The sequence below is a fragment of the Cimex lectularius genome, unplaced genomic scaffold, assembly GCF_000648675.2.
Source record: "Cimex lectularius strain Harlan isolate CLEC.00 unplaced genomic scaffold, Clec_2.1 scaffold144, whole genome shotgun sequence".
Taxonomy (NCBI): Eukaryota; Metazoa; Arthropoda; class Insecta; order Hemiptera; family Cimicidae; genus Cimex; species Cimex lectularius.
Genome location: NW_019392700.1, coordinates 806854 through 939693, shown reverse-complemented (window position 1 = coordinate 939693; position 132840 = coordinate 806854). Strand labels below are relative to the sequence as shown.

The 132840-nt window shown below is 33.1% G+C and overlaps 3 protein-coding genes across 7 annotated transcripts; 1 reads left to right on the top strand and 2 right to left on the bottom strand.

Annotated features, from left to right (window-relative positions):
• Positions 1-61385: 61385 nt before the first annotated feature.
• On the bottom strand, positions 61386-64115 carry LOC106668408. Of its 2 annotated transcripts, none has more exons than XM_014397108.1 (3): positions 63520-64115; positions 63357-63461; positions 61386-61871 (listed from the first exon to the last, which is right to left on the bottom strand). In XM_014397108.1, the coding sequence occupies exons 1-2, from the start codon at positions 63876-63878 to the stop codon at positions 63362-63364; spliced, it is 459 nt and encodes a 152-aa protein (XP_014252594.1). In that variant the 5' UTR covers positions 63879-64115; the 3' UTR covers positions 61386-61871; positions 63357-63361. The 2 variants fall into 2 exon arrangements, with proteins under 2 accessions (XP_014252594.1, XP_014252595.1); XM_014397109.1 differs by having other exon boundaries at positions 63357-63458; positions 63520-64042.
• Positions 64116-71746: 7631 nt separating this feature from the next.
• Positions 71747-110655, top strand: LOC106668406 (rho-related BTB domain-containing protein 1). Of its 3 annotated transcripts, none has more exons than XM_024226095.1 (16): positions 71747-71882; positions 103951-104106; positions 104162-104265; positions 104324-104521; positions 104581-104788; positions 104853-104998; positions 105059-105155; positions 105300-105382; positions 105439-105577; positions 106061-106207; positions 106309-106332; positions 106403-106516; positions 106584-106754; positions 108138-108383; positions 109242-109390; positions 109445-110655. In XM_024226095.1, the coding sequence occupies exons 1-16, from the start codon at positions 71856-71858 to the stop codon at positions 109605-109607; spliced, it is 2172 nt and encodes a 723-aa protein (XP_024081863.1). In that variant the 5' UTR covers positions 71747-71855; the 3' UTR covers positions 109608-110655. The 3 variants fall into 3 exon arrangements, with proteins under 3 accessions (XP_024081863.1, XP_014252585.1, XP_014252590.1); XM_014397099.2 differs by lacking the exon at positions 71747-71882 and adding an exon at positions 99606-101102 and having other exon boundaries at positions 103896-104106; XM_014397104.2 differs by lacking the exons at positions 71747-71882; positions 106309-106332 and adding an exon at positions 99610-101102 and having other exon boundaries at positions 103896-104106.
• A 505-nt stretch (positions 110656-111160) lies between these two features.
• Positions 111161-118259, bottom strand: LOC106668407 (ras-related protein Rab-28-like). Of its 2 annotated transcripts, none has more exons than XM_014397105.2 (5): positions 118035-118259; positions 115199-115384; positions 115004-115132; positions 114844-114963; positions 111161-114647 (listed from the first exon to the last, which is right to left on the bottom strand). In XM_014397105.2, exons 1-5 carry the CDS (start codon positions 118113-118115, stop codon positions 114477-114479), a joined length of 687 nt encoding a protein of 228 aa, XP_014252591.1. In that variant the 5' UTR covers positions 118116-118259; the 3' UTR covers positions 111161-114476. The 2 variants fall into 2 exon arrangements, with proteins under 2 accessions (XP_014252591.1, XP_014252593.1); XM_014397107.2 differs by having other exon boundaries at positions 114844-114947; positions 115009-115132.
• Between the last annotated feature and the right edge of the window lie 14581 nt (positions 118260-132840).

The window sequence follows — 132840 nt, the reverse complement described above, 5'->3', positions numbered from 1 at the left end:
AAATAATCATCAAGTAATAGTCATTAAACACCCCACATTATAAACTATTTTGATTTTTTTTAACATAGACAAATCTGCTTATTATGCTAACTGGTGAAATTATAATATTATTATTATATTATATTATTATATTATTATTATTATATTATATTATTATTATTAATTACATTATTATTATATTTATACATTATTATTATTATATTATATTTATATACATATTTATACTACACTGACAGGCAAAAAAGTGGCTACCCTCTTTTTTTTAGTAAATTCCTGCCATCGTTATAATTTTTAATTTTTTATTGTTTACTGGATATTTTTAAAGAAAAATATAAGATATAACTAAAAAAAAAATTATATGACAAATTAAATTGACTATGAGTAATTTTACCAAAAATGCTGATATAGAAATAATGAAGAAAATATTCAAGTAAATAGAGTATTTCCTCGTCTGCGTTGATCATCGCTTACGTTCATGTGGCATCGATTTTATGAGGTTTTGAATGTAGTGCTGTAGAATATTTTCATTTTCCTCCAACAGCGCCATTTCTTAATTCCTGCAAATTCTCTGGCATCACTGGGCGACTTTTACCCTTTTGGCAAAAAATTCCAAAGGTGTTCGATAAGGTTTAAGACGGGACTACATGCTGGCCAGTCCAAACATTGAATCGATGCCCGTTCCGAGTAGTTACCAAAGATCCTAGCTGCGTGGGGCTTTGCAATGTCATACATAAAACCGTATTAACTTAGCAGCATATGAGGAACAACTTCTTCCGATAAAAGATCTTCAATGTATAACGCAGTTGTTAGGGAAGCCTCGATGAAGATCAAGTTGGTGCGACTTTCCATAGAAATGCCTGCGTGAACCCTTACACCACCACCCCAATAGCTTCTCCAGAGTGAAAATGTTGCGGAGATACCTTTTATAGAGCGACCTCAGACAAAATCTTGACTCATCCGAAAATACATTTTTGTCCGATCTCGCTGAGACCAATTGATGTAATTTCTTGCGAAACTTAACCGAACTGTTTTGTCTTTTGTCAGAAGTTCTGGACCAGTGGAAGGTACTGGCACGTAATCCAACTTCTGAATGTCTTCGTCTTAGAATGCACAAACTGCATTAACATATCTAAGGAAGTTGAAGACGTTGCTTGATCTCTCAACAACGGTAGAACGCCTGTTATGATGTACATTCGAAACAATAAAACGAACAACTGATGAAAATGATCACCGCTTATTCGAGGTAGCATCGATTTTACGAAGTTTTGAATGTATGCTGTGGAATATATTCACACTTTTCCTACAGCGCCATTCCTGCAATTAATTCCTGCAAATCCTCAGGTATCATTAGGCGACTTTTATCCTCTCTGATAACTCGTCCCAAAGGTGTTGGAAAAGGTTTCGGGACTACTTACTGACCAAGACCAAACATTGAAATGAAGCTTGTACCACCGTTCCAAGTAGTCACCAAAGATCCTAGCCGTGTCGGGCCTTGCATTGTCATGAACAAAAATAAAACCGTCGCCTATTAGTGGCATAGCATTACGCAGTACTCTTGAAAGAATAAAACGATTATCTCTGAGATGTGACACGATGGCTACCTGTTTTGATGGATTAGCTTGATCGTACAGCAAGTGATTATCGTTTTTATAGCAAAAAAGGTTTACAACGTTTACGCTGAATTCGTTATGCGAAGCAGTTAAGTTTTACCTTGAAATCGATTTCAGAGTTGCTATCTATTCGCATTGACTCTGCGCCTTCTTGAGTAACCTCCAGTATCTTGGTAGCGATGGAAGACCCATCGGCAGTTGTTCTGGGAATGTTAAACATCGTGGAATACGCTGACAACTTCTTCCATCTTCCATCAATGCTATGGTTCTAGCCGAATCACTTAAAACTATCAGTCAAACAAATTTGAAATGTAAAAACGGTACAACTTAAAAAAATCACGTCCGGAACCTTAGAAAGAATTTTTACAGAAAACCCAACAAAGAAATGCAATAATTTTTTTACAAAATCCAATTGTAAACTCGGGGTGCCGGTGTTTTTGACAAAAAGCCCATTTGCAAGTATGTCGGGTTCGAATACAGGGACGCTGGATTCGAACCCCGGACCTTTCTTTACCTTACAGTGATGAGCGCCGTTGAGTGTCAACGCCTAAACCGTTGCGGCCATCGACGCCCCCAATACCTCTCCTTTAAAAGGACCAAAACATTGTTCTAAGATAATCAATGGAACATTGTCTAAGTGATAATTTAAAATATTAAGGATGATCACTTTTCCCCTCTCATTGTAGTTTTGTTTATGCATTTCAAACTTTTTCTTGAATGATACAAAATATATATAAGATAAATAGAGTAAGTCTACAATTTCTTTGCAATTTAATAGTCACACGTTAACATTTTATCTTAAATTCTTGGAATTATACCTCAAATAGTTTCAATGTTGTCAAACCTAAAAGTTGTTTGTCCTTCCTCTTTCACTTTTGTAATTTCGCTCTTGGTTAGCTGTTAATTGAGAGAAAAACACGACCTACGATCATTTCAAACCCGACTGGGTTCTCTGTTCGGTTCAAGGCTGGAAAATTGTCTACGACCTACCAACATCACGCGAAACGGCCTCTCCTGAAATGGCCTGCGAAGAAACGAGCGTGAAAGGTTCTTCGGCACGATCAATAACCCCCTGGCCTGTTAAAGATCGCAAATAGACAATTACTTTAGGTAATTTATTTTCTTCCCGGCCCAAAAAAATCAATCGGGGGAAGGCTGATATTGTCTCCATAATGACATGGCTGTAATTAAACCTATTCAATCTTACCTTAATTGTGGGAATGTTAGAAGATGCTATGAACATTGAAAAAGTTCAATTTTCTCTTGTTGTTATGCTCCAGTTAGAATTCAATTACTGTGATTTTAAGTTAATATCTAACACATTTAAAGGGTATAAAAAATATTGCTTTTTGCATTATTCTGATAGACTAGAGTACAACTATTTAAACACAATAAATACATCTTTTTTTTAAGTAGGTTTTGGTTGAAATGAAAAAGCTAGTGTCACGAGCGGGATTCGAACCCACGACCTTCGGCTAAATACTCCGCTACTCTACCACGTGAGCTATCGTGTCTTCGATCCACTCGGACACCAACTCCCCATCTCAACCTACAACCTTTTGAACTTTCCATCCTTTTTGCCATTTTTAAAATGTCGTGTAATCAGGAGTATGATTCTCGTGGTATTCTAAGTGTCCGAGTGGATCGAAGTCACGATAGCTCAAGTGGTAGAGCAGCGGCGTATTTAGCCGAAGATCGTGCGTTTGAATTCCGCTCGTGACACTGAATTTTTAATTTCAACCAAAACCTTACATAAAAAAGATTAAGTAATTGAAAGAAGTAATTTGGTCAATAGACCACTAAATATGATGGATACAATAAATACAGTTCAAAAAACTTATTCTAATAAATTTCAAAAATTGAATTTTGGAATTAAACCTTCGATGATAAATCGTTTAAATCGTCGATATTTTACAGATGAAATAATAAAATTGCAATTTAAAAAAAATTCCTCATATTTATCAATTTTCATTTCAGTTGTTAGAGAAGTGGATACCGTAAAAACGGACATACTGCTGAATAACTATTGTAATTTAAGGGATTAGTTTCAAAACTGGCTCAATTCACATTTTTAGCTAAACAATTTTTTTTTTAGTTTTCACAAGTTCTTCAATTCATTACAACAACTAGCACGCTTTGAACAAAAGTTACTCAATCCAGCATAAAAATGCCTCCCAACTACGGGGTTTTTTTACGACGGTTCCCGGTGTTTTTGAAAAAAAGTTCATTTGTAAGTATGTGGGGTTCGAACCCGGGACCTTTACCTTACAGTGATGAGCGCCGTGTCAACGTCTAAACCGTTGTGGACACCGACGCCCCCAATTTAATTATTTATAATTATTGTTGACAATTAATAAGATTCATTTATGAAAATACGTAATAAATAATTTTCTTATTTAAAAAATTACAAATAGAAAAGCTCATGGTGATGAAGCTTACCACTTACCATCTCTCATCTCTCTTTAATTGCTCAGAAGTACCAATCCATTGTTAAATGATTATTACTAGATCATAATTATATAAGTATAAAAACTATTCTATTAATTAATTATTGTAAACAACTAATGAATCTTACTCTTAAACATATTAGTTCTCATCATTAACGATCGATAGCCAGCTGAAGAGCAAACCAGTTTAAAATATCACACTGTTATTTTATTCAGCAGTGTTAAAATGGTAAAGAAATGTAATTATGATAAATAATCAAAACGCCATTAACAATAAACAACGAACTGTATTGAAAGCTAGGAGGTAGATTTATTGGTTTCTAAGAGTACTGTAAGCTCATATCTAAAATAATTTAAAAACAACACAAAAAATTTATTTATTTACGTTACACCTTATTCTATGTTAAAAGGTGATTTTTATATAATAAAATATGATGTTTGTAAACGAATTATGTCTTCATGTCAGAAATGAAGTACCTGGGAAACTAATAACGAACTCCGCATAAATAAAAAGATAACGTCGTTTAAAAAAATCCTTTATTAAACATATATTTTTATGATGATTAATGTGTGTATCTGAAGTGGATGCAGCTTCAAGCAGAAGGGCAAGAGGTCGATAAATTGGCCAATGAAAATTAGATGAGGACACCTATTGGCTCTGAACACTGTTGTGCCCTACCCAACTGCCAAAAACGTGGAAATAATTTCTCTGCTCAAAAAGAATGCCTTTTCTTTTCAAATCTTGAACTTGTTGGGACTAGAATAGAAACTAGACTGCTGACCGGACACAGCAGATTCGGAGCGGCAGAAACAAGCCTGTGCAGATATTGCCAGGAAAAAGAAGTTACAAAAGGCACACGTCCTTTGTTGGTGCGAAGGCTTATGTAGGATGAGATTCGTACTTCACCGGCTCTGTAGGATACACACAGGAGTCCTTGGAAAATCTTTGGGATTTGGTAACACGTCTTAAGTTTAAATAATGATGAGCTCTAGACAACAATGGCGATGTACAATAGCCTAATACAAGTCGCGGTGCGCAGGTCGTAAAAAAGGCTGACTGTTTTTGTCATTTAATCTAATCTACAAGTGGATAATTTTAATTTTTTCTTATACACAGAATATCAGTTTCCTCTGTCCGAAACAACAACAATTTAATTCGATAGTTGAACAAATTCCTTTCTCACTTTTTTGTTTGTGTTGTAGTTTGTATGGTTTGTCTGGCGTTCGCTCTATTTCAGAAGGTGCCTCCGATTAACAAATCAACGTAGTCTTTCAGCTATAAATTTTTATCAAATCCCGGAGGGAACTCCACGGCGAATGATGTTATCTGCTACTGGGGAGCAAACTTTTAATAAAATCAATTGACTATTCCAACTTATCTGGCATTTTTAAAACAAACCACAACTTCCAAGGCCATTCCAATCCGATCAATGTTGTGTAAATGACATTTATTTATTCTTTACTGGTATTTGTCGCATTGTGTTCGTTGTTAAAATACCACCTCTGGTGTAAAATTACGTATATTAAATACATATAAGAAGGCATACAGGGGGGGGGGGCGTCGGTAGCCGCAACGGTTTAGGCGCGATGACGGTAAGGTAAAGGTCCCGGGTTCGAATCCAGCGGCCCTAAATTCGAACACGAGATGGGGCTTTTTTTCAAAAACACCGGCACCCCGAGGGTTGATATGGCCCCTACTGTTGCGAACCCTCGAAAAAAAAGCAGACATATCGAATTGTTACATTTAATTAACTCAAAGTTATATAATTATCCATTTTACCTTTTTTAGGACTTCTCAAAAAAATTCAATGATCAACGTATCATCGGAGAACAATCCAATTTCATTCTAGAATAATTAATTATTATAATACACATTTTTATATTACATTATCTAATAAATTTTAAGATATAAAAACTCCACTTTGATTTTATAACCTATCGTCAATGTCTGCTGTCAATCGAGTTTTAGCCTGGCTGGTTTCAGCATGCCAACATTGAAAAAACAGTTGTTTTCGCAAAAGAAAAGGTCCTCCACAAGTCCAAGTTGTAAGGTGTTCAAAAAATTAAGAGAAAACTTAAACCTGAGGTGTTGTCACTTCAAATGCTTCTAATGGTGCTTTCTGCTAAGCCCTGTCGACAGCCTTTGCGTTAGGGCTAAACTCCCTCTTGATTTGTCTGTCATTTCCGGATGCAAAACATGCTTTATTTTTTTAATAATTTGTAGTAAATTACAACTACCTTAAAGTAGGTAATAAGTAACCGTGAGCAAGGTAATTAAAACAAAATTAAATTAAAACCTAGAGTGGAGAAAACACCCATTGGTATTACTCCAATGTTACAATAATATTGTTTGTTCAATTGATACGTGTGTCATTATCACTTTCACTGTCATCACCATCACTTCCTAGGAGATCTCGCGGCCATTGTCTCTTCAGTCGGCGGGGAGGGTTTGAGGGGATTCGTCGGGATGCGAGGTTTCTGATGTGTTGGTTTACGTTACTTGAGAGGTTTTTATGAAATTTACGGTAACGGAAACGTATTTCATCTTGTACAAAAGGAATATATCAATCTGTATGTGTAGGTTGGTTCGGTACATAAAATGGAGCATCTAGTATTTTTCGTAGTATTATAGACTGGGCAGTTTGAATGCGGTGGATATTGGAATGTTTGGCTGAACCCCACACTTCCAGTCCGTAAGTCCAAATCGACTTAACTATGGTGTTGTAAAGCAGCCTTTTATTTTTGAGAGGTAAATTAGAGCGTTTGTCAAGAAGTCGTGCAAGAACTCTAAATCGAGTCATAACCTCCTGACGTTTCAGTCTTATGTGAGGATTCCACGTCAGGCGTTCGTCGATGTACAATCCGAGGTACCGCACCTTGTCCGCAGTTGGGAGGGGAATATTGTTTAAGAAAACAGGGGGGGGGAGATCTTTTTACGAAGTGTGAAGGTAATGTGGGTGGATTTGTCTGTCTTAAATTTTATCCTTTTCTTTTTACACCAAGACTCTAGTAGTATGAGGTGTTGTTGGAGGTTTCGAGTGGAAATGACAAGGTCGGAGTTGCTATAGAGAATTGCCGTATCGTCTGCAAATGTGAATGTGGTGATTTCGGGATGAGATGTCATGTCAGCTGTGAAAACCTGGTACAGTGTTGGGGCCAGAACGCTACCCTGAGGAACATACCTATACCTATATACTTCTCATTACCAATTACTATCGGCACATGAACAACAAAAGTTCAACCGAAAGTCCTTTCTTTTCCTTGCGACTTATATTTACTTTATTATTGTTTACCTAATTCACGGACGAGGATATATGAACAGACTATAAATCCTCATCCACTTTGACCTGAAAGATCTATTGTGCCTTTCTACTTTTGTTAGAGCATTAGTCTATATATTAAGACCCATTATTCCTCCTAATCCATTATTTAATGTGTCCCTATTTGTGACAAATCGCTAGGCACACTAGCCTCTACTAGACAGCATGTCGACCCGTTCATTACCCTTGTGTCCTGATGCCCACAAACCCTTGTGAGGGTCAGGGCATTATTGTGTCTGACTCACTCATTCTATGAAGAGATGAGACCTAACTGACTTCCCCTCACATAAAGTTAAAGTTTTGAATAGTGCCTGCCGCGAGTATGGCTTCTTTATAAAATTAAACGTTTCCTACCCACTCTTTATTATCGTATCATGAAAACCTACCTAATCGACCACTGCTTCAGAGTGAGGTGCGACAACGAGTTCTCGGAGTCAGCGTCCTTCAAGGGGGGATTCTTTGTCCGATCCTTTATATCATCTACACTGCTGACCTATCTGCGCACCATCATCACCAGCTACGCGGACGATACGACAATTTTGTCTTCTGACTCGAATCCTATACAAGCTTCCTACAGCATCGAACAACACCTTGAGTTATAGTCTTATGATCATTTAGCTTACGACTGGTGCAAAAAATGGAGAATCAGACTGAACGAAGAAAAATGTCAGTGTACGCTCATATTGAAAAGTCTCTGCCCTTTACTATACATCAAGAACAAAGTGATATTGACTTTCATTCAAGTAAAATGCTTAGGACTATATCTAGACAGCATATTGACGTGGAATTCCTATACAAGACTTAAAAGAAATAAATTAACAGAAGACGTGAACAACTACGAAGAATTCTAGGACTGAAATCCGTCTTGACCGTCAACCATAAACTAATCCTGCGCAAAACTTTAGAGCGCCCACTTTGGATATACGTAAAACTGTGGGGTTCTGCCAAGTTATCTAAATTCCGGCGTTTTTTGGATGTAGTTCCTGATTCCAAAATTACACACTTACACTCGATCCATCCTTCCAGGTCCAAACTTCTCTTTCTGGCACAATTACTTTGCGTTTCATTTAAAAGTTGAATTTGAAAGTTGTAACATTAATCGGCATATCTAATATATCCTCAAGTTGTCTCTGATATTTAGCTGTTCGTTTACATGGCCCAGCCGTGTGGATGGTTGTCGAATGAGCAATTGCTCTTGTTTCTAGTTGAATGTGTGCAGAGATGGAGGGTAAAGTAGATTAAATTTATTTGAAACAGTGTATCAACAGTTTTATCAGCGTCATCGTAAACTAGATAACCGAACATGCAAACTTAAGTAGTGAAGGAGCATTTCCAATAAGCAGCACATTATATTGGAAAAACATGATACACTGACTGGCAAAAATTTTACCCTCTTTTGAATTACATCTCGAAGACGCCTCGGCATACTTTCTACCAGTCTGGAAATGTCTTTTTCCTGGAGGTTAGGCCATTCTTCACGAAGACACCTTTCAAGATCGTGGAGTGTATCAGGAAGTGATGGACGTGCTCATATTGGGCGTTTTTTGGGATTAACCTCTAAATGTTCGATGGGGTTCAAATCTGGAGAACGGGCTGGCCAAGATGTTGAAGGTACGTTTGTACTATGCGAGCGACATGTGGACGGGCACTATCGTTCATTAGAATAGGGTTGTCGCCAATTTCATAGAGGATAGGCAACGCATAATGGTCCAAAATTTCAGCCACATAGCGAGCCGTCAACGAGCCTTCACGAACAACAACCAACTCTGTGCGACTCTCCATTGAAATTCCCGCCCACACCATCAGTGTGCTATATTGAAAAGGTTGGCACTGAGAAAAATACAAGCTTCGTACCTTTCAATTTCGCCTTCTCCACCCTCTTTCACGCCCATCTGGGGATCGTGGAGCAAATCTGCACTCATCTGTAAAAACTGTATCAGACCAATCGTCCAAGGACCAATAGCTGTGTTCTCGAGCAAATGCGAGCCGTGCAACTCTGTGTCCTGGTCAATTCTGGTCCATTTACAGTGCGAAAAGCCATCAGTCCGTACTGATTTAATCTTCTTCGAGGAGTGCGAAAGAAATTTGGACACCTCGAACTTCCTGGAGTTGATGAATCGCTTGAACAACAGTAAGATGCCGTTTTCGCAAAATTCTCAAAGTCAAAAAACAGTCACCCCGTCGTTGTTACCCTAGGCCGTCCAGAACCGGGCCTTCTATGGTAGGACCATTGTTTCTCAAAAACGTCTAACAGTCCCATGGCAATAGCCGCATACCTGATGGAACGTTCATTATCAATAAGTGCCACACCATGCGCAACATCCTCAGCACTAAGTGGCATCTTTAAGTTTAAAAATTGAAATTAAGAAAACAAAGAAGAAAACTAAACAGTTTATTGCTTCAGAATTCGAATGAGACTGAATAAACATGTTAAATTGCGTAAAAAGTAAACATTGAAAAATCCTTTATCCTTGTTTTAGATTAAGGATTAAGTGTATTTACATCTAACTGATTTTCAATGAGTCAAATTAAGGGCAGAGTTTTCTTTCATCGAGAAAATGAAAAAAAATCAATTGGGTGGAATTTTTGGCCTGTCAGTGTATATTATTTGAATGTATTTTTGATCGTGAATTCAATTGGTTTCTGTCTGAGGCATATTTGTCAATCTGTGCACAGGCAAAAGTTTTTGATTTTTATGTTAACATTGGTTAAGTCATATACCGAAGTTATAATGAAATTTTACTGACAATGATTAGTATTGTTCCTCATATAATAATTTAGATTAACAAAGCTGCTTATCGCTATAGTTGTAACATAGCCGAGTCCTTAGAGTGTATTTCGCGGTGATTAATGGCAGCATGCGGCTCCCGTTCGAGTGGGGGCGGCGTTCTCCTTGGAGGTGGCACCGCCTCGCGAACCCTGGCAGAATCAGCCGCCAGTCTGTGCCTTGACTTTTGTGGGGACACATGTCTCCCAGTGACAGCAGAAGGTCCCAGAAGATCTTCAGCAAACTAACAGCAAAGACGAAACAGGCGCGTACCGGTCACCGGCCACGATCGGCGTTCATCTGACCTCGCATGTAGGATATCTCAGACAAGGTACTCGTCTCCAATTGTCGCAATACGTTTTAGCTCAACTAGTCGATATTTTTCCCTCCTGTTTTCTCACTATTTAGGTTTTATTGTGTTTAAATTCAGACGCATCAGTCACATTTCGTAAATTCTTTTTTAACAGTTTATTATTCTTCAGAGACAATTATTCTCAAGGTGAGTACTGTCATACAAAGTATTGTGTAACACGAGTACACAACCTCTAAGACTTATCAAGTTGCGTGAATCCTTCTTTTAATAACTACAAACTACCTTATTTAACAACAAAAAAAGGACTTTATATGAAAAAAACTACATATATGTTTATAGTCTGCCTGTCGATCCATTTAAATCATAACACTAAACAGTTAAAAGATATAAATAAATTCAATATTATTTCATTTTTGTAAAAATAACAATTCAAAATTATTAAAAACAAACATCTTACGTTTACATTCACTGTCAAGTTATTATAAAAAAAAATTTTAGTACTGCATCTGAGTGCAGCAGAACGTCTTAATGTTTTTTGATAACAGCCTACATTTTCCTAAATTGTCATAAAATGTAAAATATTAAAGATTATGTTTGATGCATATACAAAAATCTTCACTGCCACTATTCAATAAAGAAATACTGACGAGTTAAAAAAACTGTAAACTGAGATTCTTTAGCGAAAATTATTTAAACAGTACAAGTGACATATGATAATCACGGCTAACATAAGACTTGCAAAATTTTATTACTTGTATTACTCTTCTAGCACAAATCTTGATAAAAATTTAAAAAAAATAGTACCTCTTATCTGTGATAATTTATAAAACGTGAGCATTTAAAACAATGAAAGTTAAAGATTCCGGGCAATTTGAATAATTCTCTATGTGTGAAAAATATAAAAAATGTTCAATATTGGTGTAGTAATGACTAGGAAAAATAAAGACATGTTATGTTTCGGTTCACATTTAAGACTTTCATTTTAAAAAATTTGTACCAGGTCAAATGAATAAAAATGTGATAGTATTTATGTAACATTTATTACTATTTATTTTTTTGATTAGGTTTCTATATTATGACAAACACTTTTGCAGTTATTTTATTAACGATATGGTTACTGACATAAGTAGGAGGGCCTACGACGTTAGCAGTGCGAAAAAGTTTTTTGTTTGTTTACTTGGGTACTTTCAACAATAGATTTTGATGTGTTGTCTCGTAAGTTGTAATTTACGTACTGTTCCATTTCATATGTTTAATTTTAATTATATATTATTTAATAACTTTTTGTTATACAATATTGGGTAATTGCAATATTAATTAATATCAATTTCTATAATACGTATATATACTCGTTGAGATTAACTAAACTTATCAATATATATAGAATGTAAATATATTTACTCGTGTACTCAAATATTAATTTTCCCTCGTGAAATGATGTTATATATTTAGTCGAATAATGTGGTCCAGAACCTTACTTTCAGAAATCAAGTTGGTTACGAACTTCTTATAGCTGGCGTAAAATATGCGAGACTGATCACAAAGTTTCCACGCCATCATGATGTTCACATTTAAGAAGCACAAACTCACTCTGGAGCTTATACGAAATTATTATGACATATCTTATATGTTCCCACATAAAGGAATAACGGACCAGTTGATTAGAAACTCAAATAGTTTCATTGTATTTTTTAGGTAAACCTTAGTAGTTTTCTGGAGTGCAAAAAACTAATATCAACTTTGTTTCTTGCTACAAAAATATGTTTATTTATGGTTTTGTAAATTAATATACGTTTATGTAGGAAGATACAAAGTTGATATTCGTTTTTTGACTTCCAAAAAACTTCTGAGGTTTACCTTTAAATTACAAAAATTGACTGAAAAATTGATTGAAACAAATTTGGTTAACAATCCTAATTTGAAAAAAAACACAAGCGAGCAAATTTGAGCCATCAGTTCAAATTCAATAAAAAATGATTTTGTGACCGTGTGACGTAGCAAAGTAGATTAAAATATTTTTTTATTGTAAGAACCAAAGTTTTTATTCACTTTCTGCATCCACAAGAAACCTTAAATACGTATTTTTGAGAAAATCACAAAAACTACGATAAATTTGAAACCACTGTACCTATCGACAGGAAACCTTATAACAACAATGGCATAACCTTGGCCTCAGTCAAAACCTCTTCACCCAAATTTATCTCACTTATGATCTCATAAAAACCGATGGTTGGTGTTATAGGTTCAAAAAAGAGAACTGTAGTATTTCCATCGGCTGTAATCCCTTCGACATTGCTTGAAATCCAGAAACATCAGACATCAGAGGAAACAAACAACTCTCTCAAATGACCCAAAAAAATATCTATTTTTCGGTTGCTATGAAAATTTGTATTTAAGTTTTCTAAAGGGCGCTTAAAAATAATATGAAGTGTTTCCTTAAAACACAATTTTTTCCCCACTTTGCAGGAAGAAACACGTAAGTTAACTTCTTTCCGAGGTATTCGAACCTCATGACGCCATGACTAAGTTGATATTGAGCACGATAAATTTACATCCGACGTACTTATGTCGGTTACACCTCTACATCTCCCACATAAACCAATAAATCCAAAACAAGTATCACAAGAAATACGACAGCGTTCTAAAAAAAAATCACCTGATCATGATTTAATAACAGCTGAGGTTCTTCAAGATATTCCCAAAAAATCTGTCGTATTTCTGTCTTCTATATTCAATGCACTGAGAACTTCACACTGTCCCATACAAAGAAAATTTTCTTACATTAAAATGATCACAAATGATACCAAATAAGCTCCCCATTATCTTACCGACACCATCTTTCTTGCCCGTTCTTTCCAAATTATTCGAAAAATTAAATCGCAAAATTATCTGTATTGCTACTTCGAACGACATCTTAACTGACCATCAATTTTGCTTTCGAGCCCGTTATTCCATTACTCATCAACCTCACAGAAATTCTTCCATTCATCATACTTGGTCCGTTTTAAAGGATTAGAGGTGGAGAAAACACAGACAAAATCTCCCACTTGTATTTACAATTGGATTTTGTAGGTAAATCATTGAATAGTCAATCATCAATAGACCTCTTGTTTGTTTTTCTGTAAAGGTTCTTTCTAACGTTCCAGTAGCTTGATTTTTTTTAAATTAAACCTTTTTTATGTTTCAAATTTATTTGGGTGATAGTTTTAAGTGGTACAGATTCGGCTAGAATCATATAACTGTTTAAAGATGGAAGAAGTCAAGCATACGTGGCGTACGTGCTTAACATTCCAGAAAAACTGTATGAAGTGTCTTCTATGGCTACCAAGATTTGGTGGTTAATAGTTTTAATGTTTCAAATGTACTGCGTAATGCTATGCCACTAATAGGCGACGGCTTTATTTTTGTACATGACAATGCAAGGCCCGCACAGCTAGGATCTTTGATGACTACTTGGAAGGGGCTTCATTTCGATGTTTGGATTCGTCAGCAAGCAGTCCCTTATCGAACATGTTTGGGACGATTTATGAAAGAGGATAAAAGTTGCCCAGTAATACCTGAGCATTTGCTGGAAATAAGAATGGCGCTGTTGGAAGAGTATGAAAATAATCCATAGCATTACATTCAAAACTTCATAAAATCAAATCGTATCGTAATAGAAAAAGCGATGATCAACGCAAAAAAGGGAAATATTACGCACTCAATTGAATATTTCATTTATTGTTTTCATAGCAACATTTTTGGTAATGTGTGGTGATTATTGACCGTTAGTCGATGATTATTAGGAGATGCGGTCTGGTGGGTCTGGTAAAATTGTTTTATTCAGTTTAATTTTTTTATTTAGCGTATAGTTTTCTTTAAAAATATCCAGTAAACAACACTAAAAATATAAATTTATAACAATTTCAAGTATTTAATTAAAATCAGGGTGGCCACAGTTTACCAGTCAGTGTATTTTTCTAAGTCCAAAATTGTCCTATAACTCAACACGTCAAATGAACCTGATGGATTAACTGATGTGGACTCCAGAATTTCCCTTTTTAATTTTGTATGGTGTACTATTTAGATTTTTGAAACTGGTCGATCAAGCATTAGTGTCTTCTCATGATTTGGAAATTTTTTAAAGATCAGTTTCCTTTTGAAAAAAGGTTAAAAATTTAAATATTTTTGAAATAATCCGATAAGAAAAAATCTACAAATTGTTTGTATGTTTGTTTTTTCTTTGTAAGAAGAAATGTGAGTTTTTGTTTTGAACCTTGAACGGAATGTGGAGAATCTCATTTTTGTTAATGTCCTCCTGCTCGTCCCACGCATCAATTGAGCGTTTAACAAACCAACGATGCACTGATTACAACATTTTTTCAATGCTTAACTATGAAAACGATAATGAAATCTTTTGAGACCATTAAAAAACTGACGATTTTCCAAAGCTAAATTGAATCGTGAAAGCAACTATAAAATATTTCTTAAAAATCATATTGGAGTTGTGAGTAATCTGTTTAACATTTTTCTGCATTTGATGAACATTGATAATTCCGGTTTGCTGGGTTTTTTTTTCTATTTACAACAATCAACTTATCACGGAATTTGAAAGCATTTGAGTGACATCACGAGCAATACTATCAATGTTTTGCTGTAGTGTCTTTTTAAAATCTAATTGCCTCAGTTTTTCTTTTATTACTGATTGCTTCAAACATTTTATTATTTAAATTAATCCGCTGGAGATTTTAGTGGTTGTAAAAGGCCAATTTTATTTTTGTAGCGAAAAAATGAAGAGCAATAAATAAGTTTTCAACTAGCAATAATCGCATCTCAGTAGAACTTCATTGATTACGGTGCGCAAGGTTTCTGTGCCTTGTATGAGTGAATGTATTTATTGGTGTGAATGGGGAGAAGCTGATGGCGAAGTAGCTTCTCCATCGCCTCTCTGGTTGTGAGTAAAATTTGGGCCGATGGCGGAAATTTTATAAAAATACCCCATCGACCCAAATTTAGAATAGTTTATTATAGTAATAGATGGAGGAATATCGAGTACTCCATCTATCAAACAGAATGAGTGTAATCAATGAAAATGAAGAGCAATAAATAAGTTTTCAACTAGCAATAATCGCATCTCAGTAGAACTTCATTGATTACGGTGCGCAAGGTTTCTGTGCCTTGTATGAGTGAATGTATTTATTGGTGTGAATGGGGAGGGGCTGACGGTGACGTAGCACCTCCATCGACCCTCATGTAGCGTGCGTGAGTTGGGTCTACGGCGGAAACTTTTAAAGTACCCCATCGACCCCAAATTAGAGTAGTTTATTGTAGCGAACAGGTAGATGGAGGAATATCGGGTACTCCGTCTACCAAACAGTATGAGTGCGATCAATGTATATAGCTATGAATGTATTTATTGGTGTGATTGTGTATCGAGTGTGTAGCGTATTTTGCTAGGGCTTCGGGGCTCAAATGACCAATGACCAAGCTGTCGGATGCCCCTGTCAAAAAAAAAAAACTATAAGTAAGAAATTAGACAGCTCCTATAATCCAATATTCCAACATAGAATAGATAGAATATAGTATGGAAATGCATCTCCATTATTTGTACATCCTTATAATATTCTAAAAATTCTTTTAATAAGTTGACTTGCATTAAAATAAAATTTCACGTTTAAAATGTAGTAGATAATATTAGCTTAAGCGTTTCGGGTTCTTTCAAAATAACAAGGCTAAGGCCAACAGAACTTTTTCAATTTATACAACTAAGAAACACTAATTAAGGAAATTTGGTGATAATCGATTAATCTCGTTTGTTTAATTTAAAGTTTTTATGCTTATACCTAAAGTTAAATTGATTTAGTGCGGTCACGTCATGTCCTGTGCAAATACAAAAAGTTGCATTCGGAACATACAAACGGCTTCAACTCTCGGCTCGTGGGACATAGTACAATAACCTTCGATCCTACAATCTTAAATTTTAACGCGTTTAATTATTTTTCGCGTTTAATTAACGGCCTCTGTTTGTTCATCGTTGAACGGAATGAAATGAAGATTGATGAAGGAAGCGAGCGAATTACCAGAAGGAAGCGAAACGTTTCGCCCCCATTCTGAGCGTCGTTTGCCCGCCGGGTCAATTTATAATGGGTCGTTTAGTTTGAATATGAGATGGTTTAAACGATAAGTTTCAAAGCTGTTAGTGATCGATTGGATTTGGGAAAAAAACATAAAACATGATTCCATGAAACACTGAACGATTTCTGCTTGCTGTCAATATGTATATGCGTATAATTTTCCATGATATATAGTTAGTAGTGATATATTAGTCCACTTTATTTAGTTAAATTACTGCATTGGGAAAATATGCTTGAGTATGGGTACAGTCATATGATCATATGGATTGGGATAGAAGAGAAGGTCATAGACATTAGAGGTCTCTGGAAACTCGACGTAAATAGATCCATACTAATGAACCTTTACTAAATAACTTTACGCTTAGTAAAGCTGTTAATCAGGTTAATCACTAAAGCCTGGCTAGTAGTGCCATTTGTTTTCGTAAACTACTTGCGGTTTTTTCTCACCTAGAAGGACTTGATAGACCCCTCACAATTGCACAATGATTATTCAGAAATCGTGAGATGTATAACATACATATATAACATAATTGTTTTTATGTTCTGACTCTCTCCTGGGGTCCCGGACACTCAGAACAAGGTGGTAAGAGATACACAAAGACATCCATACTTGGACACTCACAAACCTCACAGAACAATTACTGGAGGGTAACCAAAATAAAACTCAGATTCTGGTAAGTCCTAACTGTCGCCTAATTTACCGTATGAGAAACAATGTGCATATTTTGTTTAAAAAAAAGCAACACGCTGGCGGAACTCATTGTGCAATGTGTGGTGATTAGTGACCGTTAATCGATAATTATTCAGAAATCGTGAGATGCGGTCTGGTGTGATGTAGGTTTCAGAAAAACATTTTCTTTATCGTGCCAACGTTTCGATCTTTATTGAGATCATCTTCAGGGCCTGGGATTTACAAAACATTGTTTACATTTAACAAATACATTTAGGATGTGGAAAAGTGAATTTATACAATGCAAAATATATTGTTTATATTCAATCAAAGTATTTTTATTCATTCAAAGAGTTTGTCTTCTGTGTAATTGTGCCATTCTTACGTGTCGTGTTGAGAGTGCCAGTGAGATTTTGCTGTTTTATGTTTATATACGTTGGATTTTGAAGGGGTGGGGAAGGAAGTCGGTATAGAAAAGACATTTTTGTATAAGGCTCGGCTTCTTTGAGGTGAAAAGAGTCGACGAAGGGAAACAATGTGTTGGTAATAGTTCGGCCAGATTATTCTTTCAGGATTATATAGAAAGGGGATAAATAGGAAAAGGAAAGCTAAATTGTTGGAAAATTAGACTATGTGAAAAATATTTGATGTGTGGAATGTGATGAGATGATATATGTATGTTATCTATATTGAATTTGATTAATGATATTGGCGTAGCTGCGACTGAGTTTACATTTATTTGTTCTGTAATTGATGCTGTGTTTATCTCTGTTGATGTAAACCATTTCTAAGAAATTACGTTTATATTTGTTTTGTTCTGTATGTAATATTTTTGGATTTTTGAAGTCAAAATTGTGTTGGTGTTCAAAGTGTGGGTAGCGAGTGCTGTAGGTTTTTGCTTGGGTTTTTTGCAATCATAGATATGTTACTTTACTCTCTTGTCCAGATATTGGGATGTAAGACCGATGTAAGTTGCCGGACAGTTTAAACACGACACGTAAGAATAACACAATTACACAGAAGACAAACACTTTGAATTTGAATAGAGTGAGTAGAAATACTTTGAGTGAATATAAAAAATATATTTTGCATTGTATAAATTCACTTTTCCACATCCTAAATGTATTTGTTAAATGTAAACAATGTTTTGTAAATCCCAGGCCCTGAAGATGATCTCAATAAAGATCGAAACGTTGGCACGATAATGAAAATGTTTTTCTAAAACCTACATCACTCCAGACCGCATCTCACGATTCAATAATAATTCAATAATACTCTAAGTTTCCTGCGAATACAACTTGGATCACCATATCTGAAGACAACGCTGAATTTAGTTTCCTCAGCAAATAGAACAGATTCGGAAAATTAAAAAAATTTTAAACAGTTTTTATTGGCAATGGATATTCTTCATTTTTTATTTTATTTATATTTTTTAGACGAATCGTTTCTTTCTTGCTGCTGTCTCACTAGTTTTGAAACATTTGCATTGATGTTCGCTCAATTTTTTAATTATTTTTACTTTTTTTTTAATCTACTTCAGAAATTATCTTTCGACATCTATGACAATATTCTCATTTTTCTCTATCTGCTATACATTCTATTATTAAACCTTTCTAAAATATGTTGCATTTTTTCGTAAGCTTTTCTGCGAATGAGTTTTACTTTTTCAATTTTTTAAATTTTAGTATCAAATCATTTAATACCGCAATTCATTTTCCATTTACAAACCATTTCAACAATTCTACAACCATGGATAGACTGCAAAGCACCAAACAGTAATGGTTAAAGCTTAAAAAAGGGTGTAATTTTTACTGGCACGTGAAAAAGTAAATAGTTTTGTATTTTTTTATCCACTTTATAATCATATACATAGTCGTTCGATAAAATCATTTTATTTTATCATACAGTTAATTACTTATGGTTTCTTTTTTATAAATAATCAATGATATTTTCAGCTATGTACTTGTTGACAAAATATCAATTGAAAACTGATTTTCTCAATCCGACTGAAAATCTGCCTGTATGATTTTCACTATATACAGGGTGAATATATTTCAATGCAACACCCACTTTTCTCAAAAACGAAGGTTATACTGATTCATGCTCAAATCTGCACATGCATGTAAAAATGCATACAGATTGTACAGATACACAGATGGAACCTTTCACTTCTCGCAGTCCACCAGTTTTTGTGCTTAGAAATGAACTACCAGCAATCCACGAGAATCACCACGTAACCGTCCAGCCACCGAGGTTATCAACAGCTAGTCATTTCAGCTCTCAACGCAGCAATGGCTAAATCCAAACCAATTCACACGCTCATTCACTCTTAAATACTTTCTTTCTTATTTGTGTACCATCCACTCAAAAAGAGTGATGGAGTACTTGATTTATTCATCCATCACCCTTTACATCTGTTATATAACTAATCTAATTGAGCGTCGATAATTATTCAAAATTCAGTCATTAACCCTCTCACACTACATATTCACGTTCAACACACTCTAATGACAAAAAAAACTATCATTACTGTACACTCGCTGCCGTGCTCAAGCACAATTCTCATTTGTACGCACTCTCTGTGCGGAGCCAAGGGATTGTACTTTCAATTGAGTGCGACACATCTCAGCACTTTTCTCAGCTTACCGGGGCCATATTCGCAGGCCTTGTCACAAAATATGTGTCAGTGTATGAACCTCACATGGCTTATTCTTAATCGTGAGAGGATGAATCCTTCGCTACAAGTCAAGTCCTCTATGGGCCACATATCAACAGTGCTCGACACGCGAGAGGTTCTTTTAATCACGAAGGGTTGTAGAAAAAAAGTATAAATGCTAATCCACCATTATTTTTCTCAAGGATATAAAATATAAATAATATGAAATTGTTTGAATTGACATATCTCTGAAAATTCACAATTGTGTCATTTTTTTATAATAAAAATTTAGTTTTTGAAAATTTTTGACCATCCATATCTTGACAGTTTCCATTTGTTTTTATAACTATACACTACTGCAGTTTTTGAGTTATTTGGTGAGACTCTTTATTTTACCTATGAACTTCGTTTTCTTTCGACCTTGTTTGGCCAGAGGGAACTTGTATTGCCAACACGTCATATTGGTTTCAATGTAAAATTGATCTTGATTACATTGCCATTGCCCTGGTCTTAAGAATTAATTCCTTTTTTTTATTTTTCCCCTTTCTGGTGTGTTGTTGGCCGGACGGTCGACCTTGACTGCGGGTCACCCACCCCTCGAGAGCAAGTACACGACCGCATGCAGTATCGATGTCTGCCAACCCCCACTCGATCTAGTCTGTTTCACCCCCGCGGGTTAAAATGAAGTTCTTCCGTCCGTTTAGCCGGCTTTTATTATTATTATGTTACAAAATGTTTTAAAAAAATTTTATTGTTCCGGTTCATTGACTTTTTTTGAAATGCACGAAGCCAGTATTTGATTTAGACAGAAACATAACTTAGGTACAACTTATGTCTCCTCAAATATTTTCATACATTGTATATTTGTTATTATGTTCAATTCAAACTTAATAATTACTTTTTATGGTGCTTCGCAACTGTTTACACACATTTTCAAAAGCCTAACGAATAATGGAAAATGCAGCATATTGCTTAAGATTTATTATTACCATCCTTTATCCCTCATTTCGTGTAGTTTATATAAATATTATTTTTTACCACATCATTTGACTATTTATTCCTTTCTAATAAATAAATAATATAATAGTTGCAGTTAAATGTAGTTCATGTAATTTTTATAATTTGTTTGATATTATATTTTTTCAAATACAAATATATATAAATTATAAGAGAGATGTTACCATCAACATTTTTTATTATAATTCACTTATGTCTATTGTTATGTTTCGTTCTAGCATTTATTATAATAGTCACTTCTGTACTATTAACCCACGATCTTGCTTTTCTCCTGGTATTCTATGCTGCCTAATCATTTTTACTGACAAATGATCATTTGGAAATCGTGAGATGCGATCTGGTGTGATGCAGGTTTCAGAAAAACATTTTTTTATCATGCCAACGTTTCGATCTTTATTGAGATCATCTTCAGGGCCTGGGATTTTCAAACATTGTTTAAATTTAACAAATACATGTAGGATGTGGAAAAAAGTGAATTTATACAATGCACACAAAAAAAATTTATATTCAATCAAATTATTTCTAATCTCCACACATTACTGAAAAATCTTGTTCACGCCTCAATGCAAAAAACAAAAATTAAACCAAAAATTGTTTATAACGTTAATAATACAGGACCTTTTCAAACAGGATCATGCATTAATTGTTTCTAGTGTAATTATGACATAAGTCAATGTTCGATGTTTCCGTAGGACGTAAACAAAATCAAACAATTCACCTCTGGCCATATTGTTTCTAGTTTTTATTGACCCTTCTTCTAAGGCGTAATCGCCTATAAAGGGTACGAAGGTGTTAAAATATTTATATTTCAAACCGTTTGCTCCAATTGGCATAAAACTAAACTTCCTGGTCAAAGTAAAGTTTAGTTTTATGTTAACATAAACCCCAGCTTTACATTTCGTTTACATAAATGAACAACATAGTTGATAAAATCCACAAAGCGAAAGTTTACGTGTACACATATTCAATTCTATGTTTAATATTAATGAAATCGAACTGTAAATATTGATTTGGAATCTAGCTTTAGAAATACAGTTGAAGCATCAGAATAGTCGATTGACACACTATTGACCAAAGTTTGTTCTTTCCTACTCATCCTTACTGACAGTTCCCGAAAAAGGTTCAATACTTACTACAAGTAATAACTATACTACAGCATTTTATGTTTTATTATTATTATTTTAATCATTACATCATTAAGTAAACAAGTCATAAAGCCTATGTGGACATATGGTATTCAACTATGGGGTTGTGCCAAACCCAGCAATATCAAAATCATACAAACATCCAAAATAAAATCTTACGTAACATGGTCAATGCACCTTGGTACATAAGGAATAAGGACTTAAATAGGAGCTTTAGATCCCTGAAGTCACGGCGGAAATACAAAAATTTGCCGCCAAACACCAGGCTCGCCTCAGCCAGCACGAGAATGTGGAAGCGACCAAATTCTTACATAACCGAAACACGGTCAGAAGATTAAAAAGAACAAATCCATATGAACTTGTGTAGTTAAAAATCAATAGTGAATAGTGAAATGTAAATCTTATTGTATCAATGGATTTATAAGAATGTAAACATTTATTTATTCTGTGATATTATTGTAAAGTTAATGGTTGGTCTAATAAGACCAGTTTTAATAAATAAATTTAATTAAAAAAGAAATAAAAAAATTATAATAAATTAAGTATCACAAAACATATATGTTTAGTGGTCATAATTGACTATATTAATTATTTAAATTATATGAATTATTTGGTTGAGATGAAAAAGTTAGTGTCACTAGCGGGATTCGAACCCAAGACCTTCGCTAAACAGGCCGCAGCTCTAACCACTGAGCTATCGTGAGTTATAAAGTCATGACTGAATACCTTAGATAAAAGTGCTAATTATTGGGTTGTCCGGAAAATAATGCAGGATTTTGGTATTAAACAAAAAAAAAGAAACTAGTTACTTTAAAGCAATGTTCTTTAATCAAAATAATTTCCCATACTCTCAATACATTTCTCCCAACGTGTTGGTAACTTATTAATTCCGTCTGAGTAGAATTCAGAATTTTTAGAATTGATAAAGTCAATAAATGCATTTTCCAGTTCCGTTTGATTTTTGAATATTATGTGTTGTAAGTAGTGGTCCAGGTGTCTAAAAAAATGGTAGTCAGTAGGCGAGAGGTCCGGAGAGTAGGGTGGGTGAGGCAAAGTTTCATAGCCAAGCTCCAATAATTTTTGTGACGTTACACGTGACACATGTGGTCGAGCGTTGTCATGCAACAAAATGGGCCCTTTCCGATTGACCAAAGAGGGCTTCATTACTGCCAATTTCTGATGCATGGTATTAATTTGGTTACAGTATGATTCAGCATTGATGGTTTCGCCAGGATTTAAGAAGCTGTAGTGTATTAAACCAAATGAAGCCCACCATACCGTAACCATTACCTTTTTTTGATGAGTTGGGGGCTTTGGAGCTTCTCCTTTGTCGAGCCACTGTCCAGAACGTCTAGTGTTATCGTAGAGAATCCACTTTTCGTCACATGTAACAATTCTGGCCAGAAATGGGTCATTTTTGTTTCGACAAAGAAGTGATGCACAAACATCAAAGCGCTGATTTTTTGGCGATCGTTTAATGAGTGTGGAACCCAATTTTCGAGTTTTTTCACTTTTCCAATCGCCTTGAGGTGGTCAGCGACGGTCGTTTTACTGACTTTGAGTTGCTCTGCAAGTTCTCGAACAGTTGTTTTGGGGTTTTCTTCCACCACTGATCGCAGAACATCATCATTAAGAGAGGAAGGCCTTCCACGACCTTCTTCATCTTCAAGGCTGAAATCTCCCTCCCGAAATTTTTTAAACCACCTTTGCACAGTGCACTCATTAACACAACCCTCGCCCCAGACTTGGTTAATGTTTCTAGCCGTTTGGGCTCCGCTTCGGCCGAGTTTAAACTCGTAAAAGAAAATCGTACGAAATTCTCGCTTTGACATTATAAGGATGACTGAATTATTTCCAAGTAGCGGAATGCTACAGAGGTAAACAAACAATATCATTTGGAAGAGGATTAATAAGTGTTGACATTCATACAAATGAGTAATCCTGTAAACGTAAACAGAATATTTTATATAGATTTTTTTGAATGAAAACTTAAAATCCTGCATTATTTTCCGGACAACCCAATAATTGAAATCATTAACAACAACATACACTTTCACATTTATTTTTTACATTTCAAATTTACATTTTGGCATTATGCATTTAATTGTTGCCCGCAGTATATTATTATTTACGTTAGTTAATGATTATTTGAAGATCGTGAGATGTGGTCTGGTGTGACGTTGGTTTTAGAAAAACATTTTCTTATCGTGCCAACTGGCACTCTCAACACGACCCACAAGAATGACACATCTACGCGGAAAACAAGCACTTTGAGGCCTGAAGATGATCTCAATAAAGATCGAAACGTTGGCACGAAAAAGAAAATGTTTTTTTAAATCCTACGTCACACCAGACAGCATCTCACGATCTTCAAATAAACAATGTTATTTACGATTAATTTTTCAATAATGCAAATATACCAATCACTAGCTTCATAAATGATGGCAGAAATTCAGATACAAGAAGGTCAACATGTTCCCCAACAAAGGAAGCCTACTGGATATCACGTTCTCGCGGTACATAAGGTGGTGTAGATTCTGATGCCTGACTTCATGGTCAAGCCGGGTCTGGGATGATGTTGAACCAATGAGGATATTCCGCCAGTTCGCCATGGACTGCCAAAAGTAGTGTCAATACACAATCCATTTGCAAGTGACGAACCTGACGACAGGAGACATTGGAAAATACTTCCTCTCCAGACAGCCTAGAATCGAAATGCTCCATCCATGCTGCGTTGATTCTCGGCTTCTCTTAATAAAGATAGTAGAACCCTTGAGCACATAACAGCAAATCCTCATTTTGGGAGGCGGCTTTACTCACGGGTCAGCGAGCATATTTGTAGTTGCACCCTCAAGCATCCAGACCGATGAGAATGAGATGGTATTACCTTGCTGATTTCATTTTTAAAAGTTTTCAGAGGTAGATATGTTTTACTAATCAGCAAGCCAATGAACTATTTGTAACTTTACTATCAGTATCAATTTTTATTCTTCTTGGACTGCTAGACTGCTCATCAACCCATTAGCTATAGCTTTAATTACTTAACTATAGGCAGTTATACACCCTGTATGTTTTAGCAATGACCACCCTGTACATCTGTGCCAGGATCTGCTCGTGCGAAAGCTTAAAAACAGTGTGTTTATGTGTGTGTGTTTTGGTTTTTTTCTTTGATATATTACGAAAAAATATTAGTACAACTCTAAGTTTTTTATATTCGTGTCATCAATTCATGTCGTGTTTGTAACTTCTTCAACCTGATGATGAGCCTTTAATGTTTGAAATCCGGATCAACTCTGTAAATAGAACCGTCCTTTACAAAAAGTGTGACTGTCTTTCTCTAGCAATTAGATTATAACACATATTTAATAAAATAGTAATGTTTTTGAACACGCAAAGTAGATATATTTACTAAAAATACCAGATTTTTATTTAAAATTAAATTGTAAACTCGCTGTTAGTAGACTTTTCGCGTAAACAACAGAAAAACCTTCCAACAAGACTAAACTATAAAAATATAATATGTTTTATATACGTATAAAATATGTAGTATACACATAAGTAGGTTCAATTGCATTTTCCTTTTAAGTAATTTTTTTTTTATTTGCATATATTATTATTATGATATTGCTATGTTCATACAATTTTCTGTCTTTGGCAATCTTTATTCGATACATAGCGTATGTCATTTAGTTAAATTATGCTCACCGTGGTCATTAAAACCTATGACTGTCCTGCCATCTTGTTTGTACCAAACTCAAGTTTTTTATCATAAAACCTAACGATGGTTGTTATAATTATAACTTTTAATCGCATTTTGCGATCTGTTGATAGGACGGCACAAAGTTCAGGCATATGCTTCAATGGGCATTGATCCTAGTGTTGCCTCCTCTGAATCTTTTATGCGGATCCTAAATAGCGATTTCTACCGTTCCATTCAGCGAATCAATTGGCTGGACGGTTTAAGCGTTTTTCTGGCTTATTATTAGAACTGGGAAACGGTTTCGACCACGGCCGGCAGAAATTGTTTATTTTTATAATACGGCAAATTAATCAAAACAGTTCGACTGCGATTCGTCGATTTTTGGCCTTAACAAACGAGCGATTTGGCCGATAATCCAATTTCAACGTTCAAATACAATTTTCTGAATTTCTACACAAAAATGCGAGACATTTATTGACATCATTTTTAAACTTTTAAATACATTAGCGATTTTACCGACAAGAGATTAAATAATACATTTTTTAAAAAACGAAATATAACATTTTACTTAACATTTAACTTTATATATAACGTATCTAAAGTTTTATATAAAGTTTGAATTTAAAAAAAATTTAAATGAAATATAAATATAGGGTATATTTTAATTTCATAATGTACGATGTGATTGATTCTTTTATTAGAATGACAATCTATAAATTAAATAACTTTTTTCTTTTCATTTTGGAAAACGACATATTGATAAGTTAGATAAAAAGAAAAAGCAGCAAAAAATTGAAAAACCTACAACAAATTAATAATCAATAGGAAATTTATCACTTCTTTCGGATATAAAATTCCCGTTTTATTTTCCTACAATGCTTAGGTAGTTCTAATAACAGCGCTTTATCGTCATTTTGTAAATTATTAATTTATTATTATGCAGTTTATTATGCAAATTATATTCCTGAATTGCGGTTTTTCCATTGGTATTTTAAAGATACCTGTCCTTAATTAATTATTAATCTTATGTCAAGAACAACAGAATTTGCTTCTTTTTTTTCTTTAAGACCATAACTTGATCCAGACTGCTCGTGGAATATGGAATGAAGCACATCTTAAGACAAGTGCAGCCATTTTGCCGTGAATGAGATTATACATTAGTTTATTAATGTTTTTAGTTGAAATAAAAAAGTCAGTGACACGAGCGGGATTCGAACCCACGATCTTCGGCTAGATACGCCGCTGCTCTACCACTTGAGCTATCGTGACCTCGATCCACTCGGACATTAACTTCCCATCTCAGCCCCACCTTTTGAATTTTCCCTCCAAGAATCCCGCTCGTGTCACTGACTTTTTTATCTCAACTAAAAACCTTAATTAATTGATATATATTAATTAGTCAAGCGTACCACGAAAACTAGTGAATTTCCCATTAGGTTGAACTGTTCTATTTTAGACAATTTTAGTAGTAAATAATTTCACCACGGTCAAATAAATTTTGAAATTTACATTTTTTCAAACAAATTTTAATCTTAAGTTATTTCTTTTATCAAAGCTGATCAGTCTGAATGTTTTTGGTTTTCCAGAAAAAAGCTTTGTAAAAATAAAGACATTTGGTAACTAGCAATTACCATATTAAATCGAGAGATTTCTACCTGTAGTCTAGAGGGTGATGAACCTGTTACTCGCTACCGATTATTTTGTTCTGCTAATCCTCCGTATTTCGCCATCTTCAGTAGTGGATCTAAGTAATTGAGTGAAGGCGTCTCCTACTACCTTATTCCTCAGAGATGGGTTCCATGTGACAGCGTTATCTTTGTTTGATTGGCTATATATACCATATTATTTAATTATACTTAAAAGCATTTTTCTTTGTTTATTAAATAAACTTAATATATTAATTATTTAAGTTTAAAATAATATAATAAATTATGTTAGAGGAAGAAAAATATTATTACACAACCACTAGTTCCAACATCTTTAAAACATTTTATACAATTGAGTATATGTTATAAAAGCTAGAACCCTCCTGTAATTTTTCACTGTTTTAATATTTACCATACCACCCACGAAAGCCCTATCGCGAGATCTAAAATAGAATGCAGGATCGATTTAAATTTCTTACATTATGTAAGCTCCCAGAACTAGCTAGCATTCCTAGTATACTTTTATAATTTAACGTTGTTGGAAAATCATACCTGAATTCTGATAAACTACATTCATAATGCAACACCGACTCAAAGACTTAATCGAAAAGTAAATTGAATGTGGTGTGTTTGAATGGTAAAATATGATATAAAATAAAAATATATATTTTTTCTACTGCTTCGCACTGCCATATTTCAAAATATACAAGTTAAATATTTAAAATAATTCAATGTTAGGAATGAAAAAGCTTAAAAATAAGTAGCTGTCATTACAGTAACATATTTGCTCTTATCATGTTTCCCTCAACATATAATTTGATAACAATGCTTCTAAAAATTAGGATTCAGTCTGTATCAGCTTTATATTTTTAGAAAGGAACAAAGTTTCACTACGAACCTAAAGTTTCCGGCAAGTCGAGCAGAACAGCTGAAATCGACCGAGCGATCCGTCTAAGGATCAATGTCAAATCCCAACATGAAAACGTATGAATCGATTCTAGGTCAAACACGGAAATAAATTCACGCGAATCTTCTTATAATATTGGATTCTGAATAAAGGTTATTTATAAGAGTCAAAAAATCATTTCTACCTGTGACTACATCTAATGGAGTTTTAATAAATTATGTAACAATCTAGTTAAAACTTGGTTTTTAATTTAAACAAAAAGTTTCAACGTTTTATTTTGACATCTGTTAATGGATCTAGAAATATGAATTAAAAATAAATTCAACTCTTCGTCAAATATGACTAAATTGACCTTTTAGCACTCTTTCCCATTGACGTTTGATCAGTCTATCTGAAATATAAAATAATTGCGTAAACTGGATACTATAATCAAAATAATATAGTAAAATAATAAAAACTGTTAAAAAGTTAATAATTTTTTTCAGTTGGAATTAGTTGGGTACCAAGTATTATATTGATCGATTTAAAAGATCCTATAAAAATGTTTATGAATTCATACTGTTTTTCACATCGAACATGTAACGTCTTCCTTATAGATTATATATATATATAATCTATAAGGAAGACGTTACATGTTCGATGTGAAAAACAGTATGAATTCATAAGCATTTTTATAGGATCTTTTAAATCGATCAATATAATAAATAGTTAGAACCCTCTTTTAATTCCAACTGACAAAATTATTGACTTTTTAAAAGTTTTTATTACTTTTTCAGAAAGAGACAATTGCTATTAAAATGGGGGTATGAATTCAATGATCGCTTGCGCCTTGGAACTTTGTATATTAGCTTAGCCAATTAAGAAAGTACATTTAAAACAAGTAAAACAATAAATGCTTAGTAGCACTAGGCAGGTGATTAATCGGTAAAGGTTGTATATAAACAACCGGAAAATTAATAGCGGAAAGTAAAAAGAGATAAGGAAATATATTTTCCGAAAAGCGGTTCAATGAAGTAAAGTTTTTTCCCTACAGTGACCACCATCTCCCCATCATCATCACTATAATCAACAATGGTCATCACCTAGCATTTTCTACAACTTATTAATAATTCAAAATATTGAAGGGCAACGTCTAATTTTTGCAATGCGAGGAAAATCTTGCGATAACAAATCTGTCCTGATAGCTTATCTAAGGTGGGAAAATATTTACGTTCAACCATTCCAACAACAGTAAAAACGGCACCTTTAACCACAAACCGCTAGTATGATTTTGTATTGATTTGGAACCACACGATTATTAGAAAAAATGTTATTTATGTTTAAAACATAAACTATTTCTCTGTTTAAACTATCGAAATGAATATCACTTCGTATATACTAATGCTTGAACATAACCTGACATTTAAGGTAATATTGGTAAGTTTTAACTAGATATATTATTTTGATTATAGTATCCAGTTTACGCAATTATTTTATATTTCAGATAGACTGAACAAACGTCAATGGGAAAGAGTGCTAAAAGGTCAATTTAGTAATATTTGACGAAGAGTTGAATTTATTTTTAATTCATATTTCTAGATCCATTAACAGATATAAAAATACATTCAATTTTCAATTGGCCCTAATTCAATCAATAATATAGCAACACGTGTAGTCTATCTACAGATCTACCGGATGTTCTATATTCCGCCACAGACCATCCCACATTAAACCATTCATGTATACACATTCTTACAGACAATGCCTTTCACCGACTAAAATTAAATTGAGAAAGCACCGAGGTATTTGAGTCTCCTGTCTTGCTCTCCTATCGCAACTACACCCATTTACTGTACTAACGGATTCTAACTAGTTTGACAAGTCTATGAGGTACTTCATATTCCGCCACAGACCGTTCACACATGCCCTTTCACGCAAATAAATACACTCATACCAAGAAAAGACATGCAAGCCACGTTTGAGGGGTTATGTACAATCCTTTAGGTATTCAAGGAGTTTTTCTTTATGGCCACTGCCGTGCTTTCGATATATCGTTAGGCATGCCATACCGAATCCTTTGCGGCTCTATTGTTCACACTCTTCTAAAACAGATTTCACTATCACAGCCATGCCGCACAGGGGACACCTCCTGGGTCTCTTTCCAACGAAAAGGTGCCCAATGTGTCAGCCGCTTGTGGCTTATCCTTAAACCTACGACAATAATTCTGTACCTCTTCTTTATTGTGTGTGTTCTCCGGGACTCAAGGTTTCACTATAATGTGAAGAAGAATGTTGAATAATTTAGAGCAGAATCTCTATAATCGGACTATTCATCTGCTGATCACGTCCAGTAATCCCATATACTTTTACGTAGATTAGATATAAGTTGTCCTTGAAACTTGAAATTTCTCATTTTTGTAAAATTTCAGTCTAGTAGTTTTATAAAATCTTTCCTGGATCAAATTTCGTTGAATATAGGAAGAAAGATTTATGTATTAAATGAATTCATACTAGCTTCGATTTTTGATCCACGCGGGTTATTCTAACAGCCTAGGATGGATTGAGCATCATGAAAAATTAACATGTGCTTGCCGTCATACTTTTAAAAAATCATATTTTTAGTGTTTTTGTGACAAGAATTTTGATGAGACTAGTGTTATGCTTACGTACATCCATAGTACTTCATTGAAACTCATGACATATTGACTATACAGGGTGAATTGCTACTCGTGCTACAAACTTCTCCAGTAGATTCTTCACCCTAAAATGAACAAAAAAGTTCATATTGTCCATGGTCCGATTCTCAACCATTTCAGAGTAATTTCGCTTTTTATCGATTTTGAAAGATATCACGTCCTGGCGTCGGAAAATCGTGATATCTTTTAATCTAAACATTTCTCTTAAAATCTATAAGCACCGTTGAAATCCCCGTTAATTTTTAGAGAGAATCAAAATCATAATTCCATTGAAATTTTTTAATTTAATTTAATGCCCATTTAGTATGTAATGCTTAAGAAGTTTACAAACAGCTAGAAGGTCAAGGAAGAAAGACCCAAACGTTTTGCCACCTTCATCTTCTTATTGAAAAATTAACGGGGATTTCAACGGTGCTTATAGATTTTAAGAGAAATGTTTAGATTAAAAGATATCACGATTTTCCGACGCCAGGACGTGATATCTTTCAAAATCGATAAAAAGCGAAATTACTCTGAAATGGTTGAGAATCGGACCATGGTCAATATGAACTTTTTTGTTCATTTTAGGGTCAAGAATCTACTGGTGAAGTTTGTAGCACGAGTAGCAAGTCACTCTCAAACATTAGCAATCCTTGAACCACCATTTTTTCTCTTTTTGTCATCAACATCTTGGTCTCACAACCACTAAATAAGAAAATGACGAGTGCGTTGGAAGCGTTATTAAATCAGGTAGTTTTCCTCAAATTTGCTGCCTTCTGAGACTAAAATTAGAAACTCTGGATTACTTTATACACTTTCCGATTTACACAATTTTCCACTCTTTTTGTAGTTCTGGCTGAAATAAAACACAAAAAATTAGCCCAAACATTTTGCCACCGTCATCTTCTTATTGAAAAATTAACGGGAATTTCAACGGTGCTATTAGATTTTCAGAGAAATGTTTAGATTAAAAGATATCACGATTTTCCGACGCCAGGACGTGATATCTTTCAAAATCGATAAAAAGCGAAATTACTCTGAAATGGTTGAGAATCGGACCATGGACAATATGAACTTTTTTGTTCATTTTAGGGTGAAGAATCTACTGGAGAAGTTTGTAGCACGAGTAGCAATTCACCCTGTATATATGAAAATATCATCTCAGCAGGTGTTGTTTTTTCTTTATATTTATTTTTTATACATGATCCATCGAGCTTGCTCAGAATACATCAAACATACCTTACATCTTAATCATATATTTTTATATATTTAATTGTAACAAAAAATATTTGTATTGTATTTTTTATTCAATAAACGCGTTTATTGTTATTATTAATCGTGTGGCAAAAATTCACTAATCAAATACCACCTGTTGTACGTTACATATAAGTAACGTTCAAAACTTGTAAAACAGACTTTTTGAATGCAATCATTTATTATTTTGACACCATGATCATTCAGGTACACTCTCAAACTGGGCAATGTAAATTCTGATTATATTAACGTAAAATAGAATTTGTTTAATAACAAAAAAATTATTTTACTTTCTAGACTGGGTACAATAAAAATTGTATAATAAATTAGCATATGCATGTATGATGACTTAAGTGTGAAAATAAGGTATTTTCTATTTGGAAAGCATCTTGTGCCATGATCAATCTACTCATAAACCGCCTTTCACGTGTAATCATTAAGGAGGCAAAGTTAATCTGTTTTCGTATATTTTAGGTGTCATATATTATATCGAATGTTTTATCTAAATTTGTATACCATGATCAATCAGGTCGTGGATTTTTTTATATTTTTACATTTCTGTACCGCTTCCCATTTGTTTATCAAGATACACTTGAATGATATTGATCCTCAAGAACTAGATCTACAAATAAGCAAACAATTAATAAAATAAATAGAACTATTTTATGTGTTATGGCATATTATTCGTTCCAACTGGAGATGATGTTGACAAATTGTAAAACATTCAATTTTAATTAGTTTGTTGTATATTTTAGATTCCAATCAAAAAGACTTGGACGATAGAAATGTAAAGTTCAATGAAAATAACAAAAAATAGAATTTATTGAATAAAAATAAAATATTTTAAATTAACTTTTTACACTATGTATCGTCTCAATCTAACTGCAGATGCTGTTTAGATTTTTAAATGCATTTATAATTTATCTTATACCATGATCAACCACACTTACTCATAAACCATCAAATACATCGTATTTTAAGTTCTGGTAGTTTTTTCCTTATAATAACCTTAAGACTTAATCATTCAGGTGGTAAATTTCATCAGTCCAATACCAAGTATTTTAGATGTTATATTTCATATTTATATATTTTTTAGTATTTGAGTTATTACTTGTGATCAATCATCGAGGTGTACTGACTGCATTTATTAAGATGTAGATTTTTTGAATTTATTTATTTACTTTCGGTTCTGTGTCCATTTTGTTTGACCTGATATACTTTACTTAGCTGGAGTTGGTTGCAATGACTTGACCTACAAATAAGTAAATAGTTAAATATATCTAAGTTCCATATTTGTTTATCTACTTCCTTCTACGAATTTGAAAATAGCGTTAAAAACAAATTAACAATAAATTGTGTTATCATTTATCTTATTTGCTTAAGATCAATTTAGTGATTTTTTCAAATTTCAAACATTTTATTAGTATTTCATATAGTAGGTGTAATAAAAAATTATGTTACAAGAGTCGTTTAAGAAAAAACAGTTAGAAAAATAGTCTGTAACTAAAATTTGTATTTTGAATTGGCTGTTTGTATATTTGATCGATACAAGGTGAAATTTTTTATAAATTTTAAAATTGATCTTTAAATTAAAACTCGTTTGCTTTTACTCTAATAATTTCAAATAATAGATGTTATTTTCTAATAATACCTAGGGGTGAATGGAAGTGGCATTGAACGGGACAGACGGAAGCCGGCATTGATTTTATACGGGGTGGAATGACGTCAAGGAAGAGTGGCTGTGAGGGCCTCCTGCGGGGTGGGAGATGGGCCTCAGGGTGTCCGCCGAGGGGTTGTTTTTCATTCCATTCACCAATCAACACGCGACGCGTCAGGGCGTTGGACCAGGGTCAGGGAAATCGCCAAGGTCACACGTCAACCCCACGGGCGGGGGCGGAAGGGTGGTTACCACCCCTAACTCTTAATGTCGATTATCGCAAAACAAATATTCCCCGGACATGTTTAAAAGCTAAAAAATACTAAATTATGAACAGAATTCTATTTTAATAAATTATTCCCTGTCACAAAATTGAATTTTACTTCTGCATACATTTCCTTTTAAAGAAGGCAAAAATTAAAACAGAAATCTCACAACAATCGAACTATTGAAAAGCTTATCATTAACATTTAATCGTTTAGATCGTATTTATATGAAAACAATTGTTCCCAAATATTTTTCTTGTACCTATTTTGAATGGTGACTCACATCATCGCTGCGTTACAGGTTTTCAAAATTTGGTTCTATATTTCTGTATCATTTGACTCGATATTCACAGTTCAAATTAAGCACCTATGTATAGATTTATTTTTTACTTGAAGAAGTGATTTCCATACTTCCAAAGTTAGCCGTGGACATAACCAAATGGAAAACACTGAGTTGGAATATTCCATTGCATTGTTAGGCCTGGCAGACCGTCTATTTTAAAATTTATAAAGTCGATAAGGAGACGATTTCTTGCTAGGTATCTCGAGAAGTTAAGCCAAAATTTAGATAATTCTATTGACATATTTGTAAACTCAAATAACTGAACCTTAAAACCGCAACACTGAAAAGTTGTTTTTTTGACTTATACAGTTATGCCTGGAGGGTGCAGATGGAGACCTCTTCCGCTTGCCAATTCTGAAAGTTTTCTTGGTGTCTGGCTTATTCTTGTTAATTAGTTCTACTAGTAATTAGTACTAATTAGTACTACTTTTTAATAAATCTCTATCTACAGGCATTTTTCAGCTGATGAGTAATCTGTAAATCAAGCTTTTCTACATATGCAAATTCCTTTTTATGACGATCTTCACTGATTATCGCCTTGATTTTGATTTCAACTTCAGTTGGTAGGCCAGAGCGTTGCTCGTCTTTTAATGAAAAATCATCTTGTGATGACTACGGCTAATCATTCCGGAAATGAAATCTCCATAAGACTTTTTCTACTAAATTTGGCATCGCAAAGTTAAAAGCTAAAGTACCCCAAACAAAAGCAATGTAATATACAAATAGAATTTTTGTCTGTGTTGTACTGCCACATATGGCCAACCCAAGCCAATATTTAAGCATGGTATATCTGACCATAAAATCGGACATCAGAAATTCAGACAGGAGTGTACCTGCCTTGTCGGGCTATTTCTACACCACAGATCACCAATTTGATTGGGAAAATGTAAACGCAAAAATGTGAGAAATATGTGGGTCGAAAGCTAATAAATGAAATTATATATACAGATAACCCTCAGAAGGCTCTTATAACTGAAAAAACATAAAAATGTTTGGAATCCAATATTAGTATACCCTAACTATTTATTACAGTTTTTTAAATTATTAGTTAGTTTGTGTGGTGAGTAGTGACCGTTAGTCGATAATTATTCAGAAATCGTGAGATGCGATCTGGTGTGATGTAGGTTTCAGAAAAACATTTTTTTTATCGTGCTAAAGATAATTGCCCAAGTGGGCACTCTCAACACGACACGCAAGAATGGCATAATTACGCAGAAGACAAACACTTTGAGCCCTGAAGATGATCTCAATAAAGATCGAAACGTTGGTACGATAAAGAAAATGTTTTTCTGAAACCTACATCACACCAGATCGCATCTCACGATTTCTGAATATTAGTTAGGTTATTATTATCTGGTTACTTGTACTTGAACCATAACTCAGAATGGTGCCCTTCGTCTCATCCGTATTACAACCATTTATAATACCATCGGACCCTTCTAGAAGTTGCAAATGTTACAAAGAAAAAGTCTTATGGAGCTTTCATTTCCGGAATGATTAGCCGTAGCCATCACAAGAACATTTTTGCCACAGATCTCAATAATCTTATTAGTTAAGACTATGTTCAATGTTAATTTTTGAACACTAATTATTAATTTGTCATTGACTAGAGACTAAAAGTATAGTGATGGGTAGAAAACTATACCTTTATTAAAGCTACATTTGAATTTAATTATCACTTGACAGTTACTATAATTAAATTGATAATTTTAACTAGAATTAAATTATAAATTTCTTATTGAAGGATTAAGTCTGCAATATATAAATAAAGAAAAACGAAATTTAAAGCCGGATAAGAAAATAAAATAAGATTATCAATACATTTTAACATTACGCAAGACTGGCTAACGAAGTTCAGTTTATGTCAAATTGCCGAGGATCGATAAAAAATTGTTCAAATTATTCGGGCAGCAGGGTAATAAACTGTTATCAGCTGTATGATCAAATTGAACGCAATTTACACAAGAAAAGCATGAAGGCAGAAAAACGTCTAGTATAACAGAAAATTAACACGCAAACATTGTGAAATCAAAGGAAAAGCGAGAGTTATCCAACTACATTAGGTAATGATTATTTGGAGATCGTGAGATGCGGTCTGGTGTGACGTAGGTTTTAGAAAAACATTTTCTTTATCGTGCCAACGTTTCGATCTTTACTGAGATCATCTTCAGGGCCTGGCATTTATAAACATGTTTAAATTTTACAAATACATGTAGGATGTGGGAAAAAAATAATTTCTACAATGCTAGAAATTTTCGATTCAATCAAAGTATTTGTACTCACTCAAAGTGTTTGTTTTCTGTGTAGATGTGTCCTTATTTAGTGCCGGTTGAGAGTGCCAGTGAGATATTGATGTTTTATGTTTACATACGTTGGATTTTGAAGGGATGGCGAAGGAAGTTGGGACGGAAAACATTTCTATACGAGAAGTCGGCTTCTTTGAGGTAAAAGGAGCCGAGATTGGGAAAGAATGGGAATGGTTCGGGATAGTTTGTGTTTGTTTTGTTCTATGTGTAATATTTTTGGATTGTTGAAGTCGAAATAGAGTTGGTGTTCAAAATGGTGGGTAGCCAGTGCTGTAGGATTTTGCTTGGGTTTTTTGCAATCATAGATATGTTGCTTTACTCTCTTAAATTACGCAGAAAACAATCACTTTGAGAGAGTAGAAATACTTTGATTGAATATAAAAAATATTTTTTGCATTGTTAGAATTCACTTTTTTTCACATCATTCGATTCGAACCCGGGACCTTCACCTCACAGTGATGAGCGCCGTGTCTACGGCTAAACCGTTGCGGCCACCGACGCCCCCATTTGGATTGTTATAGTCGAGAATTATTAGAGAAAGGATAGATAAATTGTTGAAGATTTAGACTATGTGGAATTGATTGATGTGTGGAGTGAAATGATTGTTTTATTTGCAGTATTTTATGTTTTGAGTGTTATATGTATGTTATTGATATTAAATTTGATTTATGATATTAGCATAGCTGCGCCTGAGTTAACATGTGTCTGTTCTGTAATTGATGCTGTGTTTATCTCTGTTGATGTAAACCATTTCTACAAATGTGTGGTGACTAGTGACCGTTAATCGATGATTATTCAGAAATCGTGAGATGCTGTCTGGTGTGACGTAGGTTTCAGAAAAAACATTTTCTCTATCCTGTCAACGTTTCGATCTTTATTGAGATCATCTTCAGGGCCTGGGATTTACAAACATTGTTTACATTTAACAAATACATGTATGATGTGGAAAAAAGTGAATTTATACAATGCAAAAAATATTTTTTATATTCAATCAAACTATTTCTACTCACTCTATTCAAATTCAAAGTGTTTGTTTTCTGGGTACTTTGATTGAATATTAAAAAAAATATTTTTTGCGTTGTATAAATTCACTTTTTCCATATCCTACATGTATTTGTAAAATTTAAACAACGTTTGTTTATAAATCCCAGGCCCTGAAGATGTCAATAAAGATCGAAACGCTGGTACGATAAAGAAAATGTTTTTCTGAAACCAACATCACACCACACCGCATCTCATGATTTCCGAATAATTATTTCCTACTTTTAATTCCAGAATATTTTAAATCAAATTGTATACATACATTCATATTTTATTTGGGACCGCGGTGAAGGAGTGGCTCAGGGCGTCCGAATCGTATTTGCCACGCTAGTGGGTTTGGGTTCAAATCCCGTTATAGCCCATGGCTTTTTTATCCTAATATTAAAAAAATATTGTAAAGTGGTTTAACACCTCGTCCGCAACACCCAACACTTAATTGCGGAATTACTTTACTATTTTTTTTTTTTTTTCTTGTTACAAGAAAAGTGTATACATTTCTTTTAAGAACTTGAAATTGGACTATCGTTAAAGTTTACGTTTCTTGTGTAATTTCCGCCTGTCCTATTCCCCATGGTAACCAAGTTTGCTGAACCATCAGATAGGAAAGCATAGTCATTTCGCAGTAATCAAAACAGTCCCCGTTTCCACTGGTGGGTTTCATCCCGTAATTTCCCATGTAGGCTAGTCGTTTTCCATCGGATTTTGCTTAATGTGCAAGCATACGGCTGAAATGTCAGAGCTTCGCACACCACCTTTGATCGCGGGTCTATTTCACAAAAGCGAGAAGGGCTAAATGCCGGCAACCGTTCTCTCAGGTACCTCTCCCTTTTTAACAAATGCCACAGTGAAACTGCTGTTTTAGACCGCTCGAAAACAAATAACATAGACTAGAAAACAGAGAATACCTGTAAAGCTATTCGCTCAAAATTGTTCATATAAATACGTTAAAGTGTTTCTGCTGTTACTTTAAATTTGTATATTTAAACAATGGTTATAAATCCCAGCCCCCGAAGATGATCTCAATAAAGATCGAAACGTTGGCACGATAAACAAAATGATTCTGTAAACCTACATCACACAAGAACGCATCTGACTATCTCTAAATAATCACACAAATAATTTTTCAGTCAACGAATATGAAGTTGGTAGTATGAAATTCGCTGTACAATTTTAGATTTTCTGTAAAAATATCAATATAATTCTTCGGAACAGTAACCATATCCAGTTCAAAATTAAACTGAAAAGTTTAAACTGTTTGATATTTTTCAAAAGAAGTTTCAAAACTGTTGACTTCATTTAGTCGAAATTTTGATTGATAGCGTTTAAACGTAGTGCAGCTTGGAATGTTCGGTTGACTTTTCAACAAATTTGCTTAGAAAATAAATCTATCCGAAGAGTTTAGTTGACTTTTAACGAAGTTGGCTTCTGAAGTAAATCTATGTGTAAAGTTTAGTTTAAAGTTTAACTGCACAGCAATTGAAATAAATCCGTCTGAAAAGTTTAGTTTACATTTTGGCCAGTTGGCTTTTGAAACAAATCCATCTCGAAGTATAGTTCATAATTTCCTGATTTTTGATTTATTTGAGCTCAAATCTATACCTGCATACAATATAAACACATTTTCAGAGTTGAGCCTATCACCTGTCGCAGTCCACAGGCAATTCTAGCTTTTTTGCTTTATCTTTACATTAATTACCGGCAGTCCGTGAAAATCTTTATGTGCTATGTGTTTATGTTTTCATGTTATCTTAACAGCAATTTTAAAACGTTAGGTGGGAAAGGCGTCGGGGGCTGCAACGGTTTAGTCGTTGACACGGCGCTCATCACTGTAAGGTAAAGGTCCCGGGTTCGAATCCAGCGGCTCTGCATACATACAAAAAAAAAAAGAAAAACATACCCCGACAAATATCGAGTACTCTGGGGTGAATGAATGTGTGAATGTAATTTATTGGGGTGAATGAATGTGTGAATGTAATTTATTAGCGTGAATGGAATGGGTTAGAGGTCGATAATGTTCCCATGTTTGGCTAGAGGGTTAGCAAGTTAAGAAAACAAGAGACAAAATATGAGAGAATGAGTGACAAAGATGAGCGAAATAAAAATAAAAACTCAGAAGGCTTTTTCGTTAAAAGCACAGAGGGCCGGCATGATCACTTGATGTTTGTCGTTGTATTTATGGGCATTTACACAACACACTACTTATTTGTATGGTCCCTCTTCATTATGGCCCAAACATTAGTCCAACACAGTTGAGGGGGATAGCCTGTAATGCCCATATTGACCAAAGTTGGAAACGGTGTTGGTGAACATGAGCTTTGGAAACAGTCTCACTAGAAACATCAAAGGTACGTGCGCAGTAGGTAACTATCGCGTCCACCCACTGGGCCAACATTGGTTGGCCAGTTTGTCGTGTCGAACCAGGTTTCTGTCAATAAAATGAAAATAGCAATTATACACATGCGGCAGCAGCGATTTCCTCGACCTCGATATCCATACAGTCACAGGAAACATAAGCAACTATCGGCCATGTTGGCCATATGTAGAGCCCAGCCCATGATCAGCGTGGTGGCCATTTGACTTGGTACGGTGGTCAAAATTCGAAAGTGTCTTTTGTTAGGTTGTTGATGTTGTAATCCAGCAAGCGTAGCCCATCGACCACAAATATTATTTAAGAAGAATGACATGTCGATTTTAACAACTATTGTACCTAATAAGTTAATAAGTTCATTAGAGTTGGTGGTCCGTTTGACCGAATAACGTTTTTCAATTAATTAATTTTTATATAAGGTATTTGTTGAGATAAAAATATGAGTGTGACGAGCGGGATTCGAACCCACGACCCTCGGCTAAATACGCCGCTGCTCTACAACTTAAGCTATCGTGACTTCGACCCACTCGGACTCTAACTTTCCATCTCAACCCCACCTCTTGAATTTTCCCTCCTTTTTGCCATTTTTCAAATGTGTAATCTATTTGATTCTCGGCGACAAATGAAATGGCCAAGGAGAGCTTTCGTGAAGATATACTTCATTTGACTTATTAAATTCATTAGAGTTCGTGGTCTCAAATAACGTTTTTCAATTACTTAATCTTTATATAAGGTATTTGTTGAGATAATAATGCTAATAATGCTCGTGACACTGACTTTTTGATCTCAACAAATACCTTATATAAAGATTAATTAATTGAAATAAGTTAATAAGTTTTATTTAAATGTCGGTAAGGTACCTTCAATTCAAAAGTCCCTAAATAGTTATGTCTTTATTTCCATAATTTTCGTTTCTAAACTAAATGTCTGACAACTATGGTTATTGATTTTTTAAAAGATTAACAACTTAAATGAAAGATAGTTTTTAGTTTAATTGAGTTTAAAACGTACAGTTTACATTTTAACAACTTTGAAATGAAATAATAGTTTGACAAGTTATATAGTTTTTGAATGACCGGATGATTTCTTCATTCACAACATCGCCTGAATATGTTGTGGTTCTTGGACAAAGTGGTTTTAAAAAAAGTAAGTCTGCAAAGAGTACTTGAAATTTCGGCTTTGATTTTAAACACATTCGTGTAATTGGCGTTTCGACAAATTAATTTTCAACGTCGAACATCCCAAATATGTGTCCAACGAAGACATATTGTGGCAAATCACTTTTAGACATTTGACAAATTGACAAATAGAATTGTCTCCGACTATTTTGAGATGTTTACTATCCCCAAGGCGTTGGCTCTCGTAGGTGTGAATTGACATTACTCCGCCGTAGAGTTAACTAGGCCCATTTCAATTGCGGGACCCTGTAGGCAAGGACGCGCTGGCTAACTGTCCAAACGGCAAGCACGACCACGGTCAAGGCTGGAATTTAAAACGTACCGCGATAAACGGAGTGAGACAACACGTACACTCGCGTGGCGGATTCAATCATAGCCGGATTACAAAAAAAAAAAAAACAAGGAAAATATTTGTTTATTTGGGTCACAAAACGACAGTTTGAAACATGGCCAAAAAAAGGCGGAAATCCAACGATCTCTTATGTAGTAGTTAAAATTTTAATTCTTGGAAGTGGCGCGTATATGAACATGTTTTACAGAAAGGCTTAAAGTTCAACTACCAGTTTACAACTATTTTTTCAAATAGTTCTCAAGGATAATTGCGATGGCGATGTGTCGATCCCAGATCCATGTACAATGGATAGTTGAACTTCTTCATTCTTGACCGCTCCTCACGACTTCGACAAATTATTGTAAACCATACTCTAAGCATGTATCACACATACTTGTCATTTTTTCTTGAAATCAAAGAAATAACGTATTGCCAAAACAAATTGACTGGCTAGTTTTCAATAAAAAAAGAGTTGAAATCTTTTCTAACCTAGTTTGTTATAATTAAATAAAGGCAAGTTGTACGTAGTGTCCGTTGTAAATTGAAGTCAATACAACGTACAAAACATTAGGACAAAAGAAACTGAGGAATTTGTTAATCAGATATGTTGAAAAAGAGTAAAGGATAAAAAGAAAACGAGGTTTTAAGCCCGAGGCTGACAGGCTAACGAAAGAACATGTTTATTTTTCAAGATTTTCCTTAGGAATAATTGACCTTAAGTCTAAGAATATACTGTTGAAAAAAAGATTTCCAGAAGGAATAAAATATCGAATTTGATAATCTTTAAAGTTTTTATTTTGGAAAAGATGATAATTTTAAAACGATTTTAATATCTGTATTGGAAGAGTCGATGTGCTTAGATTTTTATATAATAATTTGGAATAAAAGAAAGATTATACAAAACGTACGATAACAACCTTACAAAGATTGTATCGTGTTGACAACTTAAACTCTGGAAGAACAAACAGCCCATAACAACTTAAACTTGTTCTTGAGAATCCATTAGAAATGAGACTTGGCCAATCGAAGTTAAGAGAAACTTTCACAATGTCAACCTTCCGTTCTCGGACGAGGAGAGGGATTGAACAATGGTTTAGGGGTGAGTATTAAGCCCAGTATTTACATTCAAACATGGTATCATATCTATAAACGTTGAATTACCGGTCTTCATTTGAACTTTGGATTTATTGACGTTATGTATCATCCAAGGATAACAAAATTTTCAAAAAATTGAAGGTTTTTTATTGAAACACTCTCACAGTGGGAATTACATACCCAAAGTAGAAAGTACAATTAAGCACTGATGGAATTTTTTGTAATCAATTTACAATTTTCTTTCAATACATGTTTATAACGGGGGCGTCGGTGGCCGCAACGGTTTAGGCGTTGACACGGCACTCATCACTGTAAGGTAAAGGTCCCGGGTTCGAATCCAGCGGCCCTGAATTTGAACCCGACATACAAATAGGCTTTTTTTCAAAAACACCGGCACCCTGAGGGTTTATATGACCTCTGCTGAACCCTCGTAAAAAAATAAAAAATACATGTTTACATGTTTCTTGTATGTAGGGATAAATTGAGCCACCCTAATCATCGCTACAAGGCCTTCCGCACCTAAATTTCTGGATCTATTTCTTGTATATAATTAAGTAGCTAATGAGATTTATCGATAAGGTAATATTTCAAGGAAAAGCGGTTTCGTGAATGACACGTAATATTGCCAGGTGCGTGCGGGTTATCGTCAACAATATCGGGCAGAAACGTGCCGTGTATTTGCTTCTGCATTCAATACGAATTAGCATTTTGACGCAATTCACCAATTCGGATGAAAATTACGTGAAAAAAATTCGATCGATTCAATTGAAATTCATCAAAAAAGAAACCTGTACTATTCTTAGCGATTATTTCGAGATCGTGAGATGCGGTCTGGTGTGCCGTAGGTTTTTAGAAAAACATTTTCTTTATCGTGCCAACGTTTCGATCTTTATTGATATCATCTTCAAGGCTCAATAAAGATCGAAACGTTGGCACGATAAGAAAATGTTTTTCTAAAACCTACATCACACCAGATCGCATCTCACGATCGCCGAATAATAATGGAGTCAGACTAGCAACAGTCTCAGCGTATAGGCTCATCGTTATCCTTTTATTCTTCCATTCAAATACTATAAAGACATTAATGCTACTTAACAGTAATAATAAAACAACAAACTTAACAGTAATTATAAATACATGTAGGATGTGGGAAAAAAAGTAATTTCTACAATGCTATAAATTTTAGATTCAATCAAAGTATTTGTACTCACTCAAAGTGTTTGTTTTCTGTGTAAATGTATCGTTATTTAGGGCAGTGTTGAGAGTGCCAGTGAGATATTGAAGTTTTATGTTTATATATGTTGGATTTTGAAAGGAGAGAGAAGGATGTAGGGATAGAAAAACATTTTTCTATGAGAAGTCGGCTTTTTTAAGGTGAAAGGAGCCGAGAATGGGAAAAAATGGGTAATGGTTCGGCCTGATTAACCTTTCAGGATTATACAGACGGGGATAATTAGAGAAAGTAAAGCCAGATTGTTGAAGAATTAGACCGTGTAAAAATGTTTGATGTGTGGAATGTGATGATTGTTTTACATGTTATAATATGTTTTGCGTGATGTGATGATGATATATATATATATATATATGTTATCGATACTAAATTTGATTAATGATAGTAGCTAGCTGCGACTGAGTTTACATGTGTCTGTTCTGTATGTTTATCCCTGTTGATGTAAACCATTTCTAAAAAGTTACGTTTATGTTTGTTTTGTCCTGTGTGTAATATTTTCGGATTGTTGAAGTCTACAAGAAAACAAACACTTTGAGTGAGTACAAATACTATGAATGAATTTAAAATTTCTAGCATTGTGTAAATTCATTTTTTTCCCACATCCTACATGTATTTGTAAAATTTAAACATGTTTATAAATGCCAGGCTCTGAAGATGATTTCATTAAAGATCGAAACGTTGGCATGATAAAGGAAATGTTTTTCTGAAACCTACGTCACACCAGACCGCATCTCACGATCTTCAAATCATTAACTAACGGTCACTAAACACCACACACTATTCTTAATGTTAAACTACCTTCAGAAATGAATTTAATTATCTTTAATCAACAATTTTTCATTTTTTGACTAAATATAGAACAGAAACAATATTTTGTTTCGCCCTTTCGAACAATTAGAGTTTTTCCAGGACGAGAGCCAGTTTTTCTATGGTTTCAAACAAGCGGTTAATTGAATGAAGGGCTTTTTCCCAATTTATCTTAGATGGACTAATCCCTTTATGTCGAGTATTAAGGGAAAAATTGAATTGTCTACGCTTGCCGTTTAAAAGTTAACTTTATTGACGAAGAGTTTGCCATTTTTAGCTTTTAAACTGTCAGAACAAGGACTAAAAGAAGTTAATTGTTTGTGCAATTAACAAGGCCGGTCAGGTTTGCTTTGTCTGTCATCGTTGCACCACCGAGTCGAAACAATTTTTGTTTTGTTCAAATCGCCCTTATTAAATCGTTAAAATGGAACAGTTTGAAAGAGCGAAGATGAAAAGTTTACACATTAAATATAATCTATATTCGTTTTTTGTATGTTATTAAGCATAACCAGGTTATTTTATGTAACAATAAAGGAATCAGTTTGCTCCCCGCTGCTACGCTCTGTTTGACGAATTTCGAGAAATTAATCTAACTAGCACTAGGAAATGCTAGTGCTGTTTAGTTTTTTTTTGTAGTGGTTGTTAGTCTGAGAATTGGTACAGTGATCAAGTTAAGATATATATTTAGTTGTTGGGCTTTATATACTGGCAGAACTCGTGAAAAAAGTCCCAAAAAAAACAATCCCTTCAGTTCATCATAGGCCAAAACGTCCATTATTATCCAGGTGGTTCCTCAAGATCTTGATCGTGAAAAATAAAACGATAAAAACCAAAGCTTTTCCTAGCAATTAAGACACAATTCAAATATAACTATACCTTGATGTCCGAGAGGATCAAAGTCTCGATAGCTCTGTGGTAGAGCAGCGGCGTGGGTTCGAATCCCGCTCGTAGCACTGACTTTTTCATTTCAACCAAAACCTTACATAAGAAGATTGATTAATTGAAAGAAATAATTTGGTCAATAGAGTAGTAAATATAATGGATATAACTACACCAAATATTTGATATTTGTTTTATTACATAAATCTTTAATTTCCAAATATTTTTATGTATTTATGTCAATTAATAATAGAATATAGACAGAACAGTTATGATAGTTGCAAACCAGATTTTTTCTAATTCACAAGTTTTCAACTAGACAAAACATAATTTTTTCACGCTCATAGGTTTCTATTATTTTTTTCATGTGATGTCGACCTGAATTCCATTGAACACAATCTTGCATTGAGCCTGAGAATACCGGTCACACTGGCGGCAAAAAGGCAAATTGTCTGAAAATCGATAATCTCATTGTTGATAATAATTCTGGTAAACTTCTCGCTTTATAAACTCTATTGTGGACATATCTGTCATGTCTAGAGTAAACTTGATGTTTTTCTATACATTTAGTGACAACCAGTTTATCAAATCCGAGTTTTCAGGTCGGGATTTTTCCATTCTTCACCTTTACCAAAATAAACGACTACGAAATTATTATTTTTTAGTCTAGACACACACAGCCACACACAAATTTGTATTGTATTTATTAATACATAATGTTTCAATCTCAATTGAGAATCAAGCTTCCACAATTTTCAAAATTTCTGATTTTTGTTCAAATTTCCTATCTTTTTTTAATATTATTAACAGTTATAATTTACCAGACTGAGCTTCCTGGTTTTCTCATTTCCTCTTTAGCATATCTAGCTTCGTAAGAATAATATTTTTTACGAATTTATTTTTTATACATGTTAATCGATTTATCAAATAAGTCTACAATAGTACGGAACTTTGAGATGGTTATTCCGGATGTTTCCTTGTTAATGAGGATATTTTTTATCCTCTAACTTTTTAGATTTTGCTAGCTGTATTATGACATTTTTTATTTCATTGTGTTTTTGGCGTTTATTCTGACTTACAGGCCAAATTAAGTTTTACAACTAATTTGTTCTTTTCTTTCATGATTTATTTTGCGACGTTTCTCTGGCCAGATTGGACTGAAACGAATTTTCTTACTTTTTTATATAGTTCCTGTGTTTTTTCCTTATTAATTTGTTTTTACTTTTTTATACTTACTTTGTTAAAATTGAACGATGTTTTTCGTCATTTATCTCGTACATGACCAGCGTTACATTTTACAACGCAATTTTGTTTTTATATTTATCAAAACAAAATTCATTCGGTTATGAACGAAATTTTCCAGGTGGATCTCACCCCAGCCGGTGGATTACACCGAAGGTCGGTACATCAAATAGGCCGGATATCGATTCCCGGAACATCCCCCTTTTTTATTTATCGTTCGATCCTTGATAACAGGGATTTGGGGACTTTTAATGACGTTTCCGGTTCGGATTGAAAGGAGCCAGGACATTCTATCCTCTCTCCTCGAACTAAATTGCATCTTTAGCCGGATTAAATCCCAAGGTTGGTCTCAATTGTGTGGTACCCGAGTCGTCATGCATTTGTTTTTCCATCTCTACGTCCTCATCGACTAACTAAAGACAAATATTAACAAATCTAAGAAAACTTTTCGTTAACTATAATAATTAATAACATATGTTTTAGTTTTGGTCATATTAACCAGAGTAATTTTAATAGATTTCATTGATAGATCCAGATGTCGACGGTTCGAGTCCCGGTTGTGACATTACTTTTTCAACTTAACCAAACTTTGCATAAAAAATAATAAATCAATTTAACTAAAATATTTAAACGATACAAGTTAATAACTTTAATTTTGTATTTTTCTCTTCCTTCTTTATAGATTCTATGTGAAATTGTTACCCAAAATACATTGGATATTTAAAATGCTAAGTCTGTTTTTTCTGAACGTTTTAGGTTTTCATTCAAATTATGGGTAAAAACTAGAAAGACATATTGTGGTTAAATTACTAAACTGTAAAGCTAAAAAAATATTATAATCTAGTTAAAGAAATTATATAGACGAAGGTGTAATTATTTAAACAATTAATATAATACAAAATATTAAACTTTAAAAGCTTATAAAGTACATAACTTAATTTACTTAATTCGCAAATATGTTTGAATGAGCAATGACAAACATCCATCAATCGCATATTATAAACAGGATTACAATTTGTATGCTTTGTAAGATTCATTGTTTCATTTGTTTTAATTTAATGTATACACTCTTGTTTTATCAATTATTTATAGTTACCGTCACACTTCAATAAGCTCCACAGTTGGGATTTTTTTTTAAATTCAATGTCCAAAGTTTTACAGATGGATTTTTGTTTACAGACACACCAGCAGAACAGGACAAAGGGGAAAAATAGCCTTAAATGGTTCTTTTCTCAATTCCTAAATGCATGACTCGCGTGCCGGAACCTCTCATCCCATTATCTGTATAGGGATTCTCTTACAAATACTTCACTTGCCCCAAAGAGGATATTTTGTTAATGATTTTTTAAATAGAATACGTCTGTTATTTATTTTTAAAAATTTACATGGGTAATTAACAGCAGAAATAGACTGATTGTGTACTAGAAAATTATAGAAATGCATTTTTTGCGTATTTACAATAGGACAAAAATTAATAGGTTGAAGGATTTCAAACATTTTTAGAAACTATGACCAGTTTTGGGTAGCGACGGTCACTGGATTGGATGTGGCGGTGTGGACCGTTAAAGGAAAATAAAAGAAATGTCTACAGAGAAAAAAAAAGACTATAATAAAACAAAACTATTAAGTTTTCTCTAATAGCAAGCAGGCAGCTCAGAACGAAAGTTAAATGGCAACGTAAAATAATGATTATAATGATTATTCGGAGATCTTGAGATGCGGTCTGGAGTGAAGTAGGTTTTAGAAAAACATTTTCTTTATCGTCCAACGTTTCGATCATTATTGAGTTCATCTTCAGAGCTCAAAGTGTTTGTTTTCTGCGTAATTGTGTCATTCATATGTGTCGGGTTGAGAGTGCCCCTACGACACGCAAGAATGACACATCAACACAGAAAACAAACACTTTGAGCCCTGAAGATGATCTCAATAGTTCGAAACGTTGGCATGATAAAGAAAATGTTTTTCTAAAATCTACATCACACCAGACAGCATCTCACGATCTCCACATAATCATTAACTAACGGTCACTAAACACCCCACAATGATAATAATATTTAAAAAGAATAAAAAGAAACTTGTGTTCGATGAACTGGTTGAGGCTGTGGTCTCTCGGCTGGACAAGTACGGGGACTCCAGGCAGGACTTCTGGGTCGAAACATTGACTAAGACGATGCTCAACTGCAAGTTCGACTTTTAAAGATGTTAACTGGGTAAAGGGCCCACTGGTAGTTTTGTGGTGCTCGATGATAGCCAAGCCTCAACTCGGAGTGTTTTTTAATTGATGTCGCCGGTGCCTGTCCAGTCCCCATAGGGATTAGAATTCAACGGACTCTTCTCCAAACTTCACCTCAATTGCACGGGCGTTGTGAGATTGGGCAAAAGGTCACCGAAACCGGTTAGGGCAAATATGAGCAATGTTATTAGGCAACTTATCTTCAACGCGATATGCTGGAAAGGCTGTGTGTTTAGTAGGAACGAGCATCGATTAAAAAAATCGATGGTCACCATCGAGCATGCAACGCATATAATGGCAGACGGCACCTTATCTTATGCTTCCAAACATTTCTACCAAATGTATGCTATACGCGTTCATGTGAATGGATTCCACATTCCTGAACTGGATATGGACGATTTACCTATCAGATAAAGACATTTTGAAATACTTCGAAAATGTAAGCCAGCGATACATCCCCGGATTTGAAGAGGACGATGAATGACACTTGCAAGTGTTATATGTAACGAGTAAATACTAGAACCCAACTACTAAATTTGTTTTTGCCCAAACCACTACTTTTGCTCAGAAGCGTATGCCCGAACCCATTGCTTTTTCTGCCCAAACCCATTGAACTTTCTAGTGATTTGCCCAAAACCAAACCGCCGAATTGCACTATACATCTGCATACCAATTTGTGGCCTATACCGTTGCTACCATTGAGTCAAAGCAGTATCTGTACTGTCATTGAAATCATCTGTGATGTCTATAAAGCCGAGAGGTTGAATGTTGGTACTACCCAGAAAGAAAACTTTAGTAAATCCTTTTTCGCGAGACCTTTTACCCCGCGCATAAAGACTCATTCTAAAAGAAAGACAAAATTAATTAGCCTAAAAAAGATTTCTACTATCAGGAATAAATCAAACCTTTGCAAGCTTCACATCGTTTATTGCTCTTGCAAAACAAACTTTCCCATATGGATTAACGAACAAGAACTTCACAAAATAAAGTCTTGAAACTTAATAAGGTCGTTTACTTCTATATCCAAACTCTTAAGAATGAAACAGTTGTTCTAAGTATATGCATCACAGAACTCACTACAGAGGACCTATGTATAAACATACAAGCGGTTTTTGACCTTTCTACCTACGGACTCGTAATTTTCCCATATAAAATTATATCCCTGTCTCAATCTACCAACCTTTAGAGAACCATTTTTCAATAATCTTCCTGTGGTAGGCCCAGGGATAGCTATTACAATTTAATATCAGGCTTAGTAGGCGGTAAGTGCGATATTAAACCACTTGACGATCTTCCTTCCAATCTTTCACCCCATAGTATCACATTTCGTAGAATTTATTGTATCATGATACGTAAATTTAAAGTTTACGCATAAGAAATATAAATTAATGTTTACAAGAACGCATTAGTACTTGAACACATTTGTTCTGATAAATTTGTAAAGTTGTCTAACCTACTTGCACCTCCATTTAGTGACGTGCGATACCAATCGATATGAGTAAAGTATCGAGTATTTTCTTTCGAAACCGAGTAATTTGTGCACAAGTACTGTATCGAATACTTTTTGTACTACTCCAAAACGTTCGAAACTTACCTCTTATCAAACTGGGAATTGACTAATTACTGTTAAAGCGCCTATAGCGGCATATGTTAACAAAGTTAACCTATATTTTTAATTGGTGGTTGGTAACTTTGTGATAATTCTGGTAACTCATAATTCTTTCCCGCGTCGCACTTCGCACTTTCAAGTTCAGTAATTTCTTATAAAATGTTTTTTTCTTCAAGTCCCTAAAATGTGTTCGCCTTCCTTCTCGTAGGTACATACCTAATCAGTCTCCTCCCAAAAGTAAGGCATGAGGTAATTTTACTAAGAAAACTGAATCATTGGCATCTTGTAAACTCAGGGGAATACAGTGGGAATAAGTCTTTCTTTTCAAATATTTGAAAACCAAACACCCGTTGATCAATTTTCTCAAACCTCGATGACGATAAAATTGAAATATCAATTATGTCGAAATATGTAGGCAGCTTTTCCTAGTTCTTACCTTAAATACTTAAAAATGAAAAAACTGCAATTTCTTGATTATTTTAATGTATGAGCGTATATTAACCCAAGTCCACAATAGTAAGTTGATCATTTATGAATATACGAAAAAGTACTCATTTGAGTAAGTACTCATTAGTATCGAATAATTTCTGTTGATACTTGAGTAGTGTCGAGTATTTCTTTCGATACCAGTATCGAGTACTGTGTCGAATATTTTCGGGTAGCGCACGTCACTACCTCCTATACCGTTTTAAAAACAACCTGCACAAATTTGCCTAAATTTTAACAATAAAATGATACAGAAGGTGACATTGTATAACAAAAAATTTTTAGCTTTTGGAATCAACAAAGCGGTCCGAATTCCTTTTTAAATTACTGCGAAACTTCAGATCTGTTTTATTTTTGCTCAACAGAACAACTACGTTTAGTACATATGGTCATTGCCTTATCAAACAACTGAGATAGTCATAACCGAGATAGTCTTCCGGATGAAAAATATTTTTCTCTGGCAACTTCTCTTGTTTTGTATTTGAAGTACGTTCGATCACCCTTGTTCACCTAGTTAATGTTACAAGATCTTTCTTTTAATTTTTATCAGTCTGAATAGACATTTTCTGGTTGTCTGTGAATGAAACATATTTGAACAGTGACCACATGATAAAATTTTCAAGGATCGTCAGAATAACTCCTCGTGCTGTACATGCCGACAAACAAGCGGTTCTGGGCGAATTTCCGTCGGCCGCGGTTACATAAAACTAAATTTACATTGAGCCGTAAATAATAGGTGAACACTTCTCAAAACGAGATTACCGCGCTTGTTATCTTTGATAATTTGACAAACACTCGCTGCCTGCGGCGCTGCTCGGAAAACATTCCTGTTTTGTCACGTTGCCCATAAGGGAAACTTCCGACCCGGATCTTTGGAAGACTGGAAGGAAATCTTTGGATTATTTTCCATTTCAAAGGTAAAATTATATTTATAAAGAAGATATTACTCTTTAACTTAAATTAATTTACATTTTTTAACATAGCAATTCAATTAAAGCAAATTATTTCTACCTTCCATAGATAGCTAATCCAAACTAATTAAACGGGAAAGAGTGGTGCCTGACTATTCGCATGCTTTGAATATATCCATCAGACAATTCCAAAGATATTCTATGAGATAACCCAGTTCCATAAAGAAATACGTTTTCATTCCAACCCTCTTCATTAACCCAATAAACGCTCTTACGGCGCAAAGCCTCAAACAATCTAGAAGCATTATTAATTATATATAGTTTAACTACGAAAAATAGAATTATTATATAGTTTTACTTTCTTGTGGAATCGGTATATCTAAATCATGTTTAGCAATGGATAAATTCGATTTTTTTCGATTTTATTGTATATTGCACACCTGGCAGATTATATATATTGAGTTTCGAACGTTACATATATTGACAGTGGTACCAACAACAATTGTATATGTTCGAAAACATGTTCCTCTTATTTTTTAAAAGTATTATTCCCTATTTAGACGTAAAAGAAGATCATAAAAATTAAGCTTTTTATCCCAGACTAAGGATTAAAGTAATCCCATAATCGACTCTGTAAAGTCTTGATGTCATCGCATGATAAAAGTCAAATAACTAGGAACTGTCGCTTAATTTTTTTTTACAATTAGCTTATTTCATGAACTAATTTAAACACAGTTTCACTTTATCCTAAAATTTAATAAATAATGGATCAAGATTTTTTTTTAATTTGGCTGATTAAAACATTAGCAAGCATAGATTAATTGTTCTTAGGTTAACTTGTTCATTACCAAGCGGGCCATTTAGTAAAATAACAACTGAATTTGTAGAAAAAATTAATGAAACACATAGTTATTTGTTTTCATTACCTGAAATAAATATTAAATAAACATTTCCGACTATTGCTTGATTTATAATGGACTGATTGACGCTATTACTGAATGTAAAATATTACAGAAAGGATAAAATTATATACAAAAAGATGGATTATAAAAATACGACTTTTTAAAATTTATTACAATCATTTTGTGAAATAAATTTGTCATTTGTCGTTGCGTCGTCCCAGTTTATAATAAATTTCGAGTAAACTGTTTCCATCATGAGACTGTAAGAGCTGAAGTATTGCTGGATTGCATGAACGGCCGGGATATATTAACGCTTGTAAATTATAGCAATGTTGCGATTTACGCCAGATCAAGGAGAACACAAAGATTTCAGAGATTATTGTAGAAATCTGTATGTTATTGTTATCAATAATGATAATTTAGCATAGATAAACAGCAGACTTCTCTGACTGCCGTATGACCCTCGATTACTTGAATTGTCTAGATATATAATTTAATTAAATATTTGTAATGCTTGTTTCTACTTAACTTTTAAATTTGTATTTTAGTTTTCTGTAAACTTTATAAATAAAGATACTTTACTGTTATAGTAAAGAAGTAGTAGAATTAACGAGTTTGTTTGTGTGTGCGTGTGTGTGTGTGTGTGTGTGTGTGTGTGTGTGTGTGTGTGTGTGTGTGTGTGTGTGTGTGATGCAGATAGTTACATAAAGAAAGATAGAAAAAAAGGAAAGAAAAAAAGGTGTGTTTGTATGCTTGCATACAATAAGAAAGAAGGAGAGTAATAGACATTTAATAAAGAAAAGTACGTTAGAGAAAATTAGTGGGAAGGAGAGAATTAGAGAAAAAAGAGAGGTAATAGGTGGATAGAGGGTGAGAGAAAAAGAGAGACAAAGGGAGAGAGAGAGAGAGAGAGAGTGAGAGAGAGAGACAAAGGGAGAGAGAGTGAGAGTGAGAGTGAGAGAGAGAGAGAGAGTGAGAGAGAAAGGGAGTGAGAGTGAGAGTGAGAGATAGAGAGAGAGGGAGAGAGAGAGAGGGAGAGAGGGAAAATAACCAACCAAACAGTATGTGTTTGTATGTTTGCGGTAGAGAGAGAAAGAGAGTAATAAACATTGAAAAAATCAAAGTATGTTAAAAAAATTAATGGCAAGGAGAGAATTAGATAAAATATAGAGAGACAATTAAATAAAACAAAAGAGAGAAGAGAGAGTGATTTTGTGAGAGCATTTATTTGAAGATCTTTTACATTTATTCTTCTGCTTACATTAACAATAAATAAGTAAAGAAAAATGATAAAGTTTAGTAATGCCATGAGTCATAAATATTGTAAGGAGAAAAAGATATTTTAAAAGAAAATTTGAGGAGCATCGGTGGCCGCAACGGTTAAGTATACGCCGTTCATCTCTGAAATATAAAGGTAACAAGTTCGAATCCTTCAGACCTCTATTGGAACCCGACATACTTACAAATGTTTTTTTTTCCAATACCGAGTTTGGATCTAATAAACACCCCGTAGTTGAAATATCCTTGAAAAAATAATTGAAGTAAAAAAGGAAATATAATTTGTATAAAGAAATGGTAAGAAATCAGAGTAAGAGCAAGTAGGGTGCAATGTATTGAAGTGTAATTAAATTTCAATTCCTACAATTAAAATAAACAATGCTCGTAGCACCAAAATAAAATCAATCGATACGTTACTATTCTTAGTTTAGAATCAATTAACAAAACATAAATGAGGGAACGGGTTCCTTCGTAATATAAATTCGGCGTTTTTAAGCAGTTGAACAGAGCGTAAATTTTTTACACGCATCCTGTTTAAATATATGAATAAATAAAGAAAACTGTTGTTGATAATGTTAGACGTTAAGGGATGCTCTTGCTGTCTTAATTAACAAAGCGCAACATTGTTCCTCACCAGCGTCGGACGGACCTGTTGCTTTTCTCCTCGAATCCGACCCAACCGACGCTTTGTTTGTATATTGGAGAATGATTTTTTAGTTTTACGGCTGACGTAAAATGGCGAATTTGTCTAGAGTAAGTTCGATATAAAACAAACATCTTTTTCTGAAACTGAAGCCTGTTTGATATTTAATCATAGAGCCCATAATGCAATAAAGATTTTAAAAACCTCTCAACGGTTTTCTTGAGTTCATAATAGATAACACAATTTGCCTTTTACGTTATCTTTATTTTTTGTACTATGTGTACTTGATGAAAATTCGATATGGCACGATACCGGATTTTTAAGACTGAATTCCCTGCACGCCGTTTTAACGGGTTAGATTAAAACCCGCACGACCGTGCTGTATTGCGGTGTTCGTGACCACACGACTTCGAAGGGGCCGCGGCATCCGAAGAAAGCGCAAGTATTTTATCATTTCGGCACGCGTTTCCGGCATAAAAAGTCTCTGGTGAGGGAATAAATTTTTCATTTGCTATATCCACAATCATCATTAACAATAAATTTAAAAACCAATAAATAACACGAAATCAGGCTATGGCTTCCCTTGTATCTGCGGGGTGAACAACTTTTAGTTCGGTCGTTTCCGTCCATTTTGATCTCCCACGCTCTTTTGATCTAACAAACCACACAATCTTCAAGAAAACAAAAATTAAATTATATTATAATGTAGGTACTTTTTACAATTCAAAGTTATATTAAAAATACATAAATTGTACATTGTTTGCACATTTTGCAATACGAACAAATATTTATACAAAATACTATTGTTATATCAATTTCAACGATATATCAATTACAATCTATAAAAAAACGACTTGATTTATCTTTTGTTCATTTAAATACGCGATAATGAACGTGCAAACGAACCTTCATTTTTTTTAAAAAGCCAAGAGAAAGAATAGAAATTAATAGGAAAATACTTACTTCCTTTTTAATTTTTGTATTATTTTGGCCAAAATATTCACCAAACTTCTACATACTTATAGCATTTGCGGGCGATTGTCTTACTCCGCAAAACGGTTTAGAGAAAGCGGCAAAAACTTCCCTAAAGTGCTGAACATCACTTTGGCTGTTTTTCAATCTCAGAGATTTTTTCGTTAGGTTACTGCCGAATCCTGAAATCCTCAAATTTGACAAAATGGGGTGAATTACATGAGCATAAGAAGAGTACGGAAGAAAGTTTATTTGAATTATCAGGAAATTCATAATAATCATGTTTATTCTACATAATAATGATTAATTGACATTTAAATAACGTTTCTTGCCTTTTAATGAAAACTGAACTCTTAATTCAGGAAATTCTTTCTTCATTTAGCCACAATGTAAAAATAAAAATAATTCCTATAAAATTTTGATTACGCGAATAGACTATGGTGTATGTTTCTTTTCCCAAAACTAAAAACAATCCTCAATAAACAGCAACTAATTTGTCAAATTTTCTTGATCACACATGTATGGGTTATCGAATTAAATTCTTTTGAGAACGGATTCTCCTGACACATTACATTGAATTTATTTCTCCCTTTGGCATTTTGTTTTAATAGTATTTAAAAAAGTTATCGCACTGATAGCTCAATAAAACTGTTATTGCAGTTTTCACGCTGATAAAGCATTAATATCCTATTTAGCCAACATTTTTTATTTAACTTTGTATTATTTCATGTCACAAATAATCTGAATCTTCCTATGGTCTTGATGAAAAAACAAATTCAGTTGTTACTGCCAAGCTGTTGACCTATTTTAAGGTCATCATCATCAGGGCAAAACAACCTTAAACGTATCTACAGACTGATACAAGTAGATTTTAATAGATAGAGTCGAATTTATTTTAAGACCAACCAAGGACTGCGATTATTCGTGAGTAAAAAACGTGGTCAATACACCTAACACTTTATTTCGTGTGAAAATAAAATATATTTTAGATAAGAAATAATATCGCTTTAACGGGTTCAAATGGGCGCGATTGTTCACCCTTTCGTTTTTGTATATATTTATAACAAATAAACATTATGAAAGGTTTTTCACAATTATTCTAACAGCTGTTCCTTAATGATTAAAATATTATAAACTGTATTTCTAAGGCGGCAGATTATTTGGGGAAATAATTGCGGAATAGTTCAGCACGCCAGTCCCAGTTTATGCATTTGTCAGTCTATCCAGATTAATAATTTCTTTATCAGGATAAAATTGACATTATTGTCCAAATATTTTAAAAGTTTCATTCGTAGCCCAGGACTCAAACAAAAGATTTTGTTTCTGAAATACGACTCTATGCTCTTTTGTTTTTACACAAAACGGCCAGGGTTGTGGCGATGATTTATTATCTTCACAGTGACAAAGCTTTATTTTCCCCGGATCGCTGGACAGCTAAATAATATTGGTTACACATAAATACACAGTTCAAAATGCGTAAATTAATCCGAACCGGGAGTAAGTAAATCTATGGGGGTACGCAAGCGCCCGCCGCCGCCTTCGGCTACGTCCTACGACCCTTGACCTGGCATGACCTCCGACCTTGTTGTTGGATAAGAACTGCTTTTGACCGATAAAACATGCATTGTCGTGCTTGTCAGAATGTTATTATTTTGGCATTAATAGAGAAAAAAATTAATGTTTCCTGAGAAGTTGCTGATGGCGGAAGACAATTTAACCATAAAAAATTAGAGAAAAGCCTGAATAAAAGCAATTAAATTTTAAAAATTCCAGGTTTCTGTTCTTTGAATATAATCCAGTTTTATTCCATAGAATTAATATTTTATTTATTCTAAACAAATTGAAAAAAAATCTGCTTAAATTCTAAACATATTCTTTCTGAACTGATTGATTCCTTGCTAAAAAAAATTTCTGGTCTTTTTCAGTTAACATTTCACCAGTTCGTAAATTAAAATATAATGTGTGGTGATTAGTGACCGTTAATCGATATTTATTTAGAAATCGTGAGATGCGGTCTGGTGTGTTGTAGGTTTCAGAAAAACATTTTCTTTATCGTGCCAACGTTTCGATCTTTATTGAGATCATCTTCAGGGCTCAAAGTGTTTGTCTTCTGTGTAGTTGTGCCATTCTTGCGTGTCGTGTTGAATTGGGAGACTCTCAACACGACACGCAAGAATGGCACAATTACACAAAAGACAAACAATTTGAGCCCTGAAGATGATCTCAATAATGATCGAAACGTTGCACGATAAAGAAAATGTTTTTCTGAAACCTACATCACACCAGACCGCATCTCACGATTTCTGAATAATTAATGTAAAATTATAAATATTCATATTTCGACGGCAAACTGTTTATTTTGATTTGTTCTTGCCCGAACTTTTCTTATCCGGGTATGCTTGCCATATTCAGTGCAATTAACGATAAATATATATGCAACAATTTTATTGTGGAAACAAATACATTTAGGATGTGGAAAAGTGAATTTATACAATGCAAAGAATCGAAATCTATGTTGATATAAACCATTTCTAAGAAATTGTTATATATAAACAATGTTTGTAAATCCCAGGCCCTGAAGATGATCTCAATAAAGATCGAAACGTTGGCACGATAAAGAAAATGTTTTTCTGAAACCTACATCACACCAGACCTCATCTCACGATTTCTAAATAAATGTTAAAATAAAATTACAAAAATAAATAAGCAGCATATACTAAAAATTCAAAAACTAACTTTATATAATGAAGTTTAATTAATTAACCTTTGAAAATCTATACAGTTGATTTGAAATATCCTAGAATGTCTAAGTTTCCGTTTTTCTTAAAACTTAATAAGTTCAATTCTTTATGCTAGTCAAGTATTCTCAGCAGTAAAGTAAAAATCTCTACTGATGACTAGCGATATGTTGAGGATATGAAAACGAAAAACCTGTTTTTTCCTGACTGGCAGCACACACGACAAAAGGGAATAATAAACGCATTAACTTCAGTCGAGAAAATCGGTCCTGTTAAAAAACAATTCAAGCCAAATTTGAACAAGATAAACTGTTTAAATCTATGTATATAGAATGTTGGTATGTGTGTTAACGATAACAACGAAAAATATTGAACCGATTTTAATGGAATTTTCACTTTGCTTTTATTAGTGCTGGGCGGTTTTAGAGAATATAAAATGGGCATGTAAATAACGGGCTTCTGAATTTACAAAAAAAGGAGAGATTTCAGGAATTTTTGGCGTCCACTTTCACATCTGTTTTCTCAGATGTCAGCTGTCCAGTCGGGCCTTCGGCACTCGGTATGATACACGTTTCCCGCGTCTTTCAAATTCTGATTTGGAGGCGCTAACAGACAATAGACCCAAAACTACAGCATATTGTTTGTAGAATAATATTAATATTCTCACTAAAATTCAAAGGAGGACAGAAGTGCCTTTCCAAATCAAATGATTGCAACTTCCAATTAAACTGGTTTTTGCTATAATGACAAACAAATCACAAGGTCAGTCATTGCTATTATGTGGATTGAATTTGGAGAATCCGTGGTTATCTCATGGACAATTTCACGTTGCATGCTCCAGGATGGAGGATTTTTTGTTTGTCGATATCCCAAATGGAATCACCAAAAACATTGTATTTCCAAGAGCATTGCAATGGATTTAACGCGTACAACAGTAATTACAATTTAATACAATGTAATCCAAAACAAAAATAATATTGCATCTGTAAATATCTAATATGATGCCAAATATTCAATTGTGTTCATTTAATTTATATACATGCTCTTATCTTGCAATAGCAATATGTATGCTCAAAATATTGTGTTAAATAACACTTTTTATTATCCCCCTGGGCAACGTTGTGTTATAAAGCTAGTTGTTAATAAAATAAAATAAAACGACTGATTAGAAATATATGAATTTTGGAAAATTTTAATCAGCTGGTTTTATTGTATTATTATTGTCATAATAATAAATGGATTTGAGTTAATATAGTAATTATGAATGTCAAAAAAAAATTTCAATAATTTGTAATTGTAATCAAAAATATCTCTTTATGGAATGGCGTTGATATAAAGACCGAAGCATTTAAATGCAGTACGAATTTAACGTATTTTTTTATAAAGATCGTATAGTTACAAAAAAGCTAGAATATTTAAGACATTAAATTCTTAATAATATTTTACTTTATATCAACATCAACGTGAAGAATTTGAAATTGCTGGTAGATATTGATATATATTGATACAACTGTAATTGTCCTTGAAGTAAGCGATAATATGGAATACAATCAAATAGTTCTTTGTCTCTTTGTTTGTCTTCGGATAAAATGAGGGAAAGTCAAACAAAAAAAAAGCCCTATACAAAAATTTGTATTTTCGGCTAATGATTATTAATATTACATGATAATTGTTGAAAGGAACATGTGTTATATCATTTAAAAAATGTGAAGAGATATTTTAATATTACAGTAATTTTCTGCTAGCAATTGCACGCTATAGATTTTCAAACAAAGCCAAAAAATGGATAAATAACAATTCATCTTTAACGTCGTTTATAAACAAAATAAACTGGTATTTTATTTACTAGTGTTCTGTACTGTATTATGGTATACTTAATTTGTTGAAAATTCCAAACTTTTATATTTTATGCTAGCATTGGGAATAAAATGTAATAAATATAAAGAAGTATGCTTATTCCTGAAGAATATTGATGACTAAATATTTTTATATTTGACTGTCTATTATCACTTGAGGATAACTGAAATTGAAAACTTTATTGCACTATCGTTGTTTCGATTGTGATTGACTACATTCTTTCGATAAATTTTAATAATAATTAAATAAATAATTAACGAAATAATAAAAAAATTGCTATAATAACTGTTTTTAACGTTGCAAGGTGGTTATTACTGGTTCTGACATTATAAGATATCTCCCAGTCGTTTTGAATTTGAAATTAAGACAGAGAAAAAAGTGGATTGCGTGATTGGACAAATTTAAAATAATTATTTAGCAGGGACGGAACGATGAGGACGGAACCAAACAGACATGGGGATAGGCCCTTCCATTCACGCTAATAAATAACATTCACACTACCCCGGAATACTTGATATTCGTCGGGGTAATTGAGGATTAGCATTGCATTCACGCTAATAAATAACATGCAAACACCACAATTTATTCCTCGGGGTAATTGGGCCCCTCAATTTACGCAAATATATGCAATCGTTCCAAAAAATATATCACATATCGCATCCAAAAAATCTATAATCAATTAAAAATATGGCCTTGAGATATAATATGTTGTTATAAAGCAAAAAGGTATGAATATTAATAATATTTTGTTAATATTTCCATATTTTAAAACTTAAATACATAAAGAACGATATTTCAAAAGAAGCTCGTTTATTGTAATGTTGACCTATCTGTGTTCCTTTTTCCCTTTTGTTTAAATGCGAAATAAAATAGCGATGTTTAAAACTCACTGTATATAACGCACGCCAACTTATGTTTGCAACGCCAACTTCGTTTCGACGCTGGTCGGGAAACCTGCATCACCCAAAACTTCCTTTACGTTTTCAGCCATAAGAGATTCTTCACTGTTGAACTCGTGCGCTTTGGTCGTTTTCGGTCCAATCAGGATCGCCCCGTCCTCGAATTTGTTCGATCCGTCGGAACACTTCTTTGATAGGCGTTTCTTCCAGCCGAACAGCTTTTTACCAGGAAGGTAGTTCCTGAGTCTCACTCGGGCCTTCGACACATTTTGAGCGATAGCGCTGAAATAGTCCCAGAGGTCCATAAGCATGTTCTTGCCCTTCGCCGGACCCTTTGATGGAACGTAGAACGTCGGGCTTTTCGCCTTACGTGAAGTCATCTACAAATTAAAAATGAAAAAAAACTTATTGCAACAAAGAAACGTCTTGTTACAACAAAAAATATTTTCTCCCCAATTTTACAGAAATATTGTAAAGAAATACAATTTCAGTGGAGGTGTCAAAATTCTAGATTTCTATTTGGATTAGGATTTTCAAGAACTAGCCAACATCAGCTGGTTCGACAATATGAGGAATAAAGTTATTTCAATTCATTTTACAATGTTTTAATATTCTTAATTAAAACAAAAACAAAATTAAAACAAAATTCATAGATATAAAACTACAAATAATTGAATAATTAAACTACCCTATTGAGAACTAGTAAATAATAATTATAAAAAATGTAAATGGCAATTAAAAAACGAACTAAAGAAATATTTTGTAACTCGTATAACAGGATTTGAATATTTCAAGTAAGGAAAATGATTGATTGATCTAAGATCTAAAAAGCTAATCTTATTAAAACGTATCAAAATCTGCAATTTGAAATCATTTTAAATTTTACATAAGATAATCGTAAATAATGTAAACCGATTATTTTTTTAATTATTTAAATAGACAAATGAACCATACAAAAAATTAACAGAATAAAATCTACTAACCTAAAACTATAATACCGCATGTTGTAAAATTGTACAAACTAATTATTAAAATGTATTTTTATCTATTGGGACTAATTGAAAATATAAACAATCGCGACTGTTATTTGAGTTGAGTTATGTTTGCAAGTTTTTAGTTATGGTATTATGAAATGGACGCCATAAATGGCCAGAACAATTTAAAGTTTCAAGGCGATACTTTTATCCATATGTAACTAATGATGCTTATTATCTAAGGTCTTGGTTGAGATGAAAAAGTTGATTTTAAATGTTAGTACGAGTTAACGCCTTTTTTTAGTTAGAATTTCAAAAATAAAATAGCATTTTTGCAGTTGTTGAAAATGTACAATATATGAAAAGACAATATGTATTGTAGATAAATCTTTAAATTTTTAATATTTTATTAAGTTAGTTGTAATTTGGTAAGAATTAATACTATTTTCATTTTATACTAGAAGTGTAAACTTTAATGAGAATAATAATCTAATCCCAAAAGAATATAGATTTTTTGTTTAAATTACATTAACTTAACTAACTTAATAATAAAAAAGATCCAATTATATTGCAGTTAAAGCCTTCTATTAAAAATAATTGCTACCCATAGACAATTTTATTGCTGCTTTCTATTGTTACAGCTGAACGTTTAGAGTTGAAGATTGTTGAAATGGAACAAATTATTTGAATTGTCCATTTATGGATTATTGTTTTTAGTTGTAAAAAAAGGTATTAGCAAATGTAAGCAATAGAAGTTGAGTAGTTGTTCAATGGTTGATTCTTTGTTATTGGTTTAAGGTTTATGAAAAGTTAAAATTTTGATACTTCCAGAAAGAAGGAAAACAAAGGAGTTACGGCTTTCCTCTGAATGTATATTATAATAATATTTACTTTTATTAGGCGGAAGAAGTATGAGCCTCCTGGATCTTTGCGTGTTCTGGGTTGTTGGACTTGTCTTTTGGCACTGTTTTCGATAATCGGCTATTCCTAGTGCTTCTGAAACAAAGAAAAAGTTAATGTAAAGATCTTCTAAGTTTTCAGTATAGAGCCTTACGCTGAGTCGAATGTCAGTTCAGCCTCTTCGTCCCTAATGGGTCTTCCTAGAACTTGCTGCGACACTCTTAGACCGAGTTTTGACAATTCGGCGACCGATACAGCGCGCGGTGGGGTCAACGGTGGCGGGGAAGACAGTCGGGTCTTTTGCTTCGGAATTTTGGTGAACGGGCTGATTTTCGTGTGTTTCGTTTTCTTTTGGGCATTTTTCAACTTCTTAGAAGTTTCGGCGCTCTCGTTTTGAGCGATCGAAGTCACCTTGAGCGATGGTCGTTTTGGTTTTGTTTTCAGCAGCTCTTCAGGGTCCTGGTGCTTCTTTTTGCCGAAAAAATGGTGCATCAGAAATAGGCACGATTGCATTCATGCCTGTAAGATAAACACGGGTTGTCAATACCGAAACACGTACATCACCCTGATAAAAATTATCAAATCAGCTGTAGCATCTGTATCTTGTCATACCGACTTACTGCCTATGAAATCACACACGTTATTTTGTAATATTACTTCTTAACAAAGTCTAAACCAAGCGTACATACGCATAAGTTAGTTTTTGTATTAGTAAATGTACAAGGTATTCCTCTATTAATATAAGGTATAACTTGCCTATATTATCTCAAAGCAGATGTCGATAATGCCTGACAAAGTCGTGTTTGTTAAAAAAGAGCGTGCAGCATGTTCTTTTCGTTTTTCAGTTTTTGGTTGTGTTTGTCTACTGTGGGTTAAATAACTTGAGTCTTGATTTAACACTGTTTAATTTTTTTTGAATCAGGTGTTTCTTTCGGCAATGTGGTTATCTCGTTTATTTCGCTAAATTTCAAATCTGTGAAAAAAAAATTCCATTGAATGATTGGTAGTTTTTCTGTTCAGCACATTTATTCCCCTGTTGTGTTTATAAAAAAAATAAAGCGTTTTTAATTCAATTTTAAAGAAAAATGTAACGAAGTCGTTTTAAGTATTATATCTTTATGCGTAAACAGTAAAAAAACAAAATTGGACCTTTTTAAAATCTAACACTTCGGATTGCTGTTATTAGAACAGAATATGAAAATCAACAGAGAACTATGATTATTCATAAGGCAATTGAATTTATTTTAGGATTTGGAAAAACATCTAGTTAAAAATAAACCAGAAGTTAAACAAGTTCAAACAATTTAAAAATCTGGCCTAATTAAATTAAAAGAAATGGTACGTAATAACCTGAAAATATACGCCCGCTTACTATTATTTATTTATTTTACCGCAACAGCATAAATTTCATAATAAGGAACTTTAAAATAAATTTATAACCTTTAAAAATACTACGCATATGTACAAAATCGGCTAATGATGCTCATACTAGACACATGTTTATTTTTATATCTAATCTGTTGTTTATCTTCTTCTGGAAAAGGGAATTACATAATACTGTATTTGTCCTATTGTATTTATATAAGTAATAAATATTTATTTAAATTTGAAAGACTTTTTTAGGAAATAATTAGACAAAATTTACCAATTTGTTCCAAATTTTACATGGTGTTCAAAAGAAATAATTAAAAACTAAATTGGTGTATGTAAATTTGACTTGACGTTGTTCGGGTTAGACGAGATGTAGGTACAAAATAAACTTGAACCCTCTTTGTTCTCTAAACCTTCTATTCAAGGTAACTTACATAAAGCGATTGGCTAGTGTCAGAATCAAATACCGGAAACTTGAAATGGGAAAAATTATTTCAAATATTCGATCGTTTCTGTACATTTTGAGACATTTGTTTTATATTTACATTATATATTTTTTAATTTTATATAAACAAAATTAGCGATAAAGGTCAATATCACGGAAGGGATTCGAACCCATGGTCAGTGGGAAAAAGGGGGGAAAATAACCGGGAACTAACAAGAAGATAAGACAGCGAAGTTAGTTACGACCACACGACCCCACCCTCTCTGTATGATCAGCGGATTTACAAAGAACGATGGTTAATGCCAGAAAAAAATTAATAGAAAATCCGCTTCAACGAAAGAAACATTTCGAAATTATAAATGTAAAAAAGACATCGAGCCCTGGCCTGCTGAGGCTGGGTCCAGAATGGAAAAGTCCATTACCAGGTGGCGCAGAGGTCATACTAAGATCACACACGGGCACCTTCTAATTGGGGTGAGACCACGTAAATGCCCGTTTTGTGGAGAGCTTATCACGTTAGAACAAATAATAACAGACTTCAAAGAACTAAATCTGAAAATAAATAAACACGTTTCGAATATATTCCATAATCTCTACCCCCGGTGTATCAAGGAATGAATTGAACATTATGATTTATATATGTTAACCTTGTAACTCAGTGGAAATAGTTTTAATAGAACTGGACATTTTTTTACGAAGGAACTGAACTCTCTTTTAATCTTTAAGTCTTGTCTGTCGTGTTGACGACTGCTGTAACACGTCAGACAAGAATGACACGGAAAACAAACACTTTGAGCCCTGAAGATGATCTCAATAAAGATCGAAACGTTAGCACGATAAAGAAAATGTTTTTCTAAAACCCACGTCACACCAGACCGCATCTTACGACCTCCAAATAATCGTTAATTAAATATTAACGCTTAAAAAATTTATTTTATGATGTTAAAAATTTCTAAGCAAAAACGTAAAATTCTGTTTTTCTAAACCATTAATGAAGGGAAAGCCTCATAAAGTTAAGCTTTTAGTGAATTTAAAAAATATGAAAATTGTATTTGGTTGAACATTTTTTGCTAAATAATTATTAAATCTGTTTGATCACTGTCAATAGTAATGATACTATTTTTTTTACTTTCATCTTTATGTTAATATTAATAAAGCAATTCGAATTGTTTTAAGGCTATTATATTTTTTGAATACCAATATCTTGAAAGCTCAATAAATTTAATTTGTTTTTAATTGTTTTTTCTTCCAAAGGTTGCTTCTTGTTAAAGAGCTTGAAGGTTACTTTTTGTGTTGTTATAAACTTAGAATCAGCTTTCTTTTTTGTAAGGTAAAGATTTTGGGCTGAAAAAAAAGCAAGGCTGCTCGAAATAAATACATCTAATAAAAAAGAAAAACAGTTGAAAGAGTTCTTAACGCCAAAAGGAAGTAACCTTCAAGATCTGAATAAACATTTCATAAAATAAATGTACAAATAACTTTGAAAAACCGGTTGATTCACTGGTCAAAATAAGCTCTGCAAATTAGGCTAATCACTTAAAAATCTTATTAATTTTCCCTCTAAATTTAGGTAATGCTTAATAGGTTTAAAAGAATATTTTATTTCTTTTAGACAAGAACAATAGATTTGGTGAATCTTGGAACACTGCATCCGTCACTAAAGTTTGAAACAAATGAAAAAATCAGTAATTTTTAGATTTTCTGATTAAAAAAAGTATACATTTAAAATCTGAACCATAATTTTTAGCTTCATTGAAAGGATCAAATCATAAATAATAATGTTTTAAGTTATTGATTTAATCAATTTAAAAAAGAAATACTTTAGGCGGTTTCTCTCTGCTAAATTCTTGTTTGTTATAGTTTTAAAATAAATTATTTATTTAATTTTTTTATTTATGATAAACAGAGCGCGTTTTATATTATTTCATAAGATAAAATGACTGCACGAAAAAATACGCGTGAAAGGTAAAAAAAGAAACAACTACTGGAGGGCCGGCGATGACCTTAGTCTGTCGGTCTCTCTTCCCACAATAGTATTATTATTTTATTATTATCAATTTTTAATGGCGTTTTAACAACTAAGGACATTTCACGCCCTAATATTTAAACCTTCTATTTTCCCTTCTGAGTGCTGTAAAGATCTGACTCCATTCACTCATATACTAATCTATCATATTGCCATCCAAAGCTTTCATTTATCCCCATTTAAACCGATTTTAAATTATAAAATTTATTCCTGTTCTTTAATTAGAATTGTGTTCCATAATTTGAACATTTCCCATTGGCTTGTATGGCCAATAATAATAATAATGTGTAGTTTTTAGTGACCGTTAGTCAATGATCATTCGGAGATCGTGAGATGCGGTCTGGTATGACGTAGGTTTTAGAAAAACATTTTCTTTATCGTGCCAACGTTTCGATCTTTATTGATATCATCTTCAAGGCTCAATAAAGATCGAAACGTTGGCACGATAAGAAAATGTTTTTCTAAAACCTACATCACACCAGATCGCATCTCACGATCGCCGAATAATAATGGAGTCAGACTAGCAACAGTCTCAGCGTATAGGCTCATCGTTGTCCTTTTATTCTTCCATTCAAATACTATAAAGACATTAATGCTACTTAACAGTAATAATAAAACAAAAACGCAATAAAATTTTTTTGGAGGGAGCTATCTTTCCTTATTTATATTCCGAGTTTGGGCATTGTAGTTTATTATCTCGCAATTTGTATTTTCTTTTATTTCATTATATATTTTCATGTTATATTGATTATTGTTCTTGTGTTTGAAAAACTAAAGTATCCTACAACTTATGCGAGTGTAAAATAATTTTTGACATATTTCAATAGAAATAATTTTCTTTTCGCATTATCATAAACCTATCCTTAATATGCAAATTAGCGCTACGTCGCCAGCAGTTTATAAATCCTTCACTAAATTTTAAAGTTTAGCTAAAAACAGACCACCGTTAGCTTCAGATTTATTGACTTTTCGGGCTGAAATAAGACACATTCCACCATGACGCGATGATGTAAGGAAACAATCAGTCTTGATAATTAACACAGGAAAAGCGGTCGGTAATTATTCCGTAATATCATTAACGGCAATTAAAAAATGATTAGTAAAATGAGTTAAAAATATATAACAGTTTCGACGACTCGGTGTTATCTTAAAGACAGAATGCGTTTGTTATAATGTACAAACGATTCTGACTCAAGTTTAAAATGTTACATAGACGAATTTTTAAATTTAAATTTTAAACTGTTTTCTTCTAACGTGATGATAATCCTGAATAAATATAGTTAACCGCTCAAAAAAATTCAAGTCATCTTGTAATCATCTTGTAGGATTATTAAATACTATATATTTTAGTTCTAAAACACGCTCAATAAAACTTTCCATATTATGTAAATTTTATAGAAGAAATAAAAAAGTTAAAAAAAGAAAAATTCTGTTTACCTTGAAGACCAATATCCTGATAACGTCCAACTCGAGAATATTTACCGAGCTATTTATACGTTTTAATCAGATCTCAGTCAACAAGATAAATTAAAATGAAAATTTTTGTCAATAATACTGGAAAGGTTTCTGCAAGTGACATCTGTTATTTGACTTCCGGTAGAGGAGCTTGAGTACTTTATAATTACTTAGCGTACGGCTTATGTATAGTAATTTAAATTGATTCTGCGACATGAAAATAGACAAAATGGGAACATTCCACGAGATGCTTATTCAGGAGTTAATTCGACTTTCGCCAATTTTCCTGGGGTGGTTGCAAATCGTTTTGCTGCCTGGGAACGACGCCTTGTTTCTCTTCCTTATTTTGTCAACCAGCCTTGAAACGCGTTCCCGGAGGTCGCGATTCGACGTTACATGTTTTATTCATGAGCCGATGGGACTTTGTTTTCTAGGCGGCAAGGAAGTCCAGATAATTTTGGACAGATCGATCGAACCGTCGCAAATGGCATTTTCCGTTTATCTGCTCGCCCTTTGAAAAGGGGGTATCGGGAGGTCTGGCAGGGAAAACTGAAACGTGTCATACCTGACCCAACAGAATAATAACATACATCTACACACAAAGTTACAGGTGAACACGGCTGTCTTATCGCAAGAATGAACATCATTCCTGTCAGCAAGATGATCGATTATATCCTTTTGATTTAAAGACTTTCTCGCACTCTCTGACGTACAATCATTAAAAGAAGTAATAAAAAATGAATTTGTTACTTTTTTAATGAATAATTTAGTAAATCATTAAAATTGAACATGAAGGATGAAATTTATGGTATACACTGAGAGGCAGTGGTCACCCTTGTTTTTTTTAATAGAAAATAATTGCAATCTTATAATTTTTATTTTTTGCCATTTACTGGATATTTTTAATGAAAAATATAAGGAATTAAAACTAAATAGGAAAATTAAATAAAAAATTAAACTGAGTAAAACTATTTTTCCGAAAATTTTGCTATGGAAATAGTAAAGAAAATATTCAATTCAGAATGTGTGTTTGTGTTGTGTCTGTGTTTGACTTTATGTTAATTTATTGGAATGAATGTAATTTATTAGCATGAAAGGAAGAGGTGATTTAACCCCACCCCGAGGAATATCGAGTACTCTGGGGTGAGTGTATGACGTCTGGAGAATAAAATTAAGTTATAGCGAGAGTGGAGAGGGTTCAACCCCACCCCGAGGAATATCAAGTACTCTGGGGTGAGTGTATGACGTCTGGAGAGTAAAAATAAGTTATAGCGAGAGTGGAGAGGGTTCAACCCCACCCCGAGGAATATCGAGTACTCTGGGGGAGTGAATGTGACCATACATCTATGGTTGTGGTGATGTATGTTTTGTTTATATATGTATTGCATGTTTTGCTTCCATTCTGTATTTGACAACCTGAGGTACTAACGAGAGACTAGCATTCTAGTATATCAACGTAGTATAAATTTGAAATCAGAGAATCAGTAACCGAGTATCGAAGCGAAACGCTCAAATGGCTGCAGTTAAAAACAAAATATGCGCGAAAGAAGAGAATAAGAAGGAAAACACGCAAAGGACCGGCGATGACCTCAGCTGTTTGTCGGCCCATAAACTTCCCACTTAATTATTATTCAATTCCGTACGGAGTATTACTTCCATTGCGTTGATCACCGCTTACATTCAACGTCACATCGATTTTATGAGGTTTTTAATGTAGTGCTGTGGAATAAATTTCAAACTATTGCAACAGCGCCATTGTCTATACCTGCAAATTCTTTGGCATCACTGGAAAATATTTTACTCTCTTTCACAATTCGTCCCAAAGGCGTTCGATAAGGTTTAAGTCGACTGCATCCTGGGCACTCCAAACATTGAATCGATGTCCGTTCCAAGTAGTTACCAACGATCCTAGCTGCGTGGGGTCTTGCATTGTTATGCATAAAAATAAAACCGTCGCCAATTAGTACCATATAAGGAACATCTGATAACACATCTTCAATGTATAGCGCATATTCTAGGGAAGCCTCGATGTAGATCAAGTTGGTGCGACTTTCCATAGAAATGCCTGCCTAAACCCATAACACCGTGACCTCCATAGCTTCTCCAGAGTGAAAATATTGCGGGGATATATAGCTCGCCTGTGCTTCTTCAAACCTTCTCTCGGCCGAAAAATACCTCGAACAAAACTTAACTCATCCGAAAACAAGATTTTAGCCCAATCTTGCACAGACCAATTGAGATTTCTTGCGAAACTTAAACAAGTTGTTTTGTGCCTTGGAAAAAGTTCTATACTAGTGGCAAGGTGTCTTCGCTTTACAGAGCGTAAATTGGCATTAACATTTCTTCTATTCTTCTTTATTCTGCTTGATCTTAACAGCGGTAGAATGCCGTTTAGGTAGTACATTCGAAACAATAATCGCCTCCTGAGATGTGACACGATGGCGACCTGATCCCATGCCTTCTTGAGTAACCTCCAGTATCTTGGTAGCGTGGAAGACCCTTTGGACAATTGCTATGGGGATGTGAAGCATCCTGGAAACATACGCTTGACTTCTTCCATCTTCCAACAACTCGATGATTCTAGCCAAATTTTATCACATAAAACCATCATTCCAACAACGTTGAAATTTAGAAACGGTGCAATATAAAAAAATCAAACCATCGGAACGTTAGAAAGAAGCTTTGCAGACAAACTAATAAAGAAGAGAATGACTATTTAAAGATTTATTTACAAAATTCAATTGTAAACAGAAATGGTTTTTTTTCTGTGTTTTATTTACCTCTAGCCCTTTAAAACGGACAAATATTGTTGTAAGGTCATCAATGGAGGATTGACTAAGAGATAATTAAAAATATTAATGGTGGCCACTATTTTTTTGCCTATCAGTGTATCTCGTAACTAAGTACATACTTGACGCTACGAATCTGAGTCAAGCAAGCAGGTGATTTTTAGTACATTGGAAGGCAATGTGCCCTTTCCGCAATTCAGCAACGCGGAACAGGCAGAAGCATAGTAGGAAGGCTGAAAGCAAGCCCGTGGAGGGAGATAATTTATCTCGTCTCCCACTTTTCGCCTTCTAGGAAGCTCGGGGGTTCAGTCGTCGCCGCGGTGTGTACCCAGGTCAGCCGCGTATGTGCAGATTCCGATTTGCGCGTCATTTCACGTGGTTCACGTTCGACACGCAGATGCAACATGAAGAGGGACAAATCGAAGCAAAAGGTTGACGACACTTCCATCCCCGCTTACTATTTATTATTATTGTTGTTTAGATCCGATCCCTAGTGTAAAATACTTTTTTATGAAAATCATCGCTGAAAATAAATTCTCGCGATTTTACACTGAAGAGCCGGTTTATTAATTTCATCAGCTCATACGCCATCACCGTCTTTTATTTTATTATTTATACTTGTTTTATTATATTATTATTTAAATTCTCACTCCAACTCTATCAAAGAAGCCATCAATAGCGGAGTAAATGCACCTTGAATCCGATTTTATTATTTCTTTGTAGCTTGCTACTGTATTTTTTAGAAGGTGGCTTACCACCTCATTTAACATTCCTTCTCGAGCATTATTATATTTTTTACATTTCAATATGATATGTTCCAGTATTTCCACTGCTCCATATGCACATACCTCGTCCATGGACAGGTTTATCTTTTTTAAATATTTTTTACATGATTTGATCAAAGTCTGGAAATGATTTTACTGGTCTTTTTATTTGGGTATTGAACTGAAAACCAAGGATAAAACGACACCTTAGGAAATAAGTTTTTGTAAAATTGTCCTTTGTTGCTCTTATTAATCTTGCTGCCAAGAATCCAAACATTGCTTCTTCGATAACCAATGTGAATCTTTAAAATGTTTTATTTATTTATTTTGACTAATGTTACGACTGATCTATGCAGCTAATTCCTTTAAATCGCAAAAGTTATGTATGAAAAGTAATTTAAAAGAGGAGTTTTTTGCCTAACATTTCAGCATTAGGCATACCTCAAGATGATTAAAGTTTTCTGTTTTCTTCTATTTTACCAACAGTTATAAAAGTAATTTATTATATTAGTATATTACATTATTTTTTAGTAAACTTATAGAAAGCAAAACACAAATATTACACCTGTGATGTCCCGCAAACTTAATTTTGCGATAAAATTCAACGAGATTTCCACTGGCCAGCTTAAATAATGCTTACATAGATGCAAACATGACTTTTTTGGCTAAACTTGAAATTATTATTAAAAAATTTATTCTGAGCTATGCAACCTACAAAATCTTTATGTTGTACGATGCACAGCTCAGATTAAAATTTCTTTTTTATATTTTCCAACGGTGATTATCAATAAAATTAATAATAAATCCATTAACCTTCATTATAGAGTACAAGCAAAAAGTAAGATTTTTTTATTGACATCGTTTATCCCCCTACATGTTTGTGCAATTTTTATCAAATTGAATAAAAAAATCCACGTTTTATTTTTCAGAGCTTCTTTGAGATACTAAGCTACAATGATAGTTTAGACAATATATTATTTTATTATCGTTCTAAATGTATCAATACTAAATATTTAGATGTAAATATGAGATTTAAAGTGGAATTTGAACAACGTCAAGCATTCTGCGCAGTACATTTTCATTATGATTTTTATGGTCATGAAAAACGTGAAAATTCCTTTTTTCCTTTTTTCGAGTTCCTTTCCTCTTATGAGATATATTGCATTATGAAAGTTCAAAGGAAACCATTTATAATTAAAATAACTATTAAATTAAAAAATAAATCTATTATTTAGCCTTCATTCTTCTGATAGATTTATTTTCTCTTCGACATATGAGACCTCTATAAGATTACCCTGAAATAATTTTTAAACGAAGGAAAGAAAACACGTCGAAGTCTGACGCCATAAATGGATTAGGGTTAAAAATATTTACTAGAGAGATAATGCCCCATGGCAACGTTAAGCCATTAGAATATCGCTCTGTCTCTTAAACAAAGCTTTCAAAAACGCTTAAAACCCACAAAAGAAAAAACAAGAGATTAACATTGATTTTTCTCCTCCTTTTTGGAATAACATCATTTATCTACATAAAACTCATAAAATTATTTTAAGGTTTATTACACGATTTTAGTTTTACTAACATTAACAAGATAAAATTGTCTGACTGTTTCTTTAAGTTAACTTTTACTGTTAATTTTAATTTTGTATTTTATTTATTTTTGCATTCTTACTATTTTATTTAACTAATATTCCCATATCTTGCTAGATAATTGGTGTTCAATCAATCTTGCTTCATTGACCCGGACAAGACAAACCTCAAAAATGAAAATTATTAAATGGAATTGACAAGATTTAATAAAAACTGACGTTTTTGAATAAAACGTTTTTACAATTTTATAACCAAGTTTTATTGTTACCATTTTACACAATATCTATTATTAACTAACTGATTAGATTTTCAATTTGTTATAACCTATTAACAGAACATTCATGAAAAAATAATTTAGTTAAAAACTATTAAACGTAAAAAATATAAACTCTTATGAGATTGAAATCCACGATTTTTTTAACGCACTTATGAGCGCACTTACCAAGTCAAGCACGAAACATTTTTATCAATGTCTATTTATGCATATCGATCAGGATTTTTTGAATATGCTAATATTTTTTACAAATAACTTTATGCTTTTTAGAAATTAAAAAGATAAATATTGTTCCGGATTAAGAAAAAAAATACGTTTTTGCGTTCAAAATGTATTATTTTAAACAATGTACTCTAAACTACAATGACTTCAACTGTATATTAACAATTATTTACATAATTTGGTTAATTTTCATAATACTTTTAGTATATGTAGAAAACTTGAGCAAATACATTACATTATTCAGAATAAAGATGCAATAAAGATTTAAAATATTACAACAAATGTCCAATTTTTAATATTCTCAGGAGTTTAGTTATCTTTTTGCAAATATCCATAAATGGCAGAAATATTTGTTGACATTGAAGTCAATTTTTTTAATATTGTCACACTGTAACTACATAGATGTGGTCAAGAATATGCCCGACATTGTTCAAAAAATCCTTTTTTGTTTAATTTTTTTTTATAACTTTTTTTTGTACAAGTGTTCTTTCGTAAATATATTTATAACTAAATAATAAAATTAATGTAGTTATTCTCTGAATTGTATTCGTAGTTTTGGCCTAATTTGTATCTACCTCAAAATATTTCGTTTTAGAATTTATTTTTTGGGAGAATTTTTCCTATTTATTTTGAAATTTAAATGCGTTATAAGTACAAACAAGCCCCCCACTTTTAAATCAAAGTTCAAGGATTTCAACTCAACAAAATTATCAGCAAGGACGCATTGACATTAGTCAAAGAAATTCCTTTTAATCAATACATTTTTTATGTTATTGTCCACTGTTACGCACGTAAATCATTTAAATATTTAATTATATTTTTTATAGATTGATTTTTGTTCTAAATATTGCCATATACACCAATGAATTTTTTTTTCAAATGGGGACCCTATTAATTATTTTTCACATTTTTGATAGTTTTTATTTTCCTGAAAACATAAAAAAGCATTTTTTATATCGGACATGCCTTTCACAATTTATTATCAATTTTGTGTGAAAATAAGTTGCTCCCCTACAACTCTACACTTTAAAAATGTCTCAATACCTCAATTTTAGGTAAAAAACATTTTCCAACGTTTTATACAATCAGTTAATCTTTGTATGTAAGATATTGGTTAAAATGAAAAAGTTAGTGTCATGAGCGTGATTCGAACCCACGACCTTCGGCTCAATTCACCGCTGCCGAAGGTCGTGGGTTCGAATCCCGCTCGTGACACTGACTTTTTATCTCAACCCATACCTTACATAAAGATTAATTTATTGAAAAAAGTTAATTGGTCAATCGTACCACGAACTCTGATGGATTTAATTATACATTTACAATTTATAATTTATTTTTAAATAAGTTACATTTCAATAGAAATTATTTGAATCGCGTAATTAATTAGTACTTGAGCATTAATAAAAATTATTATTGCGAGAATGCTCCGTTTGGTCTGCCGGGTGATGAACCCGTAATTTAGTCGTTACCGATGAATTTTGGCCTACCTATCTTTGTTGTTTTCGTCATATATTGGGTTGTCCGGAAAATAATGCAGGATTTTGNTGACATTCATACAAATGAGTAATCCTGTAAACGTAAACAGAATATTTTATATAGATTTTTTTTAATGAAAACTTAAAATCCTGCATTATTTTCCGGACAACCCGATAGCATTTTGCCAATATGATTGTTACCAATAATCTTGGTCCACCTATTCTCGCTGAGTTTTTGAGGCATTTCGGCATTTTCTGATGAATTCTATCAAGTCTGACCAACAGACCAACCCAGCAAGGAGAGGCAGACCAAGTTAAGATGATCGATAAGGATGAAATTACGCTTCATCAACTCGCCGACCGCAAGAGGAAATCTGAAAATTTTGTCAATTTTTGTCAATCAACCTAGCCGAGATAGAAAGACTGAAAATTAACCTCGACAATCTTTGTTTTATTACAATTATTTCTTACTTAGATCTACAAATATTGCATTAAGTAAATATTTTCTATATATTCCGTTCGTGTTGCTTGAGTCACTTGCAGGAAAAGTTGCCCAGTGACAACAATCCTTCACACTGAAACATCGTCATTAGTCACTCACTGAGGAGGTTCGGGGCCACTTTCGCTTCATTGTGGTGGAGTTTCTGGTAGGGTTGTAAACGATTACTTTTCGTTCTAGTATGACAACTTTCGTATTACTATAACCAAGTATAACTCACGTAAGAACCATATTGCAAAAAGTGTTATGTAGTGTAAAGAAATCTAATGAAAAAATAAACTTAAATATTTAAAACTATTATGATATAAATATAAACTATTATGATAATTTCGCTCCATACAAGGCAAGTATAAATATTACATCCTAGAAATAAAAAATGCATACTTTTTGTTTTAGTTTAAAATAAGAGATTCATGTAAGGTATTGGTTGAAATGAAAAAGTTAGTGTCTCGAGCGGGATTCGAACCCACGACCTTCGGCTAAATACACCGCTGCTCTACCACCTTAGCTATTGTGACTTCGATCCACTCGGACACCAACTTCCCATCTCAACCTACCCCTCCAATTTTCCCTCCTCTTTGCCATTTTTCAAATTTTTCATTTCAACCAATACCTTACTTAAAGATTAATTAATTGAAAGAAGTTGTTTAGCCAATCGGACCACGAAATAAAATGGAATTAATAAGAGATCCATTTGAGCTTTCTGGTCTTAAATACCTAAAAACGTCCTTAATTAATGTTAAAGTTTTGAATGTTAAAGTTACTAAACAATTGTCTAAATGAGAGCTATTCAAGAAACCTGTAACCACTGTACTCCTATATTTATTTTAAAAAAGTATTCTAGATGATTTTTCTAATCTGTTGAAGATTAAAGTTACTATACGGATATTAGGAAAAAATGAGTATTATAATTGCAGTTCTAAAATAAGGCCAATTAATTTTCAAGCATTGTGTTGAGAAAAGCCGAAAAAACGTTTCTTGTTCCATGGTATTGTATGTCACAACTGTTTTAACTTTTAAAAATGAAAGGAATTTTGCGACCTTAAAATCGCCATACAAACGGCTTCAACCTTGGGACGTCTTTTTGCACAAAAGCGTTTGTTTAAATATTCTTTTCGAAGGCGTTGTTTTCGAGGATATTCAGAAAATTAGCAAGCGAAGTATATACGTTTTTTTTCTATTTTCATATAATTTGGTAAAATTAAAATTAAATCAAACATCTGTTCCTACATCCTTATTTACACAAAAATTGCCAAAGTTGCCTTGATAGGATGGTATGCTATGGTGTTACAGATTATGGGACTTGCAGAAAAGCTTGATTGAATTTCCCTTTCGTGTACTATTGACAGATTGGCTGAGGAAAAACTTATAGAATATCCACGTTAGAGACAAGTTCAAAATTTTTGAGAGGAATCCAATTTTCAGATGTAACATTTTATTCTTGATCTCTATATAAAATAAAACGGCCTTTATTGCATTTTTATTCAAACATTGATGTGTATTTAATTTTAAACATTACATCACAATTCTCTTCTGTAAGCTCTTTTTCTCTCGGCCAGTTCAGAAAGTCTCAAATTAAGAATGTACTAGACTTTCGCAATTTCCTATGTGATTGGATGTGAACGTCTTATTTAATTTATTTTATGTTTTCTCTTGTCCCTTTGCGTAAAATCTTTTATTTTTATAATTAATTGTCTAACTGTCTTACACTGCATCATTAAAAACTTAATTAAGGTTCATGTTTTTTTCTATATTAATTTGTTTACGAAACCTTATTCCTTTGCAATCAGGCTACAAATTTATATTTTTAAAAGTATTTAATGGGAATATAGCATCGGCTGAAAGACATTAGATCGGTAATTTAGAAAGTTCGATAGCAATTGGCCATGCAGGACGACTCTAGATACAGTACCAGGCGTATTGGCATACAGTTATTACAGTTAAAAGGCTTATAAACAAACCCACTCATGTAAAATCCAAAAAATGGATAATGGACTTTCACCCATTAGGTTTATTATACCTTTAAAAGATTGATTTATGAACTGTACAATCGAGCATATTTGTCAATACCCCTTTCATAATTTCCTTGTATAATCTGGTAATTTACAGACTTCGACTAATTAGTAGCCTACATTTCTTAATAGTATACGTGTAAATTTTACTATAAACGGCTAATCTCAGGGGAAAAAATCAAATGTTGAAAAATTTATTAATTTATAATACACTTTGACAAATATATAGGTACATAAAATTAATAAAAGAAATATTTTTAAGAAAAATGTTGTTTTTTTTGAAAATCAAGAACAGGTCGTCTAATATGATTTAAACCTAATTTAATCCATTTGTTCAAATTGGTTCATTTTTCCTGTTTCCCTTTTATATCATCTTTCAGCACAAAAGGCCCTCATTTTTTACCAAGTAACAATTTTCATTTTCATTTTGCCATTTCAGCAAAACGAATTGGATTGAATGGGCAAAAAAAGACAAAAATTGGTTACTTATAAAAATAGTTATCAATGCCAGGCAATGTACTAACTGATTAAATAGCCTTTCTGTCTGCTAAGGCGATATTTAATCTCAATAACTAGAATTATTTACTTTTTATCTTTAATGTATATCCTTGTACTAATTATGTAAATCGAATGGAAATTTGTGTTAGGAATTCTATTCCGGTAAATATTTCGAAACCTATAATTCGAAACGTATAACGAATAAACGAATAGACCGGTTTTTACTTTATCTTATACTACTAACCATCAAATATTTTAATATTCCCAAAAATTTTAATGCGTTTTTAACGCATTCACTAATCGAGTTTTTATATGATCGTTCAAACAAACCGGGTGCGACATATTAATGATTACTTATGTTGGGAGAAATTGCGTAAAAATAGACCCCGACTAAGGGAAGGAATTTGAACCATACCGGCTCTGATAAAAATGTCTCTGATCCAACATGAAAACAAACAAAAACATTAAAAATGAACCGAAAATAAAAGCACGTTCCTACATATTTGGGGCTCATTAAATCAATTCTGTGAGGCGCCTCGTGCTGTCTGATAAATAAAAGGTGCGAAGGACGTCTGGCAAAATAACGATTTCTGTTTCAAACCGTTGGCAAATATTTTCGGATATGTTAAAATTTTACACCTTAGCGATTTCATCTATGGCTTCTGGAAGCATAGCTTTATGTAAAATTGAAAAGAAATTTCCTTTGATTCTTCTTAAAAGTGAAGTGGGTCCGAGGTTTTGATCTTTATACAAAAACATTAAACTTTCACTCCTTTTTGACCGGTGATAGACATAGTTTTTTCATGATGTATAATTCTTGATATACACAAAGCATCACCTTTTATATACATACACATTTTACAAAAATGTTTAGTGGGATTCTTCTTAAAACAATCGTGTAAATTAGATAATATGCGAACCATATTCTTCCTCTAGTTTTAATTAAATATTCAAATTGCCAGTCAAAAGAATCACGTGTTAAACAAATTTTTAATAAAAGCTTCCCGCGATTTTTCTTAAAACAATCGTCTAAATGAAAAACTGGCTAGACTACATATAAAACATTGCATTATTTATATCAAAAGATTTAAATTTCCGGTTAATTTGACTAGGGAGAAGCATGTCCTGTCATATAAATTTAAAACAGTGTTTTCAGTAATTCGTCTGTAAATAATGATTTAAATGTTCAGTAGGCGAGCCCATAGATTCATAGATTTTGAATTTTGTACCCAAAAATTATAATTTAAAGTAATTTTTCTTATTAAAGCATCACTTGTAACCAGTACAGATAAATGAATATAATTTTATACAAATTTTATAAAATACGTTTCTCTTCGATTCTTCTTGAAACAATTAAATCAAAATAAAGACAAATAAATCAAAATCTTAATATGTAAAATAACAGATTTATAGGCACTGCTCGCTAGAGGAAATCAGAGGGCCCCGCCACTTTTCCCTCGAAAGCACATTAATAATTTACACTGCACGTACACAGAAATTTGATCAATAAATCATAAAATATTTACGTACAATTGTATGTGGTCGCAACAGTTAATGCGGTGACACAGTGGCACATCACTGTAAGGTAAAGGTACTGGGTTCGAATCCAACACACTTACGAATGATCTTTTTCTCAAAAACACCTGCTCCCCCGAGGGTTCAAATGATCTCGTACTTCAAATACGATGTTACAAAAAAATATACATATATGTATAACTTGTCTGAATACCCAGAGATATAATATTTATGCCCAAAGATTTTTATTAATTTACTGTAAATTTCATCGGAAGCAATATATTTAAACAAATTTTAAAAAGATTTTAGTGATTTTTTTATTAATCGTTTAAATGAGAGAGAACATGCTATCCAGCAATAAGTAATTTTGACATTCATACCAAAAAATTGAAATTTTCGGTAATTTGGAATATTGAAAAAATCTTTTATACGCATTTAAAAGTAAATGTTAATTTAAGAGGATACATATTCCTCAAAATCTCGTCGAAAGAATTGTGTTTTCTTTTGAATTGGCTGAATTCAGAAATTTTAATAAAAAATTACAATACTGATGGCTAATATTAATTGAATCGAGATAATTAAATGTTTCCAGAAATTCTTCTTAAAACAATCGTGTAAATGGGAGAACAAGCAGTTCAGATCGTAGCAATCATCAATCTTTTTTTAATGAGACTATTTCATTACTAAACAAGAAGGAAAATTAATGAGCAAAAACACATGATTTACAAATTAATTTATTAATATATGTAAAAGTTAATTAATGGCCTAAATAACCGGTTATTCTTTCCTAAAGAATCAGGCCAATTAATTGGTTCATTAACGTCCAAGTTTAATCAGTTAATAATTTAATAATTTGGTCATGTTTTCCACAGAAATAACTGTATTAACTTTGAAAAAATGAATGAAAAATTTTACTGACAAAATAATTTATAACATAACCAATTTATAGCGAAAGAGATATAGTAGTATAAAATCTTTTTAATGTGTTTAGTAACCATTTGATTATTAGTTACATTCACAATTTTTTAACCTATATGGAGAAAATTTTGTAATAATGAAAACAATCGCAATGTCAAATAACTTTTAGTAATTGTGAACTTAGAATGCTCATCACACTTATTTATTGGTTCTTTTCTCCAACGTTTTTTATATGCAGATAGCACAGCATGGCATCGGTTATGGTAAAATAATAAATGGTTTAATAAACAAGGTGAATGGATACTTTTGAACAAATCAAATTGTAGTGAATTGTAAGACTAAAGTCGTTATAATTTCAAGTAGTTGCTACTTTTGTCAATATATACGATCCTTACATTCAAATATGTAAACCTCCCATGAATTTGGCCATTAAAAATACGTAACCTTTTATACAAAATTCTAAGAAATGTACTGTTTTGAATCTAGAGATAATCAGTAATCCTTAAAATAATATTTATCCAAGTAAATTCAAGGTAGAATTATAAAGAATTGTAAAAAAAGAGCATGAATAAGAACACTAACGTTTTTAAGCTGATTTTTTTTTACAATCACTGATACAATTATTTAATTTCTTTTGATATCCTGACATCATACGCCGTTTGACGATGAGCGTGACTAAACAGTCCCGTAGAGGATTGATTCTGCTCCTAAATTTTTCATAACATCTAAAAGGATAAAATTATTGTGATTCTGGCTAAATTTAATTGCCATTCAGATTGCGCGAACACAATCTTTCTGGAGTTTTTGTGTTCGCAGTGATCTTTCTGAAAATAGTATCAAAGGCCCGTTGAAAAGTAGAAAGACACTGGGTCCGCGTGTCCTCTTATGTAAATAAATCCGGGGCCAGAGCGAACCCTTTAAAAAAAAACTCTCTTTTCGTTTTATTTGAAAACGCTATAATGAAAGAGGGTATCGGTTTAATTTTATTGGCCAACTAATTCTAATTAATATCTATTAACGCGTAGGGAAAAAAATATATCTTGTCTTCTTTGTTTTTCTTATTTATGCAAATTAAATGTTTAAATGCCCTGTTTTCAAAGATTCACTGATAGTAGTTTTATTAGGAAATTCATTATTGTAATCATAAGTACGTAGCTTTATTGAAACTTTAATTCAAATATATATTATATTATAGAGAATATATTATTTTGGGTGCTCCGCTGTTGGCTCTCTCACGATACATATTCACGCTAATAAATACAATCTTGTGAAACAACAATATTAGATGAAATTGTATACATAAATAGGACTAGACATAAACAAGACAACAGTAATGTTATTTCGTTAGTTTTAAATTGCAATAATTATTTATTCGAAAACCATTTTTAAAGCGAATGATAAAATAGATTTGCGTTACAAAATGGAAAGTATACCTGGAGATAAAATTGAATATTTATGCCATTTGAATTTTAAATCAAACAGTGTCACATACGACATAAATTCAGGATAAAACATGGTAAACATTCATACTATTTTGAACCAGTGGCCCTGACTTCTTGTCTCTTTTTCTGTGTCTTTATTTGTAAGTTTTTGTCTGTCTTTCTTTCTTTCTTTCTCTCTCTCTCTCTCTCTCTCTCTCTCTCTCTCTCTCTCTCTCTCTCTNTTTTTTGGCTCTCTCTTTTTCTTTCGCTCTTCTTTTTTTCTCTCTTCCTTTTTGCTGTCTATCTCTCTTTCTTTAACGATTTATCAGTCTATCGTTTGTCTTTTTCTCTTCTTATTATTCTCTTTTCTTCTGATTCTGACTCTCGCTTTCTCTGTCTCTCTCTCTCAAAAAAAAAAAAAAAAAAAAAAAATTTGGTTTTGATTAGATGAAACACCGAAATTATAAAATTAGTTGTTCTTGTAAGAATGGTACTTACATTTTTTTACATATTAATGCACTTATTATATAAAATATTTTACCTTAATTCACATTTATTTCGCGTTTAACGGTTTTTTTTCTTGGTGAAACAATTGTTTTATATCACCGATTTCCTAATATGCCGTTAAAATAGTACAATCGTTCGTTGTTGTTACTGTCATTATGAAATAGGCATTAAATTGCAATTTAATGCTTGAACGATAGAAGCATATAAATTCCAGCTTATGGGGATATAATTTTCTACTCATTGGAATAATTAAATTACCATTTTCACACTGAAGTGACAGGTTAATAGCGGAAATCCCTGTCTATTAAGGAAAACATTTTCCCAATTTGTTGTTTGAAATGTTCTCAACACTTTCACTAGTATGATACCACAAGAATAGTACCACATTTTTTGCCCTGAAAATGACCGGAATAAAGGCCGAAACGTCGGAAAAAAGTGAAAAAGGTGTTTCTCTTAAACTACCTTCTTGGCGGCTCCTCAAGACTTCAACAAATTATGAAATAACTGGTCACTAAGAAATACACGTTTTTCAAATTTTAAGTACATACTTAGAAGTCAAATTTCTCCTACCTGCTTATTGTAATGTAATTTCCGTGTAAATGAGAATTAGGTCAATTATTGTATTAACTATCGGACCGCTTTCTTTTTGCAAATGGAAATACGTTTCGACCCCAATGCATTGATGAATTGTCTGCGAAATGTGCAACACCTTCAAGAAAAGGTCGATCGATTCTTCAAGCTCATTTTTGCCATTCATGATGTCATGCATTCAGTGATAAATGATAAAACACTGCACATTTTCTGCAATGTGGGGGTGTCGTTTTATACGGTACAAATGCAGAATAACGATTACATGAAATTATTATTAAGTCCTCTACCAACCTCGTCGTCATTTGTCAAAACAAAAAATTTATAAAACAACGATAATTTTCATATCTAGTTTAAAACTGTCAATAAGTACGTAAAAATAATCTAGGTTAGTAAGATACGCAAAGAAGAATCGTCATCCTTAATTTTTTTAAGTTTTAAAGGTAGCAAACTATATTGTTCAACCCTCTCGTTTCCATAACTTTATATTTCTTTTCTTACCTTTTTCTCGTTTTAATCATACTAATTTATTTTTTTTCTCCAGTTACGATATTTTATGGTACAACGGTAATCAACTCTCTCTTTTTTTTTCCTATTACTGGTCTCTCTGAACCATAGGGCCGCGTCAATAGTGGCTAAAATAAGACAAATAACAAACAGAAATTCACAGAAACAGGATAAAAACATGATAGACGATAGGTTAGCATTCGCAATACCTAAGTGAACTCGATATTAACCGGGGTAATTTGGGATATTATATCCATTCGTGCTAATAAATTACATTCACTCACCAGACTACATTCACACTACCCCAGAGTACTCGATATTATTCGGGGAATTGGGGATAACTTCTCCATTCACACTAATAAATTACATTAACACATTCATTCACTCTACCCCAGAGTACTCGATATTCCTCGGGGTAATTGGGGATATACCCCTCCATTCACGCTAATAAATACATTCACATGCTGGACTTCATTCATACTCCCCCAAAGTATACGATATTCGTCGAGGTAATTGGGGATAAGCCCTACATTCACACTACCTAAGAGTACTGGATAAGCCTCGTGGTTATTGGGGATGAACCCTTCTATTCACGCTAATAAATTACATATACACATCACGAATCATTCGCACTACCCCAAAGTACTCGGACGTTGACTCAAGCCTAATTGGCACATGGAGTTGTTTTTGACTCAAACTAAGACAGAAAAGCTAGTAACGGCCCGCTTGTTCTCGCTGTTTAACCGTCAATATTGAAAAGAATGAAATATTTAATTTAAGTTATTTATTATTATTAAGCATATCTGAGAATCGTAGCATACAATATACATCAGTATTAAGCAGTATTCATTATCAGTCACTTATAAAAAAAATTTAAAGGCATATATTGCGGTATGGCAAATTAAATCAATAAACACGAAAGTTCGATTTATTACAACTACTAATTAATTGTCTTTACAATTGGTTATGTTTTTAGAAGCTATCTTTCCTTCTTTTCTCCATAGGCCTGCAGAGAACCATAGAATAAATGCATTTTAATAATATTTACAATACATTTTAGTGTTACAAAGAATTACAAATATAAACTACTAGGATCTATATTCGTTTTAATTATGAATACAAAACAAAATTAGAAATATAAAATACCTAAATAAAGTTTGAATTCTTTGATTAAAATTTTCCTGTTTGCGATCGCAGCACGTAACTGACTAAATTTTCCCAGTTGCTACCACTCAAATAATTTATAAATTCTTCCCAATCTAATTTTTCTTTTTTTAAACACCTTTTACAGTATATTTCAAGATTGGCTGATATTGCAATGAATTGTGCTGTGAAATTTGAACCAATTGCTGTGGTCCTGATGTCTACCCATTGAACAATTTATTTGCCCTTATTCACCACTAATCTTCAATGCTGTAGCCGCAAAATACCTCCTATTTTTATTATTCATGGAATTTGACTGCGCTTATATTGATAAATGATCATAATATATTATAAAACTAAGCTTAACTTTCTCTAGGAAACTGTTTAAAAAAGTAATATCGTTTTCATAAATACGGTCCACGCTGAAATTGAATTTGCATACCTAAATTCCTTGAACCAGCCGATTTTCCTAGTTATAATATAATCTGCTAAATATTTTTTTAAGAAAGGATCGTGTCTAATTCAGTACTTTACTTACATATCCAATATGAAGCCGGAAAATGTATTAAAATAGGAGGAGTTGATCTGTTTCCAAATAAATTAGGTAATCGGGAAGAAAAAAGAACCTTTTTAAAAATATATTTTGAATTTTTCTACTTTGGATTGTTCCCTGAAGCACCTATTTCTGTCCCACAGCACACAACAGCTCTGCTCACAGAATCAAAGATGTTATAATTTGCATTAAAGGAACACGATCATTTTTTTTTTTTTTTATGAGAGCATTCCACGTTGAACCTATGCTTAGTTTACATGCAATGAACTTTTCATTGAAATTTGTAAGAGATCTGAGGGGTCAAAGTCAGGCCCAGATATTCGTACCGCGACAACCTCTATTTCTCTTTTATTATAAAACCACATTCATTGCGTGCTGGTTGCCCTCCTTTTTTTCAAAAACCCATTATTTTGACTAATTTAAGTTAACAGTTATGTTCCAAAGTTGCAAAGAACCATATGTAAATAGAAAATTATAGGGAAAAAAGCACTATGCACCAATTTTTATTACAATAAGTCTTAAGAAAATAAACATGCCATTGTGCCCATTTTCTTTGCACAGTTAACAGAGTCGATCTGTAATCTGTCGAATTTTCTTCCAAAAATGAAATTAGGATTTGAATTTGCATTTGATTGATCCATTTTAAGTCCTTCTTTCTCCAAAAGTGCAATCTACTCTCTTTCATTTTCACAACCATGAAATTTCTCAAAAAGAAATTACTTTTGAATCTGAGATATATTTACATTGAACTCTGAACAGAAAACAAACACACACACACGTCAAACATATATGTTTGAACATAAATAAACAAGAATAAGATTTAGCCGCCAAATTTCATTAAAATTTGTATTACTATAAAATTATGTTTTGGAAGGGTCAATCAAATGAGAAAATTAAAGTGGGAAAGTTTAAATTTTTGTACCGCCCATTTTGCACTTTTCACTACTTAATTCAATTTTGGGCCAGTAATTTCCAACAGGATTACCAGAGCCGTGAAAGTTACGAGGAATGCAAATGAGATTGGAATTTTTTAAAAAACGTATTTTTCATTGAAACGATGCAAACTCGACGAGGCGCGTCTCTCCCAAGCAAATGGCAGCAATCCTTTTTACGGCCGTTTCATAAACACGCTATCTTGTCATAACAGGTTTTTTTTTCATCTTCTTCGATCCCATGTTTTGTTTGTTCCGAAAATTTCCGCCTTGGACTCGCGGGAAAATTACTCCTTTAATTTGTACAAATTTACCTTAATTGCGCTAACGGGAGTGAGACGGGGACCGTTTAAACGAGAAACAGTCAAATCGGCTATTTCCAAAAAAGGATTGAATTTTTCAGATTTTTCCAAATATCCTGGACCAATTGGTTACTCTTTTTGCATATGACAAAATAGAAAAATGTATATAGTATGAAAATTATCAAAAAAAAATTATAGTTTGGATACGCCACAGATTTGATTTTTTATTAATTAAAATCATAATAAAATTTTATTACAGCAGATTTTCTCCGCTATTATGTCATTTCTTTTATTAGCAAATGAATCTGAACACGGACCTGAATCATGGCGGATTTCACCAGTTAAAAGTTTATTAAGACCCGATAAGAAGTGACAATACACGTTTTAATTTTTTTACGAAACTTTTCAACGAGACATTTCTAGCTATTAAGAAAGCCTTTGTTTTCTAAAATTTAACTTACAGTAATGCATTTAATCAAGGGCGGTCTTTCTGAGTGCGTGTGTCTTTGAAAATAAGATTTTCCACCAGCAATTCAATCTCTCGCTACAACGAATCTTTATCGAAGAAAACTTTATTCCAACTAGCTTTTACGTCCGATACGTGCTATAAGATAGATGAGAAGTTCCAATTCCAGACAATTGTTATGCTGGTCTGATGAAATGTGTGTCTGCGTATTCACTTTAAATCTGGATCTAATCAAGCCAATCGTCACGAATGGAATTAAAATCCTTTCTTTCAAAATTCTTCAAACACAACTGGACATTTTTGGCAAACCTCGACAAATGAATAACGCGCCAAGGCATAAACCATTTCTTTACGATGTTAGGGTAGTTAAACCCACATTTCATCGACGCGTGGAAAACCAGAATACCGTTCTATGGGTCGTGGAGGTGCTTTTGCAAGGAGAACGACTAGAGCACGTACTGTTTATATACTTCAATCGAAAGCTTTCTTGTACAACTGTTTTTTCCAAAATTAAAATATAAAGAGATAGTTAAGCAGGAAGAAGGAACTTTAACTACCATTCCAACGATCTTGTCACTTTCTTTAAATTTTTAAAACAATACCGCATATTTTCTCCTTCATTTTCTCATATCCTGCGTACAACATTAAATTCGCCTAAATTATTTAGATTGACATCACACATTAAACAGTTTTTTACGAAAAACCGACCACCCTCTCTAAAAATATGTTAGGCCAACGAATGTTGATTTACATGGGCTACAAGCACAAATGTAATTAAACTAACAAATCGAAAGTATTAAAGTTTTGCATTTTTAAATGCTCTTTGATTTTTTTTCATCTTTACACATTATTTATTTAGTATATATTATAAGCTTCATGTACATATAATTCATACACAAAAACACACCCAATATTCAACTATGTATTATCGTAAAACCTATTATTTATTTATGATATTATTATCAATTGATTGAACTCTTTGTATCTTATATTCCAAATTCCATAGAATATGCACTACATATTATAATACAAGTATAAATATAATATTATTAATTGCAATGTACTATTTTCCTTAGCGTGTAGATACAAAAGTGAATATCATTCCAAATCGCAAAGAAAAATAAAATAGACAAAACATCTCATAAATAATTGGACTGATTGTTTTTAAACAAACCAGCGCTAATTGATGTGTCTCCGGTTGGTTTTATCAGTCTAGTTTTATAACTTGTTAACGATAATAATTAGATACTTTTTAAATCATAGTTCACTACTGCGTAGGACAAGAATAACCCTGACTTGAAATAATGCTATGTATGTTCAATAAAATTGAAAAGCAAAGAACTTGATTGGCTTTTCTCTCTTTAGAACGTGTAATTGCAAGACGATTTATGTATTAGTTATTCCAAGCATACAACATTCCGGGAAACGGTATACAATCTTTCAATTAATTAATCTTTATGTAAGGTATTGGTTGAAATGAAAAAAGTTAGTGTCACGAGCGAGAGTCGAACCCAGACCTTCGGCTCAATACGACGCTGCTCTAACCACTTGAGCTACTGTATTGAGCCGATTGTCGTGGGTTCGAATCCCGCTCGTGGCACTAACTTTTTCCTTTCAACCAATAGCTTACACAAAGATTAATTAATTGAAAGAAGTGATTTGGTCAATCGGACCACGAAATATAATCTGTTGTCATTTCTTCATTTATATGAGTAAACCTTTTTTTCGAACGACCATTATATTAATATCATTAAAATCACACATAGTTTATTGGGATAAACTGGGAAGCTTTTAGCTTACTACATTTTACTGAGTGTATAGCTGCTTGTTGTGGACTAGTGGCTGTAAATATGTTTTGTTTTAAGTTAGTTTAAACCCAAAACTTTTCATATTTATATATATTTACAAATCCTCTATAATAAGAAAAAAAGAAAAATAAGAAAAAAGATAAATAAATCGAAATAGTTTAAATAGGAAACTCTAGGCCATATCTACATAAATGGAATAATATTTCAAAAGGAGTCATGCATAGGGAAGTTTTAAGCTCATTTTTGTTTTCATGTTTTATTACGTAATTGAAATATATTTTACCAAACTAGTGGACTTGGGAAGGAACTTGTGGGGTTGAAATTTAAAAAAAAAAAAAAGACAGAATTAATCAAACTCTTATCCGGCAAAATACACAAAATAATCTAAATAATCAGTCGGTACTGCAAGCAAAACGATCTAACTGTCAATATTGATAGAACGAAGGTATTCATTTGTCATAAGAGTAAACAAAAAAGGCTTAAAACACTACATTTTAACAGTTCGACTATAAAATTTTATTTCAATTAATTAAGGTTTTTAGTTGAGATAAAAAAGTCAGTGTCACGAGCGGGATTCCATCCCATGAGATAGCTCAAGTGGAGAGCAGCGGCGTATCTAGCCGAAGATCGTGGGTTCGAATCGCGCTCGTGACACTGACTTTTTTATCTCAACTAAAAACCTTAATTAATTGAAAGATATTAATTGGTCGAGCGGAACACGAAAACTAGTGAATAAAATTTTATGTTCATCTGGAAGCCCTTTTTGTCGCGTTTGGGAAGTTCCGCTTGTATAAACTTTATTTCAAAAGTAAATTCGCCATCTGTCGTTGTAAGAAATCTCTAATTACAACCAAGTCTCGGGTCTCTAAATTAGGATTGCTATAATAATTATAACTGCTACAAATACTATGCTTCGCACTACATCCCTTGAAGGGCTATTACCTCCTTTAAAATAATGGCCCAGCCTCTTCTGTCCTCCTCGCGTAGCCTCCATCGTCCAACCTACATCATTCTGAGGTTTTACTAGACGTCGTCCAACCATCTCTTTCTTGGGTTTCCTCGTAGCCTTCAACCATATGGTTTACCTGTGTAAACTTTCTTTAAAGCCCTGTCCTGAAGCGGGTTGGTTTTATTTCAGCTACAATATCTGGTTTCTTGTATAAAGATTTTGTACGAATTCGCCAGAGACTATCAGTGCAAACTGATCCAAAGAACTTCCGGAGCACGTTTCTTTCAAAACGCCTCAATAAATCAACACATCATGGTCAACTTTTCAAAGCCATAAAATACCTCGTTTGACAGACTCTCAATTTTAAATTGCAGCTGAGAAATCGGGACCTGAAGATCTTCCCCAATTCAAAATAATACCTGTTTCCTGCGGTAACACTTGCCCATATTTCTTCTGTCGTACTGTTCAAGCTTTAATAAAGTTAGTCTTAATCAACGTGGCTGAAATGTTGGCATTGCCCTATTTAACTAATCCTCACTAGGTTTGTCAAAAATCTTTTTACGCAATCGTCTACTCTAAATTTTTTTGAACTATCAGAGTCGAACTTAAAAATAATTAAATTATTCACATTTAAACAGGTTATAAAATTGGAAAACACTGATTGGAAAAATCTGTCTTCGAAAGCTGACTGCAGAACTTAATTATATAACGGTACCTTACAATTGGAAAGTTTATGTTAATGCACTTCTTTCTTCTATTAACTAGGAAATTATTTCACACAATAGTCCGTTCGGCAAACTTCAGTTGCCACCGGCATTCTTAAATGCCAGTTGGATTTAAGAATGGTTCTCGGACACGGTAGTGAGTTTCAGGGTCACCTGTTCCGCCTTTTGGGAGAATTGGGAATTTTTTATTGTATATAGAACTTAAGTTATGTGTTTTGTGTTTCTGTGACTTGTATGAGTGAATGTATTTATCGGTGTGAATGGGGAGGGACTGTTATCGATACTCAAATTTCGCGCTCAATTCGAATTATATTCCTTATTTCAGAATGATTAGAAATCTTGGTGGTTAGGGATGGATAGGGATAAGGAGTTAAAATCATTATTTATCATTAATTAGGAAGGCCAAATATATGCAAAAAACCCTTTTTAATTTATAAAATTTAATCCTGTTCTTTAATTAGAATTTCGAATTTTGTTCTGTAATTTCCCGTCGGCTTGTCAATAATAATAAAAATTAGTTTCGCGAGACGGATTCGATCCCACGACCTTCGTGAGTTCGAATCCCGCTCGTGACACTTTTTCATTTCACCCAAGACCTTACATAAAAAGAATAATTAATTGAAAGAAGTAATTCGGTCAATCAGACAACTAATTTATTTATAATTTATGTTTTAAGCTTATTATATTTTTTGAATACCAATATCTTGAAAGCTCAATAAACTTATCTTTGTTTTTAATTGTTTTTCTTCCGAAGGTTGCTTCTTCTTAAAGAGCTTGAAGGTTACTTTATGTGTTGTTAAAAACTTACAATCAGCTTTCTTTTTATAAGGTATAAGGTACATATAGATATGGCGCACCAGAAATACTGTAAAGATTTTGTACTGAAGAAAAAGCAAGGCTGCTTCGAAATAAATACATCTTATAAAAACGAAAACCAGTTGAAACAGTTCTTAACGCCAAAAGGAAGTAACCTTCAAGATCTGAATAAACATTTCATAAAATAAATGTATAAATAACTTTGAAAAACCGGTTGATTCACTGGACAAAATAAGCTCTGCAAATTAGGCTAATCACTTAAAAATCTTATTAATTTTCCTTCTAAATTTAGGTAATGCTTAATAGGTTTAAAAGAATATTTTATTTCTTTTAGACAAAAACAGTAGATTTGGTGAATCTTGGAACACTGCATCCGACACTATAGTTGGAAACAAATGACAAAATCAGTAATTTTTAGATTTTCTGATTAAAAAAGTATATATTTAAAATCAGAACAATTTGTGGCCCAATTAAAAGAATTAAATCATAAATAATAACGTGATAAATAATAAGAAGTGGGGTTGAGATGGGAAGTTAGTGTCAGAGTGGATCGAGGTCACGATAGCTCAAGTGGTGGAGCAGCGGCGTATCTAGCCGAAGATCGTGGGTTCGAATCCCTCTCGTGACACTGACTTTTTTATCTCAACTAAAAACCTTAATTAATTGAAATATATTAATTGGTCAAGCGGACCACGAAAACTAGTGAATTTAATAAATAATAACGTTTTAACTTATTGATTTGGTAAATTTAAAAAAGCAATACCGTAGACAGTTTATCTCTACTAAATTCTTGTATGTTATAGTTTTAAGATAAAGAATTTATTTTTTTCTTTATTTATAATAAACAGAGCGCGTTTTATATTATTTCATAAGATAAAATGCTGCAATCGAAAAAATACGCGTGAAAGGTCAAAAAAAGAAACAACTACTGGAGGGCCGGCTGTTTGTCGGTCTCCCACATTATTACTATTATTATTATTTTATTATTATTATTATTATTATTAATTTTTATGGGCGTTTTAGCGGCTAAGGTCATTTCACGCCCCTAACATTTAAACCTTCTATCTTCCTGTCTGAGTGCTACAAAGCTCTGACTCCATACTGAATTTGGAAGGCCAAATGTATGCAAAAAACATTTTAAATTATAAAATTTATTCCTGTCCTTTGATTAGAATTTGGAATTTTTGTTTCATAATTTGAACATTTCCCATAGGCTTGTATGGCCAATAATAATAATAATGGAGTCAGACTAGCAACTGAGTATAGGCTCATTGTTATCTTTTTATTCTTCCATTCAAATAAAATAAATACACTAATGCTACTTAATAATAATAATAAAAAAACACAATAACACTTTTTTTTGTAGGGAGCTCTCTTTCCTTATTTAAATTGCGAGTTTGGGCATTGTAGTTTATTACCGCGCAATTTGTATTTTTGTTCATTTTCCCGTTCCGGCAGCCTCAAAAATTCCTGAAAAAACAAAGAAATCTTTCATGCAGAACTCACGTTCAACACTAGCAGACAAACATTCAGCGGTAAAACAGTTTGGGAAAAGGCCTAATTCTCATTATAAATTCCAATAGATTTAAGAAAGCTGAAAGCTTCCAAACAAACAATTGGGGGGACTAAGCACCAAAGGGTTGCAGAGTGCTTGTTATTATTAATATTATTTATTATTATTATTTGTTATTTCTAATACGACACTTACTACTACATACTAAATACTGCGCACTAATATTATGAATTATTTTTATTAAAATTAACTTTTCTTAATACTTTTTACTTATATTTTTTTGCATATGTAATAATTGAACTTACTCTATCTTTGAAGTATGTATTTCCTATTACTACTCAGAAATCGTGAGATGCGGTCTGTTGTGATGTAGGTTTCAGAAAAACATTTTCTTTATCGTGCCAACGTTTCGATCTTTATTGAGATCATCTTCAGGGCCTGGGATTTACAAACATTGTTTGCATTTAACAAATACATTTAGGATGTTGAAAAGTGAATTTATACAATGCAAAATATATTTTTTATATTCAATCAAAGTATTTCTAGTAATCAATCTAGTAAGTATTTTAGTAATCACCACACATGTATTCCCTATGTTCAAATAATTTATAAAATAAAAAAATCATACCTTAGTTCACGAATCAAATTCATACTTAGTTTAGAAGGAAGGAAATAAATCAAAAATACAAGAACACTGTCTATAATAATAATAATAATAATAATAATAATAATAAAACAGAGAGTTTGAAGGGTTTTGCAGGGATTGATGCAAACCGTGGACTTTATTCACTTATGTAAAAATTACATATAAAAAAATAGGTCTTACCAACATATCTAGATCTTAGTTGACGCTTTGAAAATGTCTGGTATTGAACAAATATTAAATAAATTTGTTTTAGAATAAAACGAATAGTTGAGTATTCTACGACTTTACAACGATCCGTACGTTTTGTAATTTTTGCTCATTTGCCAGTGGTAAATTATTTGTCACGTCCCCTCCGGTACATCTGTGTGTTCCTTGGGGTCGCTTTGATAGCATATGTCATATATAAACAATCCTTTTAATAACATATTTTTTGACGGTGACACATGAGACCGGAGGTAATTCTCGATAACGTTCTAACTTTCGTCCTTGGCTGCTATATATAGCGGAACGAGGTGCCAGGGGGCATTGTCTAAGCCGGACGATTTGTTTAATTATGAGATGGTTTTATCAGGAAGAGGAATCGCGCTTAGAAAATAGTAATTTTTAAAAAAATGTTCCCCCGATGCTATTTGTAGTCTTTTCCGTTTCGCTTCGTCCGTTTTTATTTGCCGATGAGACCGTGCCCATTGAAAACGAGAGTGCCCCACTGGAGAAAACAACATGGAACTGCGCAAAATGCGCTCTGTTTATTCACATTTCAAATTCAAATGTTTTCATTTTTTGAACGCTTAACACATTGCGTAATTGTATTTATACAGCAGTGGCACGTGCGAGGAAAGTAATTAAAAGTCACGGCCAAGGCAATGAAGTTTTCACATACACGCCTTGCGAATGTCAATCATTACAAAATTCACGACACAATTGCATCACTATGCATCTCAAAAATATCATGCTATTATTAATAAATTTGACCAGTTCTTTTGGTTCTGAAAGTCAACAAACATCACTTTTCAAAAAAATTACTAATTCAATTGCTTTTCTTTATATTCACCAAAGCCGGGTATCGTTTCGTTACAACCTTATCTCATTAGGAATGAATTAACCTTCAAAATCGTTTTTCTTATCAACTATTTGCAAGTTTTGTTGGCATTCTGTTCGTTGTTTTTCAATAATTTTGATTGGGGAGCGTCGGTGGCCGTAACTGTTTAGGCGCTGACACGGCGCTCATCACTGTAAGGTAAAGGTCCCGGGTTCGAATCCAGCGGCCCTGCATTCGAACCCGACATACATACAAATGGGCTTTTTTTTCAAAAATACCGGCACCCTGAGGGTTCATATGACCTCTGCTGTAGCGAACCCTCGTAAAAAAAATAAATAAATAAAAATAATAATAATTTTGATTGCACTTTATGAACTTGGTTCGCCCTTTCTCGCTGTTTTTAGCCAGATCGAACCTCAAAGCGACTACTCGTAAAATAGAAAAGTTATTAAACACTATCAAACTGTCAGGCAAAATCTTAGTTTAACTTTTATGAATGGGACATATTTGATGAGATAAGGCAAAATTTGTTGTATTGCAATTCTTTACTTACAGATGATTATAACTGGATTTAATAACAAAGATATTAAACGCTAACAACTGTCCGAAAAAAATCTTAGTTTAACTTTTATGAATGGGACATATTTGATGAGATAAGGCAAAATTTGTTCTATTGCAATTCTTTACTTATAGATGATTACAACTGGATGTATATATTTGAAATATTTATCTATGATTTTGCTGTTTTCTGTTTTATTATTACTCTTCCCCGACAAGGATAAACCATGTATGTGCCAATTTTGCTTTTTACTGCTTTAAACAACCGCTAATTTTTACCCTAAAAGTCGATCAAAATTCACTTTTTAAAAAAATTGTAATTTAGACGCTTTTCTTTGTATTTACCTACAGCTGTGTGACGCTGCGTTACAACTTTGTCTCTTTAGAAAACTATTAACCTTCTTTTTTTCTTTTCGATAATTCGCCAATTTTGTTGGCCATTCGGCGAGTTGTTTTTCAGTGATTTATAATGTACTTTATCATCCTGGTGCCCTTTCTTGCTGTTTTTTTAGCCAGATCCAACCAACAGGCGTTTGCTCATAAAATAAACTAGATAATAAAGCGATCAAACTGACAATTTTTTTTTACTTTTAGGAATAGACCAGTATTTTAGTAAAAATTATCTCCAATATAAAAATATATCAGCCTTCAATATTATAAGTTTTTCTTCAAAGATCGAAAATTCGACGAATGAACTGAGTGTTTATTTTCCAATTGGCTTCATACCTAATTTTTTTATTAAAAAAACTATCCCGTCGATAGTTGAACATAGAGACCATAAATTATATATATATTTACCAATTTATTATAAACATAAATACGGCATAAACGACTTTAATATAATTAATCGTCTTAAGGTTATAAGAAATCTTTGGAAAGTTTCTCAACCGTTCAAAAAACGTTAGTATCTGTCATGCCAGGCCTCTAACATTTTCTGTGCATACAAACCTAAGTTTTTGCTCTTCAGAAGTTCCTTGGCGAGAGAAAAACTAACGCCCTTCTCCTCGGTAACTGTAAAACCCAATTTTGGATGATCTAAGTTGCGCTAAAGATTCTTCTGCCTGCTTACAACCTAATCCAGAAAATACATAGAGATATTTATCTACTTTTAACTAAACAAATAAGAAAAAAAACCATCTTATAAATATAATGTAACAAAAGTAACAATCGACCATTTTTGTTACACATCTTATAAAAATAATAATTTACATAATATATGCAATCAATAAAGATTATGACTACTTTAAAATATTTATGTCAACAATCATTATACAAAACTCATTATGCTTTAATGCAACAGCATAATTACTTCAGTGTAGATTTCTCCCTAAAGTTTAAGTTAACTAACGCATAAGATTGTCAATTTTACAAACTTCCGACATTTCCTTGTCAACAAACTAACAACGACAGTGTGTTCGGAAATATCCTTTCTCTCTCATTCTTTTATAGTTGTTTCAATTTTTTTATTGACTTGACTAGCGCGTCATCCGACACCGATAGGTCTTTCCTGTCCGGACCAGATGAAAATGACCGTCAGAGGATCTAAATTTGGGTAAAGACTGCGCAATGGGTTACAGTTGCATAACGGTCATACGGTCGTTATACATAGTTGTTGTTTTTTTTAATGTAAAAGCGTGCCGAACCGCCTTTGGGCTCTAACCGGTTTGCTATGTTATTCAGAAAATTCTGAAAATATCTATTTAAAAAAAGTACAGACAGAAAAATGAATGGTCGACTAACTGTAAGGAATTGTTGTAGGCAAATTCTGTAAACACTGGACTTTTTTTAAAGAAATTTATCTGTTTGGTACATAAGTAAAACTAACAGACACACAGAGGGAGAGAGAGAGAGAGAGAGAGAGAGAGAGAGAGACAGACAGACAGACAGACAGACACAAAAATATTTTGTCTGCGTTATGATTAATTATGCTTAAAAGACAATGCCTTCAACTCAAGTAGTAAATCTTGTGGAAGGCAGGCGGTATTGGAGTTTCTTGTTTTTATTTTAGTGCTTTTCCTGTATAAATGCATTTCCAAAAAGAGCAAATGAAGATTTACTACTACTATCTAATGAGTAAAAGTGAGTCCTATCTACTTACTAAAAATTAAAGCTCTGGGCTGCTAAGTACTAGGTAGGTGAATAAGTAAAATTAAAAATTTACCCAAAAATCGTTTATTATTAAACATATCAATATTATTACACCATAAAACTAAAAATAATTCATTCTTTTTGTTTTGTTTATTAATTATCAATTTCGGTATTAAAAAAACCGAAAGATTGAAGACGAACCGAGGTTATCACCCCGTTTATCTATTAACAGGCCATCGCGATATGTCGTTAATCAATTGTCGCCGATGAAAATAATTGATTTCTAACATGCTGTCGCGGCGATAACGGCCAATTTGATGGGGGTTCGAGTGGTTGTGCAATAGTAAACACGGTAGAGAAAACAATAACAAAAAGGAAAACACCGAGTACGGAAATTGTCAAATTGCCAGGCCGTGGAATAGGGAAGGTCAACTTCATAAGGGAATTATTCGTGAACTTTTCTCCGTAGAAACGGCGACAATATCTTTTGGTTAAGGATCGAAAATTGCGTAGTTTGACTTGGTAAATTATTAGCAGTTAAAAAACAAACGAAAATTTACACAGCACTGTTTATTCTTGCAGGGGACAATTAACATTTAAAACAAAACGAAAAAAAAAACAGAATTGTAAATTAATGTTTTAATTAAAATAAACGCAATTATCTTAATAATGGTGGCGTCAGCCGCATCGGTTTAGGTGTTGACACGGCGCTCATCACTGTAAGGTAAAGGTCCCGGGTTCAAATCAAGCAGCCCTGTATTTGAACCTGTCATACTTCCAAATGGTTACAAATGTTTACAAATGTTATTTTTTCCAAAACACCGACACCCGGAAGGTTGATATAACCTCGTATTTAAAATACTCTAGGGAGGGGGGTACGATATCCTGATAGAAAAGAAATAAAAAATTAAATATATTAATATTTAATGTATTTTTATTAATTTTAGTTAGACTTAATCTCACGTGTAATTCAGTATTTGTCTCCTCTATTTGTATCTGTCTGCATCTGTTCTCTCTCTCTCTCTCCCTCCCTCTCCCTCTCCCTCTCCCTCTCCCTCTCTCTCTCTCTCTCTCTCTCTCTCTCNATATATATATATATATTTTATCTAATTCTCTCCTTGCCATAACTTTTATTTATTCAATGTTTATTAACTTATCTTTCTCTCTCTACCGCAAACATGCAAACACGTACTGTTCGGTTGGTTATTTTCCCTCTCTCTATTTTCTCTCCCTCTATCCATCTATCACCTCTCTTTTTTTAATCTAATTCTCTCCTGCCCACTAATTTTCTGACATACTTTTATTTAATCAATGTCCATTACTCTCCCTTTTTCTCATTCTATGCAAGCATACAAGCCCTCTCACGATACAAATTCACGCTAATAAATGCAATCTCGTGTCATTTAGTTAGTTTCAAGTCGTAATAATTATTTATTCGAAACCCATTTTTAAAGCGAATGACAAAATAGATTTGCGTTACAAGATGGAAACTATACTTGGAGATAAAATCGAATATTTATGCCATTTGAATTTTAAATGAAACAGTGTCACATACGGCATAAATTCAGGATAAAACATAGTAAACATTCATACCATTTTGAACCAGTGGCCCTGACTTCTTATCTCTTTTTCTGTGTGTATTTATAAGTTTCTCTCTCTCACTCTCTCTCTCTCACTCTCNCTCTCTCTCTCTCTCTCTCTCTCTCTCTCTCTCTCTCTCTCTCTCTCTCTCTCTCTCTCTCTCTCTCCCCTCCTTCCAATCTTTATTGTGTTGGTTTTTTACTATTTAAACTAATAAATTTTATGTTTTAACAATATTAACGTTGTTTGTAAATTATGTGACCATTGTATTTAATTATGAAAATTGAGGCTAAAATTTTATTTTGGTTTTATTACCCTAAATTCTGTATCATTTTTGTTTGGCCTTAAACATTGTTTCTTTTGAAAACCTTTAGACCTTTTATGAGATGTAAGCTCATAAAATACCAAATCATTGTTGATATAACATAATCCAATTCGATAAGAGTTTCTTACCCAAGCACCAATTTTATATTTTGATGGCAGCCTAATAACAGATATTCCTCAAGGATTTTATTCCGTTGAAAGCCTGCAAAGAAAGGACTCACGACGAGCCATTTCTCAAGAAAAGGGGTTTTCATATGTTTGAACAACTGCTAATCTGTTGAATGGACGGCCGGATCGGATAGATGTTCTTGTTTACCATTGAATTTACGCGGGCGCCGTCGGCACTTAAAATTCTACTTGATTATTGTTCGTGTTGGTGGAAAAGTTCTTCGAACCCATCTCCTTATCTCTGTATCTATTTTCCAATTTAATTACGATTTAAAAAGATACCGATCTCTATATGCATTTTTTTCGTGTGAGGTGCAGTGCATTCTCTAACCTTGGTTGAAAATTAAAAATATATATTATTGACTGAGGTATATTGAAAATCACGATAATGATGAGAAGAACTGTTAGATAGCCAAGTTTTTGAAGTTTTGTAAAGTTGTGATTTGTTAAATTAGTTATTCATTTTGATAAATTTTTAAATTGCTAACTTGGTAGCGATGATCGCGTTTCCGCAGTAATTCTAGTCTTTTGGCTTTTCATTTTCATCTCTCATGATATATAATAATTTTATCCATATTTTTGTAAATTATGGTTAATGTACAAGTGTCTAAAAACTCTTTTAAGAATTTATAACCTGCAAAGTTCTTTTAATGAAACTGTAAGTCTGGAGGAGGCTAAGCCTTTCTTTTGTGGACTTATTATCAATCACGAAAATAAAAGCCTAGTTTTTCTTTTTCCTAGCACCACTTAATTAATAAAAATTCTTTATACATAAGTTCTATTTAATATCGTTTTCAATGAATGCCAATTTTTACTTATTCGGTATAAATTAAAACATTGACGTACTTTAATGTAGAATTATATCCGGTTTTTAATTGAAATTGAAATTGCCTTGGCTGAGTCAATTTGTTGTGTATCGGCGTAACCTGGCAGTAAAATCCTGCAAAAAGCTGATTCGTCATTATTACCCAATCGATTCATGCTAATGTGCATTTCAGTAATGCCTCAGGCGATCATTTTCTCTGGCTTTTAAACGTATTTATTATTAAAATAATAACAACCATAAAGTAAAATTTGATGAAATTAGGAAGCCTACACAAATGGCAAGTTCTTCTCGTCCAAATCTATTAAAAACTTGCTCGTTCGAGCTTCATTTCAGGGAATATTTTTGGGTTTTTACAAAGTTAATTTCACCCAATTTTCTCATGTTCATCCCAGTAAGCGGGGGTGGCCTCAATTTTCATGGAAAGGTAAGGAACAAAATTGTTTTTAAATTATCATTAAAGCGTTTGTTTGACTTATTAAGGTCTATTTATTTTTTTATTATTATTTATTTTTTCAAATCTAGTTTTTAATATATAATTTTATATTCAATTTACTTTAACAATCTACAATGACTAACATTTATTTTATTTTTTTTTTTTGTAAATGATGGTTCTACACACTGATTTGTTTGTAGTATATGATCCGGATTTCAAGCATTAAACGCTGATAGTAGTAGAATCATTATTTTCAAAAATTGAATGTACATACTCACCCCACCTTCATCATTTCTATGATTAACAATTTTACTAGCATTTATGTGGTTATAGACAAAAAAGCTTCAGTCTTTGTTTTATATAATATGTTTATCTTTCATCATTTAAAAATTTATTTATAATTGAATTAGGTTTTTAACCAATTATTTGTTTTAAAAAATTTCCATCGACGTCTCGATCTCGTGGATTTTTGTAGGGACGAACTGCTGCTGTGACGTGCTGACTTGACTTGTGAGCACTTGAAAAGTTTAGTCCTTTTCTTTCAGATTGTTCTCAAGATTAGGTAGAAATATGAGAAAACTTTATATGGAAAATACACAGCACAGCTTGTTGAAGGATGTAATTTTTTCCCCTATTTTTCCCCATTGTCGGATAGCGCTGCATTAAAATCACGTGCGCCATAAATGTCGATTAGCTGATAATCCTCCTCTTCCGAATTTCAATCCAAACAAATACAAATTTAATTATTTATAAAATTGTAAATAACAGATTATTTGGAGATCGTGAGTTGCAGTCTGGTGTGACGTAGGTTTTAGAAAAACATTTTATTTATCATGCCAATGTTTCGATCTTCATTGAGATCATCTTCAGGGCTCAAAGTGTTTGTGTTCACTGAACATTCAAAAAAAGGCTCAAAGTGTTTTTGTTCACTGAACATTCAAAAAAAGGGCTCAAAGTGTTTGTGTCTGAAGATGATCTCAATAAAGATCGAAACGTTAGTATGATAAAGAAAATGTTTTTCTAAAACCTACGTCACACCAGACCGCACCTCACGATCTCCATATAATCAGAGAAAAATAGATTCAAAATAAGACAGAAAATCTTCTGGGCGTACATTTTAAATTGATTTTCCATATATTTTCCTCTTTCAGTCAAATCTATTTAATCTGACTAGTTTTCGTGGTCCGCTTGACCAATTAATATCTTTCAATTAATTAAGGCTTTTAATTCAGATAAAAAGTCAGTGTCACGAGCGGGATTCGAACCCACAACCTTCGGCTAGATACGCCTCTGCTCTACCAGCTGAGCTGAAGTCACGTTAGCTCAAGCGGTAAAGTAGCGTCGTACCTAGCCGAAGGTCGTGGGTTCGAATCCCGCTCGTGACATTGACTTTTTTATCTCAACTAAAAACCTTAATTAATTAAGCACGAGTTTTAAACGTTTTTGTGTTGATGTTGGATCATCGATTATCCTTGAACATTCTCGCTGGTTTTGTCTTTTGTCTTTCAATATTACTTGTTTCAGACAACATGTCGATTTAATTAACTTGATCCAGCAACAGACGTGAAGCGATATGCGGCAATTGATACAGAACGTTTTCCAATAATGCAAAAAAAATCTATCGACCTATGGCAACGTTCATATCAATGTAGTCACAACAAGGATTATGCTGTTTTGAATTGCACTTGATTTATCACAACTTGTTTCACTTTTCCTGTAAATTTCAATGTTAACCGCTATACTAAAGGTTGTTATTTCGCGTTTGGCCATTTCCCGTTTTTCTTCCTTGTCCAATATGCAGTCTCCGTTCGTTTGAGAACAAAGCTCTCCTTGGCATATCCCGGATATATTATTGTGCGTTGTTATTTTAAGGAGACAAAATGGAAAGGCAGTCAAACCTGACAATTTATATCATTTTACTCTCTTTTCGTTTTAGATTTTTAGTTTAAACAATGCTTACATTCTCACAGAATCGAATAGTTCACAAAATTGACGTGATTGATCGTTCGTCTTACAATAATTAAATTGAAATTGACAAAGTCAAGCATAAAAAGATTTTAAAAAAATGTATGTTGCCTATATTTTGGACTGAGTTCTTAGGTTCTGGAGAGTTTTTGCAAATAATAATTGAATACCTTTGTTCAACTTGAACTTGATACTACTTTAAAATTTTGTGTTTCATTTACATGTATCGCTTCAATTAAAAACATTTATCAAACTGAAGTGGTCAATATTTACTTTTTCTGTCTTCTACTTTAGTAATTATCAAATAAATCTATTTATACTCAGTGGAGCCTGCATGTCAATCTACTAGACTCATCATCCTGGAAGAAGAAAAAATACAAACGTTTTATCAAAAATTAGAATTTATTTGCAATCTTACAGTGAGAATCTTAAGTGGTTCAATTTATATCATAGTATGGTGACCATTATTGATCGTTAGTCGATGATTATTTGGAGATCGTGAGATGCAGTCTGGTGTGACTTACGTTTAAGAAAATCATTTTCTTCATCATGACAACGTTTCAATCATTATTGAGATCATCTTCAGGGCTCAAAGTGTTTGTTTTTTGCGTAATTGTGCCATTCTTGTGTGTCGTGTTGAGAGTGCCCGACTATATCATAGTATTAACAATGTTATCCATACAATATATCCATCATATGTATGTACTTTTGAAATCATTTTTAACTATGTGCAGATTACACTTGTAGATTGAATATTTTTGCTCTAATAGACATGTTTAAATAAGATTTTTAATAAAAAATGTATGTTTTCTTTTCCAGTTGAGGGCGCCCCTTGGGATGTTCTTGAACAATGGATAACGAACAACACCACCAGGAGTTGGTGAAATGTGTCGTCGTTGGCGATACAGCAGTCGGCAAGACGAGGCTGATTTGTGCCAGGGCGTGCAACACTCAGCTAACGCTTTCTCAAGCTTTGACAACACATGTGCCAACCGTCTGGGCTATAGATCAGTATAGGATCTATAAAGATGTAAGCCTTCCTCTGGTATAATTTAATCTCTGTATAATAATTCATGGATCGTTAGGTACTGGAAAGATCATGTGAGGTAGTCGATGGAGTCAATGTCTCCCTGAGACTCTGGGACACGTTTGGTGATCATGAGAAAGACAGGAGATTTGCATACGGAAGGTAGTCTTTTTAAGTTTATGTTTTTAACTGTCAATACTTATCCGTAAATGAATTCCAGATCAGATGTAGTACTCCTGTGCTTCTCCTTGGCCTCACCGAATTCTCTCAAGAACTGCAAAGCCATGTGGTACCCTGAAATTAGAAAATTCTGCCCCCACACACCTGTGATCTTAGTCGGCTGTAAGAATGATCTCAGGTTTATGTACAGAGACAAGGCGTATCTAGATTCTTTTAGAGAGAGAAGTCCCTTCCTCAGGTAAAAATTCTATACATCCTAAACACTTTTTGCTTTTATTTAATTTTTTAATGAAACAGGGCAATAAGAAAATCAGATATAGTGATGCCTGATCAAGCTAGGAGTGTAGCAAGAGAATTAGGCGTTACATACTACGAAACTAGTGTCCTCACTTATTACGGAGTAAATGAAGTTTTTGAAAATGCTATCAGATCCGCCCTAATAGCAAGGCGGCAGCAGAGGTTTTGGATGACTAATCTCAAAAAAGTCCAAAGGCCACTCTTACAGGTAAATCAATCAGGATAAAATTTGATAGAACAACAAAAAAGTTAATATATCACTTTATGTTTAGGTTCCATTCTGTCCGCCAAAACCAAAAGCAAGACCAGTACAAGTTTGTCCATCCACTTTTGATGACTCGATGCGCTGGCTGCTAAACAACCTGCCACATTCTGATGTTGTCTTTGTAGCAGGGTCTGTCTATCTTCCTGCACATAGGTACCAATCAACTGAGCATAAATAATTTGAAATTTATTTACTAAAAACTATTCGTGTCAGGTTTATGCTTGCTGCCGCTTCGCCATCATTGCTAAGGTTGTTATGTACAGATCTCACTGGTGAACTGAACACAAGAAGCGCCAGTGAATCAAGCATGGTATGAACATTTTATTTTTTTCAATCATTTAATTATACAATTCTAACACTTATAAACATCAGCAATAAAAAATCTTAATTAATAATTTATATGCTCATTTATGATTATGATGGTTGTAAACACTTTGACATGAGCATATTTCAGGTATCTTCTTTTGGCGAAGCAACTTCTGGTGATTTCAATGAAGACACAGAGACCCTTATCCGAGTAGAAAAGCCATCCACCAGGTACGTCGTTTTTATCTCTTTCTCTCTAAGCATTGTTTACATCCCTGTTATTTCAGAAGTGGGGTGTGGGACCAATTGAAGAGACGGTCTAGCTGTCAAGTGCTGACGAGTGCCTGCAACAACAGCCCAGGGCAGAGGGTTTGCGCCAGCAGAGAGCTAAACCTCCCAGCATTTACTAGCATTAGGGTGCAACAGGTACATCAGATCAAACCGGTACTTCTATTCTGTCAAAAAGTTGTTGTCATGTAGCCTGCATATAGACGAGAAGAAGAGTCTTGGTTTGCTGAGATTTTTTTAGAGGTTTAGGACATTAGATTGCTCGCAGGTCTTATTTTCTTTCAGCTGTATAGACTTGTTAACGTATTTCAAATAATAGTCTCATCAAGCAATTGGTTTGTTTAATACTTTGCATGGAATCAAATATAGAATCATTAGTAGTTTCATTCTTAGCTAATTTGTATTGCTTTTTTTAGAGAGAGTTTAGATTGTTTATCTGCAAAATGCAAAACTTAAATCTGGGATAAAAATAAAGTGATTAAGCTCTAAAATCATTTAAAAGTATTAATGTTGTACGATAGTAAATACTAGTGACAACATCAGTTTAGGGCTTATTTTTATTTTGTGTTTAAAAATATAATTAATAATTTTTAAAAAATTTTTTTGGTAATGAACACTAAGGTAGAGGATTTGGACCAACAAGGAAAGCTCACTTCATCTGTTCAGACTGTGATAACGCTGAGTAAACTTGTAACTGCTCAGGCCATGCAGCAATGCCTTCTCTTCTTGTACACAGGAACAATAGACTCCAAGTTCACCCAACTCCAGGTATATTCATTAAAAACAAAAACTCAATAACCCATGAACTCAATGCCTAAAATAATACCTAAATACCTAAAAGGTTCGCTAACAGTAAAGTTTGTTCACAGAATGCCTCTGTTGGACTTTTACAGGTGCATGATGAGGCCTATTTTACCTATAAAATTTTCTAAGAAATATTTCACGTTTGGTTTTTATCTGCAGGAAATACGGCAGGCTGCGGAGTTTATTCAGATCCCGGACTTGTTGCTTTACATCTCCAATCTGATGATGCACTCCGAGTTCCTCAACCCGGAGTTGAAAAAGCGACACAAAAATGTAAGTCAAAGTTAATTATAGTTAATCATGGAGCTGAAATAATATCACAATTTGTTGAAAATAACAGACGGTTCGGCTGAGGCTAAGTCGTTTCATCTTAAATCAAGGTTTATTTGCTGATGTCATGTTCCAACTCGATGATGGATGCTTGCCAGCTCACAAACCCCTTCTAATAGCTAGATGTGACATGATGAGGGCAATGTTCTCAGGAGATTTTCGTGAAGGCTCAGCCAAAGTTGTAAGTTAATTTTACCATGCAGTACTGAATTTTCTATAACATTCAATTATTCTTGGTTTGAATAATTTAATGAGCAGATCAAACTGCTAATACAAAAAAATTAATTTTTCACCAGTCCAACGATTTTTTATGCGTAATTTTTAATTGTAATGATTTTTATAGCTTTGTAATAATTAATATAATACAGTGAATAATAATTAGCTTTAGAATATACACTGATTGACAAAATTAATGCACCACCCTTTTTAATGTATTCAGTAAAAGTGTTTGTAAAAATGGTAGTAAAACAAGACATTTGAAAAAAATTTTTATTATCTAATTCTAAAAAAAATTGAGTAAAACACAAAAAATTCCAAACCAGAAATTTAAAAAAACTTTTTTGTTCCTTTCAATACAGAGTATTTCCACCATGCATACATCCGTTATATGTCGTCTATACATTCTTTGGAAAAGATTTCTGATAAAATCGAGAGGAATTCTTTCCCATTCATCAAGAACGGCCGTTTCCACCATTTCTAGGATGTTAGGTCCTGAATTTCGCCATTGTACTCATGCTTAAGTTGGTTCGATTGGGTTCTACCAATTCGGTGTGGGCGTCCAAGGAAATGAACCCCAGAACATCAATGATCCACTGAGGACTGCCACCTGAGGAACCATACAACAAGGGGCGTACCTTTCTCCTGAGCATCCTTTGCTGAGAATCCTCATCTGAAGAAGAATACCTCACCTCTGCTGTAAAAAGTCCTCAATCTTACAATGTCCAATTCACATGTTCCCATGCGAATTGAAGCCTGCACATTTTCTGAGCTGTGTTAAGACGAAAAGGTCCACGTGCAGGGGGTCGATTTCTGAGAGTATTCCCTTATCAGATTTTTTAATTTCATATCATTTCCTGTAATATAGACCTTGTCCAATTTTTGACTTATCAATAAATATGTCCCTAATTTGCCGGATTTGTAAATTTGCAAATGTGCAGGAACTGTTACGTAACCCTTTCTCTGGTGTCTGGGCAAGGTTTCGGAGCTTGTGGACGGCTGGTACTGGCCCAACCCTAACCAAGTACAGAAATGTGTTTAGGATATTTAAATGAAAGAGGGAGCATACACTTACTCTAGGTCTTTGTAGTGAAGAGAAATATTTTCAATGTGATACCTGAGCTTCCAGGGATAAGAATGATTATAAAATTTCAAAAAAGTAGAGTGGGAGACTAGATTTTTTAAAGCCTTTGTGCCATTATTAGTTTGAACATTTGCTTAAGTTAAGTCATTTACGAAGTAAAATAGCTTACAGATAGTTGACCTTTTATAATAATGTTTCTATTATAATAATTAGCTCTAAATTAATTTTGTACCATGTTTAAACTTGCCTAATTTTGCCTTTCAGATATCATTCCCAGGAGTGAAATGTGACAGTTTCCGCATACTGTTGTACTTTCTGTACTGCGACTACTTGGAACCATTGGCTCCAGCAAGGTGCATTGACTTGCTTGAACTTGCAAACCGTCTTTGCCTGCCTAGGCTCATTCATTTGGTAGAATTGAGTGTCGTCTCGGAATTGACGTTGTTGAGTACGGAAAATGAAGAGAGTGACGTTGTCGAGCTTTGTCTGAAACTTCTTGAGCCTTGCAAGGTAATTTTAATATGCTGTCTTGCCATCTTTTACTCTAAGAAGAGCTATCATGAATCTAAGAAAATATAGACTTCTTTAAAATAAAACAAACTGGGTTAAACAGAAACACAGACTAATACCGTGATCATTATCATAAATAATAATAATAATAGGCCATAATCAAAATAAACTACTCCAATCTGTATAAATATATGTTCACTCTCACTCACTCATCTTTTTTTATTTTCCCAACTCCTTCCTATTTATTTTCTTAACAGTTGCCTGCATCCAGTGCTCAAGCAACTACTTAAATTTCCTGAAAGCCTATATTTACTTTCTTCTTTTATCTAACTTCTATCAAATCAGATTTTAATTTATTTTGTCTCACTATTATATTTTTATGGATCCTCCTTTTAGGAATAAATTTTTGTGTTTAGATTTTTGTCGTAGAACCTTTTTTCAGTGTTAGGCCAAAAAATGAACGGTCTTGTTTTTCTGTTTTGTGTACTTATCTTTTTAGTGAGCAATTTGATAACCTGTTCCTCAATTTAAATGCAACTATAAATGTAAACCATGCTCTAGAGTTTTCTTTTCTTTTATTTTATATCTAGAAATCATATCCTATTATAAAGAAATTTGAACATTTATTGACCTTTAAATTCCACCATTGATAAAATGTTTTGTAATTTTATTTTGTTTGATGGTTTTGTTTTTGAAACTATTCAATCACTGTAGGTTCATACAAGTTTCTTTAAGATACATTTCCTCTTCTCAATAAAAACTTGTTGCTTTTCATTTAAGCGAATATTTCATAACTTAGTGAATTTTTCAGGTACCCTTTGTTTTCATTGCTTTTACTATTTTCAATTGTTTATTTAGCTTCACAATGCAGACCAATTGGCCGACTGGTGCATGAGCCACTTGTGCATCAATTACAACAAACTTTGCAAGATGTCACCAAAGCTGTTGAAAAGCCTTCACCCTGAAAATCAGGAATACCTCATGGAAAACAGGTGGCCGCCCATATGGTGAGTACCCGGCTTAACAACACCAGTCCCAGAATTTACCAAATTTATTCGCAGGTATCTAAAGGACTTTGACTACTATGACAAATGTTTTTCGGAGAGGGAAAGACAGGAGAGGATGGTGTTCAAGAGAGGCTCAGCTTCAGCAAGCACAGAGGAAAACAGCGGAAGCAGTTGCCTTTGCTTTGGAGGACGATCCCAGGGGGTCGTCGCTTCGTGACCCTGGCTGCTCCCCTCGGTCATAGTATTGTCTGCCCTCTCTCTCGTTCTCTCGGCTCTGCTAGTAGTTCTATTTATATAAATGCTTCCAAGTTCCTTATTAAATTACAAGTTCACATTAAAGTTTATTTCTATTTTTTAAATGTTTCTAATGTAAGCATTTTTGTATTTTTTCTATAATGGGGCCAAAGGAAAAGAAGATTGAATATTTTTAGAAGAATTAATCTTCTTTAACCAAGTATTCTATAATATATTATAATATAATTATTAAGAAGTAGGCCCTTTTTCTTATAAAAAGCTAGTTAGATGCCTTTACACTGTTTAATTTCTTACATAGAATTCTAAAGCTAAAATTTCAAACTATTTAAAAACAAACTCACTTAGCCACTACATTCCTCGACAAATCTTCATCATTTTGATTTTTCAAAAGAAGTGTGAACTTGTATCAGATGTAAATGTCATACGTCTAAAACAACTCTTCACTACTATTTAGAGCTGATTTTTTAAGCAGACATTACTATTGAAAATCGAAAATGGGAATTGTCAAATTTTTGTGTTCAACCATGAACTGTTAGGTATAGCTGTATGTCTAAACCTATTGATATCACTGAAACTGCTGTTTAGGGATATATCTATATAAGCTTATAACTTTATGACTGGTCAAATTAAAACAATTTTCCAGTGGGTTCATTTGTAAATATTAGATTAGACAACTGGCCTGATTCTAGTTTACAATCTATTTTATCAGCAATAAATGAGAATTAGTTTCGTTTTTAAATAGTGTCAAAACATTTTTTTATTATTATTAATTTTTTGTACTATGTATTTGACTTGCACACTGTCTTTTGCTCACCTATGCCTTTCTTTTCTAAACAATATGTCATATTACATATATACATATATAACATTAAAAAAAAGAAAAAAAATTACCTTGTAGAATATAAAAAATCTAGTCCTGTCACCTGTCAATTCTAAACATGCAGGGATCCGTTTGCCTCTTAGATGCTTACAATTAACATAACAAATAGCAGTTTTATAAAAAAAAAAAATTAAAAAATACAAATGAGTCAATTTGCTGAAAATTATTATTTCTTGCTATTAATTTACTTTTATTTTTTATGTAGGCTGTCCCTTCAATGTGTACAATTTTAAAATTAAATTTCAACAATTAAACTTTCTCTGTGATATGACTTTTATCGCTAAAATCTGTGATTCACTGACGTCCAAACATACCCTTCACCCTGAAACTTACAGTGAACTTTGCCAGAAACATTTTTTTGTCAAACAGTTTAATTTATATAAAAACTAAAGTTATTGTCAACTGTTTATAATTGAAATTGTTTTAACTAATTCAATACATTTAGAACAATTATTATGCTGCTTTGACATTTATGAAATAATTGTGAATAGAAATTTAAATAATTAAATAAAACTTTGTTTGAAAATATTGATAAAAACTAAATAATCGTTTCATGGCAAATGTTCAATATTGTTAAAATTACTTTGTTTACAGTTCAAAAATGGAAATTTTTGTTTTAATTTTAAACCCAGTAGTTTTTTGTTTGTTTTTTAAATAAAATAAGACATTGTAAATCCTTCATAAATATCTCATTAATTATTGTTATCTTGTTTCATCTATTTTTGTGCTGAAAATGTAAAACTTTTTCAACTTACCACCAACTAAAATTGAATAAAAAAACCAATATTAAGAGACAAATTATTTAAAACTGCTATAAATCAATTGATTGCTGTGTACTTATACGAAGCACTCTTTATAAACATAAACTGAAATAAATTATAAACATAAAGGTTCAATCGATTTAAAATGTTATAAGGCAAAAGAAGTTAAGCTTTACTTTATATAATTATATTGTAGTAAAATTTATAAGACTATTTATTAAAATTATTATTATAAGCCTTACAAACTATAGCAATTTGATCAATAGACATCTTCAATTAAATTTTAAATTGGCCTGTGTTTTCTATACTCCACCGTGTGATCTTTGCGAAATTTTGTAAATTTATTAGTCTTAGCTTCCAGATTTAGGCTTAAAACCGATAAAAATGTGCAAATGACCCCTTTGCATCAAAATAAGAACAACTCCTCAAACAATAGATAAAATAACATTGTTTATAAAAGAAACAACCAAAGCTTCATTTTAGCCTTTTATACCGTGTATTTTCTAGTATTTAAAAATGAAATATTGATATTGCCTTTCTGAAATGACAAACGTTTTGCCCAATTTCATCTTCTCTGGCGCGCTATATATTTTTTTAAAATCGATTTATCAAAATGAAGAAATTGTATAAAATTTAGTTGAAAAGGGGTTTTTATTAATTATGCTCTCCCCTTGTTAGATGTATATACATATATATTTTTTAAGCTTTCTGTATGTTAAAGTAATATTCTCCTTATTCAACTATTAATGTTTGATGTAAAATGTCCCTGCTCTATTTTTTTTTCTTCTCTTATTTAGACTAGATTTTTTAATCTGTTCTTATTGGTTTGATGGCTGCAACAACATATTACTAAAACTATAATTTTCCATTATTAAATATTATTAATTTGTTAGATCATATTATTACATTGTCTATCAATGTAAATTAATTATTTATTTACTTTGATTAAAGGGTTAGGACAAACCTGACAAATCAGCCATTTTTAATGAGTTTTTTTTTTTTCAGACATACTAGTTCATAAAACCAAACATCCACATTTTAGTGGTATGCTAATATTAAAAGTTTTTAAATATAAACTCATTTTCATTCTATAATTTTCATAATAATTTGTAGACTTTTTTATTGTTAAAATGTAATAATTACTGCCAAATTTTTACTACATTTACATACGTGGGAGAATCCCTCAAATTTTTTCACCCTTAACCATTGACAATCTTTAATGAAACTATTTGTAATTTGTACGGAGGAGGAGAGATCTAGCTTAGATTTGCTGCATTTTGTGTAGGCTTAGAATAATTTCAAAAAGAAAAATATATATATTCCGGGCACTTTTTTATTTTCTAATTCATTCGTAAATCGCAGACATCTCAGTTCGATTGTCCAACTCTAGTTTCATTTCTCGTTTTTTTATACTATATGGATTACCTTCACCCAAGAAAACAAATAAAATTCTAATGTGTACAATTGGTCGAGCAGTACTGTAAGATATGTTTAGATAGAAGTAAGACGTTGATAATTAAGGGAAACAAACAATTATAGGCACATTTTATACGAATATGTTTACTAAATGTATCTTAGTGTTAGTATCTTATTTAGCCAGTCAAAACATTTTGTTTAATATACTGTTATGTATGCATTATAATTTATCTCAACAGGGTTGAATATTAAGTTTTTATATAATTAACTAATTGTAACAATTTTGTACAACACCCTTTTTGTAAATGCTATTGTTTTATTATGTGTTGACTCTTAATTGTTGTAGTACTAACTAATTTGTTGTAGGCTAAGAATTGAATCTGACGGAGACGTAGAACAAAAATGAATGCAAATTTTGTAAAAATTATTTCAATCCAGGAAGAAAATCGAAAACAAGCAACATAATTATCTGTAGATAACATACAACATTGTGATATTTAGATTGTGTCATAGAAAGATAGGTCTATTGAGCAGGAAGTATAAATTAATTTTAATAGAGAGAACAGAAGAAAATATTTTACATAGCCATATCTTAATTTAAAGAGTAATATAAAATAATTTTTCATTGTCGCTGTTTTAATTTTTTATAAATTTAAAACAAAAAACAGTGCACAATTAAATCTATATAATAAGTATATATGATATATGTCAAGACTTATTTTGTATTGATATAAATTAAGAATCACTAATTTGGAAATTTTATTTATAACCAATCCCTTTTACAAAGTCCTTTTTATGACATCCAAACCTACACTTTATCTTTAAGTTGTCATTTTGAAATTATATAAACTGCTTTAAAATTCAATATTTTAATTAATTGGATTATTTTAAGATCATCACAAGTGATTTCAGGTTATCATTAAGCAATAGAGGCGATTATCCAGCAATTAAACCTGAATTATTGAATTAACAATAAATATGTAAATTTAAATTTCATAGCCCATGTTTAGTACAAGGATATTTATGTTTTGCAACCCAGCACATATACACTGATTTGTCAGTATAAGCCATTTACACATGGGACACAGTGCATAAGTCACAAACTGTTGAGTTCATTTGGTAATTAGTAATAACATTAATTATTAAATCAATAGACTTTTGTACAACTGTATTGACTTTTTTAAAAATAAAAATGTAACATGCGTAGCACAAAGCCATTCAGTAATGATGAAGATTTGGGAAATGGCAATAAATATAAAAGCTGCCATCCTGCAAAGTTGGAGTTTTTGAGGACACAGATATATTTATATAATTAATTAATTGTTATTTAAAGTTAGGTTTTTATCAAGTTATGAAGGATAATATTAATTTTACCAGTTTCAATAATGTTCTATGTATTTGTGTTTATTATTTGTTTTACTGTAACCACAATTGACAAGGCCCTGAGGTATAGAGAAGCCAAGCAAGGATAAACAAAAGAGAGAGTGGCTACCATTGTACCATAAATTATCGTAACTTAGCTGGAGAAAGAAAAAGAAATTAGTAGAATTAAAATGCGAAAAAGATAAGAAAAGAAATGTAAAGGTAAAGAAAATAGGGCTGGTGATGACCAAAATAGTTTGCCGGCCCTAAAATTAAAAACTAAACAATAATGATAATGTTGGCACATTTTCAATTTCTTGGTAAGTGGATCTGAGTATTTATACAACATTTAGTTTTAAAACACAATTCATTGTTTTGAACAGTTTAATCAGAAATTTTGACATATCGACATTTACTGAATGGCACAAATGGTCGATGGAGTCGGCTGGTACGTGGGATAAACCTGATTTTGGCTCGGAGCGATGATTTCTGCTTGAACGACAGTCTGATGCGCTTCCTGTTCTACTCTGGTCAATTTGAGGCCAAGCTTTTCTGCACAGATTTTCTGAATCGTAAGTCTCACCTGTTGGAATGGAAATATTTGCCTTTAATGATCAATAACTATATTTAACGGGGTCGTAACAGTTTTCTACTTTGGTGCCGAAAAAGACAAGTAACTTAAAATACACAACAGTTGTATAGAAAACAACAATTTTAATGCTTTGAACAAAATCAGGTGTAATTTTTTCAATAATTGATTAAAAATATAACAAACGCACATTTTCCCCAGTCCGAGCTGATACAGTGTGACTCGTGAATCCATGCTCATTTGCGAATCTCACTTGTTTTTCCACACTCACAGCCCTTTGGTGCTCCATATCACCTGAAAGAGAATTTGACTGAAAATTCAACTTATTTTTCTATAACTTTTAAACTCACAGTACATTTATTTGCTATAATCGCAATATTGGGGCTTGTTTCAAAGTAGATTTTCCTAATCCCATCCAACCACTCAGATAATTTCTTAAAGCTAGCGGCATTTGTAATGTCAAAAACTATTAGTATTATCTGAAAACCGAGTGAAATTATAACTAATGACTCATTATAATTTAACTATATACTTGTCAAACCTACGTTGGCAGCGTATAAATAGTTTTCCATCATTGTCGACCCGAGAGCTTGGCCCCCAATGTCCCATATCACAAGGGTAACATTTTTCCCATTTCTTATTTCATGCCTCTGAAGAATGAAGTCAACGCCTAAAGTTGGATAATACTGTCTCGAAAATTCGTTGTGGCAAAATCTTGATAAAATACAGCTCTGAAATTAGTAAATAGTTATCAGATAATTTTATGAAATAATCTCATTTAAAAAATAAAAAATAACAAATCAGTTGAAACTTTTAAAAAGCATTGTTTAACAAGTTTAAGGATATAGATACTGATATTTTTAGTTTATAAAGTTGTTAAAAATTAATTCTAAGCCTTTAAAGAAGTGAAACTTTGACGATTATTTAATAATATTTACTACACTTACAATTATGTAGCCAATAAAATGCAGGACTAGGCAAAAACAATCACTCTGGAAAAATATTTTCCTTGTATATCTACAAAATCTATGACTAGAAAATAAAATCGACCACAAATTCACTGTGAAGGTGGACTTAAAATAACTAATACTTTTTATGCTTCAGTTTAGCTGTCAAATTATGTTTGGATAATCTGTGAGTCATTGTTCTGTAGAAGGTAGTTTATTGGATGTGAATAATATTCTACTTTCTACCCTGTATATAAAGTTATGGCCCTCTAACAAACTGAAAATGCCTATACACTATTTAATCAAAGCTAGATATTTTATAGAAGAACCTTTCTACATTTAAGATAAACATAAATTAAGTATATTTTATGAGTTAAACTGTCTAATTATATTTGGAAAATTTGCCTATCAATATTCTTCTGAAAGTTGCTGCATTCAAAATTTAGTTTTCAATGTTAGAAGTATCGACCACTTTTACACTCACGAAAACTCTGGATCAAGGTATGGCCTTGTAGAATAAAGCAAATTCAGTTGTTACTGCCAAGCTTTAGACCTATTTTAAGGTCATAATCACGGCAAAACAATCTTAAATAAATCTACATGTTGACATATTTAAGTTGTTTACAGGCGATCTCAAATTTCCTTGAAGACCTATACAGTCCTAAAATTGCCAAGGCCTGTAACCATATTGCCCACATAAAAACAATTTTTCTAATAATGTAATAAATAATACAAATTATTACAACAAATCTAAATTATCATAAGTGATGAATTATTTTTAAAGAAGATAAACAAATCATAAACAGCAGATTGAAAATATTTTAAAATTTATTTGCTAGCCGGCAGTGCTGCAGAATAAATTTTAGTTCAAACCTGTTAACTCTGGAATTTAATTAAAGCTATTTTCACTACAAATAATAATTAAGTTTATCTTAATTTTTAAGTTTATGTTGGATTATGTTACGTTGGATTATGTTGTTATTCAGTCTAAGCTCAATATTCTGCCAACAATAAAATAATTTATAATGGATTACTCTTACTGATTTTTTCCACATTTTCCCCCTGTATGTAAATAAAAATTATGTCCTCCAAAAATTTAATACAAAATCTCGTGAATAATAAAATCTTCGGGTAAGAAGAATTAAAATAATTTTGATATTTATTTTAAAGGTACAAATAAGGCTTTAAGCGCACTTACATGTACATATATGAGAAATAAATTTAATTTTATCAAATAGTAAAATAGAGTAATACCGACCCCTGGAGGCTTGATACTGCTGTTGCGATCCCTCGTAAAAAATAAATAAATAAAATATAAAACAAAAATAAAAAATGAATAAAATAACAAAACAATAGTGCCAATAATATATTATTTTAAAATATGATGAAACAGCAGTGCGAAAGAAAAGCGGAAAGAGAAAAATGTAAAAGAAAACAGGAAAAAGAAAAAGGAAGAGGGAAGGCAAGGAAATGATTCATGTCCTTTTTAAAACTTCAGATGCCATGGAGCTGAAACAAGCCAGCGAGAAAGCAGAACATCCCTTCCTCGAATAAAAAATATGCTAAAAAAGTTGAAAGAGTTGATAGATATTGAGGTTATTTATTTGATTTAATATAAGTTATAAGTGCTTAGAATGTTAAGAAGGTTGCTGAAGACAATGTAGGAAGAAATATGATCTCTTGGTTTAAAATCATAGGAGTATTTAATGCGGGAATGATAAGCAATTTGAAGGAGATGAGGAGATTGAGAGTCAAAGGAAAAATAGCTCTACAGTAAGAGAATAAAAAAATTATTAGGGGTTTAATAAGCAGAACTCTAGTTTTTTGTTGAGTGAAAAAGCTGAGGCGTCGGAGAGAATGGAGGTCTTCTTAAAATAATAGAGCTCACATGGTCATGCCATGTAAGCTTGGAGTTAAAATTAACGGCGAGATTTTTAACTTTAGGACAAAAATTAATAGGTTGATATTATAAGGAGATTGACAGTCTGTTTTAATGGGTTCATAGGCCTGGGAATGTTAGGGTTTAAAACAATGCCGTTATTTCTTGACCATTGGTTGTGAGAATAAACCATTGTAAGTCATGGTTAAGCAGAGAGATAGCTTCAGAGAAGTTGCTTTTAGGACAGTGAATGTAAAGCTGTCATCAGCAAAACAATGAAATTGGGAGAAATTAATAACTAATGCAAAATTATTTAGAAATATGGAAAAGAGTAAAGGTCCAAGAATAGAGCCTTGGGCTTCAGCAGCTAAAATTGAGAGAGAATGTTGGAAGTTATGTAGAATGAGAGTATTGGAATGTAAGTATAAAGTCATCATTTATATCAGACATCATTTAAATCGGGAGAGTGGAAAGCATTTTTTATATTTTTTGGAAAATTTTCCCGCGAGAAGGCCGCTTTACGAAGTTCATCAAGGAGTTTTTGCCGCGACTCACCTTTCCCGTCGACGGTTCGCCGAGCACGACCATTTTCAGCTGCTTTTCGAAGTGGTCGTCGTCTGTCGGCATGCTCTCCATTTCCTGCTGGCCAGAGGCATACGAAACCAAAGAGAAAAATTCAGCTCGGTCTCGTGTTTTGAAAGCGTCGCCTTGGGAACTTACTGTTGCAGGGGCGTTACCGTGGTGTTGGGCAGGCGGAAAAGTCAAAAGTTGGCTAATACTGTAAATAGGGCCAAAGCCAGCTGGCTGCTATTTTTGGGTTGGATTAGTTTTATTTTTAAACCATTAACAAAAAACGGTTATTATATTGTGAAGCATGGTGGCGAGGGCTGTTAGGTGACCTGGTCTTCCTAGTCTGACAATTCTCGCAGGTTTTGTTTGTTTCGCCATATTCAGTAGTCTGTGTACAATGTTATATATCGTGTCCATTTATGCGTTAATTGAGAAGGGGTGAAATGGTGTGTCTGCATTTTTTTTTAATTCTAACGGCTTCTTTGATTTATTGTTCGATATATGTAGTTTTTCGTATTTAATCTAAAATGTACCAGAAAATGGAGAGAGAAAAGAGAGAGTGAGAAAAATAGGTAAAAAGGGGTAGGAAAGAGGTAAAATTGAGAATTAGAGAAGTATATAATAAATATAATGAGATAGTGTGAGTGTATTGCCAAAAATCAGATAATACATTGTCTTCCCAGGCAGAAAGGTGGTTGTCATAAACAAACAATAAATCTTACTTTACATTAAAGAGTCATGTACACTTTTTTAGTGTTTTTAAAAGTTTTCTAAAAAATTAAGGGGGTTAAAATGTGTCTAAAATTGATCTCAAAATAAAATTGTCAATTGTCTAAATTTCGGCTCTTTTGCATGCAAGTTGTTCGTCCGGCAATTTTGGACATACAGGGTGAGAGAGGGAATGAAAGGGAGAGAGGGAGTTATTTTACCCAAAAATTTTGATAAAATTATTGTATTATTATTATTTTTGATAGTTTACAGATGTCAAAGGTTCTGTTAATAAGTTATTAGCAATTAATTATCAAAAAAAAAATTTTGTGTAAAACTTCATTGGCCTCTTGTAAGACTTTTCTCTTTACCAGATCAATAGACTCTTCTAAAAATAAAAGGCGAATTTGGACAAATCAAAGCAATCCCTTTACTCAGCAAAATGAAAGACTGAAAATAGAACGTTGTCAAAAATGATCATAAATATAGTTTTATATTGATCGGGGATATTAAATTTTTACATTAACAATTTAAACTAAAAAGTATATTTCAATCAGTCCGCAGGTCTTGGTGAACCAGGTTTTACTGAAATTTCTCGCCCTCTCAAACCGCCTTTATTATATATTGATTTGATCTATCGGTAATGCATTAAAAAAAAATGCTCGTTATAATTTTCCTTAATGCAAGTACGAAGAAAAAAATGAATAACCTTAGCGATAATAGCCGGTGGTTTACTACAAGCTCAAGTCGAACGTGGAAAGGAGGAACCCCCAGCCTCGACCTACTGCAAGGTAAGAAACTTGTTGCCCGAGGTCGTTAAACAATCAGTTGTGCTAAACTGGAACGAATCTTCTATCCGGAACGGATGGAAGAAAGCAGTATTGCGGTAATGCAAATCTACTAACTACATTTTTTGATTTATAACAAACGGTAGCAGTATTGAGACTCTGAAAAAACAAAACTAGATGTAATAAAATGAGACTTTAAATGAAGAGACGCAACTGTAAGAATAATTAATTTTTAAGTAAGGTATTGGTTGAAATAAAAAAGTCAGTGTCACGAGCAGGATTCGAACCCACGACCTTCGGCTAAATACGCCGCTGCTCTACCGCTTGAGCTATCGTGACTTCGATCCAATCCACTGGTAGCGCAGCGGCGTATTTAGCCGAAGGTCGTGGGTTCGAATCCCGCTCGTGACACTGACTTTTTTTATCTTAACCAATACCTTAGATAAAGATTAATTAATTTAAAGAGGTTATTTGGTCAATCGGACCACGAAATCTAATGGATTTAATAAGCAAAATGAAGTATATCTTCACTAAAGCTCTCCGTGGCAATTTCATTTGTCGCCGAGAATCAAATAGATTGCACGACATTTGAAAAATGGCAAAAAGGAGGGAAAATTCAAAAGGTGGGGTTGAGATGGGAAGTTAGTGCCCGAGTTGATCGAAGTCACGATAGCTCAGTGGTAGAGTCATAGAGTGGCGGCGGTCGTGAGTTCGAATCCCGCTCGTGACACTGACTTTTTTATCTCAACCAATACCTTACTTAAAGATTAATTAATTGAGCAGAATGTATTTGGTCAATCGGGTCACGAATCGATTTTATAAGAATAATTATTTGGTAAAAAATTTCTCTTTAGAATTAGGTCAACTAGTAGCTTCAGCATCACATCGAATTTAAATTGATTACCAGTTTCATGGTTCTAAGAGGGGGATGTTTTAAATATTTCGTTTCGTGGTAATGAACAAGGAAGTGGAGTGGATTTCGAACATAATGAACGGATGGTTAGAGTGAAACTAGAGACAGAAGATGAAGTGAGCCTAATTATGCACGAGGAGGCCAATGGAAGAAAAGAATGAATAATCTCTGCGGAATGAAATGGTAGGAATATTGAAAAAGTTATGAACTTTGAAATATGTAAATTTTACGCGAGATCTGAATCCTAAGAACTTATGAAATTTTTTTCGAATAAATTCTAAAGAATGATGGTAGAAGGGATTCCCGATGATCGATTCTTCTGGCTCTAGTACAAGCATAACTAACGACTAGGAAAGAGTTATATAAGTAACTGTATGAAGTTTTAAACATAACCGTTTTTATGCTGAAGGACATTTGCAACGACTTAGAATTATCAAATTAACAACATAATTTTTTTCCAATTATAATACCGTATAAAGTCAATTTACAAATACAAATTTTAAAAAAGAACTCGTGTAAAGAGAAAGGATACTCAATTCTTGGGTTGGGTTATAAGATAAAGGTAAGTCCATCGTAAGTCGAGATAATTTGAATTTATCAAAGGTTTTGTAAATAACAAGGGAAATTTAAAAAGAAATATATTATAATTATTTGTAGTTTCATACAGACTTCACACAGCATGCTCATATCTGCCAAAGAAATCGTATAGTTTTAATTATTAAAAACAGAGATCACGTAAGCTCCATTTTTTTCCACTTAGATAAGCTAAAAATGCAATAAAAACACGATTAACATAAGAAGCCAGCAACAGTGGGCCGGGTCGGCAGAAAAGCTCCCATGGATCGATGGGTGGCCCTCGGATGATCTGAACCGTAGAAGAAAGATATCTTCACCCGATTAAGCCCAAGACCTTGCATATGACCAGCAAGTAGAGAAATGTTGCTCGATGTGTCCCACCTGATTCAAGGGTGCAACTCCTCGGCTCTTTATAGAGAGCATGTAGTATTGCCAACCGATAATCGTGGTTGTGCACGGCAACGAGTATCTGGGTCCCCTGTTCCGATTTTTAGAAAAAACAAAAAAATTGTATATAGTAATGATAGTGTTGTGCTCCCAGCGTGTGTTGCGAGTGAATATATTTTTTAGTGTGATGTGCGGTGTGTGGGTCGATGGGGAATTTTGAGAATTCCATCGACCCTCAATGGTTAGTTGTCTAACCCTAGTTAGTATAGTTGTATAGGGTGTTCGGCTACTCGTTTTACAAACTTTACCAGTAGATTTTACATTCGAAATGGAACTAAAAAGTCCTAATTAACTATGGTCCGAATCTCAACAGTTTCGAAGTTATTTCACTTTTTCCGATTTTTAAGATTTCACGACCTTGCTTCAAATAAACAATCATAACTCCAAAACTAAAAAGTTTTGAACAAATTCGTTGAGACCATTGAAAACTAGGTTAAATTTTCAATAACATGTTATCAATATTAAACTTGTAAACGTTAGTGAAATAAGCGTTTTAGAAGCGAGAACTGAAAAAAAAAAATTTCAAAGTTGAACAACATACTATGGTGATTCTAAACTACTATTTGAAAAACCTAGAGACGAGCAAATTTCAGAAAACGTATTCCATTTAATAGCCTTTTTAGTGGTGTATTTGCTTTTTTAATAACATTTTTCAAAGATGAAAAAATTGATGAAGGGAAAGGAAAAACCGTGGTTGAAGGATTGATAAGGTGGAATGATTAATAATTAATAATACATGTACAGTTATAGATACAAATAAATGAAGTAAAAAAATAATAATTTCATTCAAAATTTCCTTAAATATATATTTTTTTAAATTTTCCACCCTACCAATCCTTCAACCACGGCTTTTTTCTTTTCCTTCATTAATTTCTTCATTTTTGAAAAAGTAATTAAAAAACAATTGAAAATTTAAAAAAAAATATTTAAGAAAATTTTGAACGATTTTTTTTTTACTTCATTCATTTGTATCTATAACTGTACATGTATTATTAATTATTAATTTTTCCACCTTACCAATCCTTCAACCACGATTTTTTCTTTCACTTCATCAATTTTTTCACCTTTAAAAAAAGTTATTAAAAAAACAATTGCACCGCTAAAAAGGATATTAAATGGAGTATGTTTTCTGAAATTTGCTGGTCTCTAGGCTTGCAAATAATAGATTAGAATCACCATAGCAAGTTTTTAAACTTTGAAAAAAATTTGTTTTTGAAAGTTCTCGCTACTAAAACGCTTATTTCACTAACGTTGACAAGTTTAGTATTGATCACATTGGAAATTTAACGTACTTTTCTATGGTCTCAACGGATTCGTTCAAAACCTTTTAGTTTTGGAGTTATCATTGGTTATTTGAAGCAAGATGGTGAAATCTTAAAAAAATCAGAAAAAGTGAAATAACTCCGAAAATGTTGAGATTCGGGCCGTAGTTTATTAGGACCTTTTGGTTCCATTTTGAATGTAGAATCTACTGGCAAAGTTTGTAACACGAGTAGCCGAACATAATATAATATGTATAGAGGGTGATGGAGGAATATCGAAAACTACCCTATTTGAGTGAATGGAAAGTAAAGGAGTGAATGTATTAAAGAGAGAGAGGGTGAATGGGTTTGATAATTTAAAGTTAAACGAATGACTTGATAATTTACAAAAAATACATTTCATTCGTCAGGACACTAATCGAATGGAAAAATTGCCACCTTTCTATAAGAATCTTATGTTTAAAACATTAAATGTTAAATTGAAGAGGAAAAAAAAGTCATAAAAGTTGTTTATTTTTATCTTACACCATTTGGGTCCCGATATAGGAAAAGGACATGAGACTGTTTTCTGCTCGAAAAGTTGTTTTTTTAATTTGAACGCTCCGAGGCCGATGAAGATTTTTGTCCTGTTCCTCGACTCGACCCGTGCCTCTCTGGACTTCCGTATCCGCGCTAAGCCATTTCACCTTGAAATGTAAACAGTTCGCTAAAACAAGAAAATTTCGACGCCTATTTAAAAATAATTTAAAAACTATGTAAAAATTTTAAAATTTTTGGAAATGGAAATCGTTGAGTATGATTCTTCTGAAAGCAGCCTTATCAGTGTTACTGCTCAGTTTCAACCAAACGCTTATTATTTTAGCAAATTTATCTAATGATACAGAACCTTTAATTCTTATAGATAAAAACTATTATTTTTAATACAGGTCTTGGAAGATATATACTTCGACAGATTGTATCGACTGACAGTCAGTCCTTTTACAAAAATCCTCCTATGAGACTACAGTACTTTCAGACTGCAGTAGTTATAACCATTACTGACGCATTTTTATAGTTAACTCTAGGATTCCAAAAGGAAATTAAGTTGGAAAAATGTAAAAAATGAAAAAATATGGTTTTAATTGTTGTCTGCAGTAGTGTAGCTACGATTTCATACAACCGGGTGCAAAAAAGAGAAGGAACCCCATATTGTCACATAAAAATTAAATCAAAAGTTGCTTAAAGAAAGAACAAACAAAAAGAATCGAACAAAACATTAAATCTTATAATCTAAGATTGTTGATTAAATCTCCCGATAGTTTGGCTGATTCGGATCATTTTAGTCTGCCTATTCACTCTGTTTTGGCCTGTCCGACGGGAATACATGTAATTCATAAAACCTCTCTCACTAAGAACACAATATAAAACGTACCTAATTACCTGATTAAACAAAAATCACACAAACCAACCCACTGAAAATGAGAGACGCAAACGCTTCCAACGAAAGACCAAAACCTGGAGGACCGAAATAATCGGAAACGACTTAAGTAGATGCTCATCATTCATCAGATTCCATGAAGAAATCACACAAGTTAATTTTTTTATTTTATTGATTCCTTAGCTCACATTACGATGTTTTATGATAACGGTAACCAACTCACTCTCTGTTCTTTATCCTATTGCTAGCCTCTCTATACCTCAGGGCCTCGTCAATTGTGATTAAAATAACACAAGCAACAAACATAAATTACATTTTAAGACAAAAACAGTCTGATAAACACTACCCAGAGTACTGGCTATTCCTCGTAGTAATTGGGGATATGCCCCTCCATTCACGCTAATAAATTACATTCACAACCAGACTTCGTTCAACTACCCCAAAGTATACGATATTCATCGAGGTAATTGAGGATAGTAAGTACTGTGTAAGTCCGGAAACGGACATGGGAACAGGCAGCCTTAGACCTTTGAAGGTAATTGAGGATAAGCCCCTACATTCACACTACTCCAGTGTACTCGAATTTCCTCGGATTAATGTGAGGATAAACCTTTCATTCGCGCTAATAAATTACATTCACACATTCATGCACACTACCCCCGAGAACTCGATATTCCTCGGAGTAATTGTGGGATAAACGCTTTGTTCTCGCAAATAAATAAATTCGTACCAATAATCGGCACATATCACATACATGAACGTACAAAGATCTACATACATTAAAAATATTTATGGTCCTGAGATATCGGATCAGCCATCTGTGCCTGCTACCGTGCCTCACTGCATAGGTCATTCGAGATGTATTTCTTTCTTTGCAGACTTTCATCAGTTCTTAAATGCTTTACCGTGATAAATTCTTCATACTTTTCAAAGTTTAAATATCCCTTGTATTTGACATGCGATTCTGGGTTAGAATCCCGACAGTGCCCATGGTTCTAATTGAAAATAGTTTGAAATCTGCATTTAAAAGTGGTTTGACTAATCGTCCGCGACACCCAACAGATAGCTGGACGTTAAGTCCTCCTGTAAGACAATAATTATTTTACTCTTACTTTCTTATTTATTATTAATTATGACAAATCTGAGGGGTATTTATACAGTAGATCTAATGCTGTTTTATACAGTATTTTCATTCATTGTTGAAATAGTGGTAGGCATAACGTGAAGATATCAATAATATATTTCTTGACTGAAATTTTTGAATTAATTGAAAAATCTGAGGTTCTTCATCAAAGAATTGATAAAATTTATAAGGTTTGAAATAGTTTTCAAGTTAATCTGTGATCTTGACTTAATTCGTCGGAGATTAAGAACTCCTTTTGCATGAAAAGCCGGTAAAACACCTCATTCTTTCGCCATGATAGTTGCCTCATTAAGTAACTTAGGAAAGTTATTTCTGGAACTTTGAACATTCCGCAGTCATTGTTCCAACATTGAAGAAGCCCTACTTAACTCCATGTTTCAGCTTGTAGTAATTGACTTAATGTAAGATATCTCTTATATTTCTTAATATTAATAACTTAATATTAATTGTCTTAAATCGGTCTTAATTTGCTATTTATTATTGCTATTTGTCTATTTACAATGGGAGTAGAAACGCATCTTAACTAATTTGCCTTCTATCGTAAGACCCAATTTCAACCAACAACAATTTTAAAATTTAATCCCTTATATTTCGTGGTCTGACGGACCAAATAACTTCAATTAAATGTAAGGCTTTGGTTTAATTGAAAAAGCTATATAGTACCATTAGAGTTTGCAAGGGACACCGAAATTGTACAGAAACTGTAAAAATACTTTATTTCTGTTTCAGACGAGTGTCATTTTTCTCTTCATTTGCCAGACAGACGTCTTCGAGTTTATCAAGCAACTGTAGAGCTCTACAGCCATTGTAACATTGCCGGAAGAAAGGTTGTTCGGAGGTGGTTCAGTTATGGTGTCGAGTGGAATTTTCTTGAAGGCAAGAACGAAGTTACACGTTTTTAAAGGCCGGCACTAATCAGAAATCTACGCTACATAAATTCTTGAGGAATGCCATTTGCTCCTGTCATCGGAGAGCAATTTTTCTTTAAGCAAGATGATGCAAGACCAACTAACACCAGTGTTATGCGGTACCTTCCAGCTGTCAATGCTTACACTAAGAAGACCATCCCGTAGAAATTCCTCAAAAAGTTATTAAATGCTTAATTATGAGCATGCTGAGAAGATTAGATTGTGTAAAAAGAGCAAGAGGAGAAAATAAGACTATTAAATATTTTTACGTTTGTTTTATAATTATTATTATAAAGATTACTGGCACTCTCAACACGACACGCAAGAATGGCACAATTAAGCAAGAAAACAAACACTTTGAGTGAGTAGAAATCCTTTGATTGAATATAAAAAATATATTTTTTTGCATTGCATAAATTCACTTTTTTCCACATCCTACATGTATTTGTTAAATTTAAATAATGTTTGTAAATCCCAGGCCCTGAAGATGATCTAAATAAAGAACGAAACGTTGGCACGATAAAGAAAATGTTTTTCTGACACCAGTCCGCATCACACGATTTCCGAATAATTATTATAAAGAGTTTAAACACAAGAGGGATTTTTCTTTTTTTTATTATATTTTTTTTGCGACATATTTTTATTTTCACACTAACCAAAACTTGTAATAAATACCTGAATTATAAAAATATCGGTGTTAGTGTTACTGAAAACGCAACTTCATAAAAAACATCAAAATTTCAAAGTCCGCCACTTTTTTTGTGGAACATTGTATTTTAAGAGTGTGGTTCACACTGGGACCAGAGGACAGATTCGTATAAGAAGATATTGATTAAATTTGATCAATTGACGGAGGTACAACTTTAAAAGTAATACAATTAATTAAATTTTTAGTTGAGAAAGAAGTCAATGGCACGAGCGGGATTCGAACCCACGATCTTCAGCTTGATACGCCGCTGCTCTACCACTTGAGCTATCGTGACCTCGATCCACTCGGACACCAACCTCCCATCTCAACCACACCTTTAGAATTTTCCCTCCTTTTTGCCATTTTTGCAGCGGCGTATCAAGCCGAAGATCGTGGGTTCGAATCCCGCTCGTGTCATTGACTTTTTTATCTCAACTAAAAACCTTAATTAATTGTATGATATTAATTGGTCAAGCGGACCACGAAACTAGTGAATTTAAAAGTAATGATGATTTGGGAATCGTGAGACGTAGGTTTAGGAAAAACATTTTCTTTATTGTGCCAACGTTTCGATCTTTATTTAGATCATCTTCATAGCCTGGGATTTACATACATTGTTTATACTATAAAAATACATGTAAGATGTGAAAATGAATTTATACAATGATGTATACAAAGTAGAAATTTTAGGTTTAATCAAAATATTTGTACTCACCCAAAGTGTTTGGTTTCTGTGTAGATGTGTCAGTGTTATGTGTCGTGTTGGGAGTGTTGGTTGTTTAAATTAAACATATATAAACAAAAAAACATTTATATCTCACTAACACGCCCAACACGACTCACAACCATGATACATCTACATAGAAAACACAATTTATTTATGATGCTTTATTTCCAAATAATCATTAATTATCGGTCACTAAATACTGCACACATTTAAAAGTAATTTGCATAATTTTATTAAATTTATTACGATGTTTTTTTTACAACAATTGTACAATTTCTTAAGAATTATCTAAAAATGTTTATAATTTGGGTAAATTAAATTGTTCATTCAGGCAGATTTGAAGAGAAATATGTATTTGGTTGTACTCTCGCATGTTACTTTTGCCCCTCGAGAACCGATTCTTGTAAGATGATGTCTATCATGTTTTGACCATTGAAATGTGCACATGATGCAATATAAGCTATTTGGTGCGTCATTTAAAGTGTTCAACCAGCGTGAAAAACAATGTTCAAGATTTGCGCAACGAACGTTATTGGAAAATACCTTATTTCAGATAAATTCCAGCATGAATATATCAGACTGGAAAACAGTTACTCAGGCATCGATAACTTACTTTAATTAATTATATATACAAGTAAATAGCAGCTACTATCCGACACATAACTGGGCCATTTGTATACAGAACAATTCATTTCAGATCGTATTTTATCAAGCTGGTTAAGAACGATTTATGTTTGTATATTCAGAATTGTCTTGTCAATCGCTTCGTCGTCTTAAGAACGTCTGAGGGGAAAAGGTACGGAAATGAAAGTGGAATGTAAGCCAAGGCTGTTGGCGAAATGCCGTGACGATAATTACGTAATCGAATATTAAATTGTACTCTGGAATCATTATAAGAATTTATCGTTTTCTTCAGTACCTAGACTCACATCATTTCCTGCTTCAGTAGATGATGAAAACAACCTCCACTAATAAAGTGAATAGTAGATTCCATTAATAAATTGATTATGCCTAGAGCAATGCAAATTAATTTAAAATTAAACTTTTTTAACTTTAAATATCTTCGGGCATATTTATTTACTGGAAGAGGTATTTGAACAGCATGCCTACGAAGAGTGGGTGAAGCCGACCAACGAATTGAAAAAATTGACATTTTTAACATGGAACATGTGTTAAATGGAATTATTTAAATAGCATTATCAGACAAAAACAAAATTATTAATTGATAAACTTGTGTACGACCCGAGCATTTTTTAATTCAGGAATATTACTTGACCCACGATTAAAATAAATATTTGGTACAAAACAAATTCTTAAGATCTTTTACGAATGCATAACTCAATATGTCAAATATGGTTTCCCTCAAAATCAATATACAATAATACTTTTCTACGAGTAAAAAGACAGAAAGAACTCATTCATTACGCACCCTGGCCGAAGGAAACGGCCAAAAACAAAGCATAAAACAATTTGGGTGAGTTAAAAACAAAACATGAATATTACTAACACATTAAATAATATAATTACATTTCAATTAATATAGATAAGAGATACGAGTGCCAACTGTTTTACGAAGAGTTAACGAAAATTGATAAATAAAAATATAGGAGGGCACAACGGACCTAAAACTATTAAGTTCAGATTCTGTAAAAAGACAATGGGAAAACCGCTGAAATAAGAAATAACAGAAATAACAATGCTAAACAGTGACAGGTTAAGAACGATGTCGGTCCCTGGTCCACGGAGAACGGTTCGAAAAGGGAAAACGCCATACTGACAACACTAAGCATAGGTCATACAAGAATAACGCACGGACACCTTCCGGCCGGAAAGCGACCGCGTAGGTGCCCGTTATGCAGGGAAAAAATAACGGTCGAGCACCTTTTCAATTAGAAGGATTGACGTATATAGACAATATTTTTGCATAACATCGGACCTGTGCGTTGTCTTGGGGCACGGCAGCGGGCACAGATATTTTATGTGTGTTTGTGTTGTGTCTTTGTTGACTTTATGTTAATTTATTAGAATAAATGTAATTTATTAGCGTGAAAGGAAGGGGTTATTTAACCCCGCTCGAGGTATATCGAGTAATGCGACGTAGTGCTGAAAATGATGGACGTTCCATCAGGTATGCGGCTATTGCCATTTGAGTTGTTTACGAAACTCTGCAAGACGCCGTTAGACGTTTTCGAGAAACTGTCCTACCATAGAAGGCCCAGTTCTGGACGCCTAGGGTAAGAGAACCTCAGGATGACCGTTTTATGACATTGAGAATTTTGCGAAATCGGCCCCTTTCTGTTGTTCATGCGTTTCGTCAGCTCTAGGAAGTTTGAGGTGTCCAAATTTCTGAACTCACTGCTTGAAGAAGATTAAATAAGTATGGGCTGTTTGTTTTTCGTAAGAAAGTAAAAAAAAAGAAGACGTAAGAAAACACGGACTTATACGGCTCGCATTTGTTCGAGGCCACAGCCATTGGTCTTTGGACGATTGGTCTGCTGACCTTTTTACAGATGGATGTAGATTTGCTCTACCATCTCCAGTTGGCGTAAAAGAATGTGAGAAGGCGAATTGAAAGGTAAGAAGCTTGTAATTTATCCCAGAACCAACCTTTTTACGTAGCTCTATGATGATGTGAGCGGGAATTTTAATGGAGAGTCGCACAGAGTTGGTCGTCGTTCGAGGAGAGTCTTTGACGGCCATTCGCTATGTGGATGAAATTTTGGAACCTCGATGAAATCAGCGACAGTCCTATTCTAATGCCCGTCTGCATGTCTCTCGCGTAGTACAAACGTACCTTCAACAGCATAACATCAGGGTCTTAGCCTGGCCAGCCCGTTCTGAAGACCTGAACCCCATTCAACATTTATGGAATAACCTCAAAAGACGAAGAAGAGCACGTCCATCACTTCCACACTCCACCTCCAAAGGACTCTTCGTGAAGAATGGGCTAACCTCCAGCAAAGAGACATTTCCAGACGGTAGAAATTATGCCGAGTGGACGTCGAGACGTATTTAAGGCAAGAGGATGATACGCGATATATCTAAAACAAAATTAAACCAAATTGATCAGTCCGTTTTTTTTTTCATTTTTCCTTAGCAATTTACATTATTTTTTTACATTTTTAGACAAAGACCGTAAAAAACGTGAAACTTTCATTAATATATAAAAATATAAACAAATCAAGTTATATTACAAGTGGGTGGAAATTTTTCGCCTTTCAGTATACAGGGTGAATTGCTACTCGTGCTACAAACTTCTCCAGTAGATTCTTCACCCTAAAATGAACAAAAAAGTTCATATTGTCCATGGTCCGATTNCTGAAATGGTTGAGAATCGGACCATGGACAATATGAACTTTTTTGTTCATTTTAGGGTGAAGAATCTACTGGAGAAGTTTGTAGCACGAGTAGCAATTCACCCTGTATAACGATAAAAATAATACATATAGTTTGAAATAAACAACAAAATACGAGTGTCCGGTTTTTTTGCCTTTGAGTTTATATGAAACAAAGTTGGCCGTAGAACTAAACCCTGAGGAGCTCCAGGGTCATTTTATACGGTTACAATCACATTTGAGGCAACCCTAAATGTTATCTTTTTTTAAATAGCTGTGAATCACTTTGATAATATTTCTTGGAAAATTGTGTTTTATGAACCTGTAAACATGAAAATAAGAGATTATCAAATCAAACGATAATCAAATTGATAGGTTTTTAATGAAAAATCTTGATTGTCCCTTACAAAAATAAAAAGACATGACAAGTTCGTGCAACTTTATACCTGTCTTCTGAATTGATCGGCATTTAAGAATACGATTAAGGTGCAGTTCGTTCATTCTTTTCAGAATGCATAAGGAAGGTTAAAACTAGTTTTAGAACAGTATTCAATTTACAATTATAGTTTGGTAGCTGAGCCCTTTTTTTCGCTTTTTCAAATGTGTGTCTGACTGAAAAAGTGTTATGTGAATGAATCACAAATTAATTTACTATCTGTGTAGAGCTTTATTCACCCAGACAGCTAGTTAGAGAAATTAATTATACTAATATGAAAGGTTAGTGTTATGTTATTATTGGCTTACACCTATTACATATTTTACTTTTTGAGCCTTATTTTTTTTGTAGGTTTATTGGATTTACCACGTTGCAGAATCTGATGGAAATGAATATATTCAGTGACAAGACCGGGCAAGCAAGATATAAAATAAAATGTTTCATCGTTCATTGAACAACTTTTCTACATATGTTGTAGTTTTTGCTTGTTTGCTGGGTACAAGTTACTTTCGCCGTGTTTTTACTTTTAATCTAATTGTGCTTTACATTTTCGGAAAAATGAACGGAGAGTATATTCTACTTTTGTGCCGGTATATATATATATATATATATATATAATTTTTTTTTTTGTGGATTTCCCTTTTGAAAAGGCGGACGTTGAATGTTATCAGCGGAAAATGTTAAGAGGAGATGTCAACTGTTCTTATTGTCTCGATTGAATAAAATTAATCGGCGATTGTTCCTCGTTTGAACGGCGGTTTTGTTCCTCGGTTAAAGGGGACAAAAGAATACAGGAAGACCGCTGATTACTACTGCCGAGCTTATAAACAGTTGTTAGCAAATTTAAATTAACAGGGAGTGCCCGAATCTGAGAGACTTGCTTCCGTTTATCCTTCCGATCTGACTCAGGCAAGGGACTTCACACCGGTTTCAATATGTTCCTGCAAATATTTAAAAAGTAAAGCAAATATATGTTGATATTCGAAATTTTGCAAAGACAAATTTTGTCACTTGTGTGAAGAAAAAAGCACTAAATTCCTAGAATAAGAAAATAGTGATTTAGTGGGCATGGGCTAGATTCACAGCTATTTAAACAAAGATAACATTTAGGGTTGCCTCAAATGTGATTGTAATCGTATAAAACGACCCTGGAGCTCCTCAGGAGTTAGTTCTAGGGCCAACTTTGTTTCATATAAACTCAAAGACAAAAAACCGGACACTCCCATTTTGCTGTTTATTTCAAACAATATGTATTATTTTTATCGTTATGCACTGAAAGGCGAAAAATTTCCACCCACTTGTAATATAACTTGATTTGTTTATATTTGTATATATTAATGAAAGTTTCACGTTTTTTACGGTCTTTGTCTAAAAATGTAAAAAACTAATGTAAATTGCTAAGGAAAAGGAAAAAAAAGACGGACTGATCAATTTGTTTGAAT

Coding starts and splice junctions, on each gene's coding strand:
- LOC106668408 (XM_014397108.1), bottom strand. CDS start 63,878: ATGCAATCGTGCCTATTTCTGATGCACCATTTTTTCGGCAAAAAGAAG. Junction 63,462..63,519: donor GAACTGACATTCGACTCAGC/GTAAGGCTCTAT, acceptor TCTTTGTTTCAG/AAGCACTAGGAATAGCCGAT.
- LOC106668406 (XM_024226095.1), top strand. CDS start 71,856: ATGAAGAGGGACAAATCGAAGCAAAAG. Junction 104,522..104,580: donor GAGAGAAGTCCCTTCCTCAG/GTAAAAATTCTA, acceptor TTAATGAAACAG/GGCAATAAGAAAATCAGATA. Junction 106,208..106,308: donor CCAAGTTCACCCAACTCCAG/GTATATTCATTA, acceptor GTTTGTTCACAG/AATGCCTCTGTTGGACTTTT.
- LOC106668407 (XM_014397105.2), bottom strand. CDS start 118,115: ATGGAGAGCATGCCGACAGACGACGACCACTTCGAAAAGCAGCTGAAA. Junction 115,133..115,198: donor ACTATTTATACGCTGCCAAC/GTAGGTTTGACA, acceptor CTCGGTTTTCAG/ATAATACTAATAGTTTTTGA. Junction 114,648..114,843: donor CAGCTCGGACTGGGGAAAAT/GTGCGTTTGTTA, acceptor CCATTCCAACAG/GTGAGACTTACGATTCAGAA.